The sequence below is a fragment of the Meriones unguiculatus genome, chromosome 5 (genome assembly GCF_030254825.1).
Source record: "Meriones unguiculatus strain TT.TT164.6M chromosome 5, Bangor_MerUng_6.1, whole genome shotgun sequence".
NCBI classification, from domain to species: Eukaryota; Metazoa; Chordata; class Mammalia; order Rodentia; family Muridae; genus Meriones; species Meriones unguiculatus.
The window spans coordinates 116,106,834-116,250,505 of record NC_083353.1 but is presented as its reverse complement, the minus strand read 5'-3'; the positions used below and the strand labels follow the sequence as shown (position 1 = coordinate 116,250,505).

Below are 143,672 nucleotides of genomic sequence, written 5' to 3'. Positions count from 1 at the left end.
TTCTCCTCCTCTTCCTTCTCCTTCTCTTTCTCCTCCTCCTCTTCTTTCTCCTCTTTTTCTTCCTCCTCCTCTTCCTTCTCTTCCTCATTTTCTTCTTCTTCTAAAAACCTACCAAGATCAAATGTCCACCTGAAATGTAGAGGATCTTAGCCTTCAAGAACATGGCAGTGATTGAGGACAATGGTTCAGAATAAGAAACCCACCAAGTCCTAGAGTCACTGGATCAGTGGATCCGCGTGAGTCACCCTTGAAGATTCACAAATGGCCCATACCTCGACCAGCTGGCAACCTTGCACTTGGGGTCATGGTGAAGCCCATGGGAATTATGTTGGTAAAGTGCTACCCACACAGAATTCCTGCCCACTCTCACAGGATGGCCTTTCTCCACCCTCTCATAACCCCTTCAGGACCAAGGTGGGCCTCACTCACCTCCAAAGACCTGGTGTCACCCCGGTACACCATGCAGTCAGCTGGCATCTAAGATGGAAATGCTGCTGTACAGATCCTTTCAGTAGAAGGTCTTGGAGGCAGGCCCAAGCTCATCTAGGTCTGGTGTCAAAATAGATCCATCAAGCCTGTTTGGACAACTTATCGACCTGCAGATCTTCCTGCCCTGTGCTCATCAGCCCTGCCCACCGTGCTGTATCTCCAGAGGCCTGGGCTGTGGATAAGAAGTCCTGTTAGTGGGCAGATTTGTCTGTTGACTGGGTTTCATCTTGACATGACTGGGAGTGAAAACTGAAAGTGAAACGCCAGCCCATTTCCGTACCTTCTTCCCCAATAAACCTGAGGCTTGGCTGCTCCTGCCAGAGCCTTGTTCTTCCCAGCCCAACTCAGAACCCCTATGAAGCCTGGGCTCAGCCTCCTGCCTTGCAGGGCCACAGACCTCTGCTCTTTCCTTTCCCCCACTGCCTCACAGAAGTCACAGACAGGAGTCCCTAAGAAGACACTCCCTTCCGGAAAAGATGGCCTCCATGTGGTTAATCAACACTTGCTCTTTTTACCATGCTGATGCAACTAATTAAATAAGAACCAACTATTCTATTTGGTGAATTGATCCAAGACATAAATAATGACAAAATATCCGAATGCATATTATGTCAATTCTACAATGACTTAGCACCGTTCAAATAAAAAACATGGGGGCTGAAGAGATGGCTCAGAGATTAAGAGCACTGGCTGCTCTTCCAGAGGTCCTGAGTTCAATTCCCAGCAACCACATGGTGGCTCATAGCCATCTATAATGAGATCTGGTGCTCTCTTCTGGCCTGCAGGTGTACATGCAGACAGAACATTGTATACATAATAAATGACTAAATAAATAAATAAACCTTTAAAAAAACAAACAAACAAAAAAAACCATGGAACTCGCGCTCGCACACGCACTTGTGCCCGCACACACACACATACACACACATTCGTGCATGCACACAGCACACCTGGGAAAATAACTCAGTGGGAGCATACTTTCTTAGTAGACTTGAGGCCCTGGGTCCCATACCCAGCATCACACATGAGAAATTAGTGAAAACAAGAAACCAGGTGTGGCCAGGTGTGGTAGTACATGCCTTTAATCCTAGCAGGATCTCTGTGAGTTTGAGGTAGCCTGGTCTACACAGTAAGATTTTGTTTCCAGACAGAAAGAGAGAGAGAAACAAAAGGGAGGAAAAATCCCATTTTATATGCAATGGGTGTTTTGCCTACATGTATGTCAACGCACCTCATGCATACAGTGCCCATGGAGGCCAGAAGAGGGCATCGGGTCTCCTGGTACTAGAGTTACAGGTGGTTATGAGCCACGATGGGTGCCGGGAATGAAACCCAGGTCTACAGATTCAAAAACAATCCCTGTCAAGATTTCCAGTAGCATCCTTTCCAGGACTAAAGTTCACACAGAAGCGTAAAAGACTCCACAAGCAAAGGAGGCTTCCACAGCAAGAACAGTGCCTTGTAACAAAGCAACATGGCACTGAGCAGACACAACATGTAGCCTGGTGGAGCAGCGCAAAGGGCCCAGAGCTAAGCCAGCAGAACTGTGGCCTCCTGGCAAAAACACAGAGAGGAAAGGGGAAATGCAGCTTCCTCAACCCGCTGGGAACTCTGGAGAGCCACAAAAAGTGAGAACTAGACCCCTCTTGCCGAAGTGATTAACTTTGGTGGGCTGGGTACCTGGACCGCTTTCCTTTTTTTTAAGAAAGGAAACAAAGAGAAAGCCAGCCGGACATTGGTATTCCCCGTTCTCTGCTTCCTGGTCAGAGACACTCCCACCAGTGTGCTTTCCCCATCAGGAGGGAATGTACTTCTTTGAACTGTGAGCCAAAACCAAACCCATCCTCCCTCATGTTGCCATTTGTTGGGTGTTTGTTGAAAAAACTCCCAGTAGGCAGGTGTGAGGTTTTTCTCTCTATCTATCTACTCTCAAATCAAGAAAGAGCTCGTGTTCTTACCCACACAAGCCCGTATCTCTGTTTCTACCTTCTTGTCTGCCTGACACACACTCTGTTATTTCTCTGTGATTCTAGTTCCTTGCTCATTTGTGTGCTCTGGGCCTTTAGGATATCTTCACTCCTGAAGATTTTAAAATGCGATGAGCATGGCTGCTTGGACACCTCTTTCCCTGTCCTCTGGCCTTCGCCAACTGTCTGTCTTATAGTTAGCTCTACAGTAGATTTTGTTGCTACCAATGATTTTGCCCCCAGCAGAGCCTCAATTTCCTGTCACCCACTCAAACTCCACCTTGCATCTTTCCAGTCTTCCTCTCTAGATCCTCAATTCCAACAATCTCACCAAATCCCCCTCTACCTTCCCTCTCCCTGTCTTACTGATCCATCTTTCATTCTATATCAATCATGATCTTCCCCTTGGAGGTAGGTACCCTTATTTCCTTCTCTTTTGCTTTAATGGGGGAAGATAGGAGCTAGGAAGCAAAAGGCAGATGGCAGAGGTGTCAGGAGCCCAACAGGAATGCGTGAGCATTCCCCGTGGCCTCTCAGAGCTCAGGAACATGAAAGCAGCGTGGGCTCCTTCAAGGATGGAGACTCAGAAGCCTGGATCACAGCAGGATTTATCAGGTCTTCTTGTGGGAAATCAAGAAGTGACCATGCTGAGTGGTTCTTTGGCCCTGTGTAATTCAGTAATTCAGGACATATAGCTAAATGTTGAAGACATCTCACTGCACATCTTATATTCACATTTCTCCAAAATAAAAGGGGGGGGGCAGGGGAGAAATTCTGTAGGGTCACCATATCGTGAAGACCACTTCCAAAGAACCAGATTTCTGGGTTGGGCACCTACTCCATGCCAGGTTTCAGGGACAAGAGTGCCCAAACCTCTTCACAACAGGACATGACCACTGGCTACTGTGACCATGACCACTGGCTACTGTGACCATGACCACTGGCTACTGTGATCATGACCACTGGCTGTTGTGACCAACCTGGAGACCATCAAAGGTCACATGTTCCTACATTCAGTTCTGGAAACTAGCTGTTGCTTTTGCCCTCCACCAATCCAGAGGTGCATCTGCTCTCAAGGGGGAATTTTGCTGGCAGTCCCCAGGTTTTCATAGACTGAGTCGTGATGTCTCGGTCAGACACAGAAAAGGGACTGGTTTCACTACACTAACCATACACTCTGACTCAATTTATAAAGCCTGAGGGGGCGGAGTCTCAGTGGACAACCTCACATTCCACTTCTAACTCCGCACATTATGCCGTGGAAGTTGTGATATTTCCAAATGGGTGGACATGGGTTCAAATCCTAGGGTGAGCTCCTATGTGCTGCAAGACGAGGCAGCTTTCCTAAATTTTCTAAACTTGTGTCCTAGACTATCGAATAGAACAGTGTTGTTGATCTATCCAAGTCTCCCTGGGATCTGAAGGACTTACCTTTGGCAGCTCGCCTGGAGGGTTATTACCACCATGACTTGGTTTACCCAAGTACAAAATGCACCAAAGATATTCTGCTGCCTTGTTCTGAAGTGGAAGTACTTGCCAGCCTTCTCCAATTTGCCCTAGGGCAGATCTGGGTTCCAGTCTCACCTTGAACCTAGTGGTATTGACTCTTGACAGGTTACTCTACCCTCTTTCTCTCTTGCCCTGTAATCCAGCTGGGCGCAAATACCCTAAGACAGCCGTTCTCAACCCTCCTGATGCTGCAACCTTTTAATATGGTTCCTTGTGTTGTGGCCTCCCAACCGTAAAATTATTTTCGTTGCTACTTCATGTAATTGCTACTGTTATGAATCTTAATGTAAATATTTGATATGCAGGGTCACGACCCACAGGTTGAGAAACACTGTCCTCAGCCATCTAACACCCAAGTGGACTTTAGGGAATGGAGGTGTCTCTGCACAGTACAGACGTGCCTGACATGCCCAGGGGCTCAGCTTGGTTCCGAGAACATAAACAAGCCCCCAGAGACCGCCAGGGATCAGAACTAGAAGGGGCTACATGAAGGAAATGGTGCTTGTGGATTCAAAGTCCTGAACTCTGCAGCCCATACCAGGGCCACCGCCTTCTCCCCCAGCAACACCTAAAGAAATCTGAAAGCCCTGCCAAGGAGATCAGAAGAGAATGCCAAAGAATGGGCAGGGCGATCAAGGATTCTGGGGAGACCACTCTGTTGGGAGGTCTCCGTCCTCCAAATGCTCCCCCTCAGACTGCGCAAAGTGAGAAGTGACACGGAAGGGAATTTCCACAGCACAAAATTCAAACAAGATGTAAAACAACCTCTTCCTTAAAGGGAAGGAAATCCACGTGGGGGAACACCTGATATGAATTTCACCTCGGGTGAGATAGGATGCTAAGTGTCCCGTGGAGCTCTCGCAGCCCAGAGTCTGAGCACAGTCTGAGCTTGGCTTGCCCGTGTGGCTCAGAGCATCTTTTAACTCAAAGACCTGAGACAACCTGGAGCTCGGCAGTTCCTGCTTTGGCAAATGGCAGATTCTGCAAACGTCACCAAAAATATTTATTTGTTTGTTTGCTTTGCCCCCTTTCCTTTTATTCCCCACCTTTCTTCCCTTTCCCCAAGCACTTCCCAGCTGTACCGCGTTCTTGTCACTTTATATATTTCTTGAAAAAACAAACAAACAAACAAACAAAACCTCAATTACCTTAGCAGGGAAGGAGATGGTCTGTTTACAAAGTGAGGCAGGTATTGAGACAGGGATGGGGGAGGGGACCCTGGAGCATCGGAGAAGGAAGGAGAAGCTACCAGCTTGACCTCTGTGCAGGAAGAACCCTTCTGCTCTATTTTAAGACAATCTCAAAGGCAGCCTTGCACCTGGGCTTCACTCCCCAGAGAGGCTCATCCCGGGAAGCAGCCTGCACTTCCTCCTAGGCCCACCGGGCTCACGCTTCTGAGGAGCAGGAGCAGTGGCCGCCCTATCAGTCTGTATGGGTTTTAACCCCCCCCCCCCCAGAGGCAGCCTCCCCATATAGCGCTGCTTGCCTGGAGTGTCAATTATTGGTCTTGTTAGGGCTCCATAACAGAGCCATGTGGGTTTTACAGGACTGCCCCATTCTACGATTTTATGCTGTTATTTTTAGTGGCCAATTTTATGGCACATGGCATTTTTTTGGGGGAATGTACATTCAACAGTATACCCAATAGCGAAAACCCCGTTCTAAAGCAATGACTCTTGTCTTCAGTGAAACCATAGTGTAGTCATACCCTCGGGGTACCAGGTGGCAGCTAAAAACACAGAACTACGTGGAAAAAAAAAAAACCCACCCCAGTCTACATGAACACCAGCCAGTTGCAGAACGATGCCGACAGTATGATATTATTCACTGTGTGGGGGAGGGGAAATCACCTTCAAAACAACCCCTTTGTTCTCTGAAGTGGTTCATATATTCCATGTTTTCAGGTTCAAGGGAACCTGCTAACTGGTTCTCTCTAGGTGGGGGGAGAGGAGAGGTAACTCCAGCAGTGTGACCCTTAAATCTAGGTAGATGGAACCTGCTCTGGCCTCTCTGATTCCTTTGCTATGCTAGAGCCCTCCACATAAGAAAGGCACACCTCCATCCTAGGCTGCACTATGCCAAAGGAGACCCAAAGTTCTTTCCTTTTCTTCTGAGATAGGATTTCTCTGTGAGGCCTTGGCTGTCCTGGACTCACTTGGTAGACCTGGCTGGCCTCGAACTCACAGAGATCCACCTCTGCCTCCCTGAGTGCTGGGATCACAGGCGTGCACCACCGTGCCCAGCTGGGACCTGGAGTTCTCGCTGAAGACCCCAGAGCCCACTTTCCTGCCTGAAGGGGTAGAGTGGGATTTTCAGGATCCATTCTCCCAGCGTGTGAGACATCTTACACACTTACAGGGTAGGTGAGCAGATGTGGGAATGAAGGGAAGAGAGGGCTATGCCATGGAGGCAAGATGGGCTCTGCCAGGGGGATGGGCAGTTCCGTGAGTACCGAAAGACTTCACCTACTTCATCCAGCTTTACAGGAAGACCTATTTTTGCAATGTTCACACGCTTAGCAGTGAACTAAAACAATGAAAAAAAAAAAGTCATTTTGCCCTCCAGAAATCGAAACTAACGGTACGGCTTATGGGGAGTGGGCTGAGCGGGGCAGTGGAGGGGGAAAATGAAGTCATACGGGAAACAGGGCGCTCATTACTCTGACAGCTGTGAAGAACTTCCCAGTTTTAAAGAAAGAAAGAAAGCACATTTTGATGGCGGGGGGGGGGGGTCTATCGGGTGAGAATGGAATTCCCCGGAAGCAAAAGCCGTGGCCATCAAGAGAATTCAAAGCCCACTTCCACTCATGGCCAGCTCACTGCCAACCTCAGAGGAAGGTCCAGAAAAGTCCGGAGCAGGTTCTGCTACAGAGTTGCCTGTCTGGGCAGCCTTCTAAACTGTCACTCAAAGGGCCACAGACCAGGGGATTTCCTGTGGGTGGAGTCCTGAGCCAGAGCCTGGGCTATTCTGAGGTGTCCTCTGCTACCTACCTTGATTCCAGGAAGCCCGACTGGGATTATCAGAAAACCGGTATCATGTCCTCAGCTGTGTTCGGCAAAACTAGAGTGGGAGGGTGGGGGTTCGGGCCACCTGGTGATCCAGTGAAGGAGCCCAGAAGCAGGAAACAGGAAGCAAGAGAGATTGGCCACCTGGCTATTACTTAGGGGTGACTTCAGGCAGGCCGCTGTTGGCCCCTCTAACCTAGGAATAAAACTGGGGCGATATTTTTACCTCAGAGCACCTTCAGAAGGCTTTTGTAAAAATTAGAAATGCATGTAGTTAGGAAACGGTCCAAAAATAAGGTTTTCACTAAATAAGGTAAAACAACTCAATTTCAAGGATCAGAGACCTTGGCATTCACTTTGCCAATGATCTACTCAGGACGCTTAAAGATGCTCTATGGCAAGGGAAATGAAACTTCAGATAACAGTGAGACGTTAACACTCCCATTAAAAAGCCAAGCAAGCTGGGTGGTGGCGGCAGCGGCAGCAGCGCACGCTGTTAGTGCTGGCACTAGGGAAGCAGAGGCAGGTGGACCGCTGTGAGTTCGAGGCCAGCCTGTTCTACACAGAGAGTCCCGGGCCAGCCAGGGCAACATAAAGAGACCCTTTCTCCATCAATAATAGTGAGTATGATGATCCAGTTTTCAATCACGTTCCTTGGTATTACCCCAAGGAGCTGCTGAAAACTTCCATTCACACAAAAACTTCACAAGAGAGCTGGGGCTGGAGAGGTGAGTCAGTCGGCAGAGCGTGAAGACCTGAGTTCGATCCCCAGCACCCATGTAAGGAGCAAGGCATGGTGATGTGCACCTGTAATCCCAGTGCTTGTGGTAGCAGAGACAGGCTGATCACTAATGAGCCAGCCTAGCCAAGCAGGGAAGCAAACGTCAGCTCCCAGGAAGAGACCCACCAACCAAAAAGGTGGATGTTCTGAGGAGGAACACCCAAGTTGACCTCAGACCTCCACACACATGTTCCAACACAGAGATGAGCATATGCATGTATGTGCGCACACACACACACACACACACACACACACACACACACACACTCACCTCACTTGCATTCAGTCCCTCTGGGACAGACTAACATGCCTACCAGTGAACGTGGTAAAATACTATAAATGGTAGAGAAAATTACGGGGAGAAGATGGCCCACTCATTTATCCCAAGGGACATTTGAGTCCATCACTCTCTCAGTTGATGAACTTCATTCTTTAACTTAATTTTGAAATAATTTCAGGCCTACAGAAGTTTCAGAGAGAGCGCAGTGTTCCCCACCCCTTCGCCCAGCATTCTCAAATATTAACAGAACCAGACACTTCACACTGATGCAAGCGCTGCAGTCAGACCTCCCGACTTTGTTCAGACTTTCCTGGCCTTTCCCACTGTTGATGCAGCCCCGGCTCTCACATCCCACAGGGTAGGATGCACCTGCCCGGGGCCCCGCACCCCCTTCCATTAGGCATAGGGCTGCAGAATCTTCTTTCAGCTTCCAAATGTTTACGCTTTGAAAGTGTCTTTGCTAGAGGCCCTGCAGATGTCTCAAGAGGTCTCCTTGTGCTTACACTAAGGCTGTGTGTGCTTTGGGCCAAAGTTTCGCAGCAAGTGTCACATCCCCACAGTACTACAGCCAGGGGTTACACGACACTAATATTCCTTGTGTTTCCACTTGGCTAAAGTGGGGGTCTTCCAGTTCCTTCCTCTACCAAGTAACTGCTTTCCCCATTCAAATCCATAAATACCCTATGAAATGATTCAAAATGGCCCCATTTTTTTCAGCTTTGGCTGCCGGGGTAGGGTTTAATTCCTTAATTTTTATTCTAAAAAATCATAATAAATATCATTATAAAAATAGGATGAATCTCGTGTGGTGGCACGGTCCTACGGGGCCAGGGAATTACTTCAGCGCAGAAGCTGGAGGCCAGCCTGGGCAACCCCATAGCTGAGGCAAAAAAAAAAAAAAAAAAAAAAAGGCTAAACAAAGTTCATCAAAGCATGAACTGTCATCAACGAAGCAAGAAAGGAAACCAATTTTAAGTCCTTGGTTATGTCATTTTCTACTGTTCTTGCTCATTTAAGAGAAGTGATTCTTGTAGATGAGTGGGGCTTCCTGAACAGAATGTGGTGGGCATTCCAGGTCACAGAGTCGCTGTAGCAAAGGTGCTGATATAGAAGTCTAGGTATTGCAGAATGCTGTTCGGGGTGCTTATAAAGCCAAGCGGGTAATCCCAGCTACTTGGAGAGTTGAGACAGGGGCATCAAAAGGCCAAGGGTCAGGGAGCTGGCTCTGTAGATAAAGTGCTTACTCTGCATGTGTGAGGACCCTAGTTCAGATCCCCAGGACCCATGTAAAACCAGATTTGTCAGTATACATCTGTAACCTAAGGTGAAGTGGGAGATAGAGACAAGAGAATTCCAGAAGCCTGCCTGCCATCCATGGTAGTTACCAAGAGAGCCTGCCTCAAACAAGGCAGAAGGAGAAGGCCAACTCTGAAGGTTGGTTGTCTTCTGAGCTCCACAAATGCACTGAGGAACGTGTGTACTTTCATTCATACACTCACACTAAATCTCTCTCACACACACATGAGAGAGAGAGAGAGAGAGAGAGAGAGAGAGAGAGAGAATGAGAGAAAAAGGCATGTAAGTTAGGCAAATCGAAGATCAAGAGAGAGAAACCAGTCACGCCCTCATGGGCTCCTGTATGGTTTAGTGTTGTCTAACAAGCGCATGAGGAGAGGCTCCCAATCGGTTTTCAGCACACTAACTTGTTTAGTTTGGTGATTTTAAGAAATCAGTTTTGACTCCAATGTGAGGAAGCCGTGGGAGGGCAGTGAGCTGGGAAGTGAGTTTAACTGACTAAGCAGGAGATGAGCGTCTGTCCACAGCAGTGGAAGAGGCAGACCTGACAGACATTAAGAACACAGGATCTAGAATGTTCCATGATTGGCTGGAAGGCTGAAGAGGAAAGGAGAACAATCTAGGGGACTCCTGTGATGGTTAGTGCTAATTGTCAACAAAATCTAGGGATAGAAAGACGGCATCAGGTAAAAACTCTTGCCCCCAAGCCTGAGGAGTTCAATTCCCAGAACTTACCTGGTAGGAGAGAACTGATCCCCATAGATTCTCTTCTGACCTCTACATTCAATAAATAAGTGTAACAAACAAACAAACAAACAAACAAACAAACGTAACCCAAACCCAAAATACAGAATTGCCTGGGAGATGGAACACTGGTCATGTCTATGGTGATGTGCTGGCAAGTTTTATGTTAACTTGACACGAGCTATAGACAGCAGAGAGAAGGGAGCCTTGATTGAGAAAATGCCTCCCTAAGATCAGGCTGTCAGCAAGCCTATAGTGCATTTTCTTAATTAGTAATTGATGGAGGAGGGCCCAGCCCATTTTGGGTAGGTCTACTCCTGACTTGGTGGTCCTGGGTTCAATATGAAAGCAGGCTGAACAAATGGTGAGCAAGTAGCAATCCTCCATGATGTCTGCAACAGCTCCTGCCTCCTGGATCCTACCCTGTTTGAGTTCCTGTCCTGAGTTTGAGTTTGAGTTCCTTCCTTCAGTGATGAACAGTGATGTGGAGGCATAAGCCAAATACATCCTTTTCTCTCCAGGTTGCTTTTGGTCATTGTGTTTCATCTCTGTGATGTTAACCCTAACTAAGACAGGGGAATTATCTCGATTATGTCCATTGATGTATCGGAAGACCCACCCACTGTGGGTAGAGACATTCCCTACTCCTAATCTTACCCTAGCTTTAAGGATCATGGACTGTGGAAGAGTGGAGAATGAGGGCTGAGCAATTGTGTCCGTGCATGTATTGCTCTCTGCACAGTGTGGCCAGCAGCGTCAAGCTCCTGTTGCCTTAGCTTCCTCACTGTGATTGACTGTAATCTGCAACCGTGAGCTAGAACAAACCTTCACTCTTAAACAAACTGCCTTTGTAAGGGTTATTTTTCATAGCCACAGGGTAAGAAACTAAGACAAACCTCCCAGTTCCCTAAGGTGGGCAGCTGGGGAGTGGTGCCCTTTGTGAGAATATGAAACACAGGAAAGTTAAGAGAGACTGGCTCAGCTATGCTCCTACATTTTCTTCTCTCTTGAAAAAGTAAAAAGAGTAGCAAGAACATGTGTACACATTACCCAGATTCACCTGGTACCCTTTTAACTACACTTATTTTATCTCTTGCTTTCTCCAACAACTTTCTTTTCACATTGACGTCATTTTCAACACAGCCTTTTCTAAAATGATGACAAGCTGCATTCATGATCCTTCAATCCCACATACCTGACCATGCGTCTCCCACAGTGGGGATAGTTTCTGAACCCCATACAGACAGCGAGGACAACAACTGAATAGAGGTGTAATCTTTTGATCTGATCTACTGTTTGAATACCAGTTTAGGCAATTGACTCCAAAAATGTCCAGTGTGGTATTGCTCCCCTCCTCTAACATCGCGTCAAGTCTAGGTCAGGTCTTGCTTTTAGCTGTCATGTCTCTTCAGCTTCCTTCATCCCACAGAAATACTTTCACATTGAAATATTATTAGCTACACAGTGCAAACTATATAGTTAGTTCAAAATTCTCTAGTAGATATAGTTAAAATGTTTTAGAAAGGTGGGGTTAATTTTAGAATGTAGTTTTGCTTGTTTAACTTTGTATCTCAAGCATATTTCAACATGGGATCAATATGAAAATTGCTGATCGGCTAATTTACATTTTTTTTATAGCTCCTTTGAAACTTAGCACGTGCATCTCTGATATAGCTGTCTCACCAACCATATTCTACTTGTTCAACGGCCACAATTGGCTGCCATTTTGGACAGTGCCATCTTTCAATTTCTTTGGAAAATAAGTATATCATCCTCTATCTATCTATCTATGTATCTATCTATGTATCTATCTATCTATCTATCTATCTATCTATCTATCTATCTATCTATCTATTTATCTTGGGGTTTGTTGTTTGTTTGTTTGAGACAGGGTCTCTCTACATAGCTCTGACTGTTCTTTAACTCACCCTGTAGACCAGGCTGGCCTTGAATTCATAGAGATCTACCTTCCTTTGCCTTCCAAGTGCTGGAATTAAAGGTGTTCACTGTTTCTTTTCTAAGTCAGCCTGTTCTCATGTTGTGTTACTTCTCCTGGAAAGACCCATGGAAACACCATCTAGCCCCAGACAAGGCACAAATAGACCAAAGAAAAGATTCCATCCAAGTCCAGCTTGGTGATGCACTGAGTTTACTGGAGTAACACACAGAAACCAGGGGCTACATCACTAAAATGCTCAGTCCAACAGGGGTAGTCCCAATGAGTCCTAACTCCAGTCAGCCTTTCCAAATGGTCAAGTATCCCCCAGGTTTCCCTGGGACAGGACTGTGTGCAGCTTGGTGCTAAGGCAGGAAGGGCTGAGTGGCCAGAATCTCAGGAGCAGATCTCATGCCCTGCCCCTTCTATGAGAGAATGTTAATGGACGGAGCCTCGTGAGTGTCTCCTGTAGGTAATTACAGACTCCAGGATGGCAGTAGCCATGTCTAGCCTAGAAGTCAGACTTCTCATATAGGTTTGTCCAAAGATTTTTCATGAGACTTTTGGTCAACACTCCATGGGTCCTTCTTGGGAAGATCTCTGATACATTAAAACGTCCACCTGTCCCTTGCCGCTAATGCTGTTATGTGTGTGTATATGTGCAGGAGAAGAGGTACATATCCACGTGACCTCAAGTGTTGCTCCTGAGGAGCCATTCAGCCAATGTTCTTTGAGACAGAGGCACTCACTGAGCCTGGCGCTCACTGCTTCAACTAGGCTGGCTGCCTAGCAAAGTCCTGGCATTACAAGTGTGTGTGTCAGCACACCTAGCATTTTTATGTGGGTTATGGGGCATAGAACTTCGGTCCTCATGCTGATTTCACTGAGCGCTTTTTATCAGTGTAGCCGTCTCCCTAACCCCTGACGTGAATTTCAATCATTCAAATAAACCCGACTTCTCCTCTAAAAGTATGACATTGTGAAAGCATGGAGACTCATGAACATAACTTGGCTGGGGTCTTACACCTGATGAATAATACAGTAAGCCTTTGGTTCCCATCCCAGGACAGCAGCTCTGTGACCTGGACAGTGTGGGTGCCTGCCTGAGCCATGGTCTGTGCTAATAATTATGGTTCATCTTTAGTGATGCAAAGAAGGGAGAGGGTTTCCCCCCCCCCCTTTGCAGCTCATGCTGGGGAATGGAGCCAGACAAAGAAAAGCAAGCCTTCCCTAATACAGGCTACCCCTTCAAAACTGATGCTCTTTAAATATTTGCTTAATATTCTCCAACCCAGCTGGGAAGTTTCCAGAAATTTGAACTACAAATGCACTCACACATTCACAGAGGATCGTTTGCATTAGCCCATTGCAGTGTTATTTGTAAGAGCGAAAGGTTAAATCCATTAACGCCCATCACTAGGGACCTGGTTAAATAAATCGCACTCTGACTGAGCTTGAATAGATCCACGTCCCTCCCTGTGTCTCGTTTGCAGGGTCTCAGGAGGGTTTGGAGTGGCAATGTGGAAATCAAGTCTCTTGACAATGGCCAGCCTGGGCTGTCCTGAGTGACAGTGAATTCCACTACCTCTGCTCCTCAGAATCAACACTGACCAAGTCCCAAGTCTCTCTTGAGCTTCGCCTCAAAGGGATGCCAAGATGGAGTCAGCTGCACACTCAACAGATCCCAGCTCCTAGAGAACTAGGCTCCCCAGGCCCTCTACCCCTGAGGACCTGGTAATGATCCAGACGGTCTGAGAAGATACAAAATGTCATTTTGATTCTTTCAGGATGCTTCTCAGGCCAGGTTTGGCTGCCTCTGGAGTTAGCTAAATGCTTCCAACGAGTTACTTTTGTCAGCATGCAGGTACCATTTGGATGAGAGGTGAACTATTCACTCAAAGGTGTTACTTCCTTCTCCTCCTCTTTTCCTTCTCCCTATCTTTCTCTGCACCCTTCTACTTCTCCACCCCTTCCTCCTCCTTCTTGTTTGATACAAGGCCCTATTCTGAAGGCCTGACTAGCCTAGAACTCATCATGCAGCCCAAGCTAGCCCCCAATGGTCCTGAGTGCTGAGATTATAGGTATGTACCCTTCCGCTCAACACCTCCCGCTTTCTTTTGGGGTTTGTGTGTTTATTGTTTGTTGGTTGTTGGTTTTTGTTTGAGGCAAGGTCGCATATATCCCAGGGTGTAGAAGATGGAAGGAACAGTTTCTTTGCGAACACTTCTTACTGCAAGTTATGAAAAGTGTCAGCTTTCAAAATAGAGTTTATTTCTGTCACACCTTCTCTGATGGTGAAATACTGCTGTAGTCTTGATATTCCAAATATCCCTGTCTCTTCCGGGAAGGCTTAGAACTGTGTCAGACAAACCCATGTTTACATTGCCCAGTTTATTTCCTCAAAAACCAATCTTTTATTTGGTTTTACTAATATTATTTTCTGCATATAATATTTAGATTTTTTTTTATCTCACGAGGTTTCCCATAACAATAAATTAAAAAAAAAAATCGTGCATTCTGGACCTGTTAAAAACTACTGATGGCCTCACAAATCTTGGGTATGCTCACACCACCAGGTCAAAAAGTCCTCCCCAGAGCGTCCATCCATCTGGAGTTAGGCCTGGCTCTAACTCCAGGCCTGGACATGTGTGTGGACACCCGGCTTGACTAAACCTTGCTACATCTCACCTTTCCCGCGGTTTTCTTTAGATATGAAACTCTGTGAATTTCTTAGTTATTCCCTTAGCTATTACCTGGGTCACAGGATGGTTTACGTCAGAATTTTTGAGTTATTTTGCACTTTCTGACCTTGGCACTCTCCTTGAACTACACATTTGAAGGCTGATAGTTCAATGTTGATATTGAACTTGTCCATAGTTCTTCAACTGCATTGACTCTTAGTGGCTCTTTTCTGGGCAGACTTGGATGGTGGCTCCTTGCTTTTTCTTAGCTCCTGCAAAGGTCATTTCAATTTGCTTTCTGTGAAATGTTACGTCTTTTCTTCCACTAGGCTTTCTGGTACAAACACATCTAAAATACGATGCATGTTTTCTTCTCTTTCCCTCTTTAAAAATGATCAGCCTTGACTTTTCAGCAGCCTAGATGGATTTCTCTATCACAGACATCTCTTTGTGGTAAGGAACCCCATCCTTCTCCAGATTTTACTTTTTTTTTTTTTTTTTTTAATGAGATTTACCCTTTTGTGGATAAAGCACACACAACTCTTGATATTTAAAGCCATGTTCCTCCTGCTTCCAGGCCCCTTGGTCCCCTCACTTCTTCCTGTCCCCCACACCCCCGCCACTGCATCCTTTGCAGCTCTCCAATTAGCCCGCCCTCCTCCATCTAGCCTACTGAGTCCACTGCCTCCTGGTGCCTAAAGGACAGTCCAGAACACCCTGCATTGCAGCCTTTCTGCTGCTGGGAGAGCCAAAAGGTGGGCCTCATGGCCCACATCACTGTTAATGTAATTCCAGCCCAAGCCAAGCAAAATCCCGGCCTTCCCCACTCTGCATCCATTTCAGGCTTCTGCTGCCTTTCATGCACAGAGGGAGAGGATGTGACTTCATGCATAAGGCATCTGAATAAAGGGGTGCCCAGGGTTCCCACCCAGGAGGGATGTGAAGGACAGCCGTAGGAGGGAAGGGACACTACACTTCAGAGAAAGGAGCATATGGGAAAGAAAGTGAATTTGGCTAGACACTCACTTTATGTAAAACACTCCCCAAACTGGAATCCCAAACACAGAGCTCCACACATGTGTTCACCCAGACTGGAAACCCTCCCCCAACCCATACTCATTCCACTCCCAACAGGATCAAAATACGTAACTAAGACTAAAGTCTTTTTTCTTCTCCTTCTCTAGGGGCCTCTCTAGGACTGACATGAACCATCAAAACCCTGGAGTTACCATAGAAAAATAGAGCCAATGGATCTGGGGAACCCCCTCTTTAGAAAGCTGAGCAGCTCTTGAGATGGCTAGCACGGTCATCCACTGAGGGACCAGTCACTTCCTCATATCCTGAAAAAAGACCCTAATTTCCACATGGTGTCTCGACAGAGCGCCTACATTCCTTAGGGGATCTTTGGGGTTTCATTGTTGCAGGGCTCTCCGTTTAAAGACAAGTGCCTCTTAAAGGGTGGTAGCACGTATTCTCTCCAAGTATGAGAGCAAACGCAGGAGGAATGAGCCTTAGAAAAAGCCAGAGAAGAAGCATCCTGTCCTTTTAGTCATTCCTCATGCTGTGTCGGGCTGTCATCTGTAGGCCAGATGCCAGCTATGAAACACAGTTTGTAGCAAGGTTGGGTTGAGGACTCCTTCTGCGCTCTTCCTTCAAACCCAGCCAGAAGGCTTTCTTTCTAGGCAGATGCTCCCCTCCTCTGGACATCCCTTGTATGGGTCAGCTCAGAATTAGAGTCTAGGGTAGGTTTGTGCACAGTCACCTAGTCAGTGATGAGTGTGGCCGAAGCTGCTGCTGCCCCTACCAAGTGCTCTCTGTCCCCCATCCCTGCACACTCCTCACCTTATCAGAACAACAGCAGGGGTACACTGGCATTCAGTTTTCTTTCTCCTTTTTATTCAGTATGGAGCCAAACCCATGGGATGGTGCCCAGGTTCAGGGTGGGGTTTTCTTGTTCAGTCAACCCTCTTTGAAAACACTTTTGAACATCTACCCCAGGTAAGCAGCCTGAGCAATTTTAAGTCCATCAAAATGACAATGAGGATGAACCATCATGGAGTCACAGGCTGGTCCTGAACTTGTGATATAGTTCAATCTGGCTGAAAACCTTTGGTTCTCTTGCCTTATCCTTTTGATTTCAGCTGTCCACTATCACATGTGACTTGCTGTATTTTTTTTTTTTTAAGATTCATTTTATTTTATGTCTGTGCCCATGGATACATGTATGTGTGCCATGAGCGTGCAATACCTCTGGATACAAAAACAAGGCATCAGATCCTCCAGGACTGGAGTTCTAGGCTGTTGTGAGCTGCTGTGGCTGCTGTGTGGGTCCTGGGAACTGAACCTGGCTCCTTTGGAAGCACATCAAGTGCTGTTAGCTGTGGAGCATTCTCTGTCTGCACACGTTATGTATTCTGAAACTCTGCTCACCTCAGTCCTTGCAGCAAGACATGCTTGAGGCATCTCCCTTCACATCTTCCTTGGTAGCTGTGCGTGTGGCAAGGTTGCCTCTCCTACAACGCTTAGTTCGAGTGTTTCCCTTGTTAGCTTTTCTGCATTTCTTCAGCAGGAACCTCGATTCCTCCTGTAACCCTCTTCCTGACTACGGTTCTCTCATAGCTCTTAACAGTTTTAGTTATGGGCATTCTCACGTGCTTTCTCCAGTGGGTCTTATGCTCTTCCCAGAAACAAAGCTGTGTATTACATATCAACACACACTCGTTCTTAACATGCTGTCTGGTACCCCTTAGGTATATGGCAACTGTTACTTGATTTGGCTTTCTGTATCATAAAAAGAATGAAGACAGCCCATGTAAACACTGAAGAAACCAAGACACAGAGAGCAGCTCAATGCTGTGAGGTTGGACATGCCAGGTTCTTCCCGAGGAACACAGGTAAGGTGACAGATTTGCAGGCAGTCCCCTTCTGTTCTCTTGGAGGAGCCTTCCTCCCTCCTGGGCTACAGTCATTGCACCAATATGGAAGAGCCTTTGAGTTATGGAACCACGTAAGGAGGAGCCTAGATCTCCCTGGAGGAGTGACTGTAGAAACCCAAGATACACTCCCAGCCCCGACCCCTTGCCCCAGGAGAAGCAGACAGTTGAATGAGAATATTTTGCCAACAGAATAATCACAACTCCCAACTTCGTTCAGCATGTAGGCTGGTGTCACAGCGGTGGCAGAAAACCAAAACTGAAAAGAGAGCACTGATGTCCCAAATAGGACAGCCAGTGTACACCCCATATGGCATGGCCATATGACTGGCAGGAGGTGTGATCATGTATACCCACTGTAATTTTTTAAAAGAATATGAAAAACCTGGATTTTTTTTTAATGAGAAATCCCCTGGTTTCAGCTTGGAAAAAAAAATTAAAACAAACTGTACGTGCCAAATGAAACACACCTGTGGGTTTAATGGGCCAATGGGTAGGCAATTTGAAAGCCCCAAGTTAGAAAGGATATAAAGCCAGGGGTAGAAAGTGAGTAGCCGTAGGCAGAGATTGAAGCTGGAGAATGAGGAAAATGTTCTGGCTTCTTAAGGAGACCAACTGGCAATGAAGGGTCCCTGGAGGGTTGTAAGTGGGATCAAGTTTCTGTTTAAGAGGGCTGTTCTGGTTGCAGCCTGGAGAATCACCGGGGAAGAATCTGCGGTATAAGTAGGAAGACCGTGTTTTAAAACGATGGTGGTACACAGGTGAGCTGTGCCAGGGCCTGGTCTCCAGGGCAAGCCCTAGAGAAGGAAGGAGAGGGAGGCACTGGAGAGCAACTCTGGAGTTAGCCCAAAAATTTCTGTCACGTGTCACATGTCCTAAAAAGAAAAAAGAAATATTTACTTATTTATATGTATGTATTTGTGTGTATCTGTGAATGCATGTCATATGTATGCACAGGGTGTCATAGCGCCAGAAGTAGAGTTATAGTGGACATTGTGCAAGTTCTGGGAATAGAACCCAGGTTCTCTGGAAAAGCAGCTGGTGCTCTTAATCATCGAGCCACCTTTCCAGCTCCACACATCCTTTCCTTAAACAATCTTCATCTTTTGGCAGCACTGGGGCTTGATCCTAGGGCCTCAAGCATGTTAGGCAAGTGCTCTACCACTGAGAAATACCCCTAACCCTTTTATTTATTTATTTATTTATTTATTTATTTATTTATTTATTTATGTGATATTTAGGTTTTGAGACAAGGTTTCGGGTTGGCCAGCTGAACTTGAACTCACTGTGTAGCCCAGGTTGGCCTTGAACTTGCAGACTTCTTTAGCTCAGTCTCCTAAACAGCTGGGATTACATACATGCACCTCCAGATACAGGTTCTCTCTCTCTCCTCCTCCTCTTCCTTCTTCTCCATCTCTTTCTTCTTGTTTTTTTCTTTTGAGATAAGATCATGCTATGTAGCTGGCCTCAAACTCATGATCTTCCAGCCCCAGGTTTCAGTCTGATGGGATAACAGCCCTGTACCATTATAATTAATTTAATCCTTTTGCTTTTTGATATTTGTTTGTTCATGTTTTCATATTGTTCAGGATAAAATCCAGGGTTTCATACTTACTAAGCAGGTGTTGTTCAACTGACTCAAACTTAATGCTACAGAAACTGTGCTTATAACATCTAGTTCTCACTGGATATGGCCCATAACTAGACTTTGCAAGCCTTCTGGTATTTTCATGGAATAAAAGAATGAAATAAAAGCATTATAAACTCACAGAGAGTTTAATAAATTCCATTTATATATGGAAATCAAACAACATTCATATATACAAAAATAGCTGATTAGAAGCTATAACAAAGAAAAGGCCCATTTAAAATAGCAACACAAAAATAAAACTCTTGAATAAACTTACCACGAAATATGCAGGAGTTACAGTTTGCAATTTTAATGTAACTGAAAGACACAAAGGTTTAACAATGCTAAAATATATCATGTTCTTAGATTCTTATTATCGTAAAGCTGTCAAAGACAGGGGACCTATAAATTTCATATGATCCCAATATAAAATACCAAAAGGGTATTCTAGAGGAAACTAAATGGCCAATATTAAAATTCACGTGGAAAAATTACCAAGAATAGCCAGGACATTTGGGGGAAAATTAGAGTAACAAGAAAGGCTAAAACTACCAGGTTTGAAAACTGTAACTCTTTGGTAATGAAAGCAAAGTGAATGGAAAAATTACTCAAACCCATTTTAAAATCCAGAAGCAGTTTCAAGGGTAGGAGAGAATGCTGTGCATTGTTTTAATGGTGTTAGCTCACGGAGCGCCATCTGAAGAAACAATAGCCATAACTGCACCTGTGTAAGTAACTCTGAGAAAGATTCTTACCCCTGAGAGATTGAAATAAAGTCATAAACTTAGTAAAAGTAGATAGGAGAAATCTTTTATAACCTCACATGAAAGTATGATAGCTTTTGGCCTTACAAAGCTTTTGTACATTCTGTACAAAACAAAATAATAATAAATAATAACAGTAATTATTATTATTAGGAATAATATAATTATTCCTTGGCAAAAAGCTAAAATATAAATGATGCCTGAGAACTGGAACTCATAATAGGCAAATGCCGCTTTCCTTAATTATTAACGCTTCTATTTTAAGGCTTAATATATAAAATGATACAATTAATAAATAGAAAAAAAAAAACCCAACAACCTAATGGGGGGAAATACTAAGACTAGGAACAGTTGACAGAAAAGAAAACCCTTACTACATTACTCACTGGCCAGGGAAGATATGGCCCCTGGAGCAATAGTGGTAGTCAGCTATGGGGTAACCAATTGCGTTCTGATTAGAACTGAAGCCTGCTCCGCAGGATAGAATTTGTATCTGGCATTATAAACCTGGGCAGAACCCCACTGTTGGAAGGCTAATAAGGAATGTTGAGCTGCTGTTTTGCTAAATGAACCATGCAGAAATAATTATGTTTCCCCCCATAGGTCAGAGGTTATAGTCAGCTGTGGTCAGCAAACCTTTTTGCAGTGGACAGCTCTATCTGTAGAGATTCATTACTAGTTATAGTGCTAAGAAAAAGTGTTTTAATGCTCAGACATAAATAGGATATCTATATCATGACTTCTGAGAGCTGGAGTGATCACTGTCTTCTGGGAATGGTATGGGCACAGCACTCTTGTTAGCTCACAGTGGTGTGATTGGTTGTGCAAGATCGATCATGTCAACATCCTACCATGGAATGGGGAGGAACTCAAGAGGCTTGCCCCTTCCCAAAGATCTACAAGCAGTTGATGGTGACAAAGAGAAGAGACATTTTCTTCAGTGTTGTAGTCATAGGTAAGTTACATACTCCTGTAAGGAACCTATCATCCCTGCAACCCAGGTACAACTCATTGAGATATCCAAAATATTTTTAAAAGATATTGAAGTAGAAGGGGACCTAGTTGGAAGAAGGATCGATGGGGAATGGGAGGGGAACAAGAGAAGACAGTGATCAAATGTATGTAAATGTACATAATGACAGTCATTGTTAATGTAAATATATGCTAATAAAAACATTAAAATGGGAATCCAAAAGTCCAAAAGTGAACTTGTGGAAAAGATACTAACTCCACTTATCATGAGAGAAGGGGCACCTAAAGCTATAAGAACACCATCTTTTCTTCTAGGAGGCTGATAATTTCTTTTGTCTTAAATTTGATAGTGTGATCATGATGATGTGGGAAAACAGACATTAAGACACTGTTGATGGGAGGGCAAACAAGATGCATTTGTAATAGGGTCTCACTGTGTAGCCCCGGCTAGCTTAGACTCATCATCCTCCTGCCTTGGCCTTCTGGATCTTTAGGATTACAGGAATGCACCACCACATCTGCATCAATCATTTTATTTATTGATAAATATCTTTCTGCAAACTATCAAAATTATAAACTCAACTACCCTTTGAGTAAACTATTTCATTTATAGGCATCTAGTCTGTAAACATGTTTACAATTTACATCCATAAAGTGTGACATTCTGCATCATCTATTACACGGGGGGAGCAGGGCCCAGTGCACTGGTGAGTATACAGGCTGAGACAGAAACTGCTGCAGACAGGGGTTCAAAGCCAGGCTAGGCTGCACAGCAAGAATCCTCAAAGACAGAGACATGGAAGGGCAGGAAGGCAAAAAGTATACTAAAGTACTTTGCCAAATGAAAAGCAAGATGTAGAACAATAATACACTAACACTTGCATTAAATATACTGTGTATGTGTGCGTGCATGAGTGTGTGTGTGAGAGACACAGAGACAGAGAAGGGAGAGACAGATCATCAGACAGACAGGAAATGAGGACCAGAAAGAGGAAAAGGAGGAGGAGACTGCTTGTCTTTGGAGAATGAAGCTGGGAGTGAGGGGTGTAACGGGGACTTTCTTCCCACCACCTAGTTTTTGGTACCCTATGCATGTAGACTCCACCAAAAAGGTAATGTGTATATAATAGAAAATAAAAATAAAAAAGGAAAGAAAAAGATCATAATCTCACCACTAACGAAAATAGTCGAGGAAGAGGGATTGCTTTCCCATCTTCATTTTTGCCCTAAGACTGTTTAGCATGGCTAAAATGTTAAGATCAGACCCCATATGGTTTTGTGTCTTGAACACCTCTTCCACTGTAATATCATCAATACGTTCCTATTTCCTGTCACAAAGTGCATTCTAGTGCCGTCTTCTGATTGTTCAGGAAAATGCTGGTTCTTGATTTTGTGTCTCTTGAGGGATGGCGCTGGAGTGCATAGCATCACTTGCCCTAGCTGACTGGAGAGAGGAGCTTGAGCCTCAGGGTCTTACTAGCTCTGAGATCTCAAGGGAGAGAAACAGAGATGGCTGCTCATCTCATTTCTTACAAACTGCCGGACGGAAGTAATCTGAGTCAGGAAAGATTCATTGTGGCTGATGGTCTCAGGTGATCTCAGTCTAACGTGGTGACTAAGGCATGGTTGCAGGAGCCACTCGGTGGCCGCTTGTTCACAAGACACCAAACCGGGAAATGGAAGGACCTGGACTGAAAACTCCAAAGCTCTGTCCCCAGTGACAGCCCCACCCCCTGATACCCTTATCCCCCCGGTGACACCCCACCACCAGTGGCTAGGCCACACCTCCTAATGACATCATAGTCTCCCCACAAAAAAACAGCATCCCCTAATGTACAAACCGTGAGCCTATGGGGACATTTCACATTCAAACAGTAACATCACATACATGTTTGGAGACATATCACGTGGCAGAGCCAAAGGAAAATAGCAACCATCCAGGAAGGAGTGTGGCCCCCTTAGCCCTGTGGGAAGTATGTAATGAGAGATCTCAGATGACTTGGACGTCAAAGCCATGAATGTACAACCCAAGTTTTTGCCTTTCTAGAGTCACTGTCTTGGTTAGGTTACTATTGCGGGGAGGAAACACCATGACCAAAATAACTTGGGGAGAAAAGTGTTTATTTGGCTTACATTTCCAGGTGGCAGTCCATCACTGAAGATAGGCAGGCCAGGACTCAAACAGGAATGAAACCTGAAGGTAGGAGCAGATGTGGAGGCCATGGAGGCATGCTGCTTACGGGCTTGCTCCCCCTGGCTTGCTCAGCCTGCTTCCTTATAGAACCCAGAACTACCAGCCCAGAGACGGAAGCATGCACTATGGGCAGACAGTCTAGTTGGATAAATGAACTCCCAGTTTAATGACAGACCCTGCCTCTAAGTAAAGAAATGGACCTGGAACAACAGCTCAGAGGCTCACGGCGCTTATTGTTCCATCAGAGGACGTCAGGAATCTGACTTCCTTGGGCACCAGGCACACGGTGTGGTGCACATTCACACTGCTGTAATTTAGACACTCAGCCTACCTGCCTTTCGGAGGCTCGGAAGCAGCAGCTTAGCTCATCACGCACCACCCCTGTGGCTACAGTTGCGTAACGACGCATGGCCCTCAAAAAGGACCCGCTACCCCTGATTGCTCTCTCTGTCTTGTTCCTTCTCTCCATCTGCCCATCTCTGTCTCCCTCGGTCTTTGTCTCCATCTCTCTCTCTCATGTCCCCCCTCCTAGAAGGCCTTTTGCTCTCCCTGCCTTCCAGACTAAACCTCTTACATCACATCTGTTGTGTGGTGTGATCTCTTAGCAGCACACATAGGCCCATGACACTCCAAAGGTACCTTCCTGCAGCTTCATCCTAACACATGTATGCAGACAAACACTCACCCACATACAATGAAAACGAGTAATAAAATGGATAGTGACAGAGAGAGACACTGCGCATTGACTTCCAGTCTCCACATACACATACATACACACATATGCACATGTACATATACAGGTGCTTGTGACACATACACACAGAAGACAGAAATCTTTCTTCTCCCACTTTTGGGAGCCAGAAGTCCAAAAAGGAGATGGGGGCAGTGATACATCCTTCTGAGCCTTGCAGGGAGGGATGCACCTCCCTTCTTTCTTCCTGTCTCTGGTGATTTGCTGAGGATTCTCAGCCTTGCTCACCTCAGTGTTTCCATCTCCCTTGCTGCCCACACAACATCCTTTCTTGTGTGTCTGTCTCTGTGCTCCCTCTCATCTTCACACTCCGCTGTCAGTAGCATTACATTAAGACCATTGGGCTGCAAAGATGGCTTAACAGTTAAGAGCACACATTGCTCTCTCACAAGACCAGAGTTCAATTCCCCAAAGCTCACAATCATCCCTAACTCCAGTTCCAGGGGATCCAATGCTAATGCCCAGTTCTAGCCTCTGAGGGCACCAGGCAGGTTGGTATACAGACATACATGCAGGCAAACATTCATATGTATAAAATAAAATAAACAAATCTTAAAAAAAAAAAAAGACCATCCTACACCAGCAATGGTCTGAGCTAACTTCACCTGCAGCCACCTTACTTGCAAATGGAATGATGTTATGAGCTGTTGGGGGTTAAGACATACAAATCACTTGCTTCTTATGCATTTAATGGAGGGATCTGTGCAAGAAGGAAGCAAAGGCAGGTGCAGACCATAAATGGGAGGTGTGGTCACTCTCCTTTACCCCCTCACTGGAGAGTTTTCATTGGTGCAATTTCTGAATGGATCAGTTTCATCCTTTCTCAACAGGAATCCCTGCAAAGCGTGCTGTTTCCATTTTCATTCAGTACAACATACCGGCCCTCTTCAGCTGTATGTGTTTTATCCATACCAAGGGTAAGAGATCTCCATTCACTGAATCTTACCCCAGCCCTGTGGAGTATGAAATATCACCGTCCCTGAGTCAGGGATGAAGAGACTGAGGCTCAGAAAGAGTGGCAAACTCTCTCAGTAAATGACTCAGGCCTGCCCAGAATTTGGCTCCAGAAGGATTTCACTTCTCATGAAGAAACAAACAATTTTTTTATTACATTTACATTATAGAAACATGTGTTCATCGTAAGTGCTTCCAAAGGATGCAGAATGACATGTGGGGGAAATCGTACAAACCCTCCTCCCCGGCCCAGCGTGGTTCCCTCCCAGGGGCCCCTCTTCCCCTCTGACGTCTGTTCTCTCTCTATGTTTTCTGTCGGATGTGTACATCTCCGGCTATTTTTAGTGCTTGTTTTTTATTTACATAAAGAGAATCTCACTCTCCATGTTGCTTTGGTACTGACATTTTCCACTTAACAACACCCTGGAGATGGTTTCTTTTTTCCCTGTGTCAGCAAAGCTCATACTCATCTTGAATGTTCCAGAACAACAGAAGGGCCAATTTCTGTTGCAGATGACAAGTATCCCTTCGGACCAGCACTCAAGCCAGCCTGTGGACTGTCAGTCGTTTGCTTTTCTCTATTCCTTTTGGGGAGAGTGTGAGGGGGCTGGAGATTGAACTCACAGCCTCCTGCTTGCCAGGCACACATTCTACCACTGAGCTGTACCATCAGCACCACAGCTGCTGATTTTGAACAACACCCTGTGTACGGAAAGGTATGGGTTTGTCTCTTTCCTCTCCATTGCTCTCTAGTGTTTTGGAGCACAGAAATGCAGCAGCTGGGGAGATGGCTCAGTGGGTAAAGCTTGCTGTAAAGTATAAGCATGAAGACCTGAGTGTGAATCTCTAGCACTGCATAAAAGCTGTGGCTGTGTCTGTGGTCCCCAGGCTGGGAAAACAGAGACTGAAGGAATCTGTGGGAGCTTGCTAGCCAGCCAGCCTAGTCTCATGCGTGAATGCCAGATCCCAGGAAGAGATTCAATTTCAAAACGTGAGGTGGATTGCCACTCCCATGTAATCAACTGCTTCTGCTGCTGTAGTCTAGAACGGAAATGTTCCCCACAGGTTCATGTCACTGTGCAACCTGTAGGAGGTAGGGCATGGCTGGAGAAGGTCAGTCACCCTGGCATGGATCCTAAGAGATCTATGGCCCTTGGCTGCTTCCTGTCTCACTCCCTGCTTCCTTTCTGACCCCACCACTGGGGACTGAAATCTTCTGAAACCATGAACCAAAACAGACCTTTTATTCTCTTTATTCCCTGTCATTTTCTGTCAGGCATTTTGTCACAATCATGATAAAAAGTATTATAACTGATACACATTGCCTTTAGGTTTCCATTCTTCACAATAGGATGGTCCCCAGCATCTAAGAACGTTCATAAGACATTCTTCCCCAAGAAGAGACACCCAGGATTCTTCCTGCCCTGTAGTGGGATCCCTCAAAGGAGGTCCAGCTCTCTAGATCACCCCACTGTTTCCCACAGTCACTAGGTACCCCTCTAGGACAGTGGCTATAACACCTAGAGAAATTCTAAATACATACCAGCCCTGGCCTGGGCGTCACCTCCAGGAAATCTGAGTTAGCCAAATGAGGTTGGGGCCAAAGCATTGAGTTGCTTGTTAGCAATTCCTACAGAGAAGTCAAGTTGAGAACAACTGACAGGGCCTGGAAAGTTGTCCCAGTGATTAAGATTAAGAACGCTTGCTCTCAGAGAGGAGCGTGTTCAGTTTCCACAACCCACAACATCTTAACTCCAGTTCAGAAGATCCGATACCCTCTTCTAACCTCCCAGGGCACCAGACACCCACTGTGTGCGTGCACACACGTACAGGCAAAACGTCCAGGCACATAAAAGAAGATAAACTTTTAAAATTTTTCTTTAAAAAAAAACAAACAGACAAAGGATTTTTCTCAACCCCCATTTTGAAATCTGAAGAGGAAAAATGTATACACAAAGGCAACAGAAAACAACAACAACAACAAAACAAGGATAGTAAGTACAGAAACTACTTACTCCTTCCCTCAGAGGCTGAGGCTGCTTCCCCAGCCCCCAAGGAGGCCCACTGTTAGGTCCAAAATCTCCCTTCAAGCCAGCTTCTAGTTCCCCTTATAATCTGCATGATTTTCCACCCCCTTGCAAGCACTAGCTATCTCCCTATTCGCTCTCTCTCTCTCTTTCTCTGCATTGTCTCCACTACACTCTGAGGTGCTAGCTCTGGCCCTGTGCAGTCAGCTTTTCTCTCTACTCTGGACTCCCCCGACACCTCCGGATCTTTTCTCACTCTTACCCCAAATCAAAACTTTCTCCCTAATGGAGCAGTTGTGTTGGTAGTTTTTTTTTTTTTTTGTTTTTTGTTTTTTGTTTTTTTTTTTTTTTTTTTTTACTTTGTCCCACCATATACACTCACAGGTGCCTGTCTTTCCCAGGGAGTACATATCCACCTGAGCATCTCCTAACACACTCTCTCCCTGTTGAAGGCCCGACTCCGCACCTTTTTGAAACCCAGCCTTTTTGTCCGAGAAGACTGCCAGTGTAGAGACACTGCTCTGTGTGATGCATGTTGGTGAAATTGTGATAATACACATGGTTACATCCAGCAAACCTCAGAGTTAATCATGCTGTGATTGACCAGTTGCTGGGAAAGACAACATCTACTCATTTGCAACAGAACACATCATTGCAAGTGGGAATGAATGGCTACCAAGGAATGAAACAAGCAAATGCTGGCCAGGATGGCAGGAAAGAGGAAGCCTTCCATCACTGCTGGCAAAAGCTATAAACTGATGCGGCCACTATGGAAATCAGAAACCTAAAACTACCTACTATGATACCTAATACTCCTGTTATAGACCTGAAGGACAATAGGTCTGCATAGTACAGAGATATTTGCCCATTCATGACTCACAATAGCCAGCTATGATGTCATCATTAGACAAATCATTTTTAAAAATGTGGCTGTTTATACGGAATGGAATATTACACAGACATTAAAAAGAATTAAATCATGTCATTTACAAGAAAATAGATGTCTCCTTGTGTTAAGTGAAATAAGCCATGCCTCTGCCTCTCATAGAATCTAGATTTTTTTTTAAGGTCTTGAAAGTAGAAGGCTCTTCTAGACACAGGAAAAAGAACAAAAGGAGGGGGAGAAAAAGGGATCAGAGGTGGGGGGGAAGGAGACCAATAAGAGGGGGAAGGAGAGCCAGAGGAGGTGGGGAAGAAGACCAACAGGAGGGAAGAAAGGGACCAGCGGAGGGTCCTGAGAGGATGGTTATGATCAGAGTGCATGGCATATATGCATGAGAATGTAATAATGAAACTCACTGCCTTGCACAATGAATGTACACTAGTGAAAAAAAAGAGATGCTAATGAGTGATCAGGACACCTGGCAGGGGCAGGGTCACATGTGTGGAACTCCCAGAGCCTGCTCAATTTTTTTTTTTTTTTTAAGACAGAAAACTAAAACTAAACTACATTGGGAAAGACCCCCAGGTACAAAACCTCCCTTCTTGGAGCTTCAGCATTCCCAAGAGGCCAGTTGGGCCTTTTCTGTCTTTAGATAGAGGAAGGACAGAATGACTGACACCCTACGAATACCTTAAGGCCTTCAAAAATAAATAAATGGAGGTGGCTTTGTCCCAACAGCCCCAGCACTCATTGAGCCCTGAGATGCCCACCTGTGCGGTCCAGACCCTCTGGCTTCTGCACCCACAAACGGGCCTGGAGAAGCTCACAAGTTCACAGCCCTCTTTGCCTCCCCCTGCCGCCATGATTTTCTAAGGCCACACAAGTGTTAAGGACCTCCTAGTGGTGGGAATCCCTGATGGCTGATTACCTTTCTCCCTCTACATTTCCGGGCCAAGATTTCTTTTCTCAATGGAGGTTAATCTGATTAGAGCAGAGGTGCTAATAACGTAAATGAAAGCCGTTAAAGAGGGGCAGATAACAGCTACACGTAAACCTGTCCTCAGAAAGGCCAGCAGCTGGAATGCCATGCATCTGGCTGGCTCCGAGCGGGGGTGAGGGGCTTAGCCCATGCTTCTGGGAGTCTCCTGCTGTTCCCGAAATAATCCCTTCTTCAGAACAACAGTGTGCGGATTGCAATGTGATTCATTAATGACTCTTTGGAGTGTTTTGTGTAGGACACAGGTCTTGGCTCTCTGCATCCATCATATCACTTCACTTTTGAGGTGACCTGGTAAGACACTGTAGTCTTCATTTTGCACAGGAGGTCTTTAAGCTTGAGTTTACCAAGAGACTCATTCAGGGGGATAAAACTCAAACTTAGTTTGAATCCTCCTCTAATCCTTTTCCTTTCTAATATGCACCCCGACTCCCACCGCCCCTAATCTCTCTTCCAGTGGAGTTTATATGAGGTAGGAGTTCCATCAGTGCTGGTGACAGCAGTGGGTAGGGTTCTGGTATAGGCATCCCTCTGCCAGACCTGGCCTCCCTCCTCTCCTCCTCTCTTCCACCACCTGGCCCTGCATAGAGAAATCCACAAAGCAGAACCTGCAAGAGAACTGAGGCTGGGATGCTAGATCTGAGAGAGATGAGGTCCTTGCCCTAAGAAGCTACACACACACCAGGAGAGGTAGAGAAGGGCTGTAAAGAGAAGGGGGAAGAACTGAGACTACTGACAAGGGTATTCCAAAGGCCACCATGGATTCCGACCCTAAGCCCCTCTGGCTGACACCCCAGACAGTGTTTCTGCCATGGTGCTAGCTTTGAACGTTCGTAGACTTCTGTCAATGCACTCAAGAGTCAGCCCTGTCCTTTCCCCTGCTGGAGAGAACGAAGCTTTGTGTTGCCGTGTTCCATGTACTAGTCCAGGAAGAAAGCATCAACTGTGCCATTTCACACAGCATTAATGCAGTTAGCTGTTCTGTAGACAAACTAATGCTTGAAAACGATGTCAGACCTAACCCTGCCCTTACTTAGTAACTTATCTGACCAGTATATATTGATTTGTGACCCCACTTTGTGCCTGGGAATGTGCCAAGCTGTACGGAACAAGACAGATGATGGTCCTGTTTCAAAGATCTCTCCTCCCAGTTGGGCAGTAGACCTTACCTTGCTCAGCAGGTGGGACATTTATGTAACATGGAGTGACTTCAAGCGCTAGACAGAAAAAGAGAGCAAGGTTAGAGAAAGGCAAGAACATCTATGAGAGTATAAATCTGATGAAGAGAACTGTGCTGCACAGGAGCATCAGAATATCAACGACCCCTTATGGGAACAGCACAGCTGAAGCATGTGAACTAAGTTCAATGGCAAATGCAGGCTGAAGCAGAAATAAAGGCTTTACAAATAATGATCCAACCACAGTTGCCATGTGGCACTCAGGCTCTGCGTAGGGACATCAGCTGTGGTTCAAAACCTCTCTCTGTCCTTGGTAAATTGTGTGAGCAAGGGACATTTGGGTGTCTCGGTTTTCACATTCCTCAGTTGGAATCCTGAAATAATAAATATCTTAAGGTGTGAAGTTTAAAAACAGAAAGTATTTGTGAAGGATCTTGACCCAACATTTGGCATTCAATAAGCACTTAAAGTATATGGTAACTATTGCCACTTTTGTAAGAAAAAAACCCCCACATTTCTTAGACATGTCTCAGTGGGTATTTTTTTTTTCTTTTGGATTTGTGTGGGACCAAAGATGACCTTAAACTTCTGATTCTCTTGCCTCTAATGCCCAAGTGCTGGGATTACAGGCATGTTCTACCATGTCTGATTTATACAGTGCAAGAGATTGAACCCAGGGCCACCGAACATAACTATGTGTGCTACTCTTCCATGGGACGGGTGGGGGAGAGCATTTGCTGAACTGAACAAGGCCATATGCTGTGAGTCATTTGGTCTGCTATGTGTTAGTGTTGTGTCACCAGTCATCAGAGAGTTTTTCGCTCACATAGTCTCTCACTGACCAAATGTCATTTTGTGACAAAGCTATATGCTGTTACTAATTTTTGTTACCAACAGTTGATACTGGCTAAACACGTCACTTAGTCTTATTATCAATAATAGAAATCACAATTACTCATATCTGCAATACTTTGTTTTATAACTTCTTACATATGTTCATTTATTCCATCCTTAATGTTATCAGAGGACATTTTCCTGGGAATAGGACCATAAATTTTTTCATAAAACTGAAGCTAAATATTGAATTAATCATAATATTATCTTTTTTCACTTTTTTGTGGCTTCCTGTAATTCACAGGAAATTGTCCAACATTCCCTAACAGTCTACCAAGGCCTAGTTGGCACAAACCAGCCTGCCTTCCCATCCCATTCCTCACCATTCATCAGCCAAGGTTGAGTGTTATATGACAGGACAAGACAGCACAGAGGTTCCTCTGACTCATATTCTTGCTGAGGCCATTCTGGGTTTGACTCAGTTTTGATCTCCTTGATGTAAAAACCCTGTGGAAAAGTACCCAGCTCTGTTCTAGGAACCTGAGGTCAAGATGCCCCAACTAACTTATCTTTGCTTCTGTTAAACTTCTAGCTTGCATAAAACCCTGAAGCTGCCAAGGCAGATAACAGGATGTGGACATTGCTTTTAAAAGCCCCTTGCTCTTACAGCTCAGTGCTACTACACTTGGTTCCCAAATACCTGAGTGTAGTCACAGTCAGTTGGAATGAACACTTTCAATTGGCTGAAGACTGCCTGAACTGCTTTCTCTTCCCTTGTGGACTCATGTAACTGAGCTTACACTAAACTCCCTTTACAACAACACATCTTTTTGCTTCCTCTCTCCCAAACCTGGCCACTCCACTGTTACCTGTTAGGCCCTAGGGGGGAACCCTAGGGGACCCTAACTTCCTGAGGGGCATGAAGAGAAGTCAGGAAACCAATCATCGATGCAATAGCAAGAGGTTTAATAGAGCCATCGTATGATGGGGCTGCCCCCCTCCCCCAAACCAGCGAGGAACAGCCAGAAGAGACAGGAGTCTGATGTTTTTAAAAGAAGGAGCATGGGAATCTCGGAGGTTGCGAGCTTGGCGACACTGGATTGAGTAGTTGACTTTTAAGATGATTGGTTCATTTTAGGCGCCAAGTCCTTCTGGTCCTGCCCCGATATGGATTGGGGAACTGTGATGTCTGGACCAGTTACTAAGCAACGTTATCTCCTACTGCAGATCTGGACACTCCTCCACAGCGGGGAGGAGACCTTTCACATTCCTTTGCAATGGGTCTTGTCTCAATTTATACACTCCTCCTCCTGCCTTCTGTAAAAGTGCTGGGAGAATTTAGTTTAACATGGGGTATAGAATTTATAAAGAAACCTGTAAAGCTAGCCTGTTCCTTTCATTACCCTCCACATTAAAGTCCCTCCCAGTTTGCTCCAGCTTAGAGGTGATACTTGTACACATCTTCATAGCTATCTTCTTGACCACAATTGGGGTCATGGGTCTTTCTGCTCAAATAGCAGTTTAAACAAAATGTGACAAGAGTTATTTTTTCTCATGAAACATGAAGCCCAAAGGCAAGCTGCTGAATCTGGTCTGAGCCTCTGTCTGGTGTACCTTGGCATGAAGGTTCCTCAGGCTTTGGCTACCACAGAATACTCAGTGTCTCCCAGTGAAGAGCTTTGCTAGAAGTCACATACAAGAAACTTCATTCTATCATGGTGGCCCCAGGTTAGCAACAAGGCCTATCTTCTGGAGAACTTGGGAGTGCAGAATGCTGGCTGGGTCCTTTATTGCTTGTACTGCACAGGTATCGTTGAGTAAAGGAAGTCGGATGCTAAGGGATCAGTCAGCAGCCCCTGGTACCTGTATCTCCAGAGTCCTGTGCTTTTCTGCATAAGGCTTCCCCAATTGGGAGTGACTTGTTAAACTACATGGTGGCATTTTCAAGGCATCACCAGCTCATCCAGTTCCCAGTGATTCCACCCAGATGAGTACAAGGCAACAAGTGAATTCCCATGGATTTAAGGATCCACAAAAGGAAAGAAGTGTTTATCCACAAAAGGAAAGTTTCTGCCTCTAGAAACCATTGACTTCTCTGGAAGCTGCCCTCAGAGGTAGAATATTGGACAACCTCAGACTACCTTTTTTTTTTTTTCCAGGTTGCTCTGGTTCTTGCTATATTTTCTCAGGAATCAAACCCAGAGCTTCGTGCACACCATGCAAGTTCTACCACATCCTTAGAGACAACTGTATGTCTAAGCAAGAGGTGGATTCTTCCCTGGCTGGTCCTGGAAGGTTCCTTAGTCATTGGCCCTCATTGTGATTTACATATTGCGCCTCATATAAAAGCTAAAGGTCCATGAGTTCCTGACCTCATTGTATCCAAACCATCCAAGGCATGACTTGAGAGTGGCAGGCTAGTTCCCCTGTAGGGCTCATAGTACTCAGAAAGTTCCGGTTGACTACAATCTGTGGTAGAAAAAAAAAATCAGTCTTCCAAAGCTGAGCTTTTCATAGCATCGACCATGGGAAGCTAGCCATGGCATGTCTGCTCATAAGAGACCGGCAATTTCTTCACCAAGCTCTTTTGCTTGCACCAGGCTCAGAAAGAAGGGGAAGACTTTTGTATAGGACATTTACTAAACTAGAGGGAGTAGGAAGCCATGAACCCAGGAGCCTGCTCTTCCCACTCAGCCAGTGTGATCTTCTGAAGGCAGGGTAGTAGTAAGAGGTGGAGAACTCCCATTTACTCTGAGAATACATGAGAAGCAGCAAAGTCTAGAAGACAGAAGGACAGAAGGTTAGAATTTATTTTTTTTGGGGGGGGTTGTTTTTGTTTGTTTGTTTGTTTTACAGATTTATTTATTTAGTATTTTATACAGTCTTCTGCCTGCAGGTATGTGTGCACAGCAGAAGAGGGCACCAGATTTCACTATAGATGGTTACGAACCACCATGTGGTTGCTGGGAATTAAACTGAGGACCTTTGGAAGAGCAGACAGTGCTCTTAACCTCTGAGCCATCTCTCCACCACTACCACCCCTTTTTTTTGTTTTTTTGTTTTTGTTTTTTTGCCCTGGGCAGACCCTCTGACTCACCTCTGTTTTCATTCCTACAAACTTTAATGAAGCTCTGTCTCAACATTTCAAAACACCTGTAACTGGAGTTTTTAAGACAAAAGCCTGGGCTGGGAAGTCCCAAAAGGCTAGGCTCAGCCACCAGTCCCAGAATGTCAACCAAAGACACACATCATGGTAAAAAACAGAGAGAAATCTGCTATATTAGGAAGATGTAGAAACAGAGGCCTCCTGTAACCCCAAAATCTGACTTGAGGGTAAGTTTAAATAAAGGCTAAGCAGTGCTGGTTAAGGTGGTCCAATGAAGAAACACTGCAAAGTGGTCTTAAGAAGTCTGTACTATTCAAGGTGACAGGTGGTTTTTCTAAAACATAACATTGCCCTCATGGATAACAACACTCATTATCCTGTGAGGTTTTCTTCCCAAGATACGAGGTGACTAAAGAAGAAAATGACTTAGCTGTGTCTTCAGCCTTGACAGGGGGGATGAGGATGGGTTAGGTAGGCAGAATGTAGCAGGAATCCGAGCCCAGATGAAATAGTTAGATGTACAATGTGAACATGGAAGCCAGGCTTTCTTCTGACTGAGGCTATGCTGTGGGCTTAAGTAAGAAGGCAAAGCTTTTCAGCCAAAGCTGCTGCATCTGTATGCCAGTTCCCACCCCACCCAAACACTATAACACCTTGGCTCTGGTCTTGTGACTTATCCCAAGGCAGATGGGCTTTTCCAGGTAGGCCGTAGTCACAAAACGGGTGTGTAGGATGTGCAATTTCTGCCTCTAGAAACCATTTGCTGAGGGCACAGGCTCTGTACCTGAAACAAATGACATCCCATGAGGGAGCTGGCCTGAGCTTCTCTACCTGCTGCCTCTGCGTGCCCCTCTTCTTGTCCCTCACTTTTCGGCAGATACAGCATAGCATGATTCTGGGCTGTGAGGCAAATGACTACTGTCAAGCCTACATCCAGGATATGCGCATGGGAAATGTTCCTACAGGATCATGTGCTAAACACTTGGTCCCCAAGGGGTGGCACTTTGGGGGAGGCTGTGGATCTGTTGGGAGGTGAGACCTTGCTGACAGAGGTGTTCACTGGAGGCCAGCCTTTGAAGGCTATAGCCTGCCCCTGTTAATGGTACTGTTTTGTTATTGTTGTTGTTTTGTTGCTTCTCTATCATCTAGAGTAAGGAATCCCAGCTTCTAATACTTGCCACCACAAATTTCACCATCAGGGACTGTGTCCCCTGAAACACGAGCCAGAATAAAGCTTTCCTCCTTTAAATTGCTTCTTTCTGGTGTTTGGTCACATCAGTAAGATAAGCGGTTGACATTGGCTCTCACTTGAAGTTCCCAACTAAAGCTGTGCTGTAATTTTGCCTGTTAATCTTCCTCTTGTTATTCTGTTAATCTTCCTATTCATCAACAATTGTGAATTAACCACCCGACTGAGTTAGGATCGTGTGTGCAATAATGACCTGTTAAGAAATGGGTTGCAAATAACTTCAGCCAAGATTCCTGAAATTATTATCTGTTTACAGTCTATAACACATTACACACATGTTGCTAAAATTCCTTCCCTGGGGGTGGGCTGTAAACGACATCTACCCCTAAGGTCCTCAACACAAACCAAGATAGATTCCACCCAAATTCATCCTGGAGAACCAATGATTTTATCAGGCTTCCTATAGAGCGTTACAGGTAGGCATTTGTGGCTTTAAGGCAACCATACCGGAGAAGCTGTGTCTTGTATGGCTGATGACTCCCCTGTGGCTGCATAGATGGGGTGCCTTCCTCTAGTCCTTCTCCCATACACTCCAACTTCTCTGTATTAATCAGGGTTCTCTAAAGAAACAGAACTGATAGAATGAATATTATATTAAGGGGAATTTATGAGTGTGTCTAACAGGCTGTGGTCTATCTAGTACAACAATGGCTTTCTCTCAAAGAAAAGGCCATGAATCTACTAGTGTTCGGTTCACATGACTGGATATCTTAGCTGGTCTTCAGTCATGGAGAAGTAGGTTCTAACACTAGTGGAGGAGTGCCGCCGCAGCAGGATGGATGAACTTGCCAGCAAGAGTGGGGGCAAGCAGGCAGAAAGCAAAACCTTCTTGTTCTATGTCCTTTTATGTTAGCTGCCACCAGAAAGAGTGGGTTTTTTACCTCAAATGATTCAATCATGAAAATTCCTTGATTCTAGATATACTCAAGTTGACAAACGAGATGAGCCATCACACGCTCCCTGAGGCTTCGTGCAATTAAAATTTTATACAACTGGTTTGGAGGGGTGGCTGGATGCTCATGTGAAGGTCCCATGATGCTCTGTACACCTTATCTAAAGAAGGTCATCCAGCCAGCATGACCAGCCATGATTATCTCTTGCAAACAGGCACAAATGATTTGATGAAGATGGAGGCAGTTTTGCTCCAAGGATATCCCCAAATAACAACTTACTTCCAAGCCTCACCACAGACATGCGAAGAAGATATATTTACCTGTGGAAAAACTATTACCTGTGGACATAACAGCACAGTTCCCACTGCAAGAAAAGTAAGAGAGAACATATTTTTAATCTAGTATGTGTGACCATATTCTAGGCGAATGGGTTCAAGTTGCTCCAAGTGACACATTCCAAGCAGATTTGACATTTTCATAATCACAGAATGAAGACAGTCAATGCATTCAGCACATATTAGTGAAAACTAGAGATATACTAAAAACTTATTTAATTAATATACTCCAAAGGTTTGACCTGATAGTCAAAAGGTCAGATGGAGAGGTGGCTATAAAGGAGACTAAAGACAGCCCTCCACAATTTTGGCTTCTGACCTTTATCATTCTCACTCTCCCCAGTTACAAAGCTCTGATCAATCCATAGAATCTTCTACCCAGGAATGGCACTTCAGTTATGTGCCCCCAAACAGACACTGTTTTAAGAATGAATCAGAATTTGAACAATGGCTAACATCAAAGACTGGTTCTCTGTCTGGCTATCCTTTAATTCTGTAGAGTATCCTACACACTCAGGGATCTGCCTGCTCTTCCTCCATGGGAGTCAAATACATGGACAGCCATGTGCTCAGCCAAGCTCACACTGTTTCATATCCCACGCTAGTAGGTGAGAAGCTATCTGCAAAAATGCTCAGTGAGGGGAGGGGAAGAAAGAACGGGAGGACTCTTCTCTCTCCATATGTATAGGAAGCAGGCAGCAGGCAGTGTATTTTCACCAAAGTTCCCTTAGAACTGCTTAAAAGAAACAGACCAAGATTAAAGGGATTTCTTGAGCTCTTTACAAAGAGCCTTTGAGCATTCCCTCACAGAGAGCAGAGACCCATCTTTCAAGTGACAATGTTTAGACAGTGCCTTGCCTCTGTTAGGGAAGGGGTCTTAGGGCTGAATCTCCTTTGACTCTCTGGCCACTGCATGCTCCTTAAATCATGGCAGAGGATACAGCTTGGTGTCAATATGGGACAGGGGAGTAAAAAGAGGGGGGCAGGAGTTCTGGTCTGCTTATCCATCAATCCCATCCTTTCTGCCTCTGGGCTGCTTACAAGACCCTCCATCCAGGCTGTCTTAAGTAATTCTTGTTTTTTCTTTAGGAGGAAGCATTGTTTTTCTTATACCAACATACAAAAAAGCTTTCCCCTCCCTCCCCTGAAGGGCACACCCAAAAGATGGCATGGGGAAGAAAGGACTTCAGTTGGGTGAATCCAGTGCCCACAAAAAAAGTAACTGAGTCTTGAGTCTTTCCAAGACATTTTTCCTGTTACCTCCTCCAATACTGTTTATATGAGTTTATCGTAAATAAATATATATGACAGGAGATAAGCCTTGGGCTACCCAGGGGTAAGAAGCACCAATGCAAAGTACAGGAGTGACAACCAACGTGGATGACAGACACAGACTAAAATAATCTCTTATGCCAGATACCAACAGCCTGGCTAGGGAGTCTCTTGGGAAGATGTCCTTCTTTCCTTCAAGATCTAACTCATGAATGAGAGAAAGTACAAGTACTTCACTGAGTGGCAACCAAGTCCAAGAATGTGCAATGTAGGAAGGCACCTACCTTAGAAATTCTACCTGTGTATATAGGGCCTACAGCACAAGTAAGACAACTGGTCAACCCCCATGCTGCCACCACCTCTGATCTTGGCCCTGTCCTGAGCACTAGCTACTCCTCTACTCACCAATCTCATCTGACCCCTTTCAAGAGTGTGTCCAGGGGGTATATGTGCACTTGAGCATGACCTTTAAGAAGGCAGCTGAAGGGAGATTCACTGACTGCCCCAAGGGAATGAGACTCTTACATATCCCAAAGCCTCTGTATCCCTGATCACAGGTGTAAATCCATGGCTCTCATCACTATTATACATCAGTGTTTAGAGAAATAATTGTGTTGTAAACCCTTTAATATAAGAGGAGCCTCTCCTCCCCCGACAACATCTTGCCTCTAGGTAGCAATCAGTGTGGGTAACTGCAAGTTCCTTATAGTGACAGCCCTGGTCCTATTTTACATGCCAGCAGACAGTTTCACTCCTGAAGCAGGTGACAATCTGGGTTCCGGGTTCCATCAGGCACTCTTCATAACTCTTCTGCTGAAGCCCAAAGCAGCAGGAGCCAAGATGTATTGAGACATCCATGTTCTCCCTTGGTTAAAAGACCCTTGGATTCCAAGGCAGTAGCATAGTTAGGTGTCTGCTTTCCTAAAAATAGCTCAGTGAGGACTAGTTGAGAAAGGGTCTGGCATAATGGGAATAAAAGTTGGGAGGGAAGTTTGATGACTAAAAATGTTTGCTTCTGTCTACTCCAACTCTAGCCGGTAGCTAGCAAGGCAGAAGTGGGTAAAGATGTGAACTTAATTCACACTGCCCTACGGTTCATCTTCCTACTTCCTAGATGAGAGCAGACAGGGGAAGTCACCTGCTTTACTGAGTTTGAAGACAAAACTTCCACACAAGAACTTCCTGGGTCCTGTTATTTTTCCCCCCTGTATACTCCCTGCATACCTGTGGGAAGAAGGCTGCTCAACCCAAGTATGCCAGCTTGTGGGTTATGCTCCATAGGACATCTCTCCCTGATGTCCTCCTTTTGAACCCCACGAAATAGCAGAAATCTGTGCCCAGCAAATGAATTCCAATTTATCTTATACAGTTCATGTTGAAAGTTTTCCATAACTGAACCCTTCACCCAGGTAGTTTGAGGATCATCTTCTTCAGAGGGACACGGGATATAGTTCTGCTGTGGACATCGGATAAAGCCACAGCAGATTCCACCCTGGGGTCACATGCTGCCAGACCTCAAGCTTTCTGATCTTCAAGACTCCTTCTCCTCTTAAGAGATACCACCTGTAAAGGTTAAGCAGGGAACAGGGGCCACTAATACAGCCAGAGCCTTTGTATTAGAGAAGAAAGTTTCTGACAAGTTGCTGAACTCCTGGGTCATTAGACAGAGTTTACATAAACTCTGCTAGGAACTATATGAAAATATACATCCTCATTCTAGTTAGAAGAGCTTCGAAGTGGACAAACTGAGGCCCCTTAGCTGGGAGGAGTAAGGAACCATGGCTTATCAAGTGTGGACAACCAAGCAGTGTGAGTACACACACACACAATCACATTTGACCTACATCCTCTGCAGAGGGACCAGAGCAGAGCCTCTAATGTTCCTGAAAGCTGTCTGTCCTTGTTCCCAAGGTAAAGGCTACGGATTGTCCTTGGCTCTGGAGAAGTGCAAGGCATCGTGGAGGAACACCCAGCTGGAAGGAAGACAGATGAGTATCACACAGTCTCCAAACAAAATGCACATCAATTAATGAATGTCAAAGCATGTGAGGTTAAAGCCAAGGCCACTGTGGTTGAAAACAAGAAAGAAAAAAAAATCACTACTTTTCCATCCCTCTTTATATAATAATTTTTTTTCACCATTTCTGATCCCAGCCACACATGATGGAGGTAGTGAGGATGCATTATCCTATTCCTACAGATGAGGAAATTCAGGCTAGAGTTTGGGAGACACAGATGCTGAAGGAGCACACCTGGAAAGCTACACAGCTGCCTCTTCTGACACAGGTTAATGCTTTTCTTGCAGCAGCCCCACTTACAGCGTCCTGTCCTAGTTTGCCTTCTGTTGCTGTGTCAAAATGACATGACCAAAAACACAGCTTGGGAAGGGAAGGGTATATTTGGTTTAAACCTCCCTGTCCCAGTCCATCATTGAAGGAAAGCGGGAGCTCAAGCAGGACCTAGAGGCAGGAGCTGAAGCAGAAACTATGAAGCAACTGTACTTACTGGCTTGCTCCAGGCTCATAGTCAACTACCTTTCTTATACCTCCCAAGACCTCCTACCAAAGGGTGGCACTGCCCACATGTGGGCTGGGCCCTCCCACATCAATCAAGAATCAAGAAACTGCCCCACAGACTTACCCACAGGCCAATCTGATGGAGGCATTTGCTCAGTTGAGATTCCTCCTCCCAGGCGACCCTAGCTTACATCAAGTTGACAAAAATGAACCAGCACACACAAGCTTCTGCTTCCTTCATGTCCTTCATCCATTCCGTGGGGCATTGATGAGGCATCTTCAAAACAAAGGAAGCCACAGACTTTCTTCTTCCTCTTGCTCTTCTTTTCCATCTCCATCCATCTTTTTCTCATAAAGCCACCAGAATTCAATCAATCATGGTGCTCTGCCCTTTCTGAAAGAGGGCCCCACCTGTAAATTAGACGGTTAATTTCTATCCACGCAGTGCCTGACAATGAGGATTAAACTTCAAACCAGATTTAGTCATGGAGTTCCAGAGTGGCAAGTGCTGACGAGTGGAGTACATGGGAGCCAGGACAGGTCATGCCGGGGCTGGGGACTGCAATTCTAAATAGGGTAAGCAAGGAAGGCCTGTTGAGAAGTATTTGAGAAAGACCTGACCAAGAAAGTAGAGTGTGGCTGTGACAGCAGAGAAAGCTCATTCCAGGAGTGGAGCAAAGACAGCATTCTGGGCAGGGACGCTGTCTTATTGTGTAATCACAAAGAAAACCTTTTTTGAATTGGTTGGGTTAAGTTGTCTGATATTTTCAATGCCAAAAAAAAAAAAAAAAAAAAAGGAGGAACAAATTTAAAAATTTAAAATTGGTGCCTGAGCAAGACTCAGGGTCAGAGGTTTCCCGAGAACCACAGTGTTGCTAGGGAGGGTGGGGGAAGCTGTGAGGGGAAAAGAAACAGGTACTCTATGTATTAAATCTCACAGTTGTTTGGTTGTTTTTGTTTCTTTGTTGTTTTTTTTGTTTTTTTTTTTTTCAAACATTTATTTAGCGTATGGGCATACATGCTCTTGTAGGAAGCTGAAAGTTTCACTGGCGCCTACTCCATTTGGTCTCCTAAAAGTTCTCTAGAGGTATGCATCCCCATCTGCCTTTGCTTATTTTTAAGACGGGGTCTCAAGTAGCCCAGGATGGCTTGAGCTCAGATCCTCTGGAGTTCCTGATCTTCCTGCCTTGTGTACACACACACATACATACATACACACACACACACACACACACACATTAGAAAACAACAATAAACAAATAACTACATGGCATCCTATTGTCAGAATGGTTCCAGTAGATGAACCTAGCGTTTCCCTTGGGTTAGTCCTTCACTCATCACTTTTGTGAGTTCCGGCTCCTGGGGCTCATTACTCCCACCCCACAGGTCCTTGTCACATGGCAGTCTATGGGAGAGGGACAAAACTGCTCTTCTCCTTGCAAGATGTCCTGTAAAAGGACCCTCAAACCTCAGGGCTATTACATCAGTGTCCCTTTCTGTTCTCACTGCCTCAGCTTTGCAGACTCGGGCCTCAGCGAGAGAGAACTAATGGTCAGCATGCCAGGCCGAGGCCTGGAGAGCACAGCTCTCCCTCGGGTGACTAAGCCCTGTAACTAGATGGTGCTTGCCCTCCTGGTTCCTTCTGCAGGGGGTTTCCCAGGCATCACCTGCTTGCTGGGAGATACTCAAGGGGCAGGGTGTGGCCACCTCCTTCTGAGAGTTTAAACGTTAGTGGAGCTGATGACTCAGTCTGCCTCTTATTATTGTCCTGGACCTGCGTCACGGAGCTCCATGACAGAACAGACCCCTCCCCAAGACTGAATTCACTTGGTCCGAAATTGCTGACTACTCTTTATTAATTTAATTGCATTTCTTTATACGGTTCTTAATTGGATCTATAATTGCCTTTTCATTGTTTACCATCAGTAGAATTAGAATTTGATTTAGACCTGTCTGTGATACAGCTCTATGCTTAGCCACTCACCCTGTCGGGGAGCGATAAATAAATAGAAATACCCAATTGTCTGTCACTGGCCTCCTCACTGGGCCCTCCCACCAAACATGCCTGCACTTCCCTAGTTAGTGAGGACTCCCACTTTGGATTAATGAAACTTTCTTCCCAGTATAGTCCCACCCTCTGGGCTATCTACCCTGCCATTTCCATGGTTGATTTTAAAAAAGCAGAGCTGGGGTGACTTCTATCCTGTCATCCTCCAGGACCCCCAGAGCTTTTAAACTGCGGAAAGCTAAGTCACAGAAGCAGAGTGTGTGATGAGATGAGAAGCAGAAGCTGGGGGTTGGGTGATAGCTTGCTTAGGTGCTAGCAGGCAATCTGGAGCACATCTTTGCTATTGGTGCTTCTCTTTTTCAAATGGTTATTTTAAAACTAAAGGACATATCAAGAAAATGATTGTTACAGGGCGGTGGTGGAGGCAGAGGCAGGGGGATCTCTGAGTTCCAGGCCAGCCTGGGGTACAGAATGAGCTCCAGGACTGCTAGGGCTACGCAGAGAAACCTGCCTTGAAAAACTAAACACAAGCAAACGGACAAAACACTAGTTGGGTGATAATTAAGGAAATACTATGAAATATAGAAGTATGAAATATAGGAGTGGAATAAATGAATGAACCTACAGATCAAAGATCAAGTACATTAAAATGCTGAAGGCCAAATGTGATGCTTACTCCATGTATTGTCAGAATATTGGGGAACTATAGCCCTTTAGTAAGATGTTTGCTATTGTGTTTGTTTACAAACACACACACACACACACACACACACACACATTGAATTCCAGTAGTGGACTTCTTTTGAACCTCAGTGTTTCAGTGTAGGGGTCCTAGAATCCAGGGTCCCGTGCATGTTATGTGAGCGGTCTTCCCCTGAGCAATGTCCCTAAACTCCAAGCGGCAGACCTCAGCTCTGCAATGGCAGATGGAGTTCCCTCTGAGGCTACATGCCCCGTGCTCTGGTTTGAACATGAAATGTCTCCCATAGGTTCACATGTCCGACTACCAGGCCTCTAGCTGCCTGTGCCATTTTGGAAGGTTGTGGAGGGTTTAGGAGGTGGAGCCTCACTTGGAGGAAGTAGATCCCTGGGGAGACCAGCCTTGAGGTTTTAGAGCCTGCCCCCAAGTCCTGTTTCTTAACAATGTGACCAGTGGCCTCATGGTGCTGTTGTCTTATCATGATGAACCGCATCTCTTCTTAAGCTGAATGCCAAGATAAACCCTTGCTTTCCCAAGTTGCTCAGGTGGGGCATGTTGCCATAGCAACAAGTAACTAACACACCCATCTATATTACTGTTGTCATTTTTACAAAATGATTTCAGCCATAGGGAGGCAAGGTAAGATATGTACGGAGCCATCCTGGACAAGCCTGCTTCTTATCACTCCTCCTCAGAGAGGCCTCTGGCGCACTCCTGTGTGTGCTGGCACAGCGGATCACTGCACTGGGCCCTGAAGAGTGGAGGGATAAGTACAGACCGTTCTAATTCTCTCAAGCTGAGCAAAACAGCGGCAGTTAACTGTCTCCCCTTTAAACAGCTACAATGTTAACGCTCTTTCCAAAACTCACCTATTAAAATGAGGAGTTGACTGGGAGGAAACCCGCACTTACGAAGTCATAGTTGATAAACAGAAAACCCATTTATGTTATTATACACTTAGAAGATGAGCCCTGACCTGCTGGGCTAATTGTAAAGAAACCAGCTCCTAATGGAGGCCAGCACAGGCTCCAACACCACCCCAGCACTTACAGGGCCTCCTCACGGCTCCGGAACGTGTTATAAGGTGCACTTGCCTGATTTATTTAATAAAAGTAATTCCTGCTCATTATTATCATTGGTGGTGATAATGACAGGATGTTTGAACACGTTGCTTTTGCTCTGGGATTGGCCAGGGGGGTTAGTTTTTACCCTACTGTTGGTGACTCATCTAATGGTGGAGACCTGTGAACCAAGTGGTGTGAGTGTGGGGTTGTGGGGAACAGTGCCTTCTGGACAGGGAGCCGCGGGCATCGGGGCTGCGGGCACAGCCCATTGGCATCCATGTCCGGTTTCAACAGCGTAGCCCTCTCGGTTCCCCAAAGTGTGGGTCCAGAAAACACAGGGATCACGCACTCCTCCGCACAGAGTACCATCTGTGCTACTGAACTTGTCCTTAATGGCAGCCTCTTTCTGGGCCCCGAAAGAGGTGGCTTCTCTGTCAGATTTTTGAAGAGGCTCAGTCGACAGTACCAGCCACAACAAATAGAGAAGGGAAATTTCTTATCTGGGGCACTGTCACAGAGAGAGGCAAAAGTGGATGCTGAAAGCTGAGGCCCTCTCTGTGGGACCACAGCTCTGAGACTTCTTGATCTAAATGCTGTGGTGAGGGCCAGGGAAGCAGCGAGGTGGTCACGCCCTGGGGTGGCACTGTACAATCTCTGGGCTCTGTCCTCAGGGCCAGCTGAATGAGTGAATGATCCCACAGAACCCAAGATTGGACAGCTGACACTCTCACCCAGAACAGATCTCTCTGACGTTTCTGGTAGAGACAGCTGCACAATTGCCCTTGGCTCTATCCTTGGCCTGGTTGTGCAGCTCATGCTGGTACTCGGGGGTGGGTCCCGTGAGTTTCGTTTTTCTCATCTGAAGGGACGTGCTCCCTGTGATGTCAAGCACACAGTCACGGGAGGACAGGCTAGCGCAGAGCCTTGCACTTTTCCCATACGCTGTGTATTCAGCTGCAGGTGGCGGCTCCCACAGTGCTTCTCATTGTGTTCCTCATTGCTGGGCCATTGAGGTGGGCACCCAGGCTCTCAGTGCCCTTCACTCTTACTCACTCCTGAGAAACCCCCCTTTTCACATTCCACTGATGGTCAGAATAAGAGTGCACTGGAGCCAGGGGTGGTGGTTGCACTCTAGTCCCAGCACCTGGGTGGCATAGGCAGGCTGATCTTGCAACCAGCCTGATATATATAGCAAGTTCTAGGCCAGCCAGGGCTACATAGAGCAACCCTGTCTTAAAAAAGAGTGCACTGGAGTAGTCTTGTTTATTTCCTTCCAAGGAACTGAAAGATTGGTCTGACCTAAATGTGATTTCACTGGTGTCTGATAATGGCACAGAAAATAAGTATGCTTATTACCACTAGGTGGTGAAGCCAAGGATCAGAGGAGTTGAAGGGATCGGAATCACTGAAAACCACACAACGAGCCAAACCTCTCTCTCAGGTCATCCTGGCTGAGTAACCGCCTAGAATACGCTCATGATTGTTGTGTTGATGAACAATACAATTCTCTCTGGAGTATGAGCCTTCTGACTTGGCACAACATTAATGCTTTCTACAGTTTATCAAACACTTACAAATCTCTCCCTAATCACACACAGTATCACCACCTGCATCACTAAGTTGTCATCGTCATCAATTTGTCTTTGAGGAAACCGACATTTTGAAAGGCTCAAATACCGTTCCAAGGTCAAGGTTTCTGCAGTTGGTATCTTGATAGCTCCCATGTATTAGGAACATGGTTCCCAAGGGAGGCACTGTTAGGAAATGGTGAAACCTTTAAGAGATGAAACCTGGTTAAAAAAAAAATAGGTCTTTGGGGTGTGTCCTTGGAGAACTGGGGGCCCCTTCAATCCCCCCTTCCCATGCCTCCATCTTTCATTCCTTGACACTGTATATAGTGAGCAGGTTTGTTCTGTCACACATCCCAACTCTATGTGCTGCCTCACCAGTCACAGGACCTCTGAAACCATGACCCCAAATCTCTCTTTTTTCCACATGAATCGATTATGCCAGCTATTGATCATAGTGATGGGAGGTTAGTTGGCTTAGTTTTTACTGTCAACTTGTCACTTGGGAAAAGGGAACCTCAGGTGAGGAATTGCTTCAATTAGATTGGTATGTGGTTATGTCTATGGGGCATTGTTCTGATTGATGATTGATATAGGAGGGTCTAGCCCACTGTGGGCAGCACCATACCTAGGCAGGTGGGTCTGGGCTGCATAAAAAAGCTAGCTGAGAGGCTGGAGAGTTGAGTTGGCTCACAGGTTAAGGCCACTCGTTGCTCTTGCAGAGGACCCAGGTTCAGTTCTTTGCACCCACATGGGGGCTTACAACTCTCCTTTTCTAATTTAAATTCTTTATATAAATATGTTTCAATCACAATTATCATTAACTCAAGTTCCAGGGGCTGCAACACGCTCTTCTGACCTCTGCAGACTAGAACACTGGCTAACACATTATGCTGACACGTATAGCCCAGGTCAGTGTGGCCTCACGTGGTGCCATTGTTGCTTTATTCGACTGTTACTGTGCTTATGCTGTAGCCCCGACTGACCTGAAATTTGTTATATAGCCCAAGTTTGCCTGAAACTTAAAATGGTTCTCCTGCATCAGCTTCCAAAATACATGAGCCACCATATCTAGCTTATAAATGCTGTTCTATCATTAAATTTCCTGAACATTAAAGTTTGTATGTGTATTTTGCTCCAAGCCTAGAGTTTCTCCAGCTCCATAGTCCCTGCTCGCTGCTCCTGTTTCCTCAGTTCTGTAGTTTCTCTCAGTCCTGTTGTTTTGGTGCTCAGAGTCTTGCTCTCAGTTGCTCCATTCCCAGTTAACACCTTCCTTTCAGTCTTCAAGGTATCCTTAGTCTTCAATGTTACCTGCACTGTCTTGACATTCTGAAGGCAGGACATGTGAGTCTTGCGTTTATAGGTTTCTATTTTATCACTCAACTTTAAAACTCAACCACCCACAAAAGATAATCCAAGGTTTATGGGCCCTGAAGCTTATGCAGTTGGGAGACCATATACAGAAAAAACAAAGCAAAACAAACAAAAAAACAAGAAACAAACAAACAAACAAACAAAACAGTCGGGTGAGGGCTTTGGGGAAAGCCCTTGGAAGCGACCTTCAGTTTCACAGCTTCACAGCAGAAAGGATGAAGCTGTGAATCCCTCTCTGTGCACATGAAGATCTGAGGCCAGTCTGGTCATCCCTTAGGAAGTCCATCTGGGGCTGGATGCGGAGTGTTTCAGCTTGCAGCTTGCCTGACTTTCAGGGCATTAGAGGAATGAAGCTTTGTCTCCATTGTATACTTCAATTTCTCTCTGCCTAATACCATTTAACGTGCACCTCCTTCAGCACGGGAATCTTGAGGAATGCAACCCAAGGCCTTGTGTATACCAGGCAAACACTCTGCTGTTGAGCTACACCTTAACCCAGGAATCAGGCTCTCCATTTCTTCATAGAACCCCCTTTGAGCCCAACCCAATGCTGTTAGGAAATGTTTTATGGTTCGAGCAAATGAATGAATGAAGAGTGTGTGTTCAATTGCTGCTTGTGGAATTTATGGAAGAAAATTTAATGGCCCTTATAATGACCATTTATTGAGTGCCTGTTATGACAGTCAGCCCTCATGCATTACTGGTGCTCACATCAGCCTTGCAGCATGGGTGTCATTATCCCTAATTGATAGCTGAGGAAACTGAGGCTCTTGGTGGTTAAGTCATTTGCCCAAGGTCAAAGAATCTGTCAGTGGCAAGGCCAGATCCAACTCCTTTTCACTTCAAACTAAGTCTTAGAGACAAAAGGCAGGTCTCCCCTCTGCTGGGGGAAATGCAGCTTGTACTTGCTCTCTGTGGGCCTCAGATGTGCGTGAGGAGGTGGAGGGGAGTCCCTACCTACCTCCACGGATATCCTCCTGCTCCTCTCCTATTCTCAAGGACCTTTGAACATGCCCTATCCATGCAACTCACTAGCCAGGCGGGTAGAACAGGGAGGTAAGTGTCCCCAAAGAGGGTCAGCAGTAGACAGTAGAATTAGTCAAAAGTCAGGTGAATAGAAGAAGCTAGCTGTAGGACCCGGGACGCTGATGGCAACACTTAGGGAGCCTGGGCCGGAGCAGAGGGAGGAGGCCCCTGAGATGCCTTCGCCTTCTACCAGACACTGCCGCCGAAGAATGATGCCCTTTGTGGTCTCTTTGGACCAACGAGACTCTGTGATCATAGAGGAATGTGAGGATGGATGCCAGCTTCCCACTGAGGGCGCGTAATGACAAAGTCTCTCTTGGGCAATTTTTAGTTGATGAAAATACGATGGTGCTTTAAAGAGGTTTCAAGAGCCTGGGGCGAAAGATGCTTTGATAACAGAGGAAGAAGTGCTCAGAGGCTCACACCTCCCTATCTCCTTGAAGTCCCGCCGCTTTGAGCCAAGAGCAATTCCCATTTCACAGAGAGAAAACCGGGAAGGCAGAGACTAAGAATTTGGGTTTATTCTTTATTTGGTTTGATATGGGATCATCCTGAGTACAAGAAGTCTAGAAGTCAGTTACATGGAATCTCTCCCTTGCATTGTCATTCAATTGGTTTTCTGTGTTTTGTTTTGTTTTGTTTAAAGAATTCCACCTGATCACTTGATGCTGGTTTTGAGGAGGCCCATAGCTCTGATACCGAAAATGACAGCACTCACCCTTCTCCCCATTCCTAACACCCATTCTCAAGTCCTTGAATTCTTAAGCCCAAAAAGTGTAGAATCAGCGTGTTAACAGACCTCTCCAAACCTGGGGAGGGCAGCAAGATCAGAAAAGCCTTCTGCTTAGAGCAGGCTCAGTTCTGAATTCCAAGGTCCAGAGCTCTGCAAGCCAAGATGTCCTTAAGAGCTACACTCAGAGCACTAGACATAAATGTACTTTGGGCTTTCTTTGGCACAGGTGGGAAGCAAGAGGGCAGAGAATACATGCCCCTTTGCTCAGATCCTGCAATGCATGCTTAAGAGGAAGACAATTACTATCACATAGCAAGGGTATTGAGGGCCTTGCTTCTGACCAAGGGACCACACCATCCATGTCTCCAAAGACAGGCACTGATCCAAGCTTCTGAGAATCATTTGTCTGACCCCTAAAAAGACAGAACCAGATGGGAAGAGGGACTGCCTCTGACATAATCTGATTGGCCTGCTCTTTGATCACCTTAGGGGGAGCAGCCTTACCAGGCCACAGAAGAGGACAATGCAGCCACTTTTGATGAGAACTGATAGACTAAGATCAGAAAGAAGGAGAGGAGAATCTCCCCTTTCAGTGGACTTGGGGAGGGGCATGCATGCAGAAAGGGGAGGGAGGGTGGGACCCAGAGGGGAGGAGGGAGGGGCTTATGGGAGGATACAAAATGAATAAAGTGTAATTAATAAAAAATTTTAAAAAAGTTAAAAAAAAAAAAGACAGGACCAGGAACCAGGATACCTAAAGTCTGACTAATTCAGGCTCAGTTTTTGTCCATTCTACTCTTAGCCACATTCTCTTGTGCCCTACAATCCAAACTCTTTTTTGGGGGGAGTGGAGGAGTGGGGGTGAGGAAGCATTTCTCTGTATAGCCCTGGCTGTCTTGGGATTCTCTCTACAAATCAGGCTGTCTTTTGCATCTGCCTCCTGAGCACTGGGATTAAAGGTACATACTAACAACACCCAGCTGACCTTCACAGTCTTAAGAAGACATTTCTGAACCCTGTGAAAGATCTCGAACATCTCCAGATTCTGTAGCTTTGGCCTGGACAGGTTTAGCTCCTTAAAGCTAGAAGGTCTTTGTACATCCTTAGATTCACCCCCTTGCCTCTGGGGTGGCCACATCTGAACTCTTCCAGGTCGCTCAGTGACCTTCTTGCTTCTATATCCACATCTGGAAGGCTCTGTGAATCTTTTAGTCAAATCAGCCAGCCATCTCCAAGTCTCCTCACATCCCATGATACTTCATCCTATGGCAGTTTGGGACTAGTGCAGGGACTGACTTAGCGGCCTGCATTTGCTACCCTGGTTTAGAAGGCTAAGGCCCTTTTGACTCAAGAGGAGTTACTTCTCCTGGTCTCTTGGAGAATTCCCTCCTCCAAGACCAATGAACAGCCTTGTTCGTGTGTTCTGCTCTCCCAACAGTGGCTTGTTAGATTTCCCGAATTCTCCGCATGTCTTCCATTTTCCCCAATAACATCTATTCACCTCAAGGAAAAAAAGAACAGGCCTTAGTTCCTATCCTCTATCTTGTGATGACTGCCACCAAGCACAGTAGACAGTGACAATCCTAACAGTTGAGTTAGGAGTACCTACTCTGGCCCAGACACTGTCAAAGGAATCTTGAATACATCAGTATAGCTTGACAAGAATCTGAAATAAGACGGGGGAAAACCCAAGTCTGATTTTGGCTTTGTTTAACACCATGCCAACTTTCCCTCGTAGGCGTGCTCCTGCCATGATTCCACCTGCTGTCATCTGATGCAGCCAAGGCACTTCGTCAGCACCCAGCAGATGCCCGCACCAGGTTGCTTGCACATTTAGCTTCTGAGGCCGTGAACTAAACAAACTTTTTTTTTCTTTATGCAGATCTAGCCTTAGGTATTCCTTGCAGCAACAGAAAACAAATGGATGCATGAACACCTTCAAAGGAGGTGGTTGTAACCATTTATGTACCTAAACTATAGATGTGTGGTCCTATCCTCTTTGAGATTTGGTTTGGTGAATTACTTTTAATTATTATTTACGTGTATATGTGTATGTGTTTTGCCTACATGTTGGTCTGTGCTTCATACACGTGCCTGATACCTGAAGAGGCCAGAAGAAGGTGATTTCTCACTGGGTGTGACAATGGCCTTTCCTACTTCCCCCTCATCCCAACAAGAACACTGTTCCCCTCTAGAACCTTCTGTTTATGATGGGTTTTCTATCTTCTCAATCTCATACTTGCCTTTCTGTCTAGAGCTGTCTGTTTTTCGAGAGCATCTGGTGTAGTCCATGCTGGCCTCAGACTATGCATCAAAATTTGTACTTGAACTTATTATTATTATTATTTATTTTATGTGTACGAATGTTCACCTGCCTGTATGTGTATGCCCCAAAAGCATGTCTGGTCCTCATGGAGGTCAGAAGAGGGCACTGGATTTTGTAAAACTTGAGTTACAGATGGTTGAAAACCACAATGCAGGGGCTTAGGGTAGAACCTAGGTCCTGTACAAGAGCAAACAAGCACTTTTAGGCATTGAGCCATCTCTCCAGGCCTAGGCCTTGAACTCTTGATTCTCCTGCTCCATCCTCACCGGTGCTAGGATGACAGAGATACACCGCCTGGCTTGGCCACCTTCTGATGCTCGTCACATTCAGTCTGCACACAGAAGGAGTCGGCAGGCTGTACACTTGATCTCATCGGGTGTCAGCTCACTTTTCAGAGGCTGGGGCTCAGGAGGTCCCTGCCACCTGAGACTGTCACCAATGACTCCCACTTCCCTTGTTTCTGCAGTCTCATTACAACCCAAGGACACATTACAACAGAAAGAGGAACTGCAGCCCACAGGGCCGCCCTGCCTAGCTGACCCAGCTCAAGACACAGAACCTGCCCTTTCAGAGCTGTGCTTGTGTCTTTGTATACCCAATGGTAATGTCTAGGGTTAGGGAACACTCCTTAAAGGTGTTTGTGGATACATAATAGGAAATAGTTTTCTTGAGTGATGCTAAAGTTAAAAGCTGAATGGTTTTCTCAGCCACCAAGATGTCTTAAAGTGAACGCAGAGTTGAGACCCATAAAAAGACGGCATGGACAAGAGTCTTTAGACATGAGGTCTCAGTCGCCTGGAGGGACTCCGGCACTCAGGGCAGGGTGGGTAACCAGTGAAAACCATTCTATGTCATGGAAGAGCCAAAGGGTTTCTAGAAACAGTGGTGTCTGACCTTCGCTGTGTAGATATTTTTTTTCTTCCTTGTGCCACCAGCCAGTTATCCCAACCCTTGGGAAAGTCTGGTGAGCACAATAGCCTTGTGTTAGTGATGCTCTAGGGTGGGGGTGGGGGTCAGCGCTCAACTCCAGACGAGAGAGGGATGGGGAGAAACAGCTGCTCCGGGGCACTGGTGGGGTGGGAAACAGCAAGATGTGAGAATCAAGATTTCTGTCACATTCAGTCTGCACACAGAAGGAGTCGGCAGGCTGTACACTTGATCTCATCTTGATCAAAACTGAGGAGACAAATGTGGCCTTGAGAATAGAGAGCCCCTGAGATCCCTGGGAATCACTGACAAGGCCCCACATGCTGCTCTGGGCTTATGCCCTGGGTTGATGTTCAGCCTGGGCCATTTGGCTATGAAGGCAAAGGGGATAAGGGAAGGCCAGAGAGTGGTACCAGAGGGGTTGCCATGGATGAGGTGGTCACAAGCATTTATGATGCCTCCTTGTCTGGTCTGAGCCCCTCCCCCACCCGAGATCAGTGTTGCTTTTTGAGAAGCTTGGAGGCAGCCTTACTGAAAGCTACAGGGTTAGTTAGCCCATGGTCCCCAGTCCCCAGTGCCCAAGCTGCGGACCCTTCTCCGATGCAGGTTGCAGCTGGCCTCAAAGGCAGGCTAAAGCTTTCCTTTCATCTCTCTCTGGTCTTCCCCACGGCCCACATAGAGAGTCATCTAAGAGCAATTTTCAAGCCAAGTTGAGTCCGCACTGATAGATGGGTGGAGGGACAAGGAGCCAGCTTCTGTGTGGCATCATTTGCCACTCAGCATCCAAATCCTCATGTCTTCCAGTCACTTCCTTCAGCAAATTTTTAAGTTGTAGCAATATATGCATTTTAACCATTTAAAAAGTTTTGTGTGTTGCATGTGTGTATATACGTATTTACCATTTTAAAGGTGTGTGTATACATGTAGGAGGGGGATGAGCTTATTAGGCACATATGCATTCATGTATGTGTTGGCCAGAGGTAAACATCAGACATCTTCCTTACTTGCTCTCTACCTTATATTTTGAGACAGGGTTTTGTTGGAGCTGGAGCTCAGTGATTTGGTCAGGCTAGTTGGCTGATGAAACCTCAGAGATCTTGTCTCTGCCTCCTCCGTGCTAGGGTTACAAGCCTGCACCACGGTGTCCAGCTTTCAACACGGGTGCTCAGGACCTGAACTCAGATACTCATGCTCAGGTACTCCCCTGAGAACCATCTTCACAGCCCTGATCCTTGGGTATCTGGTTCACACTGTTCGTCACATGCTGTGCTGCCAACTCCCCTGTTTCCAAAGTCTTTCATCCCTTCAAACGGAAATTCTGTACTTAGTAAACACTGACTCCTCATTTTCCCCTTCTCCAGCACCTGGTGAATTCTGATCTAATCTACTTTCTGTCTCTACAGCTCTGAGTTAGCTCAAAAACCAAACCAAACCCAAACCAAACCAAACCAAAACAAAATAAAACAAAACAAAAAACCCCACTGTTTGTCTTCTTTGGCTTACTCAGCATAATGCCATGTTTGAAACATGTGAGGATGTTGTTTCTTCTCTAGCTGAATGGAATTCTATTGTGTGTGTATGTTTCACTTTGTTTATTCTCCATTGATGGAGACTTTCCTTTGTTTCCATCTTTCTGCGATTACCCACAATACCACAATAAACATTAATGTGCAAATGACTACGTTCCTGCTCTCAATTAGAAGTGGTATTGACAGGTCCATAATAATTGCAATTGTTTGAATGGAACACACGCATTTTCATCACACTGATAACACAGTTTTTGGGAGATCCTGGATATTTGGAACGTGGTAGGCTGTCAAGGGTATGATATCTCCAGCCACTTGCTGGATCACTTCCTCCTGGCCTGCTGTGATAGACCTTCCCTGCTACTTTTTCCCTACAATAGATTGAACACTCTGCTTCCATGAGCCGAAGAGATCTTGCCTCCCTTTACGTTGTCTGTGCCAGATAATTTGGTCACAACAGTAGAAAAGTGACACTGCAGTCCCTCTGTATCCAGCTTTTTGAGGCACCACTAAACAGCTCTCCATAGCGACAGGCTGTGCCATTCTAGTCTAGAGCAGCACAGAAGTCTCCCAGTCTTCACCATCAACAGCTAAAGTTTTCAGTTCGGGTCTGTTCTTAACAACAGCTGTAACAAGGATGCAAAGCGTCTTGAGGCCCAGTGACATCAGGCACCTTTGAATGTATTTATTGACCACCTGTGTGTAGTTTTTTAATCCTTTGCCAAGCTCTGCACTTGATTTTCTTTATTATCATATATATGATGTCTGGGGCGGTGTGTGTGTGTGCATGGCACACTTGTGGAAGTCAGAGGACAGCTTTGTGGAGTCCGTGCTCTGCTTCCACCTTCATGTGGATTGAACTCAGGTAGTCAGGATTGTGTGGCCAAGGTTTTCCCTTCTGGGCCATCTTGCTGGCCCACTGCCAAGGTTTTGATGGGGTCATTTGTTTGCTGTCCATCTGTAGGTGTTTCTTCATATAATCTAGGTAGTAAATCATCATCAGATGTATAATTTGCTGATTTCCCCCAGTTCTGTGTGTTTTTCACATTTCTAAAAACGGATTTCAATTGTGTACTCGCTTATGTGACTGTAAGCAGGTGGATGCCAGAAGAGGGTGTAAGGGTCTCCCAGAGCTGGAGCTTCAGGTAGTTGTGAGCAGCTGATGCTGAGGCTGGGAACCAAACCTGGGTCCTCTGCAAGAACACAGACGGGACAGTGAGATGGCCCTCAGTTCCTGAGCCATCCCTGCAGCCCCGTGTGTGGCTTTGTTTTGTACTTTTATCCTCTTGAAAATGTGTTTTGATTCATGTAAGCTTTTACTTTTTATGTAATCGATTTATCTTTCTTAAAATTATGCTTTCAGGGCCAAAACATCACTGCCAAAACCAGTGTCATGGAATGTCCTATGATGTTTTCTTTAAAAGATTTTTTAAAAATTATTTTTTACTTTTATGCTTGGTTGCCTGGGTCCTTGCGAGTCCACAGGCATGGCAGTGAGAGGTTTCCTATTTTAGAATTGTTACAGTCTTATGAGGGCTTACCTGAACCTCTGAGTTGCTTTGGGAAATATTTTCATATTAGCAATATTGTCTCCCAATCCATGAACGTGGCATGCCTTTTATTTATTTATGTCTTCTTTAATATCTGTCAGTGAAGTTTTCGAGTTTTTTATGTACAGATTGTTCAGATTCTAAAGTGACTTTATTCTTACATTTCAATTGGTATGGATTGCTGAATTATCCCTTAAGATTATGATTTTTATGGAGCAGAGCTTTTTTTGTTGTTGTTGATTTTATATCTTACAAAATTTGCTAAGTTTGTTGACTATAATGTTTTCCTTTTTCTAGGTAGAACTTCCAAAACTGAAAAGAGGATGTAGCTGTGTCTTGTTCCAAACCTACAAATGAATTCTTGTTTCTTGGGTTTGCTTTCCACTCTTCCGTGGAGCTCAAAATCCATCTGGAAAGAAATTTAGGGTAAATATTCACAGTAAGAAGTAAATGACTAATATTAAGTATTCCCCTTAGAATAATCCTTAGGCTATCAGGTCCTGTAAGGAGCTTGGGAATCGTTGCATCTAAAGGCCCAGAGGGCATGCCACTGTGTGTAAGCTCACAAAGCTGACTGGATACGAGGCTGGAACTAAGCCAAACCTTCACCAAATGATATTTGCATTAAAACACATGGACAAGCATGCACACACGAATACATATCCATCCATTCATCCATACACACATACATACATACAGACAGACAGACCTGTAAAACGCAGGACCTTGCGGCTCGGCAGCCGAGACACGCATGTAAGAGAAGGGGAGAAGCACAGAATGGGAGTGATGAACAGAAGAGCTTGACTGGTCCTCATCGCTTGTCCTCAGCACTTCACAGTTTGGCGAGGTTGCACCCAGAAACAAATTCAGTCATACAGTCTCTACCTGTAAGAGCTTAGTTTCCTTCACTCATTCACTCACTCACTTAGAAAAGATAGAAATATCTACCACATGCCTGGTACTGGGAGCCCAGCACAGAAGACTGACAAGGTTCCTCCTCCCAGAAGCTAGCTTGCTGGAGCAGCTCACTCCCAACCCTATCTTTGAGGTCCTTATGGTCTTTTAATTCTCCACAGGATGAAGCTGAGCATGAAAACTGGGGTGGGAACGGTCAGCGGAGGCCAGAGGTCCTGGCTACAGGCAGACCACGGGATAAAGCAATGGGAGTTGGTGATGACTCAGGGGACTCCTTCAGGGAGGAAAGTCTTTGATGTCTCCCTGAAGGATGATGGAGAGTGCTGAGCAGTGGCTGGGAGGGTTGGGTGAGTCCGTTGCCTTCGTCCCCACACTAGGAAGTGTTAGAGATCTTTCTCCAGCGTTGGGCTCAATACCAGTTTCTAGTCATATCTGGAAAATGAGCTTATTTTTGAGGAAGGCCTGTTATGGACTGAAGGCAAGAAACCCAGGCTGGGTTGCAGAGCCCGATCCTCTGTGGGACAAGCACAGAATCTCAGGCTGGCAGAAGGCAGTCCCACATCACCAACAGCTTTAGCTTACTTCTTATGACTGCCTATGTGAGGGTGTCAGATTTCCTAGAACTGGAACTACAGACAGTTGTAAGCTGCCCTGTGGGTGCTAGATTTGAACCGGTCCTTTGGAAGAGCAAAACGGTGCGCTTAACTGCCGAGCCATCTCTCCAGCCTCTAGGAAAGCTTCTTTACTACGATCCACGTAGTTCCACTCTTCTAGAGCAAGTTGTTCTCAACCTTCCTAATACTGTGACCCTTCAATATGTTGCGTTGACACCCAACCATTAAATTATTTCTGTTGCTGCTTATTAACTGTAATTTTGCTACTATTTTGAATCATAATGTAAACATCTGTGTTTTCTGATGTTCTTAGGCAACCACTGTGAAAAGGTCATCTGCCCCCTCCACAGATTTAGACCCACTGCCCTAGAGAATGGAAGTATTCTCCAAACCATCAAACCTCAGTGGCTTCAGGTGAGGAAAATTTTCTTATTCATTTTAGCTCCACCTGATGATAAGGATGGGAACTGCCTCCCTCAAAAGACACAGGAATGTGCTCAGCTAGGAGCATATTAAATTTGGGGGCCTTGGTGCTTTCCAAATGGAAATGTCCAGAAGAAAATTGAAATTATGGATTTGGACTTGGGAGAAACACTGGATTGGACACTCTGATGGTTAATCTAGGTTTGTTTGTTTGTTTGTTGTGTGTTTCTCTGTGTAACAGTTCTAGCTATCCTGGACTCACTCTGTAGACCAGGCTAGCTTCAAACTCACAAAGATCTGCTTACCCGTGTCCTCCTGAGTGCTGGGATTAAACATGTGTGCCACTGAAGCCTGGCTCTTTTGGTTAATGTTTCTTTCCACTTGACAGGATTTAGAGTCAACTGGGAGACGCTTCTGAATATGTCTGTGGTGGGGTTTCCAGGGAGGTTTAACTGAAGAGGCAAGACCCACCCTGAATACAGGCAGTGCCATTCCATGTGCTGAAACCTTGGACTGAAAAAAAGAAAGAAAGGAAAGGAAGGAAGGAAGGAAGGAAGGAAGGAAGGAAGGAAGAAAGAAAGAAAGAAAGAAAGAAAGAAAGAAAGAAAGAAAGAAAGAAAAAGTCAGTTGATAACCAGCATTGTTTCTGCTTCCTGACTATGAGGTTGATGGGACCAGACGCTCTTGCTCATACCTCTATGCCTCCCCAACTCCCATGACATTATTTCTTCAAACCCTTCCTTTCTCAAGCTGGTTTTACCAGGTGTTTTATCCCAGTCACGAGAGAAGTAACCAACACAGAGTCCAAGAAAGACCCAGACAACGTCAGTGTCACATGCTGTTGCTTACACGTACTGTGGTAATCCCCACGGAGGCAGCTGGATCCTGCCCAGCCTCAGACCCCTGCACTAGTGCACCGATCTTCATTAGTCCAAGATAATCACAGACAATCCCATCTCCCCCAGTGTTTAAACACTACACAGTGGCACGGCAGGAGAAACTAGAAGGGGTGTCCTAAAAAGGACATCTTTAATCTCAACAGGAGACTCTTCCTTTCGTCCACTTCTACCCATGGCTTCCTGAGAAGGCATGACCTGAGTTGTCGCAGTCATCTTGGAGGCAGCATAGACTATGACCCCCAAGAGTGAAACCCAAGCAAGATGGCAGGAAAGTGTGATGAAAAGCGGGTCTCCAATGCTACCATCAAGCCGCCAGGTGATGTTCTTGGAGAAGCCATTGTCTGCTGCTAAAAGTATTCTACTTCAGTCATCATTGTATCATTTACTTTAATGCTGGGATAAATCGCTGGCTAAAAGCAACTTGGGGGTCATTTGGCTTAAGGGTTACAGTCTACTATCAAGGGAAGCCGAGGCAGGAACCGGCAGGCAGGACCTGAAGCAGAGGCGACAGAGGAACACTTCTTCCTGACTTGCCCTCCTGCTCACATTCAGTTACCTTTCTTACACTGCCCAGGGCTGTGATGGTCTGTAACAGGGATCCTCACACATTAGTCATTAAACAAGAAGACAATCCCCCATGGACTTGCTCATGGAGACAGTTCTCCCACTGAGGTCCCCTTCTCTTTCCAGGTGACTCTAATTTTTGTCAAGAAGACACTATCTAACCAGCACAACCATCAATGGTGACTAACAACCATCCAGCACAAGTGTGTAGAAAGTAGCAGAATTGTGCTAAGTGAAGAATTAAGCAACAGAGAAGCGTAGCGGCACAGGAGGAGAGAGAAGAAAAGGAAAGGAGCAAGGGGAAAGGGCTCCAGACAGGGAGAGAATCAGAACTGACTGTGTCAGGCAGAGAAGAGAATGAAGCGCGTCAACAAGGAGGACCTGGCAAGCAGAGTGAAGCTGTGGTAATGACAATGAGTACCGTAACAATAGAGTGCTGCAGGGGTCACTTGTGACCTGACAGCATTCATTCTCCAGGCCCCTGGGGCCCCTCCATGGTCATAACTCTGACCTGAGAGCCCAGGTCTGGTAGGTGGCCCATTCTCAGACCTAGCTCCAGACAGCTGGTCCTGCCCCTATCTTTTGCAGATGGGGCACAAAACATCTCCCTCTATCACTTGGAGAAAGTCATTTTATTGCGATCTTGTTTCCAATGCTGGGTGCAGCCCAAGTTTCCTTTACTCCCGTGGTTCCTTCCTTGCTCCTTGCTGCTCTGTTGTGCACTTTGCCCTCAGCACCCTCACCTTTGACCACAAGGTTCCCTGGTTGTGATGAGGGGCCCCTTCCTCCTCCTCCTGTCATCTCTTCCTGTATTTAGAGATGGACACCTCTCCCATGAAGCCGTTTACCGCCTCCCAGGTAGAAACTAATGCCTGTACTTCGCCTCCCATCGGCTTGACTTGAACTGCTGTGTGAGCACTGGGGGAGGGGGGTCGATCGGGGGTGGGGAGAGTGTTAAAAACATACGGATCAGAAAGATCAATTCATAGACCCAGTATGTGCCTGCTCCGTAAACCAAGCACAGAGCCCGCAGACTCTGTGAGACGGACCACAGAGGTAGGCACAGCAGGAAGGGGACCGAGGCAACCTCTCTTCCACCCCACCCATCCCCTCTTCCCTTCTCCGAGGATTTGGAAGGAAATAACCTTGAGGAGGATGGCTGGGTAAGTCCCAGACGTTGTCTGTGCCTGGCCCTCCAAGGCTGAGCTGTGCGTTACCATCTCCCAAGTATGGGTGACCTCACAGACAACCCCTGTCCCCCGACCAGCCTCATTATGCCACTGTCCCTCCTCCTGGCCTCTGTCCTGGGCTCCAGGCCCAATGTCTGGCCACCCCATCTTATCTCTCTTTTCTCCTCCTCTATCTGTCACTGTTTCTTTCTCTGTCTGCTCAGCTGCTGGCCTTGTCCTTTCCTCCTCTCTTCCACACTCCCAGTCTCCTTGACTAAAGCGAAGAACCTGCCAAGAAAGCAGAGGCTTTCCCACACCCAGGGAGGAGTGGAGCTTTCCCCACCATGCCCAGAGCAGATGGGGCTGGGTAGTGCGCTGCTCGGCCAGCACCCACGTAGGGGCTGCAGACAGGGCTGGTCCTTAGAGGGACCATCCAGCAGGATCCAAGGAACTTAGGCTGTGGTCTTAAACTGGTGGCTTCAATGCTCAGATTGCACACCCCTATCAGTTAAAAAAAAAAAAAAATGGCTAAGCTGAGCGTGATGTCTCACATCTGCAGTTCCAGTACTCTGAGATAAAAGGTTCAAGGCCAGCCTGGTCTACGTAGGGAGTTCCAGGCCAGTTTGGGCTATGTGGTAAGGCTCTGGCTCAAAAGAGCAAACCAAAATCAAACAGACTGAGCACCACCTCAATATATGAACAGCTAGCTATTATGTTATTGTAATATATTAATTGTAACATAAAATAAAATCATCAATCCGGGAAAGTGTGCTAGCTGCCACACGGTCCGATGTCCCATCACAATCACCCCCAAAGGCCACACACAGTGAACACTTGATTGTTCCACGCCCCTCCACCACAGGCTACTGGGGTTTGAGCAGAAATAATACCTGAATGCTCGACCCTGCCCTTTCCAACTCTCTTCCTCCAGGCTGACTCTGGAGTGTGTGCAAGGTGACAGACAAGCCACCTTGGACTCTGCAGGGGAGGCCAAATCAACAAGCAGAGGAAGAGCATGAGAGCAAGGGCTTGAGCCACTGGGTGACTGAGGGAACAAAGACTTCACAGCAGCCTGGCCGTCTGGCCCCAGACACTTCTGTCTGTCTCTCATCCCCCTCTCACCATTGAGCCTATGCTTCAACTCTACCACACCTTTGTGAGGCCATCATGAGCAGAGCGTATGTGTAAACACTGACCATGCAAAGGACAGCTCAGGGCTGTGGCGGTGGCTTGGTGCTTAAAGCACTTTCAGATCCACAGAACCCACCTAACTGTTGTTTGGGCGTGGCAGCCCACCTGTAACCCCAGTGCTTAGAAGATGGTGACAGGCTCCCCCAGAAGAAGTTGGTTCTGGTAAATTCTGTGTTTGACTGAGAGACCTAACCTCAATAAATAAGTTGAAGACCATAATGGAAGATTCCCAGCATCCATCTTGGGCTTCCACCCATACACATGCAAAAGACTTAATTAAAAATAAAGAATGAGCCAGGCATGGTGGTGCATGCCTTCAATCCCAGCACTCAGGGAGGCAGAGGCAGGCAGATCTCTGTAAATTAGAGGCCAGCCTGGTCTACAAAACCAGGACAGCCAGGGTTGTGACACAGAGAAACTGTCTCAAGAGAAAGAAAGAAAGAAAGAAAGAAAGAAAGAAAGAAAGAAAGAAAGAAAGAAACAAAGAAAGAAACAAAGAAAAGAAAAGGAAGAAAAGAGAAAAAAATGTTGATATTTTGTGACACTTTTGTTTTGCAATAAGTTTCTGTTTATAAGGTCTTAAGGACAGTCTGGGGGATTCCCATATATCCTGTACCAAAATTTCCGTTAATTCCTCATGTTACAGTGGCAGATTGTTGCTCTTAATGAACCAGTGTCAATACACTAATAACTAAAGCCTTTGCCTTATGGCCATAAATAACCAGACATGGTGGCTCCTCCTTGTAATTCCAGAATTTGAGAGGCTGAGGCAGAAGGACTGCTATGAGTTTAAGGGCAGCCTGGGTCATAGTGAATCGTCTCAAAAAAAAAATTTTTTTTTTCAATAAATAATCAATGGAAGTTTGTTCTTTCCCTCCTGCCTCCATACATGCTGATAGCCCTCCATGTCATATTTGGAGACCATGGCTTTGAGGATCAAGCCCTTTACAAAGGCCTGATGGTTTGCTTATAGCACATGGCACAGGAATGAGGCACTGAGATGGGGACATGAGGTGAAAGGAGGTTGCACTTCCACATTCCAGTCCATAACACTTCATTCCTGAGCAGGTACAGGGGCCTGAGGTGTCCCAGCGGGGGCACAGAAAGCAGTTTGGAAGAGATGCTAAGGAAGGCAGGTTTGCTCAGCTGATGGGGAGCCCATCTGGCTTGTCTGAATCCAGCTCACATACCTAATGGAGGATGCCAGGAGAAAATGAAGGCAGGAGGTGGGTGTGATGTAACATGACTGGGGGAGGAGGGCTGAGAAGAGCCTGGAATGAGGCTCAGCGGTAGAGTGACGGGCTCCCAACATCTGCTCCGAGACATGGGTACTTTTCTCAGATCAGAGCCCCTTTTGTGTTCTCGAAGCCCAGTATTCTGCCTGCCCTGCGGGTCTGTGTATGGGGTTTTCCTTGACTCCTGGGAGCCTGTGGATCTGGAGGTCAGCCATCATGATGAAGAAAACGCACGAGAAGTCTCATCTTGCCAGGCCAGGCTGTGCAATCAGAGCTCCTGGGAGAATCCAGACCTTAACTACCCCTTACTGTTAGCTTCGGTTCAACATTCCGATTCCTGGCAAAGAACAACCTGGGGTTTCCTGAGGCCCTGCAGGGGGATGCCTGTGCCTGAGCAGGTCCTCTGTACCTGGGCGGGATCTCTACAGTCAACTTTCCAGCATCACTGGAACCCTCACTCTGAGCACACACCTCACCCCAAACAGCCATGGTCTGTTCTCATACAGTACTTGATTCTCTAGGATACACTTCTTGTTTCCACTCCTGTGCTAAACCTTCCTATGTTGAGGGGTCTTTATTTTCAGGTAAGGATAAAACCCAGAAAGCCACCATACTTGGTGAGGCCTCTCTGACAGAGATGAATACTGAGTGTGCAAAACTCTTTCTCTACTCCCATGGGGAACTCTCCTTGCAGCATCGGGACCATGAGGACTCGTCACACTCAGGGGCTCAGTTCAGGGTCAGTGACCCACACCTGTCTATCTCTTCTTCCTTGGAACAGTTTCTAGAAATAAGTGCTTACTCCTCCCTCCCCACCCCTGCACCCTAATGACCCTAGAGAAAGCTCTAAAACTTTAACAGAACTCATTCCCATCAACAGTCTTCTCCCACTGTGCTCCATGGTACCCCCACCCCCCACCATTTCCTCAGAATACCACTGGGATCCTTGGATGGAAGGCACTTGGCAGCTTCCCGGGTTTCCCAGGCAGTCCCTTATCCCCTGACTCTGAGCACTGGCAACCTTTGCCCCATGCAGCCATGAACCCTGGGTTTGAAGACACTCCTTCTCATTCTCCAAAAGGGGTGGTGCATACGCTTCTGGGAAGTGGCTGCCCCCTCCCATTCCCGCTCCCATTCCTGTACAAGGCTTACTGCAGACTATGGGTCCAAAGGATAGGGTAACCCGAGGTGACCCTGTGTCTTCCTTGAGACAATGCAATCCCTTTTCTCTTGGTACCTGCTCACCCACCCTCCCTGACCTTCCCCAATAGCACAAGGAAGAACTGGCCCCCAAAAATGCAAATTCAGGAAGGCGTGTGGTTTGGCTTTTAAGTTATCCTGCAGCTGACTTCGATACATATTGAGGTGATGGAGGGAAGAAGACACCTACAAGACCCATTCCAGAAAAGTTGGGAGACAGATTCCATCCAGGTGTGGTGGCACACACCTCCAACCCAGCTTGTGAACAGGACGAGGAAGGACAGGAGGCCGGAGAGTCATGGGCAGAAGGGCAACCTGGGTTATACGGCAAGATCTCTGTCTTACATACATGTGTGCACATGCATGCACACACATGTGCACCTATGCGGTTCTAACCAATGCTGGAAGACACCTTCCAGCCCCCCTCAGCAGCTCCGAAAATACATTTAAGGGGCTCCTCCCAGGTGTTTCTGCGGTGCACTGGCTGAGTGTGTCAGCCGTGAACGTATCATCAGTTTAATGACTTGTTTCCCTCAGTGACTTAAAAGCTTGAAGAAAAATGGGGGCCTTTACATTCCTACTCGTAAACTCCTCATTACTGAGTCATTCATGAGTTATAGTAACTAATCTCTGATGAATCCCCCGGGGAGACTGGACGGGACGATGTCTCAAACCTGGGGTTCAAGTCCTGGCTCTTGAGCTGTGTGACCCACCTCCCCTGGAGAAGAGGGGCCAAGAGGTGACTTGCCAAGAGAAGGGTCTTAATCAGAATGATTCCCCCAAATATCTCACTTGTAAAGTCAAAACACAACACAGCAAATCTCAACTTCTGGGCAAAAATCCCCTGGATCCTAGAAACCAGCTTGTAACCCATCATCTCTTCCTTCTGTGTAAAGCCAGGAGCACACACTGTCCCATAGGGTGTGGAAAATGATAACTAGTTATTATTTAAGCTAATAACAATTGTTAGCTTAAATAATTATTTTTTAATTATTTGAATAATTATTATAATTATTATTTGTCTACTCGAAGCCCTCCCCCCTCTGAAAAAATATATATATTTGGCACATAGATTAGTATCCAGTTCAAGTAAATGGAAAGAATGACAAATAACTTGGTCCCTACCCTCGAGATGCTCACAGGTCCACAGAGGTGGCAGAGGATGCAACCGCAGAGAGGACAGCATGTGGCAGAGGAGAGAGGGTTCACTGTGACAGGAGGAGATGATGGCCACGCACTGTTTCAGGATGGTCAGAGAAGTCTTCGAGAGAAGCACGCATGAGTGTGGATGGTGAGCTGACTCCTAAACATGCGTGTGGGAATCGCATGGGGGGAGGATTGCTCTGCAGTGGGGACTGGGGGAAGAAACAGAGGATGGTCGTGACCTGTGTGTGGTGTCCTTGACCCGGATGAGCAGCTGACATGGAAAAGTGAGGAGCAATAGAGGGTGGGGCTGCAAGAGCCAGGAAGGCCTTGCGTTCTAGGGGGAGCAAAGCTTGGCGTCTCATCATGGTTCCTGACCTGCTGCACAAGTAAGTTCCTTGCTTGCCACCAAGAGAAGGAGCATCCTGGGGCAACAGCCCAAGAGAACAATTGCAGAAGGGCCAGGCCTCTGTTGGAAATGGCAGGAATGTTGAGTGAAGGAGAGCGCACAGCTCCTGAGCCTGGGGGCAAAGAGTTTCAGCTAAGTGAAGGATGGGAGTAGGGATGGAGAGTGTAGCCTTTACCTAGCAGTAATTCTATAAGGCTTTTGGATGAGAGTTAAAGGAAAAGGAACACGCATAGTGAAATGCATGACAGAAGCTCATGGTCTATACTCTGGTTAATACTGAGTTTTCCACTGGGAGGAAACCTTCCTTTTCAGGATTCGGAAGCTGAGGCTCTGGTATGGCTTGACTGCGATCCTCTCAAATTCATGTGTTGGAGACTTAGCCCCCAAGGTGGTGAGGCCTTGCAGAGAGGGTGTGATCAGGATCGGTATCCTGAGGATAGTCCCTTTGGCTTGAAGTAGCTAGCTGGCTCTCTGGCCATGTGCCACCTGGATACACCATGGCATCCTCATTAGACATTTGGGCCATGTTTATAGATGTCCTCTTCAAAACCTCCATCCTCTATAAGGTACCCAGCCTGTGGCATTCAATTACAGCACCAGGAAGCAGACAGTGAGCAAGGTTTGGTGGTTCCCGCTTGTAATCTTAGCACTTGGGAGGCCCAGGCAAGAGGAAAGCCGTGCATTTGAGGCCATCTGGGGCTGTACAAAGAGAGATGCTGTCAACAGAAAGAGGTAGCATTTAAGAAGAAGGAGAAAGAGGAGGAAGAGGAAGAGGAGGAGGACGATGATGACATCAGACTAAACACTCTTCCAAATGGGAGAGGGGTCGAAACAAATCTTTGAGTTATGCATGATAGTACACACCGAGGCAGGAAGATGGTGAAGTTGAGGACAATATAGGCTCCATGGCAAGACCTTGTCTCAAAGCCACAGCAAAAGAAACAAGTGCCATGCACTCCTTAGGGGCAAGAAGCCAGGGTCACTAGTGCAAAAGCTGTGTGCAGAAACTTAGTTTTAAAGCCACACTGTCTGGCTTGACCTGGACTTAAGAGAGTGTGCTACAGATGGTGACACAGGTCCTGAGTTGATGTTAGAGGCAAGGCCAGAGGAGGGTAGTGCCTAAGAGGATAAAGCCTTCCTGAGGGCTAACCCAAGAGCCTCAAGTGCTAAAGTGGCTACACTCACCCCCAAACACCTCTCTGAGGCCTCATTCCCGGACCCCACCTTTTTGCTCCAGGTGGTCAGGCAAAAGGGAAGTCCGAAGGGACAGGACACAGAAGGTACTCATAGGAAGAAGCTGGAAAAGTCTCTGGAGGAGGACCCATATGTATGTCCAAAGGGACTGGAGGGAAAGGGGCTGTGGGAATGAAAAGGAACTTAACTTTGTACAACAGAAGAACTGGGGTGAGCCAGTCACAGAGTGCTAACAGGGTAAAAGGCCTCCTCCACAGAAGAGGCAGCCAGGCCCTGCCAGGCCCAAGCCACTCCCTTCTGGTGTGGGTGCGAAGGGTGTGCACCTTCTGCCCTGCCTGATGGCCCCAGACTTTGCTGGCGTCCCACCCACAAGCTGTCCAAACCTCATCCAGCCCCCCTACAAACTGTCTAAGCCGGGAGCAGGCAGCTGCCCCTAGGCCCAGAGCAGGCTGGCTGGGAAAAGGCTCCGGCCACCTCCAGCTCCTTACCCTCCAGCTGTCGCTCCCCCTCCATGCCCATGTGGTCCATACCAGGTGGCACGGGGCTGCCCCCACCCCTAGTCAGCCTGGTCCAGCAGGCATGGCTGGCTCTAGTTTCCACAGAAACTCTGCCCTTCCTGGGGCTTGGTGTAAGGCCCGCCAAGAGGGTGGTGGGTGGTTTGTGTGGGCTGCAGGCTCAGCCGGCCATGTTCCACTCAGAGTTCCAACTGCTGCTGGCTTCAGAAGCCCCTCTCCTCCCACGCCTTCTGGCAGGGCACCGTCCTGACAACCGCAGAGGCAAAGCCTGGCAGCAGTCACAGCTACGTGTCCCTTTATTCTTGCAAACAACTTTCCAAACTTTATCTCACTTGGGTCTCTATGAAGCAGGCTTTTTTTTTTTTTTTGGGGGGGGGAGTGCTGTGGCATAGCGCAATGGTAGTGCGCTTGCCTAGCATGGGCTCAAGGACCCTCGGGCACAAGGACCCTCCTTTCCCACCAAGAAAAACCCCAGGAGGAGTCAAGAAGGGATGTGGTGTCTTGTGGTTACTTAGCTACGGTGGACACCTCAGAAGCTTTCCCCGGCCACCCTGTTGCCACTGCCACATAATTTGTACCCTACTTGGAAACCCCAGCAAATATATGTCCAGAAGCTGCTGCAAAAACCATCCTTAGGAGGCTGAAGACGTAGCTCAGTGGTAGAGAAATTGCCTACCATGTACAAAGCCACAGGGTCCATCCTAAACACCACAAAACTTAAGGAAATAAGGAGATAACAAAAAAGCTGTAATGACAATTAAAAAAAAAAAAAGCTGAGCATTGTAGCTCATCCCTGTCATCATGACTCTTGATTTCTGAGGCAGAATTACTGTGAGGTCAAGGCCGACTGGAGCTATAGTGAGTTCTAAACTAAGCTGAGCTACACAGTGAGCCCTAATCAAAATGAAAAACAAAACCAGACAACAAAACATACATACATACATACAAACATACATACATATGTCTAAGCACTTTCCACAGCTTCAGAATCCAAAAGCACCAGAGTAGGGCGCATAGGATGGCTGAGGAAGGAAGGTCACCATTGGGTGACTCGGGTATCAGGGCACAAAACTTGCTTCCCCACTGGGCTGTCTCCTACAGACAGAAGCCCCACTGCCAGCGGCAGTGCCTCTAGGCTGTCCTACACTCTCCATCCTGGACAAGCGCTTTCATTATCAACAGGGAACCCCCACAAAGAAAGATGTTTTGTCTATGGTTTTCCATAAAGGCAACAAGAAGCTTCAAGACTGAGGTGAAGGACAGACAGCCAAGCGTGCCAACACATCCATAACCCCACTACTAGGGAAGTGAGGACCAGGAGTTCAAAGCCATTTCTAACTATATATTGAGCTCCGGGCTAGCCTTTGCTGTTTGAGGCTCTGCCTTGAATTTTTGTTTTTTTTTTCTTTTTTTAAATAAGGTAAAAATAAACGAGATGAAGGAGAGCTGGCAATATGGCTCAGTGGATATAAGCGTTTACCCTAAAAGCCCAGTGACAGAAATCTGTCTCCAGAACCCACACAAAGATGGAAGGAGAGATCCTGCAGTCATCCGGGACTGCTGCATACTGCCGCAAGCTCGCACACACATGTACAATAATGATAACTGATAATAGTAGTACAATAAAAAACATTTTAAAGAAGCTGAGGACATTCAGGAGGGAGAAAGTGTGGTTGATATGCCTCTTCATGTCCTTGCAGAGACTTAGTGACATTACTCGTCTTACGATGAGAAAATCCTTACACACAGCCTACGGCCACCCACCCTGAGAGCTCAGGGCCTAAGCTGTGGAAACGTCTCTGCCTCCACACAGCTGTGTCCCTAAATGCCTTCAGATGCGACCTGTCTGCGTGATCATCTTCAAAATCTCCAGGGTGGGCTGCTACCTGGAACGTCTCTTCATGTCTCTGGACTCTGGTTACTTCTCCTTTGGGATGTTTCAAAGGTCTCGTCTTTGTAAATGGGTGGAAGAAGAGTGGAATGGCGCCACTGAGCAGGAAATGGACACACACACACACACACACACCTGTCATTTTCTTTCTTCCCTCTCCTCTGCCCCTCCTCCTCCCCCTCTCTTAGCTGCCACCCCCATTATTGAGACTTTGAGTCAGATGTTTTCACTGCAGTATATGTGTTATCGCTTTCTGCTGTGAGCCTCCGGGCTTCTCCTCGAGGCCCCAACAAGGCAAATCCCATAAGGAAGGATTTCACGGAGCTCTGAGGGCTGGAGGAGCCTTTTCTTTCCATCTGTCACTTTACGCTAAGCTTTGACCTTTCTGTTCCCACGTGAGGCAGGACCATGAAGAGGCTCAGGTCTGACTGGGCTGCCGGCAAACCTTAGCAAGCAGTCTGGGATTTGGATGGCACAAAACTGACACATCCAGGAAAGTGTGCTTGCTTCAGGGGTTCATGGAAGGCTGGATGGTAATGAGAACATTTTTAAAGGGAGCCTCCCCATGAGCTGGATGTGGCAGCCATGTGTAAACCAGCACCAGGGAGGCTGATGCAGGAGGATTCTGTAAATTCTGGGCCAGCCTGGCATCAGAGCATGAAACACTGTCTTTAGAAAAAAGACAGGCATGGTGGTCCATGCCTTGGACCCCAGCTCTCAGGAGGCAGAGGCAAAGGATTGCCACAAATTCAGGGCTAGCCTGGTCTATATACCAAATTGCAGGTTAGCCAGAGCTACTTCGGGAGTGGGTTGGGACAGTGAGGTGGCTTACCAGGTAACAGTGATGGATTCCAAGTTTGACAATCTGAGTTCATCTCCCTGGCACAGAAGCACATACACACACACACACACACACACACACACACACACAGGAGCATGCGTGTGCACACATACTCAGAAATGTTAATTTTTTTTAGTACAAGAATAAAGACAGGAAAATATAAGACAAGCTCCATTGGTTTGGGAGCCCCTGTCTGGAACTGGAAGGCAGAAGATCCCAGGAGACCTCTGTGTAGCCCCCTTGCCAGGTGGTCAGGAACTTCATTTTTTACCCAAAAACCCAGGGAAATCCCAGATAATGGAGACCCGAGTGCTGGCTCCTCCAGTGGCCTGCGAGCTGCAGTTCCCTTGCACACAGTCACTTTGAGTGAGCCCCACACTGAGTCTCCAGCTGTTTCTCCACTTGAACGACTAGGGTGGGGACAGAGTTCCCAGGACGGGGAGCACTAAGGGGAGGGAGGCCCCATCAGGGATGCTAGCATCACTCTCTGAAAGCCACCAGAGCACTGCATCAGTGGCACCCTGCACCCTCCAAGCAGGACAAACAGCAGATTGGTCAGCAAGTCAGGGGCTTTGATCAACTTTCCCACGTCAGGCCGATAGGGAGGCTGAAAAAAAGAAGCCGAGCCTGCTAGACTCAGAGAGTCCCCAGCGGGCCCCGCTTGGAAAGGGCACAGCCTTCGAGATTCACAAGGATGGCGATTGTTTGAAATCTTCCTAACATTTCATCTTCCCAAGACCTTGTTCATTTATCAGGGTTCTTAAAACCCCTTTGTTCACAAGCTTGTGGGGAACACAGAAAAGGGTCTAGTGGGTATCAGAGCCCGGCTGTTCAGCGACCGAAAGACTTGGGGGGGAAAGTCCTTTCAACAGGGGAAGGGGGCAAATACAGCAAGGACATGCCTGGGGATGTGACAGGCGAGGCTGATAGGCCTCACAGGCCCCAGCTGCCTCGAAGGGCTGTGGTGTTTGGAGAGTGTGAGAAAACGACTCAGCTGGCGGACAGTGAGGCCTCTGCCAGGCCCTGAAAATGCACAGCCCAGGCAGGGCCTGAGAGCTGGCCTCTTCCTGACTGTGGGGTTCCTGGCAGCGGCACCCCAGGCCCTGCCAAGCCCCTAAAAATGTCTGAAGTAGGTGTGATGCCTTGAGGGACTCTTGGAAGAACTACTGAAGTAGGCATGAAGGTTGGGGGTGTGGGAGTTGGGAGTGGGAGTGGAAGTAGGGGGTGGAGATGGGAGTCAGAGGATGGAGGTGGGAGGTGGGGCGTGAGGATGGCTAATGGAAAACTTTGTCCATCCCAGGGCACAGGGGTATCAGGAAGCCTTTTTTTTTTTTTTTCTTTTCTTTTCTTTTTTTTTTCAGATATCCATTCTTATTTATTTTTTCTTTTTTTTATTATTGTCATTTATTACAATTTATTCAACTTGTATCCCAGCTGTGGCCCCCTTCCTTGTCTCCTCCCAATCCCACCTTCCCTCCCTCTTCTCTTCCCATGCCCCTCCCCTGGTCCACTGATAGGGGAGGACCTCCTCCCCTTCTATTTGACCCTAGCCTATCAGGGCTCATCAGGACTGGTTGCATTGTCTTCCTCTGTGGCCTGGCAAGGCTGCACCCTCCAGGGGGAGGTGATCAGAGAGTCTGCCACTGAGTTCATGCCAGAGAAATCCCCTGTTCCCCTTACTAGGGACCCCACTTGGAGACTGAGTCTATGGGCTGCATCTGAGCCAGGGTTTTAGGTCCTCTCCATGCATGGTCCTTGGGTGGGGTATCAGTCTCTTCAAGGCACCCAGGGCTCAGATTTTTTTTTTTTTTGGCTTTGTTGGTCTCCTTTTGGAGCTCCTATCCCCTCCAGGTTTTTCTATCTCCCCCTTCTTTCACAAGATTCCCTGCATTCTACCCAAAGTTTGGCTATGAGTCTCAGCATATGCTTCGATACCTCAATCAGCAGAGTCTTTCAGAGGCCCCCTGTGGTAGACTCCTGTCCTGTTCCCTGTCTTCTCCTGCTTTCAGGAAGCCTTTTCTAAAGAGGGCTTTGATTGCTGTGAAAACACAGGACAGAGCCAGCAGTACCAGACCAACATGGGGCCCCTGTGTGAGGTGGTGCTGGCAGTGGTCCTGTGAGGTGAGGACAGACAGGTCAGAGTCTGGGATCTCCTCTCAGCTCTGGGTTAGCCCTGTGGGAGTGTACAGGCAGTTACAGGAAAACACATCTACGTTTACGAAGGGCCCAAGATAGAAAAGGTTTTCCATGGCGTTTTATTTCACACTTAAAGACAACCTGTGGAAGATGAAGTAGATTGATGTGCATTTCCAACCTCAGACATCACAATGCTGTATGAGTGGTGCTTCTCTATCACAGAAATTACAACCTTCCTGGCAAGGAGCATGTCACTATTAATACAGGTGCTGTGTTACAACCTCTCTGTGCCAAAGAATTCCCACCAGCTTGACGAGAATAGAGGCAGGCTCTTCAGAGCACTGATGTGAAGGCCACACGAACTGATTTGTGAAGCATTTAGAAAAGGTTTGGACCTTAACCTGCCCTGGAAATTAAAAACTACAATTTTAAAAGATGAGGTCCCTAGTGAAATTTTGTTACCACAGAGGAGCCAAGTCAGGAGACTTGGATGGTCTTAGCTGGGCCATGACTAGCTCTTGTAACACTACTTCAGTGTCCTCTGTTGGAGGCAAATGACACTTGCCCACACCATGAGACATGCACATTCTCGGCAAAGAATCCTTGGAAGCACAAAGTCACTTACAAACTGGACATGTCGGAGCTTACCTGCAACCCCAGAAACCAGATGCAAGGCAAGAAGATTGCCTCAAGGTAGAGTGTGAAACCCCGTCTCAAAGTCACCAGCAGCAAAGGCATTTCTGAATGTGATCCAAAAACATGGATACATATCCTTGATTTGCAGCTCCCGGCATTCAGCGGGCATTCTGATGTCAGCACTTAAACTTTGAATACCGGCAATCCCTCTGTTAGTTCACAACTCTATGCACTAGCCCACTCCTAGGTTGCTTAGCCACCTGTGATGTCATCATTTGTCGCCGCTGCCAGGGCCCGGGATAAAAGGACCCCAGCCTCTTACCTCCCCCTCTCTCTCTCCTCTCTTGCTCTCTCTGCTTTTGTTTCTTTGTTGGGGCAGTACCTCCCACCCCCCCACCCCCACCGTCTTCTTTCCTCTGTCTGTCTCTGTCTCACTCAGGCCCTAACTCTCTTCTTCCCTTCCCTCGAATAAAACTCTTTCATATCAGATCTGTATATGCGTGGCACTTTTAAATAAATACGAACACCCTCCTACTTGATAAGCTGTGTGCAGAGAGACAGAGAGGGAGAGAAGAAGGAGAGAGGGAGAAAAGGGGGGAGAGGGGAGACAGGAGAGCAGGAGGGAGGCTACAGCAGGGCAAGTCAATGATATTGAAGAATTTTTACTGACTTTCTCATCATGGCTGTCCGCCCAGTATATGCAGCAGGCCCATGTGGAGTAGTTAGAGACAAGCTACAATGCTTGGATCACTTTTCAAGGCATCTGGGCTGGATAGGAAACAGGGTTGGAAAGAGGTGACCATAGAGGCCCAGTGAGGGGGCCTCACTCCTGTGATCCCAGTACCTGGGAAGCCGAGGGAGGAGGACAGCTATAAGTCTGAGGCTAGCCTGGGCTACAAAGTAAGACCTATCTGCAGCAGCAGCAGCAACAACAACAACAACAAACAAACGGAACAGAAAAGAAACAAAAACATGAGGTTGGGGAATTGGCTCGGTGGTTAGAGTGCCTACTGAGCTACCCTTAGAACTGAAATTGAATCCCAGCAACCACATAGCAAGGTGGGTACCTCAAAAATGCCAGTAACTGTAGCTCCAAGGGATGCCATGCTCTCTTCTGGCCTCTGCTTGTGCGCCTAAACACACACACACTAAATCAATCAATCAATCAATCAATAAATCTTTTTTTACTTTTGTGTGCATGAGTGTGTGTGTATGCTCACATGAATATGCCATGGCATACATGCAAAAGTCAGAGGATAACTTCCACTATGTATGTCTTAGAGATCAAACTCAAGATATCAGGGTAGTGTCTTTATGCGCTGAACCATTTGCCAGTCCTGTAAAATAATTTTCTAAAAATGAACAGAAGGCCAGCCATGGTAGTGCAGCCTTTCATCCCAGCAATGGTGATGAGGCATTCAGATCTTTTGTGAATTTCAGGCCAGCCCAGTCCATATAGCAAGTTCCATGCCAGTCAAGGCTACACAGGGAGACAGTGTCTTAAAGACAAAAGGTTATGGGCCAAAGAAATAATTCCGCAGGTGAAAAATAAAATAAAATAAATAAAATAAAATAAAACACTTGCTGTGCAAGCCTGATGACCTGAGTTAGGTCCCCAGACACTGTGCAAAGGTGGAAGAAGAGAACCAACCTTCCAAAGCTGTCCTCATGACAGCCACACACTGCCATAAGCATATCCATAAGCTCTAATGGTGAATACAAACAAACAAAAAGAAGCCTTTTAGCTCAGGTGCTAAAAACATGACTGTTCTTGCAGAGGACCTGAGTTTGGTGTTTAGTATCCATAATCTGGGTCACAGTTACATGTGACTCTGGCCGCTCTGGATACCTGCACTCAGACTCTCTCTCTCTTAAAAATAAAAAATGTAAATGTTTTTATAATTTTTATTTTTTATGTTAACCACATGTTATTTGCTTTGTATCCCAGCTATAAATCCCTCCCTCATTCCCTCCCAATCCCACCCTCCCTTCCTCATCTCCTCCCTGCCCCTTTCCAAGTCCACTGATAGGGGAGGTCCTCCTCCCCTTCCATCTGACCCTAGCTTATCAGGTATCTTCAGGACTTTTTGCAATGTCTTCCTCTGTGGCCTAGCAAGGCTGCTCCTCCCTCGGGGTGGGGGTGGAGAGAGGTCAAAGAGCCAGCCATTGAGTTCATGTCGGAAATAGTCCTTGTTCCCTTTACTAGGGTACCCATTTGGATACTGAGCTACCATGGGCTACATCCAAGCAGGGGTTCTAGGTTATATCCATACATGGGCCTTGGTTGGAGAAACAGTCGCATAGAAGACCCCTGTGCCCTGACATATTTGGTCCTGGTGGAGCTCCTGTCCTCTCCAGGTCATAGTAACTCTTCCTTCTTTCATATGATTCCCTGCATCTGCTGAAGATTTGGTTATGAGTCTCAGCATCTGCTTTGCTACACTGCTAGGTAGAGTCCTTAAGAGACCCTCTGTAGTAGGCTCCTGTCCTGTTACTTGTTTTCTCCTACTTCCCATGTCCATCCCATTTGTCTTTCTAAGTGAGGATTGATCATCTTACCCTGGGTCCTCTTTCTTGTTTATCTTCTTTAGGTGTACAGATTGTAGTATGTTTATCTTATCTTATAGGTCTAATTCCCACTTATAAGTGAGTATATACCGTGTGTGTCTTTCTGCTCCTGGGATACCTCACTCAGTATGATCTTTTCTAGATCCCACCATTTGTCTGCAAATTTCATGATTTCTTTGAACTCCTTGGCACAGGAGACAACTTCCTGAACAGAACACCAACAGCACAGGCTCTAAGAGCAACAATCAATAAATGGAACCTCATGAAACTGAAAAGCTTCTGTAAAGCAAAGGACACTGTTGTTAGAACAAAATGACAGCCTACAGACTAGGAAAGGATCTACACCACTCCTCTATCTGACAGAGGGCTGATATCCAGAATATATAAAGAACTAAAGAAGTTAAAAGGCAATAAATCAAGCAATCCAATTTAAAAAAATGGGGTACAGAGCTAAACAGAGAATTCTCTGTAGAAGAATATAGAATGGCAGAGAAACACTTAAAGAGATGCTCAATGTCCTTAGCCATCAGAGAGATGCAAATCAAAACGATCCTGAGATTTCACCTTACACCCATCAGAATGGCTAAGATCAAAAATTCAAGTGACAACACATGCTGGAGAGGTTGTGGAGAAAGGGGAACCCTCCTCTATTGCTGGTGGGAATGTAAACTTGTACAACCACTTTGGAAATTAATCTGGCACTTTCTCAGACAATTAGGAATAGTGCTTCCTCAAGATCCAGCCATACCACTCCTAGGCAAAAGATGCCCAAGTACACAACAAGGACATTTGCTCAACCATGTTTGTAGCAGCTTTATTCATAATAGCTAGAACCTAGAAACAATCCAGATGTCCATCAACGAAGGAATGGGGTACAGAAATTGTGGTACTTTTACACAATGGAATACTACTCAGCAATTAAAATGTAAATTGTTAATTTAAAAAAATCCCACAAAACCAATTACCTACAAATCCCAAGGGAGTGGAAAGCGTGGACTGCAGGCTGCAAACAAAGCACTTTAGTTCTCTAGGCCAGGGTGTCTCCATCCTTATCTCAAGAAGGTGAGACTCAAATGCCTTTTGACAGTCACGTGACATGACTATGGGGTTTCCAGGGGCCAAGTATGTCTTGACAGACTTTCTGGACAGATTATCACTTCCGAGTGAGGAAATCACTTCAGTGTACCAGAAGCTTGTTCTTGTTGTAGAATCGGCTCCACACTAAACAAGACATCTGTGGGAGCTGTGTCAGACATTTATACAGAGCCTCAGCTTTGTTGTTTGTTTTGTTGTTGTTGTTGTTGTTTTGTTTTTGTTATTTTTTTAAATAATAAAAGACCAAGTGCAGTGAAAGCATTTTCTCCCAAACTCTGTCTTCATGAACCGCATGTGAATTTATGGGGACATAACCAATCCCTTATGTGTCTCTTAGCCAGAGCAGGAGATTTCTCTTGAAGTGGGGGGTCTGTTTAGCACAGAGTGAGACAGACAGCCTCCCTGTGGGTACTGCAGAGCTGAGGTCTCCAAAGCACTAGCTCTCACGTTGGGACTGGAGGTGTGGACACGGGAGAGATCAGGTTGAACAGCGATGGCTTTGGGGCCTTCTAGCAAGGGCAATCCCAGCATCAGCACTTGCACGAGTGGGTGCATTCTACTACAGGATGGAGGACAGCCATCGCTGACAGGCTGCAGCAGTAGAGCATGGTTTCACGAAAACAGTCTGTCTCTCGGCATCCCTCAGTCCCATCTGCAATCGAGACTTGGAGCTGGGCAGGTTGGCATTCACCTACAGTGCCAGCATCCATGAAGAGGCGGCCAGTCTCTGGGAGTTCAAGACTCACCTGGACAACGTAGTGAGACTCTATCTATCAAAAGCAGGATAACTAGGCACAGGGTGGGGGGGAAGGGGCGCACATCTGTAACCCGAGAACTTGGTGGAGGGTGGGGGAGGTAGGCAGATGCCTGAGCCTCTCTGGTCACTTAGACAGTTCCTAAAGGTGAGCTCTAGGTCACTAAGAGATCCTGTCTCAGAAAGTAAGACCTTACTCAGAAAGTAAGGTGAGGAGAGATGAAGGAAAATGCCAGACTTTGACCTCTTGCTACACAGGTAGACAGGCACACACATACACACACACACACATACACACACACACACACACACACACACACACACACATACACACACACACACATACACACACACACACACACACACACACACACACACACACATACACACACACACACATGGGTGAGCACACATGCATAACGTACAGAGCGGGGAGGGAAGAGGAAAGGAGGGAGAAAGGGAAGGAGGAAAGGGGGAGCCTACATGCCTCTCACTTCTTTCCTGGCATATCTGGTCTCACCAGCAGTGATGTCACACGATTTTATTGTCTCAAAGGCATCCATTCTGCTGATCACCAGAAACACAGACTAGAAATGGCCTTGAACCATCAGTGAGCCATCTTTTTATTGAGCAACTACTTCCCCCAGACACCCTTGTGAGGAACTATGGGATATCCAAGGAGCCGCAGCATCCTTTTTCGAGGCATAAATCAAGAGGCACATTCCCAGACTCTGGTGCTTAGCATGATACCCACTCCAGCTTGCTCCTTGGCCCCTGAATACTCAGGGCCCCTTCACCGCTCTATAATAAGGGCAACGTGAATTAGATCAACCCATGGAGTCAAGGAGATGAGGAAGTAGGGGTGGGGAGGGAGGGCAAAAGGACAAGAGGGTTGAAAATGCAACAGTACCCTTCATTCATTTGATATCTGGAAGTGCACCTCCAAAATACAGCAGGCTGTCCCTTTCGAGTCTGCAGCTTCCTCCAGCACGGGTGCCACAGCTGGGTCACCCTTCACATGCCCATTGGAGGTCTTGCAACCAGTCACTGAAGCAAAGGAGGAGGCTGACTGGCACATCTCAACATGCCTTCCCACACCCCCAGGAGAATTTGCTCTGCATGCTCAACATACCACGCTCACCTTCTAGGGTAGCTTTGGTGTGAATGGCCCAGATCATAGGCACTGGCACCCTGGCTGTGCAGTAGAGTGGGTAAGAGCCAGGCTTTTGAATTTGGTAAGACTATATAGTTCATCTCATTCTGTCAGCTACTAACTATAGGATTCATATATATTCATATGAACACACATACACTCAAATATATATGTACATTTGTATACTTGTGTGTGTGTGTGTGTGTGTGTGTGTGTGTATGTGTGCATGTGATGTGAGATGGGGTCTCAAGTAACTCAGACTTCCCTAGAACCTGCTATGTAGCTGTGAATGATTCTCCTGCCTGTCCTGTCCTACCTCCCCAACCACTGGGATTCTAGGTGTATGCTGCTATGTACCATGCCTGGTTTAGTCAGTGATAGAGATACAACCCAGGCCTTTGTTCATAGCACACTGCTCACTGAGTCACATTTCCAGCCCCTGGGTGCATTTTTTTTTTTATCACAGTAGAGCAGGGAGAAGGAGAGGATTAATGCAAGCTGCTTGGCATAGCACTGGCGAGCTAAAAGGGTCAATGCATTCTGATGATTATTGTCAACCCTAGTCTCCAAGCCCTGATGTACAGCTGAGTATTTACTCATGAGCGCTCTGAGGGTAGTTCTTTTGGTTGGGGGGTCAGGAGGAGGGTGAGGATCTGGCCTGTGTCCTGGCATGTGTCTGAGCATTGGCCAGCATTACTGACAGGTGCCATTCTGCTTGGGAGGCCTTTGCAGTCCCCAGCTTGCAGGTCCTGTCCCCCTTACCACCACCACCCTCTTTCTGCATGGACAGTGTATAGTCTGGCCTTGTTGCTCTCGGCCACTGGCTTCTTCTTGTCCTGTAATTGGCACCCCGAGATTCCAGCGCAATCCAGGCATGCCAGCTATGTCAGCGTGACTCAGCCACTACATGTCTGACATCCACATGGCTCTGTAGAAGGCTGGCTCCAGAGGAAGGTTATCTGGGACAGGGCTGAATGCTTGATGGCTGCACGCTATCTTTCTGGGGTCGAGCCATTAAAGCTGCGTCTGATGATTGGTAGAATTAATGAGATAAATCAAGTGTGGAAATTCATGGGTCAACGAGATGTTTATAAAAATGGATAAAGTAACCAATGAAAGTAGATGATTCCGTCTCACTCCTGCAAAACCTTGTGTTTCTCTTAAACCTGGAATACAAATCAGAAAAAAAAGCCCTCCCCACCCTCACCCCAGGAAGCCTTGATGCTGCTAAAGAGCTCTGGCAAAACCTAGGGCTGCTGGGAAACCTATGAAGAAAATGGGCTCATTCCTCAGGCTCATTGCATTCAAATCAGGGATCTGCTGGGCACACTCTTAAATTCTTTACCCTACCTTCAACACACATCCCATGGAAGCTTCTTTTCAGACAAACCCAAGTCTTTCCAGTGTGCTTTAAAGTCCAATCTTCCCATGCCCCTCTATGTCTATGTACCTCAAAGGGGCTGGTGCTGATGAGGTCATCAATAAATCCGTGGTTGTCTGAGAACACTGGATGCTTTTCTGCTTTTGTTCCTGGTCTTCGTCAGCTTTTCCCTTAATGGTCCCACTGAGTCTAGTGCAGTGCCAGCACACTGCCATGAAGACAGACAATCTGTCCCTGGAAGCCCAGCTCATGTGACACCTCCTCATGCAGGCTTCTTGGTTACTTACTCACCTGGACCCATCAGTCTCCCTCTTCCTGTCTCCCCGAAATATCTAGTATGCCGGTCGGTTTTATGTCAACCTGACACAGGTTAAAGTCATCTGAGAGGAGGAAATCTTAATTATAAAAATGCCTCCAGCTGGGCGCTGTGGCACACACCTGTAATTCCAGCACTTAGGGAGGAAGAGGAAGGTGGATCTCTGTGAGTTTGAGGCCAGTCTGGTCTACGAAGTGAGGACAGCCAAGGCTACACAGAGAAACCCTGTCTGGAAAAACAGAAGAAGAAGAAGTAGAAGGAGGAGGAAGAGGAGGAGGAGGAGGAGGAGGAGGAGGAGGAGGAGGAGGAGAAGGAGAAGGAGGAGAAGGAGGAGAAGGAGGAGAAGGAGGAGAAGGAGGAGAAGGAGGAGAAGGAGGAGAAGGAGGAGAAGGAGGAGAAGGAGGAGAAGGAGGAGAAGGAGGAGAAGGAGGAGAAGGAGGAGAAGGAGAAGGAGGAGAAGGAGGAGGAGGAGTCGTCGTCAAAACTTCACTATGACAGTGAAGTCAAAATGATGTATTTGTCATCCACTTCCAAAAGGACTATAAAGTTACACAAGACAGACAGTGACTGCTAATCATGGCCAACTCGACTGGATTTAAAATCACCTAGGCGACTCACTTCTGGGTGTATCTGTGAGGGTGTTTCCATAAAGGTTTACCTGTGAAAGGAAGCCCTGCCCTGAATGTGGGTACCATCATCTCAAGGGCTGTGGTCCTAGACCAAATGAAAAGGATGAAGCAGGAAGTGGGCTTAGGACTAGAGTTCCTGTCTTTGGTTCCAAATGTGCCAAGAAGTGAGCAACCAGCAATTCATGCAACTTCACCCTGTTTCTACCGTGTTCTTCTGGTCATGACAGAAGAACTGTGAGCCCAAATTAACCCTCTGATGCTTCAGCCAGGCACTTTATTTAAGTAGGGAAGAAAGTAACTAATACAGGATCTCAAGGTGTTCATTTTGTTTCTTGGGCCATTTAAGAAGTTGTATAAGGACCATGAGCTCTTTCTCTATCTACATACACTCAGATGCACAGGGAAGTGAAGGCCCTAAGGCTCAATGAGGCCTTACTTATAAAAAAAGGAAACGGCAGTGTGGGAGGACCCCTTTGGGGTCCACTAAATCCAAGAAGTTGCTATGACACTTTCTCAATATTGAGAAACATCCCACACAGAATGAATGAAACATGGAAAGATGTCAAGAGACCATTGCTCACTGCGAAACACCAATTTGCAGAATATGTTTGGCAAGATCTCATTTAGGTTTTTAAACTCTTACAGTCAAAACCCAAAAACCATAAAGGTCCCTCTGATGTGATTGAGAAAGAAGTAGGTTATCTGAAAATGTTAGGAGAGTAAGATATCATCAAGAGTGAATCACACATACCTTGAGCTTTTTATTTGAAGTTAATGTACATTTATTTACCAACTTCTTGATGTTAAGCCAAAGCCTATTTTTCAGTCTGGGCTGGCTGATTAGAGCCTAACATCATCTTTCATGTGTAAGCCACACTCATGGGGCATTGTGTAAGAGTTTTAGTTTAATTTTCTTTAAACCAGAATTACTTGAATATATGAAGGCAGCATTTTTTTTTTTTACTCTTATTATCCAGGCTAGCCTTGACCTTATTATGCAGCCAAAGATGCCCTAGAACTCTTGACCTTCCTCCATAGATATGTGCCTGCCATCATGACTGGATCTTAACATTTCAACGTGTGAAAGCTGCATAACCTGCCTATACTCAATAAACCCTCCAGACATCTGTCTTAGTTACGTTTTTTTCCTCACAGACACCAAAACACCCAACAGAAATAGTTTAAGGGGGCCGGGCACGGTGGCACACACCCTTAATCCCAGCACTCAAATTTCAGGCTGTCAGGGTAGGGGACCCAGGGTAGAGTGTTTCCATCTGTGATAGCAGCAACCTGAGGCAGAGTCTGTTCACACAGCTCAGTCTGGGAAGCAGCTTGTGCAGGGTGGAGCCAGGGCTGAATAAAACTTTCAGAGGCCATCACTGAACCACTCCTTCAGCCAGGCCTCACCTCAACGGCTCCACCACCCACCAAACGTTGACACAAACTGGAGATCAAGGATTCACAATGTGTCTGGAGAGGGGCGGTTGAGCCCGAAAGCGTAAGGGCAGGCTTCAAGTCCTAGACATGGGACATAGTAACAGCATGGAATGGGGCAATGTGTTTGCAGTCAGGGGCAGAGCGTCAGAGCTTAGCCAGCTGGTTTCTGCTCCAAAGCAAAAGGCAAAGGGTTGGACCTACACGGGAAGGTAGTAACGGAAATAATGCCAGTGATAACGATACACGTACAGTATCAGTTGGGGTATCTTCAGTTACAATTTATCTTTTAATTCTAACAGAGTTGCTGATGCCACCCTCATATTTCATCGGTTCAAACAATGGAAATTCTGAGTGTGGTGACTGTAGGAGATATTTAAGTGAGCCTTATGTTCCAGCGCCTTTGAATTTCTCAGCTCTGCCTCATTGTTGCATGGGGGAGGTCCACTTTGTTTTTACATGGCGTCCTCCTAGTTAAGAAGGAAAGGGGTTCAGGAATGCCAGGCTTCGAGTGGGAATTTCACCATTGAAGCCCTGTAAGTCACTCTGAAAGAGTCATGTTCACACACTCAATTTTGACCCAACCTCCGTGGCAAGACCAATGGATTCTGTTGACCAGCTCTGGCCAGTACATACTCACCCTCCATCCACGGAGCCCTGCTTCCCTGGGCGCCATGCTATGTCTCGGGTTATCACATCCATCACAGAAAGAGCCTGTGAGTTGGGAGAGGTGCCGCTGGTTCCCTTCATTTATAACTGAGGAAGCCACGGGGAGGTTACACAATGCTACTATGGCTGGATTTACAGCACTTATGCAGAGTTGGCCAAGACATAGGTCCCAGGAAGGGTCCCAGAGTGTGGAGTAGACTCAATAGGACTGGAGTAATGGTGTGCAGGTCTGGCTTTAGCTGGTTCCCACGCAAGGGAAGGTGATATCAGTGAGGTTCCCGGGAGTAAAGCAATGCCTAAGTTTCCTATGTATCACTGTTATGGAGTGTGTGTGTGGGGTTGCCCCTGATTGCTTGGTCACTGGCTGATGGTGCTGTTTTGGAAGGTTCTAGAAACTTTATGAGCCGAGAAAGTCACTGAGGTATGGCTTCTCTCAGATTTCTTGAGATAGATCAATAGTTCCTCTTCTAAAGGCTTCCATCACCCTCATGTTCTCCTGGCCAACCATGAGCCCCTGAAACCATGAGCCAAAATAAACGCTCCCCTTTTAAGTTATTGCATCCATTTTTTTTTTCTCAAAGAAACACAAAATTTAACAAACACAGACAAGCTGAGAGCGCTTCTCCCAGTTATCTGGTGTCTGAGTCCAGAGGTGCATTAAGACATCAATGGAGGGAACCAAAGGCCTACAGAAGAACCAAAAGAACAAAATGGGCTGAGAACTGGATCTTAGGGAGCAATAAAAGTTGAGCCAAATCCCAGAGAAGTGGGCGATCCAAGGAAGGCAATGCCATGGATGCTTTCAGGTGACTTCGAGAGAAAGGGCCTTCAGCTCCTTTCCCATTGGCAGTTTGGGAAATGAGAGAGGTCTGGGAACCGGTTCCTAAGAACATAATAAATACAACTATTGACCATTGTCCTCTCTAGTGGATGGGACTATAGAGCCATCTGAACACCTACTCTATTACTTAGATGCTCCCATATGCCCTGAGCCCGTGTTCACTTCCTTTAATGGCTTTCACCTTCCTTAAAAGTGTGTCCAGGCAAGCAGATGATGGCAGACATGCTCACGTGAAGATCTTGCCTTTATGAGGATTTTGTCCTATGCTGGAAGGTGTTTTCCCAGGAGAATCACTCTGGATCTAGGCTCTGGGACTCCTTGCTGCCAGGATCCAGTGCCTGCATGCTCAAGGCTCAGTCTAGCTGCCAGTCTGGATTCTGCTGGGGATGAAAAGCCAGTAAGGAGGTGTGTGGTCAGATCCTGGCCACTGCTCTGCTCCTGGGCTACTTCCGGCCTAGAAATATGGCATCAGGTCCCAGGACTCACACTGCCATGTACAGAACTCTCTTTGTGTAGTCCAGAGGTTGGCCACGTCCACTGGTCCATCTCTAAGACCTGGGTCTCTTCCTTGTGCCACCCTCAAGAGACCAGTAATTTTCCCAGTTATCTGGGATCTTTCTTACCTGGAAGGCAAAGTCTTGGCTTCAGAAGACCCACACTCGTGGAGTGAAGCTGGCACTGTTGGCTCCCAAGAGAACAACACTGGCAAGGGTTTTCTTCCCCAATTGCTGGAACATTCTTGGAATGAGATAAAGGGAGAGTATTTAGTTTCTAGATGGGAGTCACCCACTACTTTGATCTCTTTTCTCCTTCCAGAATCAGCTTCTCTTCTCACCAATGACAAGCGCAACCCATGGAGGTCTGGGTGAGTTTTTCAGAAAAGTGACACCCTGCACACTTCAGGGCCCAACCACACTTATCAAGGTGATCCCTCAAATATGCAGTGTCCACCAAGACGGTGTCCCAAGTGGAGCTCTCCCCCCCCACACACACACTTAAAATGGTATCTCTCCAACCTTGGGCTGGAGAGATGGCTCAGAGGTTAAGAGCACTGTCTGCTCTTCCAGAGGTCCTGAGTTCACGTCCCAGCAACCACAAGGTGGCTCATAACCATCTATAGTGAGACCTGGTGCCCTCCTCTGGTGCACTGACACACATACAGGCACTGGCACACATTGTATACATAATAAATAAATAAATAAATCTTGAAAAAAAAATGGTACCACCTTTATTGATAGTGCAGGACAAACACAAGACAACACAAGTGTAAAACTGCAGCACATAGGCTAATATTCTTCACCCTCATCATCTCCTTCAGCACTATCTGCCCCAACCTCCTTATAGTCCTTCTCCAGGGCACCCACATCCTCACGGGCCTCAGAGAACTCTCCCTCCTGCATGCCCTCACCCACATATCAGTGCACAGTGTATGCCTGGCATACACCAGATCAAATTTGTGATCTAGTCGGGCCCAGGCCTCAGCAATGGCCGTGGTGTTGCTTAGCATGCACACAGCTCTCTGGACCTTAGCCAGTTCTCCACCAGGCACCACAGTGGGAAGCTGGTAATTAATGCCAACCTTGAAGCCAGTAGGGCAGCAGTCCACAAACTGGATGGTACACTTGGTCTTGATGGTGGCAATGGCAGCATTGACATCTTTGGGAACCACATCACCATGGTACAGCAGGCAACAAGCCATGCATTTACCATGGCGAGGGTCACATTTCACCATCTGGTTGGCTGGTTCAAAGCAGGCATTGGTGATCTCTGCTACTGTAAGCTGCTCATGGTAGCCTTTCTCAGCAGAGATGACAGTTGCATATGTGGCCAGAAGGAAGTAGATGCAAGCGGAGGGTAGCAGGTTGGTCTGGAATTCTATCAGATCAACATGCAGGGCCCCATTAAATCTGAGGGAAGCAGTCTGGCTAATAAGGCAGTTAAGGTTAGTGTAGGTTGGGCACTCAGTGTCAAGGTTTCTACAACAGACGTCATAGATGGCCTCATCTATTGAGCAGGCACACTTAGAGTGCTCCAGGGTGGTGTGAGTGGTGGAGATGGAATTGTAGGGTTCAACCACAGTGGTGGAACTCTGTGGGAGGCACTCCACCAGCAGGGAGGTGAAGCCAGAGCCAGTTCCCCTGGAAAACCAGGAAGCCCTGAAGACCCATGCCACTGGTCAGGCAGCTTGCAAATTCAGTCCAAGGTCAACGATCTCCTTGCCAATAGTGTTGTGGCCACGAGCATAGTTATTGGCAGCATCGTCCTTGCCTGCGATGGGCTGTTCAGGATGTAAGAGCTTGCTGTAGGTAACAGTCTGAACCTCATCAATAACTGTGGGCTCCAGGTCTATAGACACTGCCCAGGGCATGACCTTGCCCATGCCTGTCTCACTGAAGAAGGGGTTGAAGGAATCATCTCCCCCTCAGTGGTCTTGTCACTTGGCATCTGGCCATCAGGCTGGATGCCATGTACCAGGCAATAGAGCTCCCAGCAGGCATTGCCGATCTGGATGCCAGCCTGGCCAACATGGATGGAGATACGTTCACACACATTTAGTCCTTGAAGTGGTCTGTGGAACTGAGGGAGTGAGGAGAGAATGATGAGGAGCTCCCACTAGCACAGTGCCAAGGAGTCTGGGGGAGAAGTGTCCACTGGCGTTCTTATGCTCACTCATCCAACATGAAGAAAAAGGGTTCTGCTACCTTAGGCTCAGCAGCCAGTGCCTGTTTGCATTCATCCAGCTCCTTAGGATCTGGCCCGGCATCCCCTTTATCTTCTTTCTGCCCGGCCTGGGGTTCCAGCTCTTCCTTCCACTGAGGTACCCTTTTTAGACAAGCTTTTTGCAAACTCCCTGTTTTCACTTCCCCCACAAGACAGCTCTAATCAGATTAGGAACCAGAAGCTGAAGTTGGGAAACCTTGGTGAAAAGAAGGGGGCTGGAGAGGTGGCTCGGTGGCTGAGAGTGTTGGCTGCCTTTGTTAAGGACCTGGGTTTGGTTCCCAGCGCCCACATCAGGCTGCTCACAATTGTCTGGAAGTCCAGTTCCCGGGGACTCAATGTCCTCTTCTAGCCTTCAGAGGCACACCCACTTATATGTACATACAAACGCACACATGCATGATTAAAAGACAAAATTACAATTTAAGAATGAGATGGTTCCAAGACCCACTGGCTTATAGAGCTGTAACAGGGTGGGAATGGCATGGTACCAGACGTCCTTGTCTGCCTACCAAATAAGTCCTTGTCACCAAGTGAGCATCCTTCCAGTACCCCAAGATTCCTTTCACCTCCCCCTTTGCACTTCCAGTAGCCTGTTCGTTGTTGTCCATGGTGTCCAAGCTAGGGAACGCTAGAGAAATGCATCTATCCATAAATAAAAAAGAAGTCCCCCTGGAAATGGGCAAAGAGACAGCTTGTTTGGTGGTGATATTCTTTCACCAGTGAGGGTGGTCCTTTTTTCACCCTAGCTTGATGCCTGCTTGCCAGTCAATGCTGTATTATGCCTAGGACCCATAAAAATCAAACCAAATCAAATCAAATTCAGGAAGCGCAGTGCACGAGGAGGAAGACAGACAGACTTTTGTTCTGCCATGCCCTGTAGTGCGGGCGGAGAAAGATGCCCACCGTCCTGCCCTCTGTCCGTTGGCACAGGCGGGCCACAGACAAACAGAGCCCTGCCTACCACTATTACCAGTGCAGCGCGAAAGGAAGAAGATAAACAGACACTGATGGACTGCCTTGCCACCCAGCTATTATGAGTGGCCAGCCCCACCGCCGGTGGCCTTGGGGAAGTCCCAACCCAAGCTGCCACGGAGAGCCACGTTTGAGTCAGTGGCTACCTAGCAGCAGGGGTCGGTGTTGATGGGTGTGACTCATATTACCACTAGAGAACATTGGGATGTCCCAAGCTGCTGGGGACCACTTGAATGTCTCTGGACTGTGCAGAACAGGTCCCACTCCTCACTGGCTGCAATACTCTGAAGAGCTGGCCCCACTTCTCACCAGTGGCAACACAGTGGAGCTGGCCGTGATAGCTAGCTTCAAGGGTGCAAGAGTGGGAGGGCTGGCCCAGCTTCTCAAAGGCTGCCACACTTGGGAGAGTGGGTCCTGTGCCTTGACTGGGCAGTCCAGTGGAGTGGGCTCTGGAGGCATGGGTGCAAATGAGCCAGCCCCAAGGGCATGAGAACAGGAAAGCTAACCCTGCCCCCTGCTGATGGTGGCATTGGATGGCCTAGCCACAGCAGTGCGGGAGAGTTTTCCCTGGTGGGGCAGATGTGAGAGAGATAGCAGGCTGACTGACTCAGCTACAACCCAGGATTTTGGTTGGTCTAGCCCAAAATCTACTATGAACCATGAAAATCTGTGAACTGCTGGAGCACAGAAAGGGCCAGTCCTCTAGATCCAAAGCCATAGGATCTCCATGTCACAGGACAATAACCGGGAGGAGACCTGGTAAGGATCCAATACTGATGGTCTCACAGAAGCCAGAGATCTTGGACTACATCACTGACTCATCACAATGAACATTAGCAAGTGAAGATGTGTGAGCAGAGAAACAGATTGTGGGACACACTGTGACATACAATAGCTTCCATGATGAGATGTTTTCTATGCCGTGTGTGTGTGTGTGTGTGAGTGTTATTTGAGGGGAGGTGGTTAGGGTGGATATGAAGGGACAGAGAGATGAGCAGGAGTGGTATACCTAATGTGAAACTCACAAAAAAAAAACAATAAAAAAGTTTAAAAATACATACATCTTTAAAAAGGTCAGTATGATTAAAATTAAGAATTCTCCCCTCTCTCACTTCTTTCCCCACCCCCAGGAAAACACACAAAAGAGAACATCCAGTAACCCTATCAGAAAAGAAAAATGTAATAAAAAACTGGACAACAATCATGGCATTCAGCTAAGCAGGTGAATGAATAAACGCCCTGGGACCCAGACTGCTCATCTACAAAAATAGATTTGAATAAGGTCATCTTAGTTTATGTCCAGCTCTGAGATTCTGTGAATGTTGTCTTCTCTTCTAATTAATGCCACAGTAGCTCTTTTCACAGAAAAATGTAGCTATATCTTAGGAAAATGTTCATAGGGCTAGTGTAACATGAAAATCGAAAGTAAGAAAGGAGACAAGGGTTGGCTTCAAGCTCTTGAAACTCTGTCTTGTCATATAATACTTAGATTTACGTTGTGTAAGTTCCAGGGAACAAAATAAAGCCAAGGAATTAAAAAAAAAAAGAAAAGAAAAGCTTTGCCACACACAATTTTTTTTCCCGTCTAATTTGCAGATTTGTGTTTCTGTGCATGTGTGTTTACAATTGCTAGGTTTTCCAGGATAATTTACCTCTCTATCGTTGTAAAATGCCCTTTCCTGTAGGAAAGTCTATTTTGTCTGGCATGAGTATAACCACTCCACCTCTTCTTTGTTTGCATGTGTATGTTTTTCCATCTTTCAACCTTTTTTAATGATACTTGGAACTGAGCCCACGACCTTGTGAATACGTTCTTGCACCTGCTGAACTACATTACCAGGCTCCAGCTTTTCACTTAAACTTACTTTTCTTGGCATCAAAAGTATGTCCCTGACAGGCAGTATATCATATCTGTCGCATGTTTTCTTTACATTTCGGTTTTCTTTTGATTACGGGGTTTAGTCCATTTATAGTTAGTGTAATTATTTCTAAGGCAGGATTCATGTTTGCCTTTTGTCCCACCATTCTTAGAAATAGCGAATTTTTTTCTTTTTCCCCAGCATAGTTTTATTTTATATTTAACAGATATTTTATAGCATTTGAATTATTTTATTGTTTAATCTCATGGATACGTTTTTCACTTGTTTTCTTATTGGATATTGTTGGCGTTAACAATTAAGATCCTACAACAGCACAGCATGAAGTAATTCCAGCTTAATATCAGCATTAAAAAAACTTTACACCAGGGCAAAATTATTCTCTTCCATGCTGTTATTATACAAATTGCATCTTTATACATTATACCATCAGTGACATTTTATAAATACTAATTAAATCAGAAGAAAATGTTTATATAAAAGAAAAAATCTGCATATATTTTATTTTTGTTTACTTACACTTTGGTGTCTTTATTTATTTGTGTGGAATTGAATTACTGCCTAGTGTCTCCCCATTAAAGCTACAAGAGCTCTCGATATGTACCCCTCTCCCTTCCCTCCTCCCTGGGTTAGACATTTGACATGGCACCTCTTTGTGTGCCAACCATGTGTGTTGTCACTGGCCCATATTTCTAGCCTCCTGCTGGGATTTTGTACGGGGAGATCTGCCAGCAATAAAGACTGTCAGTTTTTGTTTATCTGGAAATAGCTTAATTTCTCCTTTACTTTTTTTATTTATGCCTGTGTTTGTGCGGTTATATGAGTGCATGCACACCTGGCCACAATTGTACGCACGTGTATGTTCCCATGTGTGTGTGTGGAGAACAGAGATGGCTGTCAGGTGTCCTCCTCAAATCTCTGCCCACCTTCTACACTGATGTAGGATCTCTCACCTGCCCCCAACCTTGGCTGGGTAACTGTTGGTTCCCTGGGTTTCTCTAATAGACTTTCCTCTACCGAGTGTGCAAAGTCCATGTTCTTGGTCATCTACAGTCTCCGAAGGCTTTGTCTGGTTTCTCTGTGTTCAGGTAATGGTCAGACAGGCAGTTCTTTAAATAGTCTGAGCCAATATGTGTCTCCCACCACTTGTAGGGGGACTTTCTGTCTGTTGTAGCGTGCCTTCAGCAATCTGGTACACTGTTTAAAGGTCACTGTCACTTGTGTCCTCGGCTGAAAAGGTGAGTGCCCTTCTCAAGCTTTTCCAAAGTATATACATAGCCATTCACTTGGCTTTCTACATCCTTGGAAATACACCAGGCTCGGTGCACTGATAGCTCTGGCAGAGGACCCAGACTCGGTTCCCAGCACCAGGACATCTGTAATTCACCTTTCTAGGGTTCTCACACCCTCTTCTAATCTTCCAGGGTACCAGGCATACCCATGGTGCACACGCATGCAAGTAAAACCCTCGTATGCATGAAAGAAATAATACATCTTTAAAAAGAAAGAAATGCATTATGGCTTCACAGAACTCTGTATGGACAGCACACATGCCAGTCAGCTTAAGCTGTTCAGCTTGAAGGAGGTAGGCTTCCTCTCCATTTCTGAGGATTCTGCCTGCAATCCTTTGTTCCCACTGCTTTTGGGTCTGTGGTGAGGCAGCATGTGTCTTGGTATTCGAGGTGGCCAAGAAGGAGGAGGGGCTAGGTAACTGGGATCCCAATATATCCTTCAAGGGGTCTCTTTTAGTGACCTAACTTTCTTCCCCTAAGTTTCACCATACTCCATTTGCACCACTGGCTGGGACCTGTAGGGGTGAATTTGGGACTCAAACTACACAGGTTCAGCAAGATGGCTGAGTAGATAAAAGGTAAAAGCACCTGCTGCCAAGACTGATGGCCTGAGTTCAATCCCCAGGAGCCACGTGGTGGAAGGCGTGAACCAACTCCGCAAGTTTCCTGTGATGTCTACACAAGTGCTTTAGCATACATTCCCCACCCCCAAAACACACGCACACAATCAATAAATAAATAAATAAAGACAACTAAACTACGGTACCTCATCCCCTGACTTTGTTTTATCATCATCATCATCATCATCATCATCATCAATGTTCCCTTCTAATCTGTCCAAGCTGATGTCAACCAGGCAGTTGAAGAGTTAAAGGGTGGGCCAGTGAGTTTCTGCTTGGACAGAGCAGGAGCTGAATGAGACCAAGTAGTGAAAGCCTCTAGAATGAATATTCTGTAGAACTGCCAGGTAAAGTCAATGAGGGTAAAAATAAAAAGGTTGGAGAGGAGAGAAGACAAAGACAAAGGCACACGGAGGCAAAAGTCACGGGCAATGGGGAAACACCACTTAAAGCAGAAGTGAGCAATGAGAAGTAGCCAAGGTCAGCCAGAGAGGGTGAGTCACCAGCAGAACAGATGCAGGAAGAAACAAGAGAGATGAGAATATGATGGCAACGCTGTTTAAATAAAGATAGCCTGTATGGAGCCTGCACCTCCCTGTTCTCAGGAGCAGGCGGGCTGCCCTGCCAGCTCTGCAGGGAGGAATGGCAGGTGAGAGCAGGAACAGACACTTGCTGGGGCTGGCTTTCTAAGGACTTGGTGCTTCCTTTGTTTGAGTTGTTTGCACACAGCCTACATCATTTTAAAACATATTGCATCTTAGCCTTAACGTTCTGTAAAAACAGATCCATCCTTAAAAACCTCCACACCATAGAGACATTGGTGAAATGTGATGCTATCAGCAAATAAATCATTAGCGTAAATATCAAGTCATTAAAATACATAGCACTTCTCCATAAAGTACTCACCTTGCTTTGCTGAAAGCAAGTTGAAAGCACTGGAGTGGATGCTTAAGATTATCTGCGCTTCTGGAATGGTGTATCTTCTAAGGGCTTCCGTTCGTACCTGTCATTGAAGGGTAAGTACTCAAGATTCTAGAATGGACTGGTTTAAACCACATGGACAGTGGCTGTTGAGTCAGTGGCCATGGTGATGGTGAACAGAGGGATGCTTCATGGGAAGACACAGGGACAGAGCACACAATATTTTCAGAAGGACAAAAAAAAAAAGAAAAGAAAAGGAAAAAAAAGGCAGGTCTTATGCATGCACTTGTCATGACACATGGCCTTTTTAAAAAACCTCTTTTAAGAGATGTCTCAAAATATCTTTAAAAGATGCTTTTAAAAATTAGGTTCATGGAATTAGAAAAGAGGATCATGGAACGGTAGAGAGAAGGAGAACTAGAGATGCTGCTATGAGGCATGCCCGTGGCAGACAAAGATGCATGTCTTTGACAGTAGGGATGCTCTTCTGGCTGCTGGGAGGCTCAAGCCACCATTTGGCCCTCCTTGCCCCATTGCTACCCACTAAGCCAGTGCTGCCACCCAACCCACAGTAGAACTGCTGCTGCTGTTACCCTTCGGGGAGGAGGATGGGGCTGCTGTGCTGCCCCTGGGCTGCAAGAGTAATGGGGTGGCTAGTGCAGAGGGCAGGGTTGTGTACAGTAGCCTGGAGCTCTGGTAAGTCCCGCCCCTAGACACAGACATGCTGCCCAACTGCACAATCACCCTGACTCGGAACAACCACAAAATGTCCAAGACTAAGAATGGTTCATTTTCCCGGAATAAGGCACGCTGGTGTCTCTTACTGAGACTCTACGACCGTCCCCTGGGGCCACAGAACACAGAAGCTGTAAGACGATGCATGGTTGAGTTCAACCCATTTATAATAGACAAATGGGTGCCATCTTAGGTTCCATTTCTGAAAGTACCCTGGACAAAAGGGCAGAATCATTTCTTTCTTTCTAGTAGTGTATTCAGTGGTCCTGGATGCTGAGTTGCCCAGGAACACAGGACCAGGAAGGTAACCATAGTGGCTCATGTTTTCTAGCCTTGCCTTCATGGTCTGTGGGTTCTGAACATTGTTCCATTGTTCCTTTTCACTAGGGATACATTAGCAAAGACACACACAAAGATGGATACCAGTGAAGAGCAGAATCCAGAGCATGACAGCCTGAGGGCACTGGGATGATACCTAAAAAGAGAAGATGGGATGAAGGACTTGCACCCACAAGTACCTGGTCAACTGGAAGTCGAAACTAAGGGTATGTCTTGTTCTGCCATGTTTTCATGACAAAAGGCAGCCCTTGTGGATAGACATTGTCAGGGAGAACCTGTGAGATGCACAGTGAGTAAAGGTGCTTGCTGCCATGTCTGATGACCTGTGTTTGAGTCCCAGGACTCACATGGTGGAAGGAGAGAGCCGCTAACTCCCATAAATTGTCCACTAACTCCACTCACGGGTCATGGCAAGTGCATTCAGACATACATGTGCACATGGATACATGCATGCGTGCACACACACACACAAGATAGATAGATAGATAGATAGATAGATAGATAGATAGATAGATAGATAGATGTAATTACACTTTTTTATTGTCAGGAAGTTGGGGGCTTCCATTTCTGAATAGCTATGTGACCTTTAGGAAATCATTTCCCATACCTCGGTACCTGAATGTCACATGGTTCTTGAGAAGAAGCTACAAAACCAAGAAGCCAGCTTAGGGTTGTGCATGCAATAAATAGATGCACACCCTCGTTCTAACTCTGGCTTTTCAGGGAACATCCTCTGTCATCCAAGAAGAAAAAAAATGCACAAAATTGCTCTATCATGGGATCCCTTTCCAGGACATGAACTCCTCCTCAGCAGAAATGTTTCATCGCTGACTCGTGTCTGGGATGCTCCAAAAGAGCAGGCATGACAGACTGGAGTATGATGTGAGACACCCCTAAAACGCTATGATCTTACCCAAGTTGGCTCCAAGCTGCACAGGGCTGTGGCTTGTGTGAGATATGAGTGTTCCCCAAACCTCCTTTATGATTAAAGTCTTTGTCTCTACATGAGTGATGGGGGAGAATTCAGACTCGGAGAAAGTTCTTAGGTTACTGGGGGCATGTTCTCATTAAGAGATTGTGAAGTTCAAACTCATATTCTCATTCTTCCCCCTCTATGACAGTCTAAACTCTTCACACATAGTCTCCCAAGGCCGTGCTGCCACTAGCAAAGGCAAAACCAAAAGGGCTGCCTAATCTGAGGCTATGACATTCCAAAACCATGAGCCCAACAGCCCCTTCTCTTCACTTACAAACCAAACTGCCTCCAGCATTTCATTATCGTGAAGGAGACCTAGTTAACTGCACTGGCCAGCACTCTTTCCATGAGTCTGTGAATCCAAGGAAATTTTACAGAGAAGTATTTAGAGACTCTACCAGATGTGATGATTTAATCTATAATATGTCTCTCTTTCTTGTAACCACACTGAAAGGGGACATGTCAACCCATAATTTTGTAGTTCTGGGAACTTTGTAGTTCTGAGAACTGGTACCTTGCTGGCTTTCACTAGAGTCCAAAGAACCCAAACAAATGGAGTTTGTGATTCATTCAGAGCATCAAAAGTGAATGAGAAAAATGGGACCCAGCAGAGTTTCCTTGCACATTGCTAGATATTAAGGTGTACCAGAAAGCACAAAGGATCCTCTCTAAGTAGTGCAACTTGGTGACATCTGTGCCATTCTTTTGCAACCAACAGACCCAATGTGGGTTTCCTGCAGCTCAAAATGAGCCTCATGTAGAGAGCCCCACAAAGGCTGTTAGCCATGTCACTTAATCACCTGGAAGAGGCTGTCAATTTAGAACCAATTCTGAAACAGGTGTATATGCTCTGACAGGTTCTGTCTGAATTAGCCAGGAGTTCCTTAAGAATCCTAGAGTAACACTATATTCCATATATGCTCATACTTTAAGATTTGATTTTATCTTAGCGTCTGGGAAGTAGACAGACACCACTGCCAATCAGCTGACAACAGGTAAAAAATGAATGAAAAGAGCCCAGATATCAAAGAAGGTAAACAGCTTCCAATTAGTGAGGGAGTGAGAACATTGGTACCATTTAAAATATTTATGTAAAAGATGGTTTATGCAAAAGATGCTGTGTGGGTTTGAATCCTTTTTTTTTTTTTTTTTTTTTTTTTTTTTTTTTTTTTTTTTGATGTGACAGTAAGAAAGAAAGCCAGAGGTGTCATTAGAAATGCAGAACTGAAGAAGCGCTTAAAGATCAGTTATTACAACCAGCTGATTCTGTGGACGGATGCACTTAGTCTACGGATCACAGACACCAACCGTAAGGTCACAGTTGAGGGCACACCAGGAGCCAGAATAGGAGACCTCTGACCTCCAAGCTAGCACTGTTTCACTTGCATGCTGCCAAGGACAAGGACCACATTCTGCTGATAGTAGCAAGCTACTAAGATTTTCTACAGGGCTGGGAAGATGACTCAGTGGTTAAGAGCACCGGCTAATCTTCCAGAGGACCTGGGTTCAATTCCCAGCACCGACATGGCAGCTGGCAACTATCTGTACCTCCAGTTTCAGAGGATCTGACAGTGTTACACAAACATGCAGGCAAAGCACCAATGCACATGACATAAAAATAAATAATAATAAAAGACTGTCTTTTATATATTTGGCTGTGTCTGGGTGTAACAAAATGAGCTACTTTCACCACAAGTTACCCTACCCCCGTCCCCCCAAAAAGGAGTGACACACAAATTATTTCCCTGTCAACTGCCAGGAGAAGGAGATACCCCAAGACACACAGCAACTTAGAAAAATGGATGTTCACAGAATGATGGACCAAGGGCACAGGTCTGTCTTTAACTAGTTTCAAAGGAGCCTGATAGACAACCAACTAGTTTACAATGTTTGAGATCTTCCATTCTGGTCCCTCCTGTACCCCTAATAGATTACAAATTAAGAACATAGCTAAGAGCATGTTTTCAGAATGGAATTCTAAATACACCGTGTAACCCAGGTAATAGTTCCTGGACTCGCTCTAAAGAGAAGACACTACATCTCCCTGCTACAAGTTATTCAATTCGGCTCAGAACTTCATTCTAAACTCTTGACCTATAGTTTCACTATTATTGACTCCAGGCTTTGTACGTATCAGAAAACCAGACTACAAAACAGAACTACTCCCTTATTAAAAAACAAAAACAAAAACAAACCACTCATTTATCTTGTATGTTAATTCCTTCCCATACTTGATCAATAGAGAATGGAGTCACTTCTTGGGGTCAGGAGCTTATCAGCCAAATCTTTTTCCTTCACATCTTCCAACACATTAATTGTCTACCAGCTACGCGACCATTATGCCTTCCATACCTATCACTGGGTTCAACTTTTTGGAAGGATTCAGTTTTAAGCAAATAGATGAAGCGCAAAAGCCAGATGTATGGAAATCTCTACACAGTCAACTCATCCATTAAGACCACTTAAGTTCTACCTTACAGGTCCAAATCGTGCCCCGGACATGCCCCACTGTATTTGCACATAGACCTATGATGTTATCAGTCCAGCACATATGTGATCTCTCAGCATGAATAAGCCTGGCAGATGCTATATAGAGTTTCAACAGCAAACTCCTGAACACGGAGGCATATTCAATGACTGCCCTAAACCTCAGGAGGTCCAGCCCTGAGCAAGACTGCATCTAATCTACAGTCCAGATCAATGCTTGCCTTCCGCTGAGTGAAACAGGGTCTGCCAGGCAGTCTTCAGCGACTGGAAGGGAGGTCTGACTCTGGTTTCTCGAGGTAAGTATGGTTTTCATCTCAACTGTAGCAAATTTCACGAGCGTTCCATTCCCGACTCACTTAGATCATTTGCTAGATCGCTGGTAATTATACTACAAAGGGTAATTATGAGAACGTTTCTTGTACCGAAGCAAGTAAATTGGAGCCTTATTCAATATACTGCTAAGGAAATTTTAAATTAAACACAATAGTTTATTCTCGAAAGAAAACAGAAGACCGTGTTTTCTGGAGGGAGCAGAGGGCAGAGAAGCCAGTTCTTCATTTATTATCCGACAACGAGGACCATGGGCTGCACCTGACACAAATAAAGGTCCTCAGTGAGAACTCAAGACCTCACAGGATAGCCTGCAGATGAGAATCACGAGGAAAGCGTCCGCCCTCGAAAATCATTGGTTTGGGTTTGTTTGGTTTCTGCTGTTGTTGCTGGTTGTTTTTAAAACAGTAAGGTCACACAATCCTGAATCAATTGGTGGCTATGGGATGGAAGCCGCTTGTAAATTAACCCAAACCCTCTGCTTCACAAAATCTTTCTGATACTAGGGTAGGGCTTGAGTCCTGGCGTTGGCATTCCCCCACTGCACTGACTGGCTGCGCTCAAGCAAAGGGAAACATACGTGGGCATGATAAAGGAACAAGGATCGGGAAATGAGGCAAAGAAATCTTCTCACTTAAAATTCGGTGTGGATTTTCTCTCTTTCCTCACCACCACCCACACTTTCACCTAGGTAGTGGGTGACGTAGTTTCAAAAAAAAAAAAAAAAAAGTCAGAACTGAATGTTTTTGTTATTTCCCCAAACAAAAACCTGGCTGATAACTTTGAAAACACAGAAGTGAAGGCTCCTGCATGCTCTCAGCACAAGACCTAGACTCACTACTGTCCCTCATCACCATGACTAACATGTGGGGCTTGAAGGAGCTGCCTGTCACAAAGAGTCATCTGATCTGCAGCTGATAGGACCACCGTGAAGAGAGTGATATGAGACACCTGAGAGCAGAAGAAATTTTGGATTTTGTTTTTGCTTTAATTTCATCCCCCATATAAACCCCTCTGCTCCAGACTTGTTTGCATAGCACACAGGCATTCACTGTGCGAAGGTCATGCAAAAGCAGATGCCCTGACTTGGAGCTGAGCAAAGAGGACATGCATTCCTCAGAGCAGCAGCAGCTAGTGTGGGCTATTTAGTGCCCAGTCACAAACTGCACCCTTCCAGGACAGTTCCAAAGCACAACATCTCCAAAGATGAGCATTTTGAAGACTGTGAGGCTTTGAAAACAACCTTATTTTTTTTTCTTTTTAATGCTGGCAAAACCATACCAAGAAGATAATTTTAGAAATGAATTTTAACCTGCCTCTAGGAGGAAAAAAAAAAAAAAAGGGAAAAGCTAAAAACCTCAAGAAGAAATTAATTTTTTCCACTTTTTAAAGATGAATTAATTGTGGAGAAGTTAAAGAGTGAATCTGGTGTGCTGTGACATTGTGGGTAAACTGTTTTAACAGTCCTTATGACTAATGATTGAAAAATATGAGAGAAAATAAAGAATATTGATGAGAACCTTTTATAGGGCTGCAATTTGGTTGTAGCTGATACATAGCTCAATAATACAATGAAATCAAAGTATTCAATCACACCAAAAAACAGTGGGTGTTTTTTTTTACAGGGGAAAATGCTTGCATCTGAACAGAAGTAAAGTGTTTAGAAAAAAGAAAATTGACTTTTGCTTTAAAAAAAAAATCTGGTGGTGGCAGTGTTAAATGTTTTACAAATAATGTCCACAATTTAAAGTGTCAAGGGAAGCTGAAGGAAAATGTAAAAAGGATATTTGTCTTTTAGGTTCTTAAAACATTTCCTTTAGCATTTTTCTTTTAAAAATGTTTAATAATTTTTTTTCTGTTTTTTTCTCCCTTGTACACACAAAGTAAATGTTCACCACATCTGTCACGTCACAAGAGCCATTCTTCAATACAGGTCCCTCACACTGAGTCTCAAAAGCAATTATTGACATCTTTATTAATTATATTTCCACCCCTGCCCCAGAAGAATCAAAACAAAGCTGCTTGGGTCAGACTAGCAATCATTAAACGAAAAAGAGCTAAATGATAAGTTAAAAACAGAGAGAATGTGTTCAAACGAAGCAAGGAAGCCTTGCTCATAGCCACTTTGTCATCTCCAAAACAGAAACCTTTCCAAGTCTCACCTCTGATTCAGACTGAAAACTCCCCTAACTCTTGAAACAAATAATTCTACATCAAGTCCATTTCAAAGAGGCCCCTGGCTCCTCCCACAAGCCCCTTTACCTCAATAAGGTTGAAAAAAAAAAAAAAGCCAGAGACCGGTGGTATTTTTTCTCTCCCAACTGCAGCTCCCTGAATGTGAGCTTCCACTCACAATCACCGTAGGCTCCAAGGACAGTGACACACCTCAGCCCCCCCCCCCCCCGCCTCTAAACCGAGCGATTGCAAAGATCCCGCCCCCACTCGGGGGGGGGGGACGGAGGTGCGTGGGCTCCCCCCGCAGCTCTCAGCCCCCCAACACAGACCCTCGGGAAGGATCCACGGGGGCGCGGGCGCCACGCGGGTGTCCAGCGGGTGGGCAGGGGGGCGGCCCCGCGCTTTGGCCCGTGTCTCCGCGCCCCTCCACGGGAGCGTCGGTGGACAGGTTAGCCGTGGGTGCGGCCAGGACGCGTGGGTGGGGGTCCCCGTGCGTGCCCAGGGGCGTCCTCGCGTCGCCAGCGTAGAAGCTGATGCGGGGGATGCTGAGATGGAGGGTGGGGGGTAAGACAGGGAGGAAAAAAAAACCCGCGTGTGAAGGTAAACACAGAGCCCTGTTCCCGGGGGTGTGGGGGGGGAGGTACAAGTTCGTTCTTCCCCGGGTGGAAACGGACTTAGGGAGGCCCGGGCTGCGGTCGCCACCAGCAACCGCGACACTCGGTCGGATCTCAGGGACCAGGAGAACTGGACCGCAAACCCAAGAAACCAGCTTTTTGTTGTTGTTGTTGTTTTCTGGAGCAAAGGGCGGATCTGTATTTCAAAGTAAAAAATAAATAAATATAAATCAGTGTGTGTGTTGGGGTGGGGGGGGCAGCCAGCCGCGGTGAGGGATGGCTGGTTGCAGGGAGCGGAACTCTGCGGCCGGGGCGCAGCTCTCACCGCGGCACCCGGCGAGGGCTGAGGGACCCGGGGACCCTGAGGGCGGCCGGGCGGCCTGGGCCCCGACCGGCAGCGCCGCCCCCTCCCCCGCCGCTTCCTCTCGCTCTCCCAGCCCCTTCCCCCCACATGCGGGTGACGTCAAAATTCCGCGAAAAAGCCGCGTGGTGGCTCCCCAAGCGGAGGCGTGGTTCCAGCGCCCCACAGTCCCCTCCCCGGGGAGCCCCGGGGTGGGACCAGAACCCCCACCCGCCCCCACCCCGACGCCGCCGGCCCGGTGCCCCCCCCCCCGCCCTCCCCACCACCACTAGACTCGACTGGCAAATTTCACTTTTAAAAACCAAAAGCGTTTCCAGGGCTATTTTCGGCCGGGTGAAGGCGTGTCCTGAGGCTGAATCAGACAGGAAGACGGGGAAGTTTGGGTCTTTAATTTTTTTTTTTTTTTTTTCCAAAGGAGAGGTGCGAGGTGGGTGAGCCGGCTGCAGGCCCGGGCTTCTGAAACCGCTCCCAGTTGACTTGCTGCCGCAGGGTCCCTTCCTGGGTCCGTGCTGAGACCCACCCGAGGGTCGCTAGGGTGCACGGGGCCGAGTGACTGTGCTCCAGGCTTGCTGTCGGGGGAGGGTCCTGGGTGCGCTCTCCCACTTGGAGCTGCTTGGGCCGGGCGCTGGAGCCTCCAGCCTGGGTCCTTGCACCCATCTTCTCAGTCTCTTGTATCCCAGCTACTCCCGACCCCTGTCTCCTTTCTCACACTTTAACCCTGGTTTGTGTGTCCTCCCCCCTCCTCACACTTAGCTCTGCATTAAATAACCTTCGGGTCTTGGAGGTCTGATTGCCCGACCACCCGTTTGTTCGCGCGGTGGCACGAACACAGCTCTGCCCTTCGTGGGTATGTGGGGGAGGGGGAGCTAGGGAGGAGGCGATGAGCCCCATTCTTGGACCTGGACGGCGCTGCTCCGAGGTGACGGGATTCGAACCAGCGGCTCCCCAAGCTGGGGGCGACCGCAGGATCACCTGGCCGGCTGGCATCCGCCAGGTGAGCTTGTTAAGAATGTGTGCCTAGGTGGCACGTTCCTGCCGAAATATGCCCATAAACACACCACAGCCGGCTGCACCCACAGGCTCTGTATACCTTCCAACCGAAACTGCTAGGCGCGAGAGGGAGGGGGCGCGCCCTGGAAGGAAGAAAAGTCCGGGGAAACGCACGTTTGGTGCAAGTTCATCACCGACCCTACCCAGGAAAGGATCTTTCCACGTTCACGGGTTTAAAAAGGGGGGAAGGGGGAACTCCTGTTCTTATTATCCCGGCCCCCCTAAAGCAGAGCACACTCGGGCTTCTACACACCCAAGTCCACACTCAAGAAAATAAGTACATTTGCCCCTAAGGCAGTAATGACCTCTCCAATATACTAGCTGGAACACTTTATTTAGAAGAAGGAGGAGGAAGAAGAGGAGAAGAGAAAGAAAGAAGGAAGGAAGGAAGGGAGGGAGGGAGGGAGGGAGGGAGGGAGGGAAAGGAAAGAGAGAGAGAGAGAAAGAAGGAAAGAAAGAAAAAGAAAGAAGGAAGGAAGGAAGGAAGGAAGGAAAGAAAGAAAGAAAGAAAGAAAGAAAGAAAGAAAGAAAGAAAGAAAGAAAGGAGTGAAGATTTTTAACACGTGGTCTCAGTGGCGACCGAAAGGGAGAACGCAGTTTCCAAGTCTCAACCCCTCAGAGACACGCTGCCAAGCACCGCACCCTCTCACGCCGCACCCCACGTGCTGGGCACGGATTCGGTGCGAGGTTCACCTTCGGGAACCCTCAGCAGTTGGAGGAAGAGGTGCCGGGAAGCCTCTCAACGAGGGAAGAGCTCTGACTTTCCAGTCTCCTGACTTAGGGGCCTCCGTCCCGCGACCCTCCTCCTCCGCAGCCCTCCGCCCGCCGCAGGCCACCTCTCCCACCCCCAGGGTCCCCTCCCCGCTGGAATTTCACTGCCAAGCCAGGAGTGGGGGAGGGCAGTGGCGAGGGGCCCTCCGCTGGCTCCGGGGATGGGAGGACCTGCCTGCCACCCAGACAGTCCTCCGGGTGGGCTAGCCCCCGACGACGACCACCCGCCTCTTCTCCGCCCCCGAGTTCCCGGTGCTGTCTTCACTGGAGGTGCGGAGGAGACCCCGCGTGGCTAGCCTTCGAGTGGTGGGGCAAGGCTGGGCGGCCTCTGAGCTTCTCTGTCGGGGCGAATGGACACCTCAGTCCACCTCTCCTGTCCAGGAGCGGTGTCAGATCCGCCCCTCCGAGGTGGCCCTGGAGAAAGTTCAAGTCATTGCTTTCTGAGGTCTTAAAAGGCAAATTCACGTTATCTGTCCAGGACGACGCCAAAAACCTCTATTCGGGAAGCTCATCTTGATTAAAATCAACAGGTGAAGGACGGCGCACAAGCCAAGTGTCATCTTGGGCTCCGGACTGTTGCATTTTAAGTTTGCAACTTGGGTTTTTCAATGAGTTTTTTTTTCTCTCTCTCTCTCTCTCTCACTCTCTCTCTTTTTCTTTTTCTCCTTCCCGAAAGCTAATGGCTTCCATTGCAATTAGACATTTTCCTGGCCCGCCCCTTCCCTCCCCTTTCTTTTACATGCAGTAGATTGGATACTAATTCCCGCTGCCATTGATAAGGTCGGAGGAGCCAGGGCCCCTCCGCGGCCCTAGCCAGCCCGGGTCCCCACTCTCCCTCCGCCCTCCCTAGGCTTCCTTTTGATGTAGCGGGGAAGGCGTCCTACTTTAAAAAAAAAAAAAAAAAAGTAATCTGCCCGGTAACAATCAGCGCGCAGTAGCAGGAGCCCCAGAGCTATTGGCTATGCAAATAGAGGGAGGGGAGACGGCGCCCCAAACTCTTACTCACCCATTTAAAGTGATATCCCCTCCCCCCGCCCACCCCTTCCGCCCCACCCTCGTTTAAAGGGGCTGGTCCAAGGCCGGAGTTAATCGCTTTCACCTCCGCTTTATTGCACCCCCTCCCCTCCCGCGCTCTCCCTTTCACCTCCCCTCTCCGGCCTTTCAGGGAGCCCACGGGTGCAGCTCTCCCAGCACGCCGGCTCCCCCCCACACCCACACCCCCGGCCCCAGGCCTCTGCTAGCTCTAGGCGCCCCTGCTCGGGCCCCCGTTCTCACGGAAGGAGGGACTCAGTGGCCCTCAATGTGCCCTGAGAGCCGCAGCCCACGCCATACTTTCTGCACGTGCCAGCGTGGCCACCCTGCGAGGGGCACTTGGGCCCTCCTCGCCCCTTCCTCCCCAAGTGGAATACGCTGAGATGCGGGGTGGGAGGAGGAAGGGGGGGAGGAAACGCCACCGCGTCCCTCTCCAAACAGCCCTGACCACAGGATGCTCTGGAGCACATGTCAGAGGCGACCCAGCAGCGTCCTGGCCTGGAGGACGAGGCACGAGCCCCCGCGGGAAAGGACCCTGAGGGGTGCAGGACCCAGGAGCCCTCGGGGGGAAGGAAGGGTGGCCTCTCTGGTGCAGAGAGAGCCAAACCCTAAACCCAAACCCTCCCTCTCCCCTCACCAGCCCCTCCTCAGCCATTTCCTAGAAAGCTGTCTCAGTGCGGCCACGCTCCGCGCAGACACCTAGGGCGGCTTGTCAGCAGCTGCTGGGGCGGAGAAGCGGCTTTTTTTCCTGCGTGGCCGAGGGCCGCGGAGGAACCGCTGCTGGCCCCGGCCCCGGCCTGCCTGCGGCGGCCCTGAGCAGCTGGCCGCGCAGCCCAATGGCGCCCCCAAGAACAAGCGGGTTTCCGCACGAGGGGTCCCCTTCCCCCAGGCCTGAGAGGCAGCCCCCTCCCAGCACCCAGCCCTTCCTCCTCTTCCTCTCCACACGAGTGTCTCCGGGCCGGGAACCCGCTCGCAAGTTCTCAGGGGCCTAAGCTTCAGAGGCGTAACCTTTATCCCTGGCTCTGAGCGGTTGCAGATGTCCTCAAACCGGCCCTCCCTTGTTCTTCACGTGTGGGATCTTACTGCTCAGGCTGCCTGAGCTCATCCACAGGTCCCATCCATCCAACCTTCCGCCGCTGGATCTCCAATAAGCGGGCACTATTCCCGATCACACTGCAAGCCCCTGAAGGGAGGTCCCCCCCCGCTGTCCCCCCCATAATGGTATGCCTGCAGAACGTAAGAGAGGCTAGAGAATCAATAGGCATAGGTGGGTTTTTGTGGGTCCCCCCCACCCGGGGCCCCTAGCTTGCGGGGCTGGGTAGAGGGAGAGGGCCTCGGGAGAACTAGGGAGGGGGGCCGGGGGAGCGGGGGACCGTGTTTGAAGTTTGGTCGGGCCAGCTGCTGTGCTCCTTAATAACGAGAGGGGAAAGGGGGGGAGAGAAGGGGGAGGGAAGGAGGGAAAGAGGGAGAGATTGAAAGGAGGGGAGGGACGCCGCGGGAGGGGAGGAAAGGGGAGGAGGAACCGGAGAGGGGGAGGAGACCTAACTGCCCTGCCAGCTTGCGTCACGGCTGCCTCAGAGAGTGGAGAGCGAGCGAGCTGGGCAGAGCCGAGCAGTTGGGAGGGAAGGACCGGTGCGAGTCAGGTAGCCCCCGAGGCTCCGCTCGCCCCACCTTCCACTCTCCCTTTCTCTCTCTCTTCGCCTCTTCCTCCCCCCGTTGAGCCAAAGGAAGGAGGTAAAGGGAACCCCCCTTCCAAAAATAAAATAAAACTTCCACAGTCGGGCCCGAGGGGTCACCGTGGCCATGGAGCTGCTGTGCTGCGAGGTGGACCCGGTCCGCAGGGCCGTCCCGGACCGCAACCTGCTGGAAGACCGCGTCCTGCAGAACCTGCTGACCGTCGAGGAGCGCTACCTCCCGCAGTGCTCCTACTTCAAGTGCGTGCAGAAGGACATCCAGCCGTACATGCGCAGGATGGTGGCCACCTGGATGCTGGAGGTAGGCGCGCGAGCGGCGCTCTCGGGGTTGGGGGGGGAGGCCCACCCTCTCCATCCCTCCCCCCCTCACGCCGGGACCCTACAACTGCTGGAGAACTGCTCCTGCGCCGCCGCCCCCCCCCCCAAGCCGCCACCTCCGGAGCTCGTGCGCCAGGTGGCCCCGCACCCTTGGGTGAGACGCGATTCCGTCCCTCACTAGATTAACCGGGGGAGGGGAAAAAAAAAACGTGGGTGAGGCGACGATGTCAGGGGTTGGGGGAGGAATCCCGAGCGCCTGTGCCCGCGTGGGACTGGCTGCCTGGGTCTTCCCCATCCTCACACTGACCCGGGGACCTGGAAATCCATGCCAACAGTCAAAAGACACACCTTCCCAAGGCTGGGGCAAATGTCCTAGCCTTAGGGCCCCCTGCGTGCGGTCGGGACTCCGCGGAGGGGGAGGGGATGAGAAACAGGGAATTTGGGAGAGCCCCGGAAGTCACTAAGAAAGAAAAAGAAAAAAAAAAAAAAAACCCAAACACGTGCGTTTTCGGAGTAGCCGAAAGGACCGCTGCCTTAGCCTTGCTGGCGATCTTTTGCCGAGAGAGCGGGTTGCCCACGTATGCAGAGCTCTGGACCTGCCATGGTTTCGCCATGTTGCTTCGCAAAACTCACAGTTGCAAGGACCGGGAACGGTCACCGACTCCCTGCAGGCACCCCCAGAGGGTGGCCGCCCTCGTTCTCCCCTTGCCCTCTCCCCCGGCCCCCCAGTTCACCAAGGTTACTTACAGTTTGGCTGCCTCTAAAGCGCGCAGATTTGGGTGGGGTAGGAAGCGGGGGAGGAGGTGTGTGTGTGCGGAGCGGGCGAGGGGGCACCCCCCAAACGGGAGGTCAGAGTCCCTCGTGCCTCCTGGAGGGGAGGGGGTCCCTGATTCCGCCTCACCCAGCCCCCGGCCGGGCACAGACTTCCCAGCTCCTGCTGCCCTTGTGGGCCGCGGCCGGGAGCTCCGCAAGTTTCCCCCGCGGGATTCAGAGCCCCTGGGGTGCAGATCCTGACCTTACGGGCACCCGAAACCTTTATTCCGGGGAGCCCGGAGCCTCTCTGGGGTTTTCAGGCCCAGAGGGGGGTTCTGGGCTTTTTGCTCGATTTTTTAATAATTTTTTTTTGAAGCGGTCTCCCCGGCTCCAGCTCTAGCCGCCGCGGCCGAGGCGCGCTTCCTCCTCCTCCCTCCCCCTCTCTCCTCCACCCACCCCCCCAACAGCGGCCCCGGGGCCGCCGGGACCACCCTGGACATTTTTTTCAATTGTCGGGAATGATAGAATAGGGTCTGGGGATCCGAACGAGACCAAGAAGTGGACTCTCGGAGCTTCCAGAATATTTTTATTGATTTTTTGAAAAGATGACGAAATCCAAAAAAAGAGAGTGAGTGAGTTAAGAGTGCGGAGAAGTGAGGAGCCAGAGGGAGCGGCGGGCGGCTGCTGCTCTGGGCTTCGCCTTGGGCTTGGGGTGGGGGGCTTTCTAGTTCCTCGCCTTTTTCAGCTCTGCGGGAATATCCGAACCCCAACCGCCTTCGGATTGACCCCAGTGTTCTCACCTCTATTCTTATTGTCCTTTCTGCTCCCCTCCCCCCACACACAAATTTTAATATTTTGTGGTTGTTGCTACGGGTTGTGCTTTTTCATTCTTTCCCTCTGTCTCTGATGCTATCTCCCCCTCACCCCCCTCGGACCCTATCCCACTCTGGTTTTTAGGTCTGTGAGGAACAGAAGTGTGAAGAGGAAGTCTTTCCTTTGGCCATGAATTACCTGGACCGTTTCTTGGCTGGAGTCCCGACCCCGAAGACCCATCTCCAGCTGCTGGGCGCTGTGTGCATGTTCCTAGCCTCCAAGCTCAAAGAGACCATCCCACTGACCGCCGAGAAGCTGTGCATTTACACCGACAACTCTGTGAAGCCCCAGGAGCTGCTGGTAATACTCCCCACCCTGCCCCTGACTCTGCCTTACCCCATCACTGCCTTCCATCTACACACCCCAGGTTGTCTTAGGATTCAGAATTGCCCCCAAACTCCTGGGACCTTCACAAGAACCAGAACGGCCTCTTAGTAGGAGACAGCCAGCCTTCCCTTGTCGGGGAGTGGGCAAAGCTCTCAGCACCTCGTGGAAATTTGTGAGGGTGAAGTTCGGTTGAAGAGAGTGAGAGTGAGTGAGTGAGTGGGTGAATCTAGGAGACAGAATATTTCAGTTAACGGTATTTTAAATCCGGTCCTGGTCAGATTTCCATGGAATCCTGATAACACAGTCTGGTTTCTCACATGCTAGTTGGGTGCTGTCCCCTAAGAGCCCGGAGGTGTCACGGGGAAAGTCTTACGGCTTAATAAAGGCTCTCGATACCAGCACACATATAGTAGCTGATCACTCTGTATCGACTACCAACTTTTACTCAAACATGAGGCCTTCCATTGGTTCTTGGCTCCAAAAGGGACTGTGATCTGGACACAGTTCCCAGGGAGCCCTGTCTTGGCTCACGTTTTCTGCCTGCCAGCAAGGCTTTCCTCACCTTTCATCTACCATTTTTTTTTTCTCCCCTCAAGCGTTTTCCCTTCATATTGTGGCCACACATCCAAGGTTCTGCAGCTCTCTTTTGCAGCTTCTGGGCCCACCCTCAGCGGTTTTCACACCTTTCTCTTTCACTGGGTGGGAGAAGACCACCCCCTCTGCCCACCCCCTCCCCCTTGCTGGCAGGGCCTGGGCCTGCATAATCTCCTGGGCTAAAACTGGCTTCTTGAACTGAGCCCTTTGTGAGGAGCCTTACTTTCTGGGCCTGTGCTGCCACCTGGCGGCAGACATGTGCAAGGCTGGGGGAGGAATTGCCGAGAAGGCAAAGAGGGGCATGAATGACTTCACCTCTGAACCGCTGCCAGATTTCAGCTGCTTCTGGTTTGGTCTGAGAGGCCCCTAAAGGTGCTTTCTTCTGGAAGATCTGCTTCTTCTAATAGTGGTGCCAGAGGACAAGTTTGTACTCACAGTATCCTGGAAGAAAGATTCACATCATCTCTGGTTTTTTTGTGTAGTTACTCAGGTTTTTATCTTAACTTTCTGCAAAAAGCTAGGGCATACTTGAAAGCTTGAGAATAAATAAATAGATAGATAGAAAGTTAGATAGATGTAATAGGTATGTAGAAAGGAGGAAAAGAAAAGAAAGAAAAAGACTAGAATCGGAGACCAGCTTATTTTTCTTGTAAAACACAAAAAAGAATCTTCCCCGTGGCTAGTGTGCTGGAGGACTTGAGGTGTTTTTCAAAGCACCCTAGTTTTTCCAGGACCAGCGAAGCTATCTCAGCCCTCCAAATAAAGCATGCCAGCTTTCCGCCACCCATCCAGAAATCATGGGGCCTGGAAGAGGCTCCCTGTTTCATGGGTGAAAAGTGCTCCAGGACACACTGTAACAGGTCGATGCTTTATAGACTGTCCCCAAGCTTAGCAGATACAACCGGGGAAACTGAATAGTCAAGCCTTGGGCAGGCACATATCTGCCTCTTGCACTTTCTGAAGATGACGGGATAGTTGCCTTTTGAATGCACACCAACACACACGTCCTGAAAAACAAAGCAAACAAAAACCTAGGGTCTTACATAACTTAGGCTAGCCCTAAAGTTTCTGCCTCAGAGAGGTGGGATCCCAGACATGCCCCCCCCACCCCCAGGTGCACATACACTTAGGGTTTCATTTCATTTGCTCTGATTCATTTGAACATAAATTCCCACGATCGTTTCACAAAAGGAGAGACCCAGGTCTCTTACTAGTGGTGCTGCAGTGGAGCGCCATGAAAGAGAGAAAGGGTGGCAGTGTCCCAGTACAGGCGCTGAAGAATTCTAGGACCCTGTTCAAGCACTTCCACCTTGCCTCAAATCACTATCTGCAAAATGTGGTTGCAAGCGAGCACGTTGGGCCCTTTCGTCTCGAAGACAAAGGCCAGTGAAGATTTGGGTGAAAGGGCTGCGTGTCAAAGGGGAAAGTTGGCGGCAGAGAGAAGAATGATACAAGTAAAGGCCAGCTAATTGGTTGCCAAGGAGTTGGGCCAAGGAAGCTTATTTTGCTGCGCATCTGCAAGCATCATTTTTTTTTTTCCATTCGGAGTAAAGAGACTATTAGTCTTACGATAGAGACGTGTCCAATGAATTCTTGCCACAGCACCACAATGACCTTGGCTAGATCTACACCCAACTTTCTGGGTGGGCAGGCAAAAACATTTGGTGGAAGTCAGGGTCGGGTGGGTGGGGGCAGGAAGAAAACTAGAGGAAAGTCAGATCTTGGCAGTAGCTACCTGGCCTCTCGTTATTTTCAGCGGAGCCTGACATTCCTAGCACAAGAAGAGCCGACAGTGACCTCAAACCCTGAGGGCCACAGTGACCCTGCAGCTGAGCCTTAGCGAGCTGGTGTGGTACCCAGCCCTGGGGTCGGCCTCCGGATGTTTAGTGCTCTGTCCTCTTCCACCCTCTGCAGGAGTGGGAGCTGGTGGTGCTGGGTAAGCTGAAGTGGAACCTGGCTGCAGTCACCCCTCACGACTTCATCGAGCACATCCTGCGCAAGCTGCCCCAGCAAAAGGAGAAGCTGTCCCTGATCCGCAAGCACGCGCAGACCTTTATCGCTCTGTGTGCCACCGGTGAGAGGGCGCTGGCGGGCTGGCCCTTGGGGGCCATGGGAGGCGGTGCTCACCTCTGCACTGTTTGGGGTGTCTAGGCAAGCGGCCCGAGTCAGCCAGTCTGGAGTTTTCACTTCTGGCTTGTTCACTCTTTATTGGAACTGGAGCATTTTCTTTCTCTCTTCACCCATAAATGCTTTATGAGGACAGGTGTGGTAAGGGAAAAGAGATTAATGCCTGCTAAAATATTGTTTATGATGTCTAAAGTGCTCTTTGAAGATTATATATACTGCTTACTGGTTGTGTTCAGATCTTTAATCTTTTGAGGAAAAGGACGGCTTGAATATAAGCCCAAAAGGGAATTTAAGGAGGGTGAGGGCAAATATAGGTTAAAGGAACAAGATAAGTGGGAAGGAATTCCTTTTCGAGGTAGCTCATTTATTGCCATCTTGCTGCTCCCTCTGTTGACAAGGGAGTGAACCTTTAGGCAAAGATTCGTTTTTCTGAGCTCTGGAAAGGATTTGGATACAAAGCTGCTACTGCCCCAGCCCTGGATAGAAGCCCCTAGAAAGGCTCTCAACCTGTGGGTCGGGACCCACATGGTTTGCCTATCAGGTAGCCTGTAGGTTCAGATCTTTACATTATAAATCTGGAAGCAGCAAAATTCCAGTTACGAAGTAGCCATGAAATGATTTTATGGTTGGGGAATCACCACAGCACGAGGAACTGGATTAAAAGGTCTCAGCATTAGGAAGGTTGAGAACGACTGCCTAGAACCTTGCAGATCCAGGGAAGAAGTGTCAGGAGTTCATCCCCTCCAGGTCAGTAGGTAAAGAAAGAACTGACCATGCTTGGGGCCCAGCCCAGTTCACCGGGGTTGTTGAACTTTGCAGGTGTGATGGGAGTGGGGGTGGAGTGTAACATTTTAATCCCTTGTAACGTTGATTATGGGTTTGCATACCTTATTATGTAATGAACAATAGGGCCTGCCCTTTGTCCAAAGTTGAAAGGTCAGGCAGACTTTGTTACTTATCGCTGAGTGACCTTGTACAGGCTGTTTAACCTCTCCGAAGTTCAGCTGGATCTGCAAAACAGGTCTTTTGGATACATCAAGCTCAAGCCTTTGCAGAATGGATAGGAAAACTAAAACCCACCGTGAGACTTGCCCTGTGCTTTTCTAAGCCGTATGTGCTGTGCTAATTGTGAAAGCGTATGGAACGTGATTCCCGGTTCTCCGACTGAGGTGGATATGGCATTTTCTGCTGCTGGACACAGGCTCTGATTGGCTTGTCGTAGTTCACCTCCATCTTTTAAGCGTGTGTGTGTGTGTGTGTGTGTGTATGCGCGCACACGCACACAGGTTTTCTTTTGTCCAGCCCTTTGGGGACCTCCATCAGCTAGACACATGTGTCCCAGCTCCTTTGTGGAGTTACCTACTCTTCCAACAGCTAGGGGCCAGGGACACAAGAAGGCCCAGCTCTTGCTGCCCTTTGGAGAGCAGTCTCCATTTGCTCCCTGCTCTTCTCTTGCTGACTGGCCTGGGCTCTAGCGGTCAGTCCCACATTGACCTGCTGTTTTGTCTCCCAGGAACTCTGTCCCTTTCCTCTCTTGCCATGATTCAGGGGAGGGGTGAATTAGCCTTTTCTCTCTGCCCTTAGGACAGCTGAGCCCCGATCTAAATTCTCCTATCACCCAGCTGCGAATGGCCAGAGTCCTGCTTTGACCTTGCCTTTTGACCATCAAATTTTAGGGGTTTGCTCACTCTTCTTACTCCCTGATCTTGCACTGGAGTGGGGTGGTGATAGGTGAAATTACCCAGACTCAGATTACTTCAATTCTGTATAGACCATAGGCCCACTCTCTATTTTTAGGATTCCATCCCCCACTCTTGGCTGTCTTGTCCAGATCCTTGGCGCAGCTGCCAACTTTGGGGCCAAAACAGGGAGCCTGGGATTCAGTGACTGAGGGCAGAGGTCCACTGGGAGGTGGAGGCAGTCAGGAAGACAGCCTGTCAGGGGCCTTGACCTAGCTTTAGCCAAGGAGTGGGAAGGATAGGGGAGAGTGTACCTCTAGTCAGATCAGAACCGTGTGCCAAAGTACTAAGCCTGAGGCCACCTGGGTCTGGAGAGGGTGGGTCTGACCGGAGGCCCTCATGTCTCTTGGTCTACCCTTGGGCCCCTTTGGAACTCTGCTGGTGTTGGGGACGGTGCGGGGAGCAAGCAGGCAGGCAGTAGGCTGGACAGCCTAAACACCAAGGCCTGCCGCATTTGAAGGACAGTCTTCTTAAGGATATGAACTTTTGGGGCCAAGACCTGGTGAACCCAAGAATGGCAGCAGCCTTTACTACCAGTCTGAGGGTGACTCAAGGACCAACGATGGGAGGAGCCTGCCCCTTCGGCCAGTGTAGCCCAGTACCTCGCAGCCTCTCTCTCTAACTCGGTCCTAAATATTACACCCTGGGGGACACCCCAGGGTCTTGAGGGTTCATAATGGCATAGGAAGGGGACAGGCCCTGAAGGGATGGTAGGTAGTCAGCCCTGGGGCTATGTGGCTAGTTGATGGGAAAAGCCAGTTGTGAAAGAGCTGGCAGTGGCTCCGAGGGGGTGTGTTGAGCATATGTGTGTGTGAAAGGGGAAGAGAGCGCAGGGAGTCCAGGGGCTGAGGGAGGGAAGACCAGCAGTCTTCCTTTATGGGGCTCTGGGGTAAGGTTGGTGGCAGGGCAGAGAAGTGCCTTCCTTTTCTGTTCAGCCTCCAGTGGCTTCCTGGGAGAGGGGGGAGCTGAGATTGCTTGGTATTGTTCTGCCAGCTAGTCTTGGTGGGGGAGGAGTTGGAGAGGGGTGAACCACACAGAGCTTGTGGTTCAAGAGAAGGCAGAAGCGGGCTTTGTTGTCCCCCAAGTCAGCAGACAGGGCAAGAGGTAACCAGGATCCCACTTGAGTACCAGAAATCTTTAGCGTGTGATTTCAGTGGCATTGAGTTTAAACTTGGTACTGGTATCCCACAGACCACACACCTGCCTCTTTTTGCACTGGGAGCCGACCTGTGGCTTCTGTATCCACCTAACTGTAACACACACACACACACACACACACACACACACACACCAACGGGGCAAGGCTGAATCCTAGGGTACACCCAGTCTTCTCTTAAAGGTGTTTGTTTGGTTTCCAGGCAGTGGTGGCCCTGAAGTATTGGGGACTTGACTCTTGTTCTAGAACATAAGCAAAGCCTCTCTGTCGGCCAGGAAGGAAGAATGAAACCCACATAATCCACCCGGGGCCTCTGAGCTGCCCCCAGAGGGCAGTCATGGGTTGAGAGGAGGAAGTAGCATGTTGAACTGGAGTTCTGTGAGTGATACTGGCTACCTCATATCCCATCTGGCCGAGCACCACAGCGGGGGCCGTCCCTCAACTCTCCCAACCCCCCAAGCTAAGTCCTCATTAGCAGTTACTGCCTTGCACTGTAAGGACAGAGCGCGCTCTGAGCCCTTTCTGGGGAGGCGGCAGATGAGCGTGTGACGGGTGTCATCTTCTGGCCAATAAGCACCCCAATCTGGTTCTTTAAATTTGCACCTCACTCATCACCGCAGGTCGAAGGAGAGGAAGAAGCAGAGACAACAGGTTTGTTTGCTGCGTTTTTTTCCTCGGTCTCAGAACACACGCCCGCCCCCTAGTGGAGAGCACGGGTAAAGCAGCCACTGGGAGGCTTCCGGTAGACAGCGCTATGGACACTCCGACTTGGATTCAGTAGCTCACTAGCAAGACCGCAGCTTCCCAGTTTTAAACCCCGTTAGCGTGGAACAGTTTGCCGAGTGAAATCTCACTTTTGAAAAGTGCAGATTCCAACTTGGTGGATATGGAGTGCTTCTCCTGGTTCTTGCCCAGATTTGGGAGCCACTCCAGACCCTGAACGGTCACCTTAAGATTTCCATTCCCCTGTCATGTGTCCTTTGTTGCTCCCACCAGGAAGGAGAAGGTCAGGCCTGGGGTTCCTTATATGGGCATTGCTCCTGGGCCATAGGTGAACCACATCAGAGTAAATGCATACTGTGTGGCAAACATAACCGCCGACTTCATAGTCACACAGGAGGCCCCAGGGATGAGAATGGTGGAGGGCAAGGATTAGGAGGGAGGAGGGTCATTGACATCTGTGATGGACCCTGAGTCAGGTTCTGTGTCTGTGTTAATAGCATGGGCTATGATAGTCCTCAGGATAGCACTGTAAAGAAGATTAAGTTAGCCCTTTTGTTTGTTTCATCGAGACAAGGTTTCTCTACGTAGCCCTGGCTGTCCTGGAACTCTCTCTCTCTCTCTCTGTAGACCAGCCTGTCCTAGAACTCAGATCCACCTGCCTCTGCCTCCCAAGTGCTGGGATCAATCAGACTCTGTCCAAAAATGACTTCCCTCAGTACTTTCTTAGGGAAAGGGAAGAGTTAAAGCCCCCTCCCTCAGAGGTCTTATACCTATGGCCCAGGCCAGGCCACATAACCCATCTGGCCCCACATGCTAACCCTGAGTTGGTTTTGTTAGCAGTGTGACTGCAAAGCTCTGTGGGGATGACATGCATGCCCCCGATCTGAAGCCTCAGCACGAGGGGTGGGAGGGCTGGGGACACTTCACTGTCCTGTCACTGCCAGGGCCTCTGTGGGCCCAAGGCCATGGGCTGGCTGCCTCCTCTACGCTATGAATGTCACAGGGGGGAGCTAACGAGGTTATTGGACAGAGATACAGTCTCCTGGCCCATACGGGAGAGACCTACAGCAAAGCAAGAGGCTGGCATCAGCCAGGAGGGTAGAGAAGACGCAGGCAGGGGTAGGTGGCCAGCAGGAGCTGGGTGAAGCCCCATAATATACCGTCCCCAAGGCAAAAACGGTGAATGGTGTAGGGAAGAAAGCCGAGGGGACAGCCAGCCAGCCAGCCAGGCCTATCCAGTGTTCCTGGGATTGAGCCCAGGTGGGAGGGGAAGTGCGCTTGGTTCACTGATTCCTGGAGTGTCTAAGAACAGTAGAGGCTCAGTGTGGAGGCCCTGGGCTCCTCATTGGAAAAGCTTCACTGTGACAAGAGAAGGGAAGAGTCTAGGTAGCCCTGACTGTGGCATGTTCAGCCCAGCATGCTCATTATGATCTGAAGTGTAACTCATCTGTCCCTCTATGCTCCGCCTTCTGCCCCCGCTGGATTTGTTAGCGTCTTGCTAACAACTAGAGAATATACGCTGGAAAGCGGGCCCCTTTTCACAGTTGCCACTCGACTGACCAATGACACTGCCACCTCTTTAATTTGTAAGACGAGGTAGGGGCCCAGGGCAAGATCAACTTGACAATTCTAAGGATTCCTTCCATCCAGAACGTCACCTTCCATCGACAATGTCACCATCCGTGGCGGATCAGCACGTTGAACAGACAGACACAACATGCAGTGGCTGCATAGTAGCCGTTGGCAGGTCCAGGCAGCTCTGACAGGATTATCCTCCTCATGGAACCAGCAGTTACTCCATCATAGCCACGAAGCCCCTTAGAGAATCACTCAGTGGAAAATGAGTTGAGGGCCCCAGGTTGCCCCTACGACTTAAGGTCTTAAGTCAAAGAAAAACAGGAGTGTGATTGGAATGCAATTGTTAGTCTTCGGTAATTAGGTCCTGTCCTTGCCCTAATGTTCTAAAGACCCTTAACAAAGGGTTAGAGGCTGAGAATTGAGCCAACTCACCTCATCATGCTTCTGTATTTAGTTTACATTCACACATGTGTATGTGTACCATGCACATGTCTGGTACCTGTGGAGGTCAGAAGAGGGCATTGGATCCCTTGGGATTGTAGTTACACTCAGTTCATGTGGGTGCTGGAAATCAAACACGGGTCCTCTGAGGGAGTAATGAGTGCCCTTAACTACTGAGTCAACTCTCCAGCCCCTCAGGACCATTTCTTTATGCCTTAGTCTCATCAATTTATCTCCTTGTACTTGCCTTCTCTCCCTCAAACACTGAAAGCCCATAGTTATGCCACCTGTAGGGCAGATGTACAATTGCATGCCTCCTTGACTCTTCCACCATCAAGCACCCATGGAAGATGCCATGTTTTAATTATCTCACTGCCGGGGGGTGGGGTGGGGGAACTATCTGGCATATAGTGATTTCTTAAACAATTGTTCAAGAACAAGCCTGGGACTTGGAGTCTTTGGTGACTTGCTGTCTATACTCAGATATGTGCCCTAACTCTCCTGCCTCAGTGTCTCATTTAAAATCGAGAATATCTACAGTTGGCAAATCAATAAAGGGCTTCTGGTGGAAAGAGGCAAGGGAGAAAGTGGCTGGAGAGCCAGGGGTGACGGGGCAATGGACCCCACCTTCTGGTAGCTGAGCATCTGCCAGCTGATGAGCCCTGGATGCCACTTTTCTTCTGTGTCTGACTTCCAGCCCCTCGTTCTTTACAGACTTCAAGTTTGCCATGTACCCGCCGTCGATGATCGCAACTGGAAGTGTGGGAGCAGCCATCTGCGGGCTTCAGCAGGATGAAGAAGTAAGCACACTCACGTGCGATGCCTTGACCGAGCTGCTGGCCAAGATCACCCACACTGATGTGGTAGGTACCCACCACCTTGGTCGAACCCGGATGGTTCTCCTCAAGCTCCAGGAAAGGTGGCTGGTTCATGATGGCGGGTCAAAGCTGTTGTTTGTTTCTTTCTTGATGTCAGCCTTTGAAGATCAGCATTTAAGGTGGTGTTAAATGCTGTTAAATGGTTATCAGCAAGGTGTGTGTTCATGGGGTTTGGGCTTTGAACATGCCAGGCAATCACTGCATTACATCATTAGCGCCTCTCTTAAATTTTATGGAGACACAGACTCACCGAGTTGCGCCGGCTGGCCTTGAACTTGTGAGCCTCCTGCTTCCGCCTCCTCGGCAGCTGGGATTACAGGTGTGCACAGCTACCTCCTGCTTCCCCTTCTGGGTTTGAAAGTCTGTGTGTGCCTTACACTGCAGATGGGACCTCAGCAGGGTGATCGTAGGGGGAGGGCTGTTGATGGATCCTCCTCTGTGGTACGGGGTTCATGTCCATTTATGTACACGTTGTTAGGCTTCTGCTCTGCCGTGGAGAGCATCCAGGGCTGCTCACGCCCCACTCAGGCGGTAAGGCGAGAAGAGGGGACAGCCAAAGCTGGGCAGCGGCTGCAGGGGAAGCAGCAGGTTCCGGAGGTGGGCTTGTGTGGGTGATAGCTACCTCAGCCTGTCAGCCTTCCCGCCATCCCGTCTCAGGCTTTTATTTCTGTCAGAGTTGCGACGGATGACGAAGCACACAGAGATGGAGTGCACTGCAGATTCAAGAAACTATTATTAGCTTTAGACTTTTTCCATTCAGTGTGGATGGGCCCCCAGTCTGCTGCTGCCTGCCAAGATTCAGAGCTCTTAAACCGAGAGGTTTTGAGATGGAGCGGGATCCACTAAGGTCCTGATTTCACCGGCTGGGACGTAATGGTTGGAGAGGGTTCCACCTGGGGCAGCTCTCAGAGCTCATATAGAGAGTGAGCTGCATTTATTTTCCCCAGACATCAGAGAGAGGGTCATGGAGGCAGGAGAGAGGGGCCCGGTGGTGGCAGAGCTGGGACATGAGTCTCCGGGCTCCGACTCCAGCCTGGAAACTTTGCCCACCGCTGCAGCCCCTGGTTGAATTTGCAAAAGGCATTCACGTGAAAGGCCAAGCAGAGAGAGGAGTATTGTTGGCTCTTAGGTCCCGGTGCTTCACCATGGAGAGGCTCCGGAATGCAGGGGAAATTCGCAAGACACTCTCTGGATATTCAGGGAAATTGAGACTGCCCAGTGAGGGAATTTACTGTGATGGGGGTGGGTGGGTGAGGGGTCAGGTCATGTGATGCACAGGCTTGGTGGCTGGTGCCTCACCAAAATATACTGAGCAGAGGCTATTTAAACTCAGGGAGCTCAAGGCCAAACATCAGCTTAACTAGATTTGGCCTTGACATGAGCTCAGAGAGGGGGCAGGCTTGAAGGCCCTGACAGAACTAACCCTGGCTTCTTCCCTGAACCAGTTTTATGTATGCTTTTCAGCAAGGACTCAAATGTAGATTGCAAAGCTCTGTACCCCCAGCCCCAGCACAGCGTAGAGAATCCATTTCCAACTCTCCAAGGGGAGTGTGTATGGAGGGGCTCAACCCTGGCACTCTTCTTGCCTTTTCTTAATGTCTCCCATTAAGGTTTCCTTTATAGACAGGATGCTAACCAATTGCAAACGAGCCTTTCTTTGGCTTCTGAACACACACACAAATGCCCACAACAGCAGTTTGATCCTTGGGTGTCACCACAATTTGAGCAGTTACAGACCTGCTTTGATTGGCTGACATCTCCACCAGCGCCCCATTCTTTGCCTGCCTCTCTCTCTTGCCCCCCACCCCCCCACACACAGCTTAATGTTATGTGTTGGCAGAAACTGTTCTGTGTGGGCCATCAAGGATGCACTCTATCTGGGCCCCGATTTGCGTGACTGCGCACCAGCCTGTTATCTGGTACCAAAGCTGCTACCTTCTCCTCTCAGACAGACACCACAGAGTAGTCGGGAAATCCAAGTTCACCGTCAGACTGGGGTAAATACGAACAACTCAGTTCCCATCAGTCATAGCTGTTGATTTGGTATTTTATTTCTTTCAACAGAATTTTGAACTACCTCTGCTGTGTGTGTGTGTGTGTGTGTGTGTGTGTGTGTGTATGTGTGAGACATGCCAAAACCTGAATGTGGAGGTCAGAGAACAATTGGCTCTTCTACTTTGTGGGTCCTGGAAATTGAACTTGGGTCAGCAAACTTGGTGGTAGGTGTCATTACCAACTGAGCCCATTTAACTGCTCCTGGCAGTTCATATCTGCATGCTTTGGCTTACTTTGGGGTGCAGATCCATGCTTTCTACAGTGGACCCAAGGCTAAACCTTACAGCATTAAAATCCAAGCACAGACATAGGCACGAGTAAGACTGACCTCCCTGGCCCAGGCCTCGAAGTTCCACATGCACCACTGGCCCCTGATGCTCACTCGTTTGTTCTGCTCTCACTTTAGGTGGCAACTCACAGATGGTCAAATGAGGGTTGAAAGTGGGTCCCCTTGACTTCATCTGCCACAGCTAGATTACACTCCCCAGCTCACTGGCAGCAGATAGCCGGGACTGCAGGGACCCACGTGGCTCTGAGAAAGTGGGTCTTTGTTTTTCCATCTGGTTGCCAAAATAAACCGGAATGCTCCATTCCAAAGAGAAATCCGAGTGAGAAGCCTGACAGTTTTACAGGGAGGAAAAGTCTCAGAGGGCGGTGTATTTTCGGTACTTTTTCCTTCCAGCCACAAGTTCAGAGTTGCTAAAAACAGACCCTAGCCAGGGAGGCAGGCCGACTCTTGGGGAACTTCTACCTACCCAGGCTTCTGTTGCCACGGGTGAGCTCGAGAGCAGGGATCCGGCCATCCCAGGCCCCAGCCCCAGCCAAATCAGGCTCTTTTTTTCTGTCCCCTCCACGAGTGTAACTATGCTTTGGTCCAGGACTTACCTCCCTGGTCGCTTGAAGAAGACCCAACTTGGACTTGGCATTTTATCCCAAGCCTCCGGCAGTCATAGGAAAGTGAAGCTGGAGAAAGGGAGGGAAGGAAGAAGGAAGGATTGAAAGACAAAGGGCAGACAGATGGGTTTCAAATGTGCCTCTCATTCATTCAGGACCGTTTGGAAGATTTTATCATTTATCTCTCTCTCTCTCTCTCTCTCTCTCTCTCTCTGTGTGTGTGTGTGTAATTAAACACTAGTTGTATGTCAGAAAGTTTACCTTAATTTTCACTCTCAACCACACACTTAAGGCATTATAGAGTGGCTGTTGTGAGGCTCAATGGTAATGCACACTTGCCTCACCTGTGCAAGGCTCGGAGTTCAATCCCCAGCACTTCAAAAGAGAAAAAAATAAAATAAATTGAATTGAGGCTTCTGTGCTATAAAGATTTGAGGAAATTTCTAGAAGATATTTAACAGAACAAATAGAGGCTCTACTCATACTGCCAGTTCTGCCTGAGTTACAACTCAAGTCCTTGCCGTGTTCTCAAGAACTGCCCTGAAGAGATTCTATATTCTTCCCTTAGGATCATCTTGGCATTTTATGATAATGTTTCTCAGTGTGTAATTATAAAACAAGTAATGTCAGTGAATGCAGCGCATTGAGGGCCCCCGGTTTTCTGTGGCGTCCCCAACATCTTTTCTGCTTCGCCTCACCTTTTAACTTGCTGTATTCTCAAGCCATCTCTGTGACCAGTGTCATCTTCAGCATGCTCTATGGTGGATAGGAATTCTGGGAAGCATGGCTGGAAGGCGGGCTGGGGGGAGCGGGGAGGTGGGTAAAGCAGGGGGCTGCCTCCCTCCCGCCTCATTTCTTGTCGGCCTCATTCGGTATGCAAGGAAATGAGCCAAACGGCCTGCGAAGAAAGGAAGAATGAGATAGTTTCCTAAGTTGTCTCTGCCTGAGTTGGCTGCGGGTCTGGGGCTCATTCAGCCCTTTGTCCCCCTGTTGAGTGCAGTGCGTGTGCAGTGACAATGGGTTGATGCAGTTACACTGAGGGCTAATGGTTGGAGTTCCGTGGGCCCATTCATGGAGGCGGCGGAGGGTGCAGGGCTGAGAGCTCAAGCCAGCAATCGAAGGAAGTCGGGGGCCGAGTAACGAGCTGGAGATCACAGCCGCTGCTGTCAGGGCTCTGGGGGTGGGGGACCAGGGCAGCTCGGGGAGGGCCCGTCGTCAGAGGAGTTGGAGGGGTGCCCGACCTCCAGCGCAGTGGAGTGCCACCTGTCCGGGCAGACAGACTAGCATTATGGCTTTCCTTTTAATCAGCTTAATTTGGGGCATCTTAACACAATGCCTGCTGCTTTGGGAGGCTGCCGTGAGGCCTGTCACATGGACGCAGCATCTTTTCACTGGGGCACTGTTGTCATCACCCCAACACACACACACACAAGCACGCGCACACACGTTTGGCCTAGGTCTTTTCTGGAGAATATCTATTATGCCCTTCCTTGCATCCTGAGAGAAGTGGAGAAGTTGGAAAGAGAAAGTCCTCGCATTGGAGACTTGCATTGATTTTTCTGCTACCGTTCAGGGACAAACTACTCCCCTCCCCCAGCTTCAGTTCTCAGGTGGGTCTCTGCAGGCCTCTGAGACTCCCACATTTGCTGACATTCTGAGTATTTATTATCCGTGTTAGTCCTGTCCCTTTGGAATTACTTTGAACTCCACACTTATTTCCTCCAGGCTCCTGATGTGATCTGTGTGGCTGGATTGGAGGCAGAGTTCTTCCTTCTTCTACACCCCATCCTGCAACTTATATTCTGCTCCATTGTAGATCATGACTCCCTTGCAATGGCCTCGTCTTCCTTACTTTCTGCCAGCTCACAGGAAGTGCGTTTACCCTGTAGGCTCCAAGAGGGTCTCTTACAAAGCTGGGGAAGGGGGTAACTGTGCGGGTTTGATTGACATTGGGAAGGATACTGTGCAGATCTCTCCACTTCCTGCAGGTAGACTCTTTCTACCTTTGCCATTTCCACCTGGCTGAGCCAGGCTCAGGGACCCTAGTTGAAAGTGGAGCTGCTAAACTGACAGACAGCCTGTGAGGATGTGGGAGCTGATGGATATTAGATCAGAGGCTGGGTGGGGTTAGCAGTCTAATGTGTGGGTAGCAGGTAGCGCTCTGGCCACCTTTCCCAGGCTGACTACATTCATCCTTGTTCTCCTCTCCAAGTGAGAGGGATCAAAGATCAAGGGTCATAATGATTGGACTGTCAGTTGACTTTAGAAAAGGAGAGTGTGCATTTTATAGGTCATCTTTGGATCTCCCTCCCTTGCCATTGCCTGTAAGCCTGTATTGTCTGTATTACCTGGGATGTAAACTTACATCACACCTGCATCAATCACCTTGAGTCCTTGGCTCCGAAAGGCCAGTCAAAATGATTGCCAGATGTCCTGTCTTTCCTGTAGGGGTTTCTCAGTACTGTCCCTTTAAGGTCTTGGGGCAGCTAGAAGAGAAGGCTTACTAGTAGGAAGAGTAGGGACACTGCAGCTCCTAAAGCCAAGTCCTTAAGCTGTCTGCAGGCTGATCTTGGAGGACCATCTGGCATGATTAACACACTGGCACCAAGGAGATGTACGCTGGTCATGATGATGGGGTAGATGTGCCAACCCAGATGATCTTGCCCTGGGACCAGAAGATAGCCTGTGAGTAAGAAAGGTTGCATGGCCTTGGCCAAGAGGCACTAAATTTCCTTCTGGGGAGCAAAGTCTCCCAGGCATATTGCATCAGAAAATATTCACCAAGAAGGTCTCGCTATGTAGCCCAGTCTCCAAAAGAGACTGCCTCCCAACTCCTCTTTAACCAGCTTTTTAAATTAAATGGTTCTGAGTTCTCCTCCCAACCCCCACTACATGGACGCAGCCTCACAAAGGGTCCCTCATCAGCTAAGAAGCCTGCTGTCTTGAAATACCAGAAACACTCAGACCTTATGCCTCAGGTAGGATTTGGTTTCTGTGGCCACATGCACAGTTGGAAGCAAGTATGTGGCTGCTCTCTCTGGTATGGGGCTGTTCCCACTCATTCTGTCTCATTTCCCAGGAGAAGCCCATTTACATCACCAAATGCTGCCAGATTGGCCTAGCAGGAAGAACATGGGGGGGGGGGTTAAGACCCAGATTTCTAATCGATAATGAGGGTGGAGGATGGGACTGCAAGGTGCCACTGGCCCGGGTGACAGATGTTAGACCCCTGGCACATGAGTCCTTCACTTCATTTGAATTGGTAAGATTAGCTTGATGATCACCAGTGCTGGACCACACTGTCCCTAGGACCTGTGGCACATCCTTGTCTTCAGTAATTGCTAGTCCATACCTTCCTTCAAAAAATTCGAAGGCGGGCGTGTCTGCGAGCCTGAACTATCAGCTACTAAGGAGGCTGAGGCAGGAGGATCACTTAATCAATGCCAGTCCGAAGGATTCTTTCCGATTCCGGGACAGATGGAGCCATTAACATGCGCGCACACACACACAACAGTCATTTACTGGTCTGCTACCCAACACTTCATTTTTATAGATGGACCAACCGAGATTGGAGTTGGGCAATGGAGTTGCACCCTGCCAGTGTGGAGTGAGCAGCAAACATCACCCTCTTTTCCTTCCACCTTTCTTAGGTTGGGCGGGGAGAGGGGGCAGCATTTCAAAGCAAGAGCTCTGCTCTTGGTCTGCTGTCATTCCTCATCTTCAAGCTCAGTTTGAAATGTGGAGCAGATGAGAGATAGGAGAGAAGAGATGGAGGTGGGGGAGGGGTGGAAACGTCGCTCCTTAGCAGCTAATGCCAATTTTATTTTAGATGTTTGGAAAATAAAGGTAATGCCTTTATGTTTGGGGAAGTGTGTTTTGAGCTGTGGGCGGGCACAGGGAGATTCAAGACGGCGCAGTCTCTAGTATGCACAGGCTGCTTCATGGTGCAGGGAGGTGAACCCCAGAAGCTAGGGTGAAAAGAACAACAGTTTCCTCAGCTTGCCCCCACCCCAACCCCCACCTTCTATCCTGAGCCATAGTCCCATCCCAGTGACAGCCGTGACTTGGCCCCACATTCCATGTCTCCCAGCTAACAGAGGCTTCTGCCTGGGGCTGCTCACTCTGGATTTTCCCTACCAAATATAGACTAATAAAGGCAACACTGCAAATTCTTGCTTATTCCCAAATTGGACAAGCTCAAGTGTCCTGAGTTTTGTAAACATTCTGTATTGTGTTTTTGTGGAAAGAGTTTGAGGGTGGGAAATAAGCAGAAAATGCAGGGATTTTTAGTTTCCGAAGATTGTAAACAGTTACACATCTCCCTCCTGATCTATCTCTTGGTTGCTTGCTTGGCTAACAGTGTAGCCAAGGGACCAAACCCCTTCTGTGCCACCTCCTATCTTTCCCGACAGAAAACCTCCAGTTGTCCTCTTGGTGTCCAGGCAAGGGATTTTTGTACCTGGATCACCTTTCAGTCAGTGTAGTTTAGAATAAGAAATGCTGGGCTTCAGCCGAAATGCCGGCTCCGATCTGGGATGGGCTTCTAACTAGTTCCCAAATGGTGCTAATGGTACCAGCCTGTGGACCCCACTTCCTGTTCTGACTTTCTGTGGCATTTGAGAACTTCTCTCTTGTCCTTCCCCTTTACTTCTACAGGAAAATGAGGATGGGGTGATGTGAGCTGGATAGAGTCTGTCGTTGGGAGTGTTGTGTGCACATGCTAATAGCTCCTGTCTGGACCTCTCTCCTCTAGGATTGTCTCAAAGCGTGCCAGGAGCAAATTGAGGCTGTGCTGCTCAACAGCCTGCAGCAGTTCCGTCAAGAGCAGCATAACGGATCCAAGTCTGTGGAAGATCTGGACCAAGCCACCACCCCTACAGACGTGAGGGATGTTGACCTGTGAGGATGCCGTTTCCGGCCGGCACGAGAGAGGCGTGTTCGTCATCCGCTCGCTCCTTCTCTCTCTAGTTACATTTTGTTCTTTGTGTTTTAGGATGAAACTTCAAAAAACAAACAAAACAAACAAAAAAAATCTGTCCCCACCTAGATCATATTTAAAGATCTTTTAGAAGTGAGAGGGAAAGGCCCTATGATTGAAACGCATGTGGTGCCTGTTCAAAGTACAACATAAGGGAATCCCTTGTATATGCGAACGGTTACTGTCTGATGATGTCAAAGTCATAGTGAGAGGCTCACAGGAGAACCTGCAGACTAGCTAGAGAATATGTATACCTGCAATGTGGGAACAAATTAGAGGAGACTGTCTTTTGTGCTTGTGAACTAGAGCATATGCCCCTTTTAGTAGACTTGCAAGGAACTGTGGGTGCCAGCATGGCCTGAGTAGTTTGCAAAGCAGTGAACCCAAGAAGGAATCAGAAACAAGGGACACGCTGGGGAGGTTGCCCAGAACCACCTGTCCACAGGACTGAACCATTTTGGATGTAAGAAGCGCCTTGATGCCTCACCACTTATTACCAAGACTGAGTGTGGTGAGGCCTCTACGTTACGTACGTACTCTTGCTGACTGCAGTAGCTGCTACCTAAGGGAATTGTCTTTTGCCAGTTTGGACACAGGTGATCGGCCCCTAAGTCTCATGTTTGGTGAGTTTGTGCTTCTTCTTCCAAACATGGTTCACTGTAGATGTATCTTGCTGTTATCTGATGGAGGGAATTAGCTATGGGCTATGACCAAAGCTCATCTAAATGGGCACAGATGGAGGCCACAAATGGAACCTGAAACAGAACTTCCCCATGTAACGAAAGAGGGCGTGGTGATTGTTTATCCCTTATAAGGAAAAAAAAAAAAAAACAAACCCTTAACTTTTGGTGCTGATTGGCATGCCTGGTCTACAGTTTAACGTCGTTATAAACCATTCCATTAGAAAAGCACTTTGAAAAATTGTTCCTGGGGACAGGGGTAGATGGGATGGTTTATACAAATCATGTTGAATACTCCTTCCTTTGCCCCTCCCCTTCCTGTTCCCTTCTGGTTGCTATTCATTTCTGGCATCTAATGTTCCGGTACCTAGCTCTGGTGTCCATATCAGGAGTGAGAGAGCCCTCTGCTGACATTCCCATCCCATCATTCCTCGGAAAAGCTTATAAACAAAGGTCTAAAACCATTCTGATGATATGAAAGGATTGAATCCCCATCTATATTTTTCTCCTTTGGACATGGAAAAAAAAGTTACTTCTGGTGCAGAGACGGATGGTTGAACATCAGGGTGTGGCATTTTGTTCCTTTTTCCGTTTTGTTTGTTTGTTGTTTGTTAATTTTAGTGCAAAGTTGTATTCATCGTACTTGAATATTTCCTCTCCCACTTCTTTGAGACAGTCAGTAAACAGAAGTTGGAGCCACAGTTGTTGGGTTTTTTTGGCTTTTTTTTTTTGTTTGCACAATTATAATTGACAGGTAATGAAGCTATTTGTTAAAATATTTGCCTTTTTTTTTTTTTAAAGAGAAAAGATCAGAAAGGGCTGCTTTGAAGAATTATATCATATACAGGTTCTGCCTTGTTTCACAGTATAAGGATTGAAGATGGAGAAACATCTAAGGGTCTCTTATCTTTCATTTTCTTTTGTTCTGTTTATTATTATTTTTCGCTGCTAAGAAGCTAAGATCATCCATCCCTATTCACATTAACAGTATCTAGCTGTAATGTTTCACGGTGTGCTGCTATTTTAGAAACATTGTTATAATATATTATTTTACTGCTTAAATTTCAAGTCCGGAAGTAGATGGTTAAGATATGAGTTCTTTGTACTGGAAAAGCTTTTCCTCCATTCGTTTTCTTCTGGTAGCGTATTGATGGGTTGTATTTCATTTTGTTTTGTGCCTTTTCTCTCATGGTTCTTCATTTCCAGGTTTGGTTTTGTTTTGTTTCGTTTCCTCTGATCACATTCTTCAAAGAGAGTATTCTTTACCTCAGGTTTACTGGACAAAAATCAATAATGATAACAATGTTCATTTTTGTTTTCATAATACCTCACAGCTATACAGTTTCTGTTTGGAAGGCCGCTAGCATGAGGCACAGGGCAAGCAGAAGATGGGTGCTGGGCATCCTCCTAGGTAGAAAGCAGGAGAGATCTGACCTCACGGTCTCAGGCCCTGGGGTCTTTTCTGTCTCGAAGGTCACCAGGCTCCCCTTTGACTCAGGCACCCTCCTCGTGAGAAAAGAGCACCCTGAAGGGCTCCTCCTTGACACAAGGCAGACACTCAGCAACACAGTGGACTAGGTCAGCCTGATTGGCATGCCAGCACCAGAATCAGCAGTCAAGAATTCTGGCAGGCAGTTAGGAGACCCTCCCCAACCTTGTAGCCCATTCAGAAACGGGGCTTTTTTTTTTTTCCTGCATGGGGTCCCTTCATCATGAACCTGGACCAGTTTCCCTCTCCCAGCTTAGGATGGGGTCTTCCTAGGACTGAGTCTATGGGTACTGAATGTGCAGCCCCCATTTGCGGTATTCCCCTTTCTCCCTCCTGTCCTCGACAGGGCTGGCAAGTGCTGTGCAGGGCCAGGGTGTCTGTGTGCGGTGCTGAGTGGCTTCAGGTTTTGGATCCTATTGAGTGGACGAGATAGGAAGCACAGTTTGAATGAGTCTGGGATGCAAGTTGAATGGAAGGGAGAGGCCGTTTCTATGGTCTCAAGTGTGCTTAGGAGGGATTGGGACTTGGTTGAGTTCGCATGACCCTAAAATTCTAGGGAGTTGGTGGTGGAACCGTGGGTGATGAATTGGGATGTTTGATAGGGGGAAACGGAGCAGCCTGCGGCTAGCCAGTGTTTATCCAGAGCATGCAGTGCACACTCCTGGTCTTTAAGGGGTCCCGCAGAGCCTGATAGATAGTCCCTTGAGTTCTTGGAGTGCCCGATGAGTGACCTTTGAGCTTAACGGAAACATTGAATGAAGGAAGCTGACACACAAGGGGAGAAGCAGCTTATAGTCTGCCCCTCCATTCTTATCTGGAACCTAGAAGACACTTCCTGTTGGCCATCCGTGGAGTCTGATGTAAAGAATGGTAGAGAGTGGCTCTTCTGTCTGTTCCTTGCTTACAGAAAGGGGCCTGGATTCCTTGGTGACCAATACCCTCTGCTTAGATCTAGGTCTCCTTGGCAGTATTTTAGTCCCAGAGGGGTATAATTGTCCCCATGCATTTCAGCTTGCTCCCCCACTCCCTTCATATTCTTCAAAAGGGATTGCAGATTCTGGTCTTTTTCTGCCTTGTTAATGATCTCTTCTTTGTTTTCTTCTTTGTCATTGTTGTTTGTTTGGTTTGTTTGTTTTTTTTTTTCTTTTCCTTCATCAGTGGGGGCTAAGTTGTTCCCCCAGCCTGCCAAATTTTGATCCTTCCCCGTTTTGACCAAATCCTAGGGAGAAGAAACCCTAGTATGCCAAAAATAATATACGTAAGCATAAGGAGATTCACAGTGGTTCCTAATAGCCAGGCAGCCTGTGAGTGGGGAGCTCCTTCTAGAAGGGACAGCTTTTAGAGGCTGCTTTGGTTTGAACTGTCCCCCAGGACACCAGGGAAGAGCAGGGCATGTCTTGTAGGCAGCTAGCCTTAAGTTATGTGCCTACCACGACGGACTCCTCTAGTAGCCAGGCTGGGGATACCTGTAGCACCCCTGGATCCCATCTTGTTGCTAGCAGGGTCTAGCTCTCTTTGTGAACCCACCACACTGTGCCTTGAAAGCTGTAGCGCCAACAGGCTAAGATGGGATAGCTTTCACAAAGAGGGCTTGTCTCCACAGAGTATGGGGTCTGGGCTGGGAGGACCACACTTGTACCTTATTTACCGTACATACTGATTTTCTTGTTCGGGAGGGGGTCCTGGTGGTGCGGGAACCAGAGGTAGCAATAAGAAGTCTAAGCAAGCCGGCTGACTCCTAAGCCCAAAGGATTCCCCTTTGCTGACCTTAGACAGTCCGACCTTGGAAATAGCTTTAAAAGGGAAACTAATACTGAGATAGTGAAGTCCCCTTAAGCCAACTAGCCCTCCACAGGCACACACTGCACACAGGCTTGTATCAGTGCAGCCGCTTGGGGGATGTTAACAGCTGCAGCTCTTTCATCCATGTGTACAAAATAGGGTAGGAAGCCCCAGGGGGTGTTATACTTCCTTACCCCATGTGGCTTTTGAGGATTCTAGATTCCAGACTGCATACAAGAGTCGCTTGAGTCAGGACATGTGACACTCTGCTTTCCAAACTGGCTGGGCTATGAGCCCCATTCCCGGTTCTAGTAAAGCCATCAACACATACACGCACTTGATGGAGCTGCAGATCTGTTCCTTTGCCTGCAGCACACTTGTGGGGAAAAAGTGCCTTACTGACTGTAGCCGTTACAGTAGCCACTCGATTTCGACAGGTGCCTATGTTTGACAAGAAAAAAAAAAAAAAGAAAAAAAAAAACGTTTAAAAAATCTCTTAATTTTTATTGGCTGTCATTCTCGTGCTGATCATCTTGTATGTCCCCAGCAAGTCACCGGGCCATTGAACTGTCTCCATTATGTTTGTTATCCTTCTGCCATGTACCTCAGATCTGTCAGTTATGATCTCTTGTCTTGGATTATTTTTTTCTTTCTTTCTTTCTTTCTTTTTTTTTTTTTTAATTTGCTTTAAGAGTGCGATGCCATATCAAATCAATGTTATTCTCTCACAGTGTACTCTATAACAGGTGTGGGTGGGTTTTATGGTTGGGATGCTAGATAATGCTGAAGTAGCATGATCAGTGTGAACAAGAAAAAAAAAGGTCTTTAGGAAATCTGGGGGGGAAGCGCATTGTATTGACTACAATGGTGATTTGACGTAGCTGTTAAGTTTTAAGTGATCTTTAAAAGGCATAACTTGTTCTTCTGACTAGTTTGAAGTCGGATTTGAAGATGGAGTTGAAAGTGATTTTGAATGCAATTAGGTTATGTTATTTGAGCAATAAACTCAACCTTGACCTACAATGTCCAGCTGTTGTTGACTTATTTCTCAACCGGTGGTCCTCAGACAAGAACATACCTGTCCTGACAGTCAGAACTCTATTGGCAACAGTTGATAATGATATAAAATTGAAATCATAAGCCAGAAGTGAAGCCATATCCATGTTTTACAGTGCAAGGAGTTGTTGACTTCCTTTTTTTTTCCTTTTGGACCACGAATATAGCCAGATAAAGGTGGAAATGTCTACAAGTCTCTACATGAGTGGCTGAGTCACTACTGTCATGACTGGGCTTCCATGACAGACCCTGGCTTTTGCCAAATACTCTCTTGGCTGTGCGTGAGCGCCAGAAATTCAGTGCCATCTCCAGATTCCGGGGTGTCTCCAGGTCTCCTCACCCTCAGCTGGGTGACTTCTGCATTGTGTTCTTAGAGGGTCTGGTCCTGGAACTGGAGTTACAGGTGGTTATGGGCCACCCTGTGGGTGCTAGGAATCTAACCAGAGAAGCCAGAGCTCTTGACTGCTGCACCATCTCTTCAGCCCATGCTTTTGCATTTATTTGTTTGTTTGTTTGTTTGTTTGTTTTCAGTCAGGATCTCTTATTACTTAGCCCCCTCTGTTCAGGAACTCACAACATAGACCAGGCTGGCTTCAAACTCACAGAGATTTGCCTGCCTCTGCCTCCCCCATACTGGGATTACAGGTGTGTGCTGCCACAAAGGGTTTGCTTTTGTATTTCAAACAACTTCCCAGAGCCTCAAAACATTCATGAGGACACAAGGGGTAGCAACAAAATAAGAACTTCCGTTGGCTTCGCAGTGGCATTCCTAACATCCTTTCATGAAGCAGGTTTCCAAAAGCTGCATGTTATGCCATCTGTTTTTCAACCTGGGGCTGGGAAGGGACAATGGCAAAAAATGCTATTGATATGGCTGCTCTTGCCACCAGGTTCATTTAACTTGCACCCAAATCAGGTTTGCTCACAAAAGTAGCTCCGGTTCCTGGGGAGCCCAATGCCCTCTTTTGCCCCCTCTGGCCTCTGCAGGTACTACTATACACACGGCACACACACATACATAAAAACATACATATATGCAGGCATAAATATACAAAGAAAAGTTAACTATAGATACATACATATATGTATCTATGCTGTTGACAGTGGACACGAGGGAGTTCAGGGCACTCATAGGAGTTGAGTATCCATGGCCAGCATATCCGAAGGGCCTACATCTGGCCTTCAGGAAGTACAGTGAAACCACCACAGGCTCTGGCTGAAGAAGCGCTCTGAGGTTTTCTCTAGCATGTGAGTCGAAGAAAACACTCAAACACTCACTGGGATGTCTGTGTGCACTTTGGAAACCATAAAAGTGGGCCTTGACTTTGTCCAAAACTAAAGGGATGAGAAGTGATGATGATCATGATGATTATCAGGGTTTCTTTGTGTAGCCTTGGCTGTCCTGGAACTCGCTCTGTAGACCAGGCTGGCCTCAAACTCACAGAGATCCTCTTACCCCTGCCTTCCAAGTGCTGAGATTAAAATCGTGTGCTACCACTGCCCGGCTTGAGAAGTGATTATTATTTCAGTGAAGGGGGAGGCCACTCAGATAGACAGCTTGCAAAGCACATACACAGCACAGGAACATTAAGCTCCATAAGGGAGTGTATGGGAAGTGGGATCAGCTGCCACAAGCGTTAGGTCAGAGAGGTGTGGCCTGGACACTAATGACTGGCAGCTCCTGTGCTCTGGGGGTTGAGGGCCTTTCTGAAGGTGGTAACTTCTCAGATGCCTCCAGCTCTGTCCACAGGCTTGAGCAACCCTCATTGACTGTCAGAGAAAAAGAGTGCAACAGAGCCCAACTGACTCTCCCCCACCCCTTCCACTTTGTTATTATTATCTCATTATCCTTCCAAAGCTTTGCTTAGTACAAACACTACTTCCATCTCACTATTTACCCAAAGCTCCTGAGCCTGAGCAGTCGCTGTTAAGATTTGTAGGTGTCAACTTAAGTGTGAGTCCTTCCTGTCCTGTGATGTCCACAAGAGGGTGCTAGTGCCGCAGATAGAATTGATTTACAAAACCGCTAGGATGCGTCTAGAGACCAGGTTTTCAGCACCTGACCTGGGGGGTAGGGGAAAGCCTGCAGAGACCTTCCTCAGGCCTGTTCCATGGATGAACAATGATACTTCCTCACACGGGCCCCTCGCCAGCCATAGTCTCTCCCTTCGGATTAGCTGGGACCCTGATTCATCCCTTTGCTTCACGATCTTCAGTGTCCAGCCCCTAGGCAGCAACCTGGCAAAGCAGTAGAGAAAATCCAGACTGCCTCCCACAGTCGCTTGCTGGGTTTCGGACCCAGGACAAGGGGCTGAGGTGAATATTAAACAAAGTGGACCTGGCCTCCGGGTTCTCCCAGCACCTCTCAGTCCCTACTTGTTACAGGGCGTGGCTGGCATACCCAGCCCTCTACCCTGAACTTCCCAGCCCAGGGGTTGGGCCTCCCCATATAATCCAGACATTTTGGTTTCCTCCCTCTCTCTGCATTTTCTCTCTCCCTGCCTGGGCATGCTCGTTCTCCTCCCTTTCCTCTCTGTGTCCCTCCCCATGGCGACTTGCCTGACCCTGTACTTTGGGACCAGTGAATCCACCAGAGAGCTGCACCCAATAAACGTGCCTCTGTGCTTTAATCTGAACTGAACTGGCTCATTTCATTGGTGGCTGGTGGCAGAGACGGACGGGAAGTCACAGGCCAAATGCATTGGTAGAGACCACAGACGCTCTAGGATGCCACCCGCTCTGGACTCCCCACCCGTCCTCCACCAGCCAGCGAGCCATGGGTACAGCTGCCCATCGACTCGCAGTAAACTCAGCTCGGTTTGTTTATCTGCTAAACGAAGCTCAATAGTAACGACACCTTCCTCTAAGAGCATTGTGAGAATGAAGTGAGTTGACTCATTGTAAAGCTTAGAGCCTGCCTCACAGCCCCAGCATTTGATCGGTGTTTGCTATCTTCCTAGGCTACATCATTGCAAAACAAGCCACCTAACTCAGTCTTAAAAAATAAAATAAAATAAAATAAAATAAAAAGAAGACCATTTTACAGACAGGTACTCGTGCTTCCTACATATGATGTCAAGGTAAGAGCCTTTGGGATAACCTCCAGCTGAGTGTCTTGAGGACTTAAACTTTCACAAGCTGTCGGGGTAACTCAGGGGTACAGCAACCATCTGGTGTAGCCAAAGTTGCCATGGCTTAAGGGCGAAGGTTTGTCATGGTGGTGGTACTTTTAATCCCAGGTCTTGGAAGGCAGGGGCAGGAGAATCTCTGTGAGATCCAGGCCAGCCAGGGCTACATAGAGAGAGTCTGCCTCAGAAACAAAGGAGTTATTCAGTCCTCAGATCCTTCTGGTGCATGTGACTTCGTTTGTGGAGCTAAGCAAATGAAGAGCCATCTTGCTCACTCAGGTAGATGTGATGGGATCTCTATTCGTTACTTCCCTTGTCACACTAACAAAATACCTGGCAGAAATGAGAAGGATTTACTGGTGCTCGTGGCGAAGGGGCTGTCAGAATCAGGAGGAACCTGTCCGGTGTGGCTTGTTTACATCTTAGTGGGCCGGGGAACTCCTTCAAGGCTTATCTCCAACAACCTCCATCTGTGAGTTAGGGCATGTTTCCCAAAGGTTCCATAACTTCGCAAAGCGGTTTCACCAGCTGGGGACCTAGGCTTTAGACACATGAACCTGTGGGGAACATTTTAGATCCAACTATAACAGCCTCTGCTTGGAGAAAGGGGTTGAACTGGGGCAAGGAAACAGAGGTGGCTGGCTCAAAATAGCGTGCTCATTGAACCTCACAGGCTGCTTGACTTAGATTCTGCTAAGATCTGAGCAGACTGAGAATTTTAGTGCAGTGGATTGGATGGTCTAATGTGCCCTACTGAACTCATCCAGTAGACAGTCACCTTTAATGAAGAGGAAGCCTAAGAAAAAAAGAAAGGACCGTCCTATTGGAAGCACCTTTGTACTGGGTTCCTATCCTGGGAAGTAGCAGCCTCTCCTTAGTCAGTTTTCATAGTGATTCTGTTTAGGTTTCTCCCAGGTTATATAGTTTCCAAATCTGTGACCATCATGCCCCCAAATTAACTTACTTGGATTGAATAATTGAATAATCTATTTCCCCTCCAAAATGAGCTTTCGGCTTGGGGAACCTGCTTCTCTGATCATTCCGTCATATCCTCTTTGCCAGTTCAGGCTTGCTCAGCTCTGGCAACCTGGGTGGGGACAGGGGCCCAGGGTGGGAGTGGAGGCCTTGGGTTTCCACTTGCTGCCTTCAGAGCCCCTATAGGAGGCAAGACTTTTCCATGCCTTATTGGCGGAAGAAAATCCTTAAATCTTTTGGCTGACATTTGTAGCCACTAGAGATGTTAACTTGTATAGATCTTGGCCACTCCTTTCCAGCTTTGCTATCAACTTCCAAAGGAGGCAAGCCTGAGACTAAGGTTTTCAGCATAGCTATGGGAACACCACAAAGCCTGAGCGGCCCATGTGTTCTGTCTGATAGCCCTGTAATTCCAGTTTCTGTCTCAAGCGCCATGCTGCACACACACACACACACACACACATACAAATCCCCTTTTAAGACAGATATCCCCAAGGTAAGATCATCTTATCATTACTGTAAGCAGAAACCGTCCTGTGCCCATATACAGGGACAGAAAGCTGACAGCAGCAGGGCTAAGGCGCAGCCTGTGGACCCAGCCCAAGGGACAAAGGGTGCACAGCCCTGCTCAGCTTCCTCATTCCGGTCACTCCAAAGTAAGCACTATCCCAGAGCTGTCTAAGACAACCCACCCGTCTTTCAATAATGCCAGTCACTAACCTCGTTAAAATCTGATTTCTGGGGTTACAGGCCCACACCACCACCGTGCCTGGCTTTCCAGACTTGCGCACGGTTGTTTGAAATATGTTGTGTCCCCCTTCCAAAAAATCTTATGTTGAGATTCTTACAATCAGCGTGAAGTCTTTGGAAGACAGTTGGGTCAAGAGGGTTGCATCCTCATAAATGGGATCAGGGTCCCAGAGACCCCAGAGAGTCCTTCTTGAGCCTTTCATCCATGAGAGAATACAGGCGGAAGCTGGCATTTCAAAAGAAAGCCTGCCTAGAATCCCACAAGTAAGTGCTGACTCCTTGATCTCAGATGCGAACCCTCCTGAATTGTGAGAATGCATGTGGACTGTGGTCCCTTCCCCCCCCCCCCCCCCGCTCCCAACGTGGTGAAGTCTAGTAGAGGGAAAGCACAAGTGAATCATTGAGAGCATCACATTATCTCATGGATACGACCACCTGAGGCCTGGCCATGGTGCATGCGTTACAACCCCCCAGCAAATGGAGCTGAGGATGAAAGGAGACGTGAGTAAACTCTAGATTTGCACATTTCCATTCACGCTCAGGCCACCATGATCTTCTGGACGTGGTCAGCAGCAAAGGCAGAGCGTCAAAATCTCTCAGATTCTTACTTTTATTCTTAGTTTTTATGAGCCTTTAGAAAGTTTCTTATATCAGGGTTGGGATGATGGCTCATCTGGTCTAGTGCTTATCATACAAGCTGGAGGACAGGAGTTCAAGCCCCGGGTTCACTTATAATCTTGGTCCTGAGGTGAGGTGGTGGAGCTAAGCAGATCCCCCAGGCTTCCTAAAGCTAACCTTACAGGACAAACTCCAAACGCTTGAGTCTTGAAAGCCAAGGCAGAGGGTGTTGGAGGAGGCACGTGGAAGGCTGGCTTCTGACTTCTGCCCCTCACCCCTATTCACAGTTTCAGATTTTAGACTTTGAGTCTGAAGAAAGCTCAGCCTTAAGTAAGTTCTACACACATAACCCAGACCCAGAAAATGAAATGGAAAACATGCTGAACCCAAGAATCTGAGGCAACCTACATGGTCTGTCTTGGAAACTCTCAATATATCAGACATTTTAAAACATTCACTCACTTCTATTTTCCAAGTCACTGCAAATAAAGGAACTGTGGAATATTTCTTTTCTTTCCTTTTTTTTTTAATGCCACTACTTATGGTATTACTTGATTCCTGCCCCCCACCACCCGAGTCTTCCTGGGTATTAGTGCTAGAAGACCAGGGCTTTAGGGACTAAAAGTCTTTTTTTGATTAAATTTATTTTTGAGACAGGACCTCAAGCAGCTCAAGTCATTCTTAAAATCACTTTGTAGCCAAGGATGACCTTGAACTTCTGATCCTCTTGCTCCGGCCCCTTTTCCACATGCTGGGATTATAGGTGTGGACCACCATACCTGGGGAATTCAGTGCTGGGTCTTTATGAGCCCTACCATCCGAACTACATTCCCACCTAAGGGTCTTAAGATTCTGCCAAGGCTGTGTTGTCTTCCCAGTCAGTAGCCCCCAAAGCTTGACCTCTGTCTGGAAAATTACTGATTGGATCACACATTTATACACTACCTAGTAATACTGAGATGGAGAACTGGAGTGTTGTAAGGGGAGCAAGGGTATGGGTAAGCTTAAGAGCGGGCTTTGAACCCCATGACTATTATACACTGTTGGTTTGAGCTTTGAGTCTCTTTTTGTGCCTTTCAAGGTAGGAGGGCTTGCTGGGTTACCAGGAGGACTAAAGGAGGGAGGGAGTCTACGTGAGGTTTGGGACACAGAAAACTTCCCCCAAAATGCATCATATGCATTTAATTCCAGTACTCAGGAGGCAGGGGCAGGCAGATCTTTGTGAGTTCAATGTCATCCTGGTCTACAGTAAGAGTTCCAATCCAGCTAGGTTTACAGTGAGACACTATCAAGAAGAAGAGGAGAAGAAGAAGAAGAAGAAGAAGAAGAAGAAGAAGAAGAAGAAGAAGAAGAAGAAGAAGAAGAAAGGACCAAGCAGAGGTGGAACATGCTTTTAATTCCAGCACGTGGGAGCCACAGACAGGTGGCTTAGAGTTTGAGGCTAGTCTGGTCTATAGAGCGAGTTCTAGAACAGCCAGAGCTATGCAGAAAAACCCTGTCTCAACAAACACACACACACACACACACACACACACACACAGAGAGAGAGAGAGAGAGAGAGAGAGAGAGAGAGAGAGAGAGACAGAGAAAGAGAGAGAGAGAGAGAGAGAGAGAGAGAGAGAACATTTCCATGACTCAGCTAACCTTGAGCATACACAAACCCATGAAGCATGGACTTAATTTTCCTTAACAGTGTCATAAACACAAGGGCTGTTTTCCCCAAAAAAGGTGAGGCTAGGCAAGGAGTGAAGACGACATTTCTGAGGCCCTTGGCACAGACTATTGATAACGTCAGCCATCCCACTCAGCACTTAGGACTTTCCTAACCCCCCTTGATACCGCTGCCATTGCTTCCAAACAGCAGAGAACGTGGCCTGGGGAAGAGTGACAGGCTAAGCGGCATGAAAAGGGGTTAGTGGACACACGTCCCTAGAAGCATGTCAGGCGGAGAAGGCGTCCTTCGACTGCCCGTCAGAGAAAAGGCTGGCAGTTACAAGTATCATCAGGAGCTCCTGGTAACAGATGTCAGGTGTTGGCGGACTGACTGCCAAAACCCATCTTCCTCCACCCCCAGACACCAAGCTGATGGAGAGCTGGGCACAGTGGGCCTGGCAGGCCCCTCTTGCTTGGATCATTGCTCACATTATCATCCCTCAGTGGCTGGATAAAACAGATGGTTTACCGTGTAGTCCTGCTTTTCTGTTGCTTTCAGGATCCTATTCTTCGCCCGGGGTTGGGCATGCGATCATTTTGCGACAGTGGCGGTGCAAGGAGGCTCCTGCCAGTAAATCCAAGCATCTCCCTCTTTTAGGCCGGTGTGAACCACCGCAGCCTCCAACTCTGAAACCCCAAACAGATCTAGCTGGGCAGCACGGCTGCACACAGCTCACTCTATCACAGAACCGCACTTTTCTGGCCTCACTCTATACTTGAATGTCAAGTGTGTGTGTGTGTGTTTTCTTGTTTGTTTTGGAGAGTGCCTTCCTAGCTACCCCAGGCCTGGAACTCTGAACTCACTATGTGGCCCAGATTGGTCTCCAACCTGAAACTCCCCTACCTCAGACTCTACAGTGCAGTGGGATCACAGGCATTTGCCAGCTGTCTTCTTCAGGGTTAGTCATACAATTCTGTTTGAACTCCCATGAGTCCTTTTTTTTTTTTTTTTAATGTAACAGATTGTTTAATAATTGGGATATAAAAACTGCACATATTTATGAGTTAATGGTGCTATCTGGATTTGCTGTGTAATGAAAGATCATGATAAGTTCCCTGAAATTTGTGTATCTATGCATCACCTACCTTATTAGGTTCCATATATTCTGGTGAATCTTCAGCAAATTTAAAATTTGATTCATAAAATGACTTAATTTAAAAGTTTAACACACAAACATCGAGTACCTGAGTTTCATCCCTAGCACCTATGTGAAAAACCAACTGTAGGTGCTTCTAATCCCAATGTTGGGGCCCGGGGAGGGATGCCCTGGGGCTTGTTGGCCAGCCAGTTGACATAAAACTAGCCAACACATTGCTGTTTCTGTTGTTATTAGGGACCGGCCTGAGCTGTAGCCAGAGCTGTCCTGGAACTCCTTGTATAGACCATGTTGGCCTCAAACACAGAAGATTCTTCTACCTCTGCCTCTTGAGTGCTGAGGTTAAGGATGTGTGCCACCTCACTCAGCAAGAATAAATATATTCTAAAGAGACTCTGTGCCCTCTCTTTGGCTAAGAATCTGTTGAAAAAAATGGATCCCAAGAAATTGGAATCTCCTCCTAGAGGAAGAAAAAGTCCTGAAGGCGGTTGGAGGAAGTACTTTCCCTGGGAGGAAAATTACTTGTCAGAGACACACGGAGCTGAGACAGTCCCGTGGGCAACCACACCTTGGCTGAATTGCTTAGTCATGCTGCTCATCTCTTAGCTTCCATCTAAAATGTCAGAGAAGTTCTAGGATCTCATAGAGATGGTCTGAGGTGGGGGAAGATGGCTACATAAAATAAACCTTTTTCTGCTTTTGCTTACCATTTATTTGCATCTTTCAGTTGGCTTATGCAAGATAGGTGGCCAAACCTGGCTTCTTGGGGCACAGACTGAGCTTCCAAATCCGGTAGCACTTTTATCCCCATTTTTCTGTCATATGGCTGAGGACTAGAGGCTCAGTCTCAAGGTTTTAAAGATTTTATTGAGATTTATTTTTATGTGTATAAATGTTTTGCCTGCATGTATGTGCAGAACCTGGGGCCCAGAGGCCAAAATAGGGCGCTGGATCCCCTGGAACTGGAGTTACAGATGCTTGATAGCCTTCACGTGGGTACTGGGAATCAAACCTGGAATCTCTTATCAAGCAAATCAGCGCTCTTAACCGCTGAGTCATCTCTCCAGGCCCTCTCGAAGGCTTTTACACACAACTTATGTACCTGCGTTTTTGTTGTTTTGTTTCTGAAAAAAACTTTATTACTCCAGATCACTGCAAGACATCACAATCATTACAAGGAGTGGTTGAATTCAACTCTTAATACAACCACTATCAGTGGAGACTTACGGAGGGCTGGATGGAAGAGTGACTTAATTATTAAGTAGCAGCCTTAGCGAAAACCTGGCTTGGTAAGATTCTTCCAGAAGGCAAGAAAGGGGCCTGACTGAAGTTTTTGGTTAAGAAACCAGGTTGGTTTAGATCTACGTACCTAGTTTGACCTCACTTCCTAGGTAAAAGATAACCTTAACTAACCCTTAACAGGAGGCAATCTGGTTGTGTAACCCTGAGGGTCATCGCCTTGGCACGCTATATAAACCCTATACCTTGCACGCTTTCCTCAAATCAGTTGTAGCAAAAAGAAAAAAAAAAAAATCAGCGCGGTCCTTATCTGCCCCAGGCGCAGGCGGTCTAGCTCTGGCCAGACTCCCAGGGAGTTACCCTAGAGCAGGACCACAAGCACCTGGCAGGCGCCAATCAAGGGCAGGCGTGCCGGGGCGCAAGCGTCACTGGCCGGGGCGGGGCCTCTCCCGGTTTCGATCTCCGCTCCTATTGGCATCCTTGTGACAACGTCACAGCCTCACGGACCAATAGATACGGAGCCGGTCCGCAGGGCAGGCGGAAGTAGCGCAGGCGAGGTAGCCCCCGCAGGGAAAGTGCCGCGCGGTGCTTGCAGAGCCGGGTCGTGGCTCATGCGCCTTGGCCCAAGATGCCGCGTTTCGCTCTGACCGTCATCCGCCAGTGAGTACCGCAGTCGCCGGGAGCCTCCTGGCCTGGGTCTACTTCTGGTCCCTGCGTGCTCCAATCCGGGGAGGGTGGGCTTCCCCTGTACTTTGCGTCCTCCCGTGTCTGTTTCCCTTCCTTTCATCCTGCCACCCTGAGTGAGCGAAGGCGGCTCTTAAACGCCAGCAGCCCTGCGTTTTCCCCCGAGGAATCAAGTGTGGAGAAGCTCACGATCGAGGTTCCCAGCCAGTGAGGGGATACCGGACCCGACCTCCCGACTTCCCAGCGTGACCTCTCTGGTACCTAGTAGATCCCAGAGTTTGTGGAGGTCCTGGACCACGCCTCGTCTTTCCCACCCCCATCCTTCTGTCCCTTCGCATTGGGGATGCTTTTGAAATGTACCTTTCGTCAAAGGTTACAGTTCTGAGAAAAAAAAAAAAAAAAAGTGAGGCCCCGAGCTCTTCTTTCTGTTGACTCCATCACCCTGAGCATTTTTGTCATGACAGATTGCATGGAACAGAACCTAGCTTTAGGTCCCACATCGTTTCTCCTCTAAGCACACGTTCGCTCCGTGATGATGGGAGGCGAATTCAGGGTGGGTGAGAGGAGGGAGGTTTTCAAGGCAAAGAGACATTGGTCATGATTAGGGTTCCAGCTAGGAGCAGCCTTATACCCTAAGGCATCTGAGGACAGACTTAATCTTTCTGACCTGTGTCCTGATAAGCAGATTGGTGGGTGCAGTCTTTCTAATCTCTCCGGGTTACTGCGAGAATTAAATGGAGAAGATGGAGCGCTTGGCAGCAGAGAGGAAGAGATGTCCCTGAGAATTAAGGAACTTGTTTTTTTATAAGCAAAGCTCAGATAAAATGCAGTTAGTTCTCACCTGTCTAGGCAAGGCTTATCAGAACAGCTTCTCAGAACAGGGCTGTTTGCCGTTTTTTCTCCCTTCATAGGACTCACAAGAGCCCTGACAGCAACGCCGCCTTTTTCAACTGATGCCTTCTCTGTCTAGTTCCTCCTTTATAGGAAAACGATCTGTGGCACCTTGTGAAGCGTGCCTTTAGGATTCAGGGATTTTAGTGGCCAAATTAGAAATCTGGTCTCCCGTCTGTTCTGCAGCACCCCCCCCCCCCGTGTTTTCTAGAATGTTCTTAACTTAAGAAAGAGAATACAGCCTTATCGGGAGCCCTGTAGGAACTTGAGTCCCCGTTGCCCTCATTTCAACCAGAGAACATTTTGGATCCAGCTGCTATAGCGTCAGCTCTGGAAATCTGGGTTGGGGAAACCTCTCTCTCGAAAAGTAAAAGGTGATTCCTAGTTAGATCCTTAATGGGCAATCTCTCTGTAAATGGGAAGTTTCTGCTTTTGGCATCTGTGACTCACTGGTAAGGGGAGTCAAGACTCCAAGGAACTTGGTTAAAGTCACGTGTCCAGTTGGGTAGGTAAGATTTGAACCAGGAAAAAGTTCTTTTGAACCAGAGCAAATTAACCCACTGTTCTCTGACTCTTAATTACATTAAAGTCTAGTGTTTGACTCACCTGAAAAATATCACCAGCTTTGATGGCCATTTGAAAATATCACCTCCTGATATAATTGTAAGGGGGTGGTAAGAGTAGATGCCCCCCTTCTTCCCCATGGTTGTGGTGGCATGCCTATCATCCCAGCAGTCAGGAGGCAGAGGAATTCACATAGCAGTGCCAAGCTAGCTAGAAGTTCGTAGTGAGATCCTGTTTAAAAAAAAACAAAAAACAAAAAACAAAAAAACGACAAAACAAAACAAACTTATTCTCTTTAAGACACAGGAAGACGGCTGTGGTTGGCTGCTTTCCTGTGGTAGCCATCTCGGCTCTCCTCTTTGTTGGAGTTCTGATAGCGGTGAGTCTCTGATAGCGGTGAGTCTGGTGGCTCAAGGACAGACGTGTTTTCAAATTTGACTGGCAGTCACCATAGTTAAATATAGCGAGTTATGGAAGAATTGGCTAGTTATTATTGAGCTGTACTATAATTTTAAATCGGTTTTCTTGTGTCTGACCAATCCTTCATGAGGTTTTTTTTATTAGTTTCTGTTATGTGTACAGTTGTCTGTGTGAATGTGTGTAGCATATGTGTGCCTGGTGCCCACGGAAGCCAGAAGAGCGTGTCAGAGCTCCTAGAATTGGAGCTATGGACAATTGGCACCCTTCCACGTGGCTGCTGGGAATTAAACCTGGGTCCTTTGGAAGAGCTGAGTCATCTCTCCCGCTTCCCATTTTCTCCATATTTTGAAATGGACTGGAACACGCCGGATCCCCAACTTCCAATCTCGTGAAAGTTACAGCCTTGTAACCCCCAACCCGGGGAGGCTGCCCTGAGTGTTCCTACCCAACAGCCTCAGAGGCCTTGGTTCTCCTGAGTGTTTGTGTTTACAGTCAGTCACGTGCAAAACCACTTCACTTCCATTTTCAGCCAGCTCTTAAAACTGTTAAAATTTTGTTTTACAAACTAAATTTAAATTTACTACTTGTCAGTATTTTCCCTCTCAGAGGCTAGCCTTTGAAATCCGTACGTGCAAATGAATGAATTGGTGAAAGGGAGTCATGTTGGTGACTGAGCATCGGGTGAGACCAGGTGAGGCTGCCATTTACACACTGGAGTAAATGTGTTGTGAAAACCCCAAATGTGTGCTAACTTCCCACGAAGACTGGCTTCTCTTGTAGCCTGCTGGCAGCTGTCTGTCGAACCTGAATCCTTTCAAGGATCTAGGGAGGGATTATGCATGCACACCTGGCTAAGGAGTTAGTTTTTAAGTAAGAGCAGATGCTAACCTACAGCCTGAGTGGGGCCTGCCTTGGGTCTGGTGTTTCCCCATCGTGTCCCGTGCAGTACCCCTCCCCCTGCCCACAGGGCCTATAAATGGCTGGTCATGAGATTTCAGATCTTGGCATAAGTGTCTAGGCTCCTCGGGAGCCCGGTGTTCTGTTTTGGAAATGGATCGCCCTGCAGAATTTGAAAAGGAAGCAACGTATCATTGACTCCTTCCAAATCCACCGCTCTGACCTTTCCACAGCCTCCGCCTTCTCGCTCTGTCACAAGCCAAAGTCTGGTTCAGGGAAGTGGATCCCGAGCGAAGGACTTGCTCAGCTTTGCCCAATCTCCTGAACTAACTTGGAACACCTGCCTCAAGGATTTACAAAAACCTGTGAGAGCAGCTAAAAGCTAGAATAGTAAATATTTACTCAGGTTTTGGGGAAACAGTTCTATTTTGGGATAACCAGTCTTTGAATATTTACAGAGCGGCTTGAGTACAAAACTGCCTGCTAGAAGCTAAAAGGGAGCTGTGTGTGTGTGTCTGTCTGTCTGTCTGTCTCGGGAGGCGGTATATACCCACGTGATGGCACGGAGACTACTAGAGACCTCGGTAACTCACTGAACCTGGAGCTAACTTGGCAGCAGCAATTCCCGGTGATCCTCCTATCCCTCCCCAAACCCTGCCATTTAGGTAGTGCCAGGATCTAAACTCGGCTCTTTCTGCTTACAAAGCAAGCCCTCTTCACCGGCTGAGCACCTCTCCCCAGCGCCAGCAGAGAGCGTGATCAACTGCAGCTGAAGGAATGTTCACTACATCAAGTCTAGTTTTTTTTTTTTTTTTTACTTTTCCCCCCTCTTACTGAAAAGAATCTAGTGAGTCTGTATAAAACCTTCATGTCCCTTGGATTGTTTTCAGTGAGTGTTCCAAAGGATGGTCCCTGCTGACTTTGGAAAGAATTGTGGAGTGGAAAAATTAGTAAATTTCTCGTGTGTTTAATCACTCTCCTCTTTTTTTTTTTTTTTTTTTTGTTTTGTTTACTTGTTTTTATTTTATGTGTATGGGTGTTTTGCCTGGACGGATGTCTGGGCACCATGTGCATGCAGTCCCCACAGAGACTAGAAGAGGGCAGCAGATTCCCATAGAACTGGAGTTACAGATAGTTGTGACCCCACGCTGGGTCCTCTGGGAGAGCAGCCAGTGCTCTCAACTCCCAAGTCACCTCTCTAGCCCCTCCAACCTAACTTTTTGAGAGAGGCTTTTTCATTGATCCTAGAGCTTTCTGATTGTTAGACTGGCCAGCCAGGGAGCCCCAGGGAGGCTCCTGCCTTCAGCTCCCGAGTGCTGGGGTGATGGGCCCACCTAGGTTTTTATTTCAGGTGTGGAACTCAGGTCCTCATCCTTGTATGGGGGAGAAGTTTACTTACTAATTGAGCCACCCCTCTGTCCCCACCTTTGATTTTAAATGTGTACGGTGAGAGTGTGCTTTTTTGGCTCTTCCTGGGTATAATTGGGAGGGTGATACTTCAACTTTAAAGCAGTTCGATTTCTTTACGTTTTGGAAACGGGTTTTCTGTAGCCCAGGCTGGCCTAGGAGGTACTGTGTGCTTCGACCTTGACTCCTGACCTTCCTGTCTCCATCTCCCATTTGCTAGAATTACAGGCTTGTGCCACTGAATCCAGCTTTTGGTCCTTTGAAGAGAGTCTTGCTTTGTAGCCAGATAAACTGGATCTTGATATGTAGCTCAGGCTGGCCTTGAATTCAAGGATTCCTTCCGCCCTCTCCCAAGTGCTGGAATTAAATCACAAGTCACCAGGAGGCAGTGTCGATTGATTTCAGGGAGATTTTTAGGCTGAGATAAGAAGTCAGCCCAGGGCACTGTTTCGTGAATCAGGAATGCCAGTGTGCCCAGCCAGGTCTTGGGATGCTGACCTGTGTGCCTGTCAGAGGTTAATGTCCTTTTCTGGGGCTGTTATTTAAGATGCTGCAAGAATTTGCCCTCTAGGAACTCTTAATAGTGGTCCAGCAGTGGCCTTGGTTTTGCCAAAGCCTAAATAGTTCTGTACACAGTTACTTCATGTATGTAATCATACATTTTTAAATCTCTACATGTTTAGGAACCTAAATGATTCTCCTTGTTCCTGTTCCTCTACCCATATGAGACCACATTTATTTATTGTTTATATTTTAGTTACTTAGTTAACTTTGAAATACTGCATATTGAACCTGAGGCCTTGCATGGAAGCAAATGCTTTGCCACTGAGCTACATCTCTTACACTTACATTTTTTTTTCTTAAAAAACAAAACAAAACTGTAACAGCATGGTCTGGTACTTTGTATTTGATTGTTAATTAATTTGCTCCCAGAGGTCTGCTGGCTGTCTTTTAGGAGCAGACCCCAAAATAATGTTTGCAACCTTCCCTGAGAGATTATTCCTGATTGGCTGACTAAAAGGCCTACATCAGGGCAGGGCAGAAGGTTCGATGGCTTGGGGGTGGGGGACAGAAGGATCACAGAGGGA

At 47.5% G+C, this 143,672-nt stretch overlaps 2 protein-coding genes, 1 long non-coding RNA gene and 1 pseudogene across 3 annotated transcripts in view; 2 read left to right on the top strand and 2 right to left on the bottom strand.

Moving 5' to 3' along the window:
- Positions 1-57,339: 57,339 nt before the first annotated feature.
- Positions 57,340-105,277, bottom strand: LOC132654299 (uncharacterized). The gene is made up of 3 exons (XR_009591971.1): positions 104,826-105,277; positions 83,417-83,531; positions 57,340-57,443 (listed from the first exon to the last, which is right to left on the bottom strand). It is a non-coding gene; the product is annotated as an uncharacterized LOC132654299 (long non-coding RNA).
- LOC110548634 (tubulin alpha-1C chain-like) lies at positions 84,080-85,631 on the bottom strand (annotated as a pseudogene).
- Ccnd2 (cyclin D2) lies at positions 103,631-128,168 on the top strand. Its single transcript, XM_021637058.2, has 5 exons — positions 103,631-104,061; positions 105,789-106,004; positions 108,540-108,699; positions 115,104-115,252; positions 122,970-128,168. Exons 1-5 carry the CDS (start codon positions 103,870-103,872, stop codon positions 123,117-123,119), a joined length of 867 nt encoding a protein of 288 aa, XP_021492733.1. The 5' UTR covers positions 103,631-103,869; the 3' UTR covers positions 123,120-128,168.
- A 10,072-nt stretch (positions 128,169-138,240) lies between these two features.
- Tigar (TP53 induced glycolysis regulatory phosphatase) overlaps positions 138,241-143,672 on the top strand; it is a 17,883-nt gene continuing 12,451 nt past the window's right edge. The window contains exon 1 of the mRNA XM_021637044.2: positions 138,241-138,381. Within this exon, the coding sequence (XP_021492719.1) occupies positions 138,350-138,381 (32 nt within the window). The 5' untranslated portion in view covers positions 138,241-138,349. The remainder of the gene's footprint in view (positions 138,382-143,672) is intronic.

Bases quoted from the DNA above. Each gene is read 5' to 3' on its own strand.
- Ccnd2 (XM_021637058.2), top strand. From the start codon at position 103,870: ATGGAGCTGCTGTGCTGCGAGGTGGACCCGGTCCGCAGGGCCGTCCCG. The intron at 104,062-105,788 runs GTAGGCGCGCGA...TCTGGTTTTTAG, and splicing joins TGGCCACCTGGATGCTGGAG to GTCTGTGAGGAACAGAAGTG. The intron at 115,253-122,969 runs GTAGGTACCCAC...TCTCTCCTCTAG, and splicing joins AGATCACCCACACTGATGTG to GATTGTCTCAAAGCGTGCCA.